Here is a 144,000-nt window from a genome sequence, read left to right on the forward strand (position 1 = left end):
TAATGGATCCTAGGGTTGGAACCTCCAAGCCATTGTACGCAGTGAGTTTGGCACTGGTTGGTTGAACCATCACTTGCCACTTCTGTGGGTACATACATTTCAGTGTACAAAGTAGAAGGATGTTTGCACCTGCACCAGTATCCAGTTTTGCATATAGGTTATGCTGATCCTGCATCTGTGGGCATATAGCCTGAAAGGTGACAAAGGTTCTGTTGGTACCCCTGTGCCAATACATTATTTGATGTTCACTGTGCTGAATGTCTGCTCACTTTGTATGTCAATGGTCTGGTCATCCTCATCAACTGACTGTATAGCTTGGCCATATGCTTCTTGACTCTAGTCTTGACGCTGTTTGGTATGTGCTCTTGGTTGTCTAGAATACCTGTCTGACCTCTGGTTGTGGCTTCCCATAATGTCAAACCACTTGTTTTGGTCTTTGCTTTCTGCACTGGCACTTCCAGTGTCCTCTGGTGCCATATGCCTTGCATATAGCATTAAAGGCTGAGCAATTTCTGGGTGCATATGTGAGACTGCATTGCCCACATTGCTTTCTAGGTTTACCTGCATTAGCTATCATGTCAATGGTGAATGAATTACACATAGCCTGTAGGCTCTTGTCTGTCCAGTAGTATGGCTTTATACTTGCACCTGCTTTGCAGTAGTGCTTCCATGACGTAACCTTTGGTTGGTCCAAGATTTCTTTTTGGACTGCTTCTCTTAGGGCAGATGCTATCACAAGCTCAATTATTCTGTCGGCTGGCTCTGCCGACAGTGAAGTCACAATCGCGCCCCCTAGTCTATGCATCTACTGTTGAATTGGTCAATGGTCTCTGTCAGTTGCTGTCTAAAGGACATGAATTCCAGAAGGTGTATTTGGAAATTGAATTTCATTTATAATAGATGTCCAAATGTTGACCATCATTTTCCTGGATTTTTAAGATGGTCATCAGATAAACCTGATACGTTCAGCCTTTGGAGGCTTTCATTTCCCATAGCATTATTAATCTTAATGGCTTGTTTATTTGGTTTGGAAATATTGAAGTCCAGAAAACACAGCTCTATGCATTGTCAGATCTGTAAACTTAGAAAGGAGATCTACTGCCTTCCAATTGTGTCAGAAAATGTTTGGTCACCTTTTAGCTTTTTGAAGGACTTTTAATGCCAAAGCAATGGGAGACGATGGTGTGGTGGTAATGCCACTGGCCTAGTAATCCAAATGCCTAGGTTCAAGCTTTGAGGGCTTGGGTTCAAATCCCATCATGGCAGCTGGTGAACTTTAAATTCAATTAATAAATATAGAATTGAAAGCTAGTCTCAGTAATGGTGACCATGAAATTATTATTGGTTGTTGTAAAAAGACATCTGGTTCAGGAAAGGAAACCTCCCTGTCGCTTGCCATTTTAACACCCCACCCTGCTCTCTTGCCCACATGTCTGTCCTTGGCTTGCTGCATTGTTCCAGTAAAGCCCAATGCAAACTGGAGGAACAGCACCTCATCTTCCGTCTAGGCACTTTACAGCCTTCCGGACTGAATATTGAATTCAACAACTTTAGATCTTGAACTCCCTCCTCCATCCCCACCCCCTTTCCGTTTCTTCCCCCTCCCTTTTGTTTTTTCCAATAATTTATATAGATTTTTCTTTTCCCACTTATTTCCATTATTTTTAAATCTATACCTTTAATGCCCTGTCAGTCTTTCCACCCCACCCCCACTAGAGCTGTACCTTGAGTGTCCTGCCATCCATTCTTAATTAGCACATTCGTTTAGATAATATCACCACCTTCAACACCTCTTTGTTCCTTTGTCTGTGACATCTTTTGATTATCTGCTCCTATCACTGCTTGCTTGTCCCTACAACCACCACCCACCCCACCCCCCCAACTTCTCTGCCCCCACCCCCCCACCTTAAACCAGCTTATATTTCACCCCTCTCCTAATATTACTCAGTTCTGTTGAAGGGTCATGAGGACTCAAAATGTCAACTCTTTTCTTCTCCGCCGATGCTGCCAGACCTGCTGAGTTTTTCCAGGTAATTCTGTTTTTGTTTTGGATTTCCAGCATCCGCAGTAGTTTTTTGTTTTTATCTAAGGAATCTTCCATCCTGATCTGGTCTGGTCTATATGTGACTCCAGACCCACAGCAATGTGCTTGGCTCTTAACTGTCCTCTGGAATGGTCTAGCAAGCCACTCAGTTCAAGGGTAATTAGGGATGAGCAATAAATGCTGTCCTTGCCAGTGACAATCACATCCCATGAAAGAATAAAGAAAAAAGGTCTGGAATGGTTCACAGCTAATTTGGTTCTGAGTTGCACTACCTTTAGCAGCCACTGTCTTAGCTAGGCATAGGTTACAGCTTAACTGCTGTTGATCTCTTTCCGATTATTCCTGGGTTAACTCTAAGCTTCATCCACAGAACAGTGATTTAGGTGTGAATTTGTACTACAAATTTCAAAACATAACTTAAACAAAGAAAAAAGCTTTTTTATAGGCTTCCTTTAGTTGTTAGGATTTGTTAATGGATGATTTCTTCTACCCAGCCCAGTCTGCAGTATTTTAACTTCCCCATACCTCCTGAAAAGACAGCAAGCAGCAGTAATGGAGTCTCTTCTGTCTATGAGTACTGCTTAAAGTTAGACATTCCAAAGTCAGCTATTTAATTTCTGTTCCTGCTTAAACTTCGCAGCAAGTAGACTCATACTGATTGAGCTCTCCTAAATTCAAACAATCTTACCAGTACCTGGTGTCTGCTGGCTGTAAGGTGTGACATTGTCACAGAATGAAGGTATAAAGTATACAATTCCTACAGAGCTGCAGATTCACTCACAATGTGAGGTTCAATAGTTGTTTCACTTTCATACCAATTCTTTTCTTCTGCTGCCTGTGAAGGGTTGAGGCATGTATAGTTCTTAGTCAAATCTTCAAAATCCATGCTGCTACCATGTTATGTTCTTCTCTATTCAACGTAAATGCACCAATCACATGACAAGAATTGGTGAAACAATAATGTGGGTTCTTTATTTGAAGATAAGACTATATACAGATAGAGTTAACTGGGGGAATATGGATAGTACATCTGATCTCAACTGCTACTGCTTATAGACTGAGTAACAGGTCAAGTGGTTATTACATCACATTCTACGAAGATGATGGACACTCCTTTAAAGATATGTGTACATCATATCATAACATGCGCTAACTAAAAAGCTCTCTCACCTCTTCTAGTTTTGCTGTTAGGTTATCGAACAGTAACATTCACTCTGCTTTTCTCTCTGCAGTTGCCTGACCTGCTAAATGTTTCCATCATTGTCTGTTTTTATTGGTGATTTCTACATTATAGTCCCTTGATGTAGATTGGTTAGCATCCACCTCATGCTTACAATAATCAGGGAACCATACTTTAAAATTTTGAATAGTAGTTTACTCGTTTTGTAAGCAAACAATAATGCATTTAGCAAGTGTTCTACCCGTGCTTCTTTGCTCAGCTTGTATATTCACACCTGGTGCTGGAGTTTATTTATTTTACTTTTCTCTGTGGGAGGTGATTCAGCTATCAGCTGTGTTCAATCAGAAGTTGTTTAATGAATGGTCCACTATTATTTTACTCTTGGAAATCATAGTTTACCCAAGACATACACCTGAGTGCCATTTAAAGATGGTGCCCTGACAACAATACTTCTAAATTATAGGAGTATAAAGAAATGTGATTAACTAATACCGGCTTGCCTTTTTAATTACCTTTATCTTTAAATAATTTTGTTTCAACAGACGATGATGGCATTGAAAAAAATTGGCTGGAAGAAATTACACACCCAACATTTAAATCCTAACATTGGTTAAATCTGCCTAGATTTGATTCTAACTAGATGGCAAAGATTTGGTGTGAATTTCAATACAGTTTTCCTGCTCAACTTTCACAACTTCAGCAAAAGAACTGTTGAAGTCCAGGAAAAATGGCTCAAATGGTATTTACAGCATTTTTCTGATATTTCTGTGGCTCCAGTGCTAAAGTTACGGCAAGAGTAGGAGAACACGCCCTCAACACACCACCCCCAACCCTTATAAATTTACCCCCATGATGTTACATGAAAGTATAACAGTGGAAAGTAACTTATGCAGCAGATTTGACAGCAATATACACAGTTGAAATAAGCTCACTGATGTACCCCAGGTTAGTAACATCAATTGATGTAAATTTATTTTCTTCACACTGCTGAGCTCAGTACAATCATGAAAAGAACCATTGAAAAAATGTGGAAGGCTGTGGCAGAAATAGTGGGAATGTTCCTTCATTTAGAAGAATGAGAGGTAATCATATAAGATCCTGAGGGCACTTGACAGGGTGGATGCTGAAAGGATATTTCCCCTTGTGGGAGAGGCTGGAACTAGGGAGCACAGGTTAAAAAATAAGGGGTCTCCCATTTAAGACAGAGATGAGGGGAATATTTTTTCTCTCAGAAAGGTGTCAGTCTGTGGAATTCTCTTCCCCAAAGAGCAATACAGACAGGGTCACTGAATATTTCTAAATCTGATTTCGATAGATTCTTGACTGACAAGGGAGTCAAGGGGTATACGGGGTAGACAGGAAAGTATAGACCACAATCAGATCAGCCATGATCTTATCAAATGGCGGAGCAGGCTCATGGGGCCGAATGGTCTATTCCTGCTCCTAATTCGTATGTATGTTTGTATGTACATATATATGTTCGTATGTATTTCGTGTGGAGAAATCACAGGTTGTTGTGGATACGTATCTGTGTTCTCTATTGCACAGCCCCTTGCAATGTCATATCCCAGTTTGGACCAGTCTCCCCCATGGTTCAAGCTAACAGTGCAGCCTTGCAGTGTGGGTTAGGAGAATGCCTGCGCCTGAACTGACAGCACAGCATGCAGTCCAGTGGGCAAAGCTGCTGCCAATCGGTCAGGTGGACTGGGGTGGAGGAGGGTGGGGTTTTGGGCAGGGATGCAGCGCACTAAACTCCGGCCATCCAAGTGGCGGCCAGCACTCTCTGGGATGCGTTAAGGGGGCTTCAGACTTAACCAAGGGAGGTTCTTAGTACACCCAAGCTAACCCACTCGTCTCTCTCTTTCATCCTGCAGGAGGAGTACATCAGGAGCATGGAGCCTGGTGACCTAGCTGCATGCCTCGTGGCTTACAGAGAGCGGAGACAAAGGAGAATAGAGCAATAGATACGGTAGGCTGGGCAGAGGGAGGAGCAGCATCCTCAAGAAGGGGTGGCTGAGGCTCCTGCACACGCCGCTGAAGAGCCACAGTGAGCCGTCGCTGGTTGGTGCTTCGCTAAACCCAGGGCCTACAGACGGTGCTCGTCATTCCTGCAGATGGCCGAGAACCAGTGTTGCCAAAGACTGCACAGGTCCAGGGAACTGGTCAGTCACATCTGTCAGCTACTGCAGGATTTGATGCCAAGAGCGCATGGGGGGCATCCACTGCCAGTGGCTGTGAAAGTGACCACAGTGCTCAATTATTTATGCCAGTGGCACCTTTCAGGGCTCAACAGGTGACCTCTGTGGGATATCACAAGCCTCCACCCACAAATGCATCCATGAGGTCACAGATGCCATCTTCGTGAATGCACACAACTTTGTGCATTTCACCCGGGATCTGAAAAGCCAGAAAGCGAGAGCGCTGGGATTTGCCCAGGTCTCACGTTTTCCATAGGTCAGGGTGCCATCGACTGCATTCATGTGGCGCTCAGATCTCCGTGGCAACAAACGGTCAACTATGTCAACTGCAAGGGTTTCCACTCGCTGAATGTTCAGCTGGTGTGCGACCACCACAAACGTATCCTGGACGTCTGCGCACGGTTTCCAGGGAGTGTTCATGACTCCTACATTCTCAGTAGGTCTCAGATCCCTGACATTTTCCAGGGTCCACAGAGGCTGCAGGTTGGGTCCTCGGGGACAAGGGCTACCCACAGAGGCCGTGGCTGATATCACCCGTGCGGCAGCCTCAGGCTGCAGCAGAGTGATGGTATAATGAGGCTCATGCAGCAACTCACTACTTGGTGGATCAGACTATCGGGATGCTGAAGATGAGGTTCCGGTGCCTGGACCGGTCTGGTGGAGCCCTGCAACACAGTCCGCAGAGAGTGTCACACATCGTCGTCGCTTGCCACGCCCTTCACAACTTGGCGCTACAACGGGGAGAGGAGCTGACTGAGAAGGAGATGGAGGACATCGATGGGGATGAGGGTGAGGAGGTCCTTGAAGGCGAGGATGACGGGGATGAGGCTGTTGCACTGGCTAGATGAGACAGGTGCACTTGGGAAGCCCTCATAGCTGCTAGATTTGTGGAGGATGATGACGACATGCAGAGAGGAGACACCATAGATCCTCACATTGCATCTGTGAATGTTTGACTCCTGTCTGGCTGATGGCAGCATACATACCCTCCGTCATAAGGCTCCTGTATTGGAGACCCAGCAGATGCCCATAGTCCCTAAATTCCAGGAGGATGATGATGACATGCAGTGAGGACACTCCATAAATCCTCACATAGCTTATGTGAATGTCTGACTCCTGCCTGGCTGATGGCAGCTCGCTTGTGCTCTGTGAACGGGGTCATATCATGGAGATGCAGCAGGGAAACTATAACTTCTCCTGATCCTATGGCACCCTTTGTGATTTGAATCCAGCGCACCTCAAAGGTGCTGAGAGCAAACAGAGAGAATGACGGAACTCTGGAGTGAGATCGAGCTGCCCCCCATCCCTCTCATGTACACACTTTTGGAGGCCAACTATGGCATCTACAATAAAGTTCAGCCCATGCAGCAGTGCAGGACCAATGTCCTGGACCAAGGTCTCCATGGCAGCTGTGATCCTACCAAATGCATTGGCATGCTGGCGCTTTCACCTCAGTCTGAAGATGGACAGACTCCTCCTTCATACCTTGCAATCTGAGGTGTGCAGCAGACATATGTTCCTGAGCTTACCTTTACAGCTCCAGCAACTGAGGTCTGACTCAGACTCAACGGATTTCTGGTCCTCCAAGTGCTAGAAACCTGGAAAGTCCCTGCCACCGCCTGCTGTGGATCAGACAGTGCGATGTGCTCACCAGATTGTGACCCTGAGGCTACTCTAAAGCTTGGTCCCACCTTGGTGTGTGTCTCTGCATTGCTGGAGGGTGTCGGTGAGCGCTGTGACGGGTCTTCACTGAGGGTTTCAGCAGATTCTTCTTCTGAGGTGTCTTTGGTGCTTGAGCCGAGGACCTGGGTCGTGGACTCCCTCAGCTGTTTCCTATGAGCCGGGAACAAACCTGCTGCCATACGGGCTTCACCATAGAGAAGAGGACACAACTGAGCATGGCTGATATCCAGCTGCATCATAATTATTAAGGTGTCCCTTTAGTTGGCCACTTGCGCTGTCCTCAAACGCCACCCACCTGAAAAGACCCTCCCCCCATTTTGAGGATTTCACTTACTTACTAACTGTATGGTCATGGTCAGATTTGAGAAATGGTGTGTGTCACCTTCCAAACTTGGCCCACTACCTGCTACCCTGCCCTCACCACCCACCAACCCACACCCCCCATCACCCTTGACCCACCCAAAATCACCATTCCTCTTGCCTTTATCACCTTTGAACCCTTCCCCATTACTCTGGACCCTATCACGATTCACCTTCACATGCCTTTCCTCCCCTAAGAGTCAACACTTGTTACCATCCCCATGCCCACCCTGACCCTGCCCACTCCCATTATCCGAGTCACCTGTCTAGTTCCCCATCTTCACTTACCAAACTATCACCCTGCACCTGCCACCTTACCGCTTCCAACTCCTGCCTCTAACTGTGACTGTTCCCTTTTAACCTAACCAATGCCCCATGACATCTACATCTATAAGGCACAAGTAAGGATTGTGATGGAATACTCCCCACTTGCCTGGATGAGTGCAGCTCCCACAACAGTCAAGAAGCTTGACATCGTCCAAGATAAAGCAACTCGCTTGATTGGCACCACATCCACAAACATTCACTCCCTCCATCACTGACGCACAGTAGCAGCAGTGTGTACCATCTACAAGGTGCACTGCAGGAATTCACCAAGGCTCCTTTGACAGCACCTTCCAAACCGACAACCACTTCCATATAGAAAGACAAGGGCAGCAGATAGATGGGAACACCATCACCTGGAAGTTCCCCTCTAAGTCACTCACCATCCTGACTTGGAAATATATCGCCATTCCTTCACTGTCGCTGGGTCAAAATCCTGGAACTCCCTCCCTAACAGTACTGTGTGTGTACCTACACCACATGGACTGCAGTGGTTCAAGAAGGCAGCTCACCACCACCTTCTCAAGGGCAACGAGGGATGGGCAATAAATTCTGGCCCAGCCAACGAAGCCCACACCCCGTGAATGAATAAAGAAAACCACCCCAGGATCGCGCCATTTGTACCAGCGACCCTTCCCTCTAAGACACTCTCTCCCCGCCCCTTCCCCGCTCAGCCTCTCTCTCCTGTTCAGCCTTCACTCAACCCCACCCCTGTTGCAGCCTTCATCTGCCTCCTGTGTCCAGCCTTGACTCAGCTTTGCTACTGGCAATCAATATGAGTGACATTATGTGAGATCCCATAGAAGGCGAAAGCAGTATCTACTGGCCTCAAAGTCATGGAAGAAGTGAAGCTCACCAGGTACACGCCATTTATGTACAGACGTAAAACTGAACATTATAAATTTTCGCTGGTGGGGAACTTAATTTGGAGGTCGAACTTAATTCCAGCAAGGTGGCCTTTAATGAGCATGTTTGAGATGCTAATGCATGCAAGTAGGGTTCCCAACATTGTTCGCCAGGAAGCTCAACCCACTTTTAGCCCACCTTGAAAATCAGGAAAATAAAATTCCAACAGTTAATCCCGCCAACGGGAAACAGATATTTTGCCTCCCGCCAAGTTAAATGCCCACTTGCTGCTTGTGGAAGCGAAAGAATCTGCCCAATCTCTTCGGTGGAGGCCCATTATTAGAGCTGGAAAAATGGAGGATAATTGAGCTCATTAATAGAACTGAAAAAAAAAAAGGAGGAAGAAGAGAGATTATCAGTAGAATTCACAAATGGATTTCCTGGAAATGCAGAAAAATGGAAACTAGTAAATATGATCTTAATGGGGCAACTGAAAAGCAGTGAAATAACAAATATCATTGAAAATGCCCAAGTAAGCAAGAAAATACGAAGAAAAAAATACTGCAAACTGTTAATGGGGTTATTAGCACTGTAAGGTGCAAACCTGTCACCCACCACAATTGTTGCCCTTTTATATAACTAAGCACCAAAATGTATCACTTTACCAAAGAGCTGGGAGAGTCGCAATGTGCTGAGTTGCCTTTTCCTCAGCCGTCAAAATCAATTCTATGGCTTATAACTCCACCCTCATCAGAACCCCAGACAATAACTAATTAAATTTACTATAGATATCTGGCAATGTCCCATATCCTGTTTGAAACACAATTGAGAATGTAGTGTAGATTGTCTACAATTCAAGCCAACTCAAATTTGCCTGAGCCTGACTTAGGTCAAATGTAGCTATTTGGCTCAAACATTTACTTTTTGCTCAACTTATGAGTACATGACAATCAGAAAGAGCAAAGTTCAGGTCCATTCAATATTTCTAAATTTGAACACCCATGAAGCATTCTGAGTGCAAATTTGGTCTCATGGTACATGATTTCCTGACAGTTTACATTAGGGCTGGAATCTTGCGCTGTATGTGCCAGAATTTATAATGGCAAATGAGGCTCCTTGCTGAGAGTGCCAAGTCAGAAAATGATCTCTTAGAAGTGTTTATATAAATGATCATTTGAGATTACAGCAGGGGTTTCCAATATCCTGTATTAACTTTGTTGGGACTTTGACAGGAACTCTAGAGAAACAACATAAATGGTAAAAGAGTTTCCTTAATTGCCCTAAGATTTTTCTCTTCATTTTACATCTCTCCGGACATAGTAGGTGATTGGGGGATTAGGGATAATGATGTGTGGAAGTTAGACCATGCCAGGCGTGGTCAGGCTCAGTTTTACTGTTCATTTTGTACATCAGGAATTCAGGCTTGGGGATTATTACAACCAATTCATGGCTTGTATGATTTTCTATCCGTGGAATATCACACAGGCTGCAAACTGGACATCCTGACCTTTGTCTCCAAATTTCTGAGGTGTACTCCCATCACGTAATGCCACCCGCCCCTCGCTTTGAGGATACTAAATTTTCAAAACTAGTGCCAGGCTGAGTAGCACCTGGTCAACCTTGCCTAGAGGAGGTGCCTCTGTTTTCTTTCATTTCAATTGTCTTTTCTCCAAGCTCCTTTTCTCTCCTTTATATCTGGAGCATTGTTCTTCTGAAAATCCAAATGGATCATCAGCAGTTGAGTTTCCCTCTTACCTTACCTTCCACCCACCCAGAGTAATAATTAGAGTCAGGGATTTGCTGACAGTGGAAGAACACCATCTGTTTATCTCCTGACTCCTGATGGAAACAGGGACATAGGTATATTCGCTCATGCTACATACATACCACGCTAAACAAAATTCTAAATTAAAATATAAACTTCCTAGATATCATCATTTATTTTATTATTTTAAAACTGCATATTATTTATTTTAATTTGATCTGTTATGAAAAAATATATATTAATCATCTTTCTTATAATAAAACTGTCTTCCTCTTGTTCCTTGCTTTAAAAAGAGCCTAATATGCAAATTAGTACATAAGCGTGTCAACATTTTTCTTCCTTTGCTTTTCGTGGTTACCATGCCCCTCTCTGTAGATGACAACTTGCTGTGTACAGGTATAGGTCCCCTGCCACTTCACCCAAGTGGTCATTCTTCATTAGCGAGCTTGGGGAAATTAGTGTCAAACAAGAGAACAAGGAAAACTTGAATTCATACAGTGCCTTTCACAACCTCAGGGTGTCCCAAAGCACTTTTCATCCAATAAAGTATTTTTGAAGTGGAGGATACATGGTGGCCAATTTTGGCACAGCAAGTTTCCATAAACAGAAATATGATAATAACAGTTTGTTTCATTGACATTGGCTGAGGGGTAAATTTTGGCCAGGTCACTGGGGAAACTCCCCCACTCTTCAAAATAGCACAAAGGGATATTTTATGTCCATGTGAGAGAGAAAATGGAGCCTTGGTTTAACATCCCATCTGAAACACAGTGCAGCACTCACTCAACACGGCACTGGAGAGTCAGCCAGATCCTGAACTGATGACCTATTAACTCAAAGGCAAGAGTGTCACCAACTGAGTGACGGCTAGGTTATTTGATTACTGTTCATATTAGCCATGCCCAGCCAAGGGGGAAGAGATGGGAAAAGAAACTGGTTACAGGTGGGAATTCCCAAGGGAGGGTATTATGACTGAAAAATTAGCATTCAGTGAACAGAAACAGCATATAATAATTTTATTTCTCAATATTGCTATATATTTAAATAGCATTATTACAGAAATAATCTAAAACTGAAGAATATCACTGATTCCCTATTTATTCTAACTTTGTTCAAATTAGCTCCCCAGCTTATAAAGGTGGCTAAACATTAATGAGTCTGTCAGCTGAATCTTACCAACTTTGAGCATTTTCAAGCCTTGGGACCATATGCGTGCCCCAACCCCAATGGTGTCCTAGGCCTGCCTGGAGGGGGCGAATTAACAGGCCACCTCTGGGAGCTCTAACCAATTAGTGATGGCAGGTGGAGTGCCCAAAGCAGTGGGTGACCAGCAGCCCCACCTGGACGTGGACGCTGTCGATGTAGGTATGAGACGACGAGGGTGCCTTTAGATGGAAACACCCGCTGAAGACTTCAGAAAAAGTTAAAGTAAATGTGGCCATAGCTGGAAGGAGATCCCACCACTGGATGGCCTATAGCCGCGGCTGTGGCTCTCTGGCACCCCTGACTCTGAGGATAAAAATTAAAGGAGGCCTTGCTGGCCATTACATGCACATCTTCCAGGCTTGTGCTTCAACAAGGAGCTATCAGCCATTGCAAAGATTTTGGCGGCATCACCAACCTGCCGCCAATCAGGCACTTAATTGCCACTAATTGACTAGCCGCTGCCATTGGGGGTGGATGGCTGTTGTCAGTCTGAACCCACCCCCAACAAGGATTCTTGGAGGCAGGAATGTGCCAGGCCATTTACTGGACCTGCAACTTTCAAAAATTTACCTCCCTAATACCTCAAAACCCATCTCCGCACAGCTGATAAAGCTTCACCAGATGTGGTTCAATTCCTGTGTGAAAGTTGTTTTCCTTAATGATGCAACACTATCGTGGTATTGAAAAGAGCTGCTTGGATATAGATTGGTGATGTATAGAATAATGTACTAACACTAATTAAAATCAAATGCTTATAGCTATGGTCGGACAGTGGCTTTGTTACTGGACTGGTAAGCCATATTCATAATTCATATTCAATCATGAGAGCCTGAGTCTTTCAATTTAGTTAAATATAATTGGATTATAAAAAGTTTTGATCAGTATAAAAGTGACCACAAAGCTCTCAATGGACCCACTAGCTTATTAATATACCTTAGGGTTGGAGGCTTGCCATGTGACTCCAGCACCATATCAATGTGGTTGACTCCAAACAGCCCTCTGAAGTGGCCTTTTGGGTGCAGAAGAAAATCCACTAATACCATCTTTGGGCAATCAGAGAAGGGAAATAAATGCTGAACTTGTCACATCATGAAAATGAATTTTAAAAAATAAAGTACCAGCAACAATACTGCGTCACTCAAATGCTTCTCTTCACTTTGGAGAACCATGAGGGTGACAACAGTTTGACTCCATCTGAATAACTCGACTCCATTTAATCAATGGTCAAAACAGCTGCAACAATTCCCCAAATAATAGGGCTTTAGCTTAGGAAAGTAGGAAAAATTTTGAATAATTTGATGCTTGAGTTATGTTTTTCAGCTAAGTAATTTACAGGATGTTCGAGTTATAGAAAGATTTCTCTCTCTTTCATCACTAGTCTATATTTCACAGAAATTATTCTGAACACAGCACAGAAATCCAGTCTGCTTTGTGTAATGAGTGCAAATCTTTTCCAAATTCAGACATTCTGTTGTGCATCCACATGACAACATATCCTAGAAAATTATTTTTGGAACATGGAATTATATTTTTTAGAACGAATAAATGTTTCCAGAAATTTAACAGACTATTCCATTAATGTTTCATTTTAAATCAGTTGATTAAAGAAAAACAAAAATCTTTATCAAATAAAAGATTCCAGATTGGTGCATAGGCTACATTGTGGCACATTTGTCCTGAATTAGAAATCTTGGGAGCACTGAGAGAATAAAAACATAAGAAAAAGGGGCAGGAGTAGACCATACGAGTCCTTGAGCCTGCTCCAACATTCAATATGATCATGGCTGATCTTCTGCTTCAACTCCAGTTCCCTGCCCATTCCCCATACCCCTTGATTCCCCCAGATATCAAAAGTCTGCCTATCTCAGTGATGAATAAATTCACCGATGGAGCATCCACAACCCTTTGGTTTAGGTAATTCCAAGAATACACAACCCTCTATCTGAAAAAATTTCTTCTCACCTCAGTCCTAAATAATCAGCTCCTTAAATTGAGCCTCTAGCCCCATGTTCTAGATTTTGCAGCCAGTGGAAACAACATCTCAGTATCTACCCTGTCAAGTCATTTCAGAATCTTGAATGTTTCATTGGGTTTACCTCATTCTTCTAAATTCCAATTTATGCCCAATTTATTCAGCTGATCTTCCTAGGACAATTCTTGCATCCCAAGAACCAACTGAGTAAACCTTCATTGTACTGTCTCCAATGCAAATACGTTATTCCTTAGATATAGAGGCCAAAACTGTGCAGAGTACTCCAGCTGTGGTCTCACCAAAGCTGTGTACAATTCTAGCAAGACTGCCTTACACTTGAACTCCAATTCTCTTGCAATAAATGTCAACAAGCCATTTTCCTTCTTAATTGTTTGTTAACCTGCATGCTGACTTCCTGTGTTCTTGCATGAGTGCACCCAAGTCCCTCTGAACATTAACATTTAGAAGTTTTGCCGAAAAAAGAGACATGCTGTTGAAGCTTTTTATCTTTCACTCATTAGGACAGATTTGCAAGAATGCCAATTATAAAGAGAACAACAATTTATATTGCATGAGAAAAGAGTGCTGATTATTTCACAAGTGGACTCTGAGTGGTGGAGGTGTTGGCATGGAGAATGCACCAGGAAACCAAGGGGGAGGTGATGGCATAGTGATTTTGACATTGGACTAGTAATCCAGAGTTGCAGAGTAATGCTCTGGGGAGCTAGGTTCAAACCCCGCCATGATAGATGGTGGAATTTGACTTCAATAAAAATCTGGAATTAAAAGTCTAATGATGACCGTGAAAGTGCTGTTGATTGTTGTAAAAACCCATCTGGTTCATTAATGTCATAATGGGAAAGAAGAAAGAAGTCTGCCGTCCTTACCTGGTCTGGACTCCAGACCCACAGCAATGTGGTTGACTCTTAAAATGCTCTCTGAGTTGTGTCTCAAAGTCTCAAAAAAGGAACAAAACCAGACAGACCACCCAGAAGCAACCAAGGCACCGGAAATGACAATGGCAAACTCCACTCTGTCCTCCTTACTAACATCCGGGGGCTAGTGCCAAAAATGGGAGAGCTGTCTCACAGACTAGCCAAGCAACAGCCTGACATTTTATTTTAATTCATTCATGGGATGTGGGGGTCACTGGCTGGACCAGCATTTATTGCCCATCCCTAGTTGCCCTTGAGAAGGTGGTGGTGAGCTGCCTTCTTGAACCACTGCAGTCCATGTGGTGTGGGTACACCCACAGTGCTGTTAGGAAAGGAGTTCCAGGATTTTGACTCAGTGACAGTGGAGGAACGGCGATATATTTCCAATTCAGGATGGTGAGTGACTTGGAGAGGATGTTCCCATCTATCTGCTGCCCTTGTCCTTCCAGATGATAGTGGTTGTGGGTTTGGAAGATGCTGTTGAAGGAGCCTTGGTGAATTCCTGCAGTACATTTTGTAGATGGTACACACTGCTGCTACTGTGCATCGGTGGTGGAGGGAGTGAATTTTTGTGGGTGTGGTGCCAATCAAGCGGGCTGCTTTGTCCTGGACGGTGTCAAGCTTCTTGAGTGTTGTGGGAGCTGCACTCATCCAGGCAAGTGGGGAGTATTCCATCACTCTCCTGACTTGTGCCTTGTAGATGGTGGACAGGCTTTGGGGACTCAGGAGGTGGGTTACTTGTCGCACGATTCCTAGCCTCTGACCTGCTCTTGTAGCCACAGTATTTAAATAGCTAGTCCAGTTCAGTTTCTGGTCAATGGTAACCCTCAGGATGTTGATAGTGGAGGATTTAGTGATGGTAATGCCATTGAACATCAAGGGGTGATGGTTGGATTCTCCCTTGTTGGAGGTGGTCATTGCCTGACACTAGTGTGGCACGAATGTTACTTGCCACTTGTCAGTCCAAACCTGGCTATTGTCCAGATCTTGCTGCATTTGGACATAGACTGCTTCAGTATCTGAGAAGTCGCGAATGGTGCTGAACATTGTGCAATCATCCGCGATCATCCCCACTTCTGACCTTATGAAGGAAGGAAGGTCATTGATGAAGCAGCTGAAGATGGTTGGGCCTAGGACACTACCCTGAGGAACTCCTGCAGTGATGTCCTGGAGCTGAGTTGACTGACCTCCAACAATCTTCCTTTGTGCTAGGTATGACTCCAACCAGTGGAGAGTTTTCCCCTGATTCCCATTGATTCCAATTTTGCTAGGGCTCCTTGATGCCACACTCTGTCAATGCAGCCTTGATGTCAAGGGCAGTCACTCTCACCTCACCTCGGGAGTTCAGCTCTTTTGTCCATGTTTGAACCAAGGCTGTAATTGGTCAGGAGCTGAGTGGCCCTGAGTGGCCCAAACTGGGCATCAGTAAGCAGGTTATGGCTAAGCAAGTGCCACCTGATAGCACTCTTGATGGCCCCTTCCATTACTTTACTGTTGATGGAGAGTAGACTGATGGGGTGGTAATTGGCTGGGTTGTATTTGTCCTGCTTCTTGTGGACAGGACATACCTGGGGAATTTTCCACACAGCCGGGTTGATTCTAATGTTGTAGCTGTACTGGGACAGCTTGGCTAGGGGCGCAGCAAGTTCTGCAGCACAAGTCTTCAGTACTATTGCTGGAATGTTGTCAGGCCCCATAACCCTTGCAGTATCCAGTGCCTTCAAGCGTTTCTTGATAACACGTGGAGTTAACCACGTGGACTGGCATCTTCAGGATGCTGAGAGCCTCCAGAGGAGGCTGAGATGGATCATTCACTCGGCGCTTCTGGCTGAATATTGTAGCAAATGCTTCAGCCTTATCTTTTGCACTGCTGTGCTGGCCTCACCCATCATTGAGGATGGGGATATTTGTGGAGTCTCCTCATCCAGTGAGTTGTTTAATTGTCCACCATTATTCACAACTGGGTGTGGCAGGACTGCAGAGCATGGTTGTGGGATTGCTTAGCCCTGTCTATCATTTGCAGCTTATGCTGTTTGGCATGCAAGCAGTCTTGTGTTATAGCTTTACCAGGTTGACACCTCATTTTTAGCTATGCCTGGTGCTGCTCCTGGCATGCCCTTCTGCACTCTTCATTGAATCAGGTTTGATCCCCTGGCTTGATGGTAATGGTAGAATGGGGGATATGCCGGGCCATGAGGTTACAGATTGTGTTCGAGTACAATTCTGCTGCTGCTGATGGCCCACAACACCTCATGGATGCCCAGTCTTGAGCTGCTAGATCTGTTCGAAATCTATCCTATTTGGCACGGTGGTAGTGCCACACAACACAATGGAGGGTATCCTCAATGTGAAGGCAGAACTTCATCTCCACAATGACTGTGTGGTGGTCACTCCCACCGATACTGTCATGGACAGATGTATCTGTGACAGGAAGGTTGGTGAGGATGAGGTCAAGTATGTGTTTATCTCTTGTTCCTTCACCACCTGCCCCAGACCCAGTCTAGCAGCTTTGTCATTTAGGACTCGGCTAGTAGTGGTACTACTGAGCCACTCTTGGTGATGGACATTGAAGTTCCCTACCCAGAGTACATTCTGCACCTTTGCCACCCTCAGTGTTTTCTGTAAGTGGTGTTCAACATGATTCATCAGCTGAGGGAGGGCAGTACGTGGTAATCAGCAGGAGGTTTCCTTGCCCATGTTTGACCTGATGCCATGAGACTTCATGGGGTCTGGAGTCGATGTTGAGGAAATCCAGGGCAACTCCCTACCGACTGTGTACCATTGTGCTGCCACCTCTGCTGGGTCTGCCCTGCCAGTGGGAGAGGCCATGCCCAGGGATGGTGATAGTGGTGTCTGGGGCATTATCTGTAAGGTTTGATTCCATGAGGATGACTATGTTAGGCTGTTGCTTGACTAGTCTGTGAGACAGCTCTCCCAAGCACTAGCCCCCAGATGATAGTAAGGAGGGCTTTGCAGGGTCAACAGGGGAAATTGCCGTTGTCATTTCCGGTGCCTATGTCAATGCCAGGTGGTCCATCCAGTTTCACTTCCTTTTTGTGACACGGTTTGTTACAACTGAATGGCTTGCTAGGCCATTTGAGAGGGCATGTAAGAGTCAACCACATTGCTGTGGGTCTGGAGTCACATGTAGGCCAGACAAGTTAAGGACAACAGATTTGCTTCCCTAAAGGAAGAGCATTAGTGAACCAGATGGGTTTTTTTACAACAATGGTCATCATTAGACTTTTAACTCCAGATTTTTATTGTTTGCACACCATCTGCCACGGCAGGATTTGAACCCGGGTCCCCAAAGCATAACCCCGGGTCTCTGGATTATTAGTCCAGCGACAATACCACTACGCCATTGCCTCCCCCCTAGTCATCTTCACAGAATCATACCTCACAGATAATGTCCCAGACACCACCATTACCACCCCTGGGTATGTCCTGTCCCACCGACAGGACAAACTCTGCAGAGGTGGCATCACAGTGGTATACTGTAGGGAGTTGCCCTGGGAATCCTCAACATCAGCTCTGGGCCCCATGAAGTCTCATGGCATCAGGTCAAACATGGGCAAGGAAACCTCCTGCTGATTACCACGTACCACCTCCCCTCAGCTGATGAACCAGTGCTCCTCCATGTTGAACATCACTTGGAGAAAGCAATAAGGGTGGCAAAGGCACAGAATGTACTCTGGGTGGGAGACTTCCATGTGCATCACCAAGAGTGGCTTGGTAGCACCACTACTGACCGAGCTGGCCAAGTCCTAAAGGACATAACTGCTAGACTGGGTCTGCGGCAGATGATGAGGGAACCAACAAGAGAGAAAAACATACTTGACCTCATCCTCACCAACCTGCCTGCCACAGATGAATCTGTCCATGACAGTATCGGTAGGAGTGACCACCACACAGTCATTGTGGAGACAAAGTCCTGCTTTCACATTGAGAATACCCTCCATCGTGGTGTGTGGCACTACCACCGTGCTAAATGGGATAGATTTTGAACAGATCTAGCAACTCAAGATTGGGTGTCCATGAGGTGCAGTGGACCATCAGCAGCAGCAGAATTGTACTCGAACACAATCTGTAACCTCATGGTTCGGCATGTCCCCCACTCTACCATTACCATCAAGCCAGGGTATCAGCCCTGGTTCAATGAAGAGTGCGGGAGGGCATGCCAGGAGCAGCACCAGGCATACCTAAAAATCAGGTGTCTACCTGGTGAAGCTATAACACAGCACCACTTGTGTGCCAAACAGCATAAGCAGCAAATGATAGATAGAGCTAAGCAATCCCACAACCAACGGATCAGATTTAAGTTCTCCAGTCCTGCCACATCCAGTCGTGAATGGTGGTGAACAATTAAACAACTCACTGGAGGAGGAGGCTCCACAAATATCCCCATCCTCAATGATGGCAGAGCCCAGCACATCAGTGCAAAAGACAAGGCTGAAGCATTTGCAACAATCTTCAGCCAGAAGTGCTGATCCATCTCAGCCTCCTCCAGAAGACCCCAGCATCACAGATGCCCCAGACTTCAGCTAATTCGATTCACTCCATGTGATATCAAGAAATGGCTGAAGGCACTGGATAATGCAAAGGCTATGGGACCTGACAATATTCTGACAAAATTACTGAAGACTTATGCTCCAGAGCTTGCCACATCCCTAGCCAAACTGTTCCAGTACAGCTACAACATTGGCACCTACCTGGACATGTGGAAAATTGCCCAGGTATGTCTAGTACACAAAAAGCAGGGCAAACCCCACACGGCCAATTACCACCCCATCAGTCTATTCTCAATCATCGATAAAGTAATGTAAGGGGTAATCAACAGTGCTATCAAGTGGCACTTGCTCAGCAATAACCTGCTCACTGACACCCAGTTTCGGTTCTGCCAGGGCCACTTAGCTCCTGACCTCATTACAGCCTTGGTTCAAACATGGACAAAAGAGCTGAACTCCCGAGGTGAGGTAAGGTGAGGGTGACTGCCCTTGACATCAAGGCTGCACATGACTGAGTGTGGCATCAAGGAGCCCGAGCAAAACTGGAGTCAACGGGAATCAGGGGGAAAACTCTCCGCTGGTTGGTGTTATACCAAGCACAAAAAGAGATGGTTGTAGTTGTTGGAAGTCAGTCATCTCAGCTCCAGGAGATCACTGCAGGAGTTCATCAGGGTAGTGTCCTGGGTCCAACCATCTTCAGTTGCTTCTTAAATAATCTTCCTTCCATCATAACATCAGAAGTTGGAATGATTGCTGATGATTGCACAATGTTCAGCATCATTTGTGGCTCCTCAGATATTGAAGCAGTCCCTGTCCAAAGGTAGCAAGACCTGGACAATATCTAGACTTGCGCTGACAAGTGGCAAGTAACATTTGCACCACACAAGTGCCAGGCAATGAGCATCTCCAACAAGGGAGAATCTAACCATAGCCCCTTGATTTTCAATGGCATTACCATTGCTAAATCCCCCACTAGCAACATTCTGGGGGTTATGACTGACCAGAAACTGAACTGGACAAGCCATGTAAATACTATGGCTACAAGAGCAGGTCAGAGCCTAGGAATCCTGCGATGGGTAACTCACCTCCTGACTCCCCAAAACCTGTCCACCATCTACAAGGCACAAGTCAGAAGTATGATGGAATACTCCCCACTTGCCTGGATGAGTGCAGCTTCCGCAACACTCAAGAAGCTTGACACTGTCCAGGACAAAGCAGCCCACTTGATTGGCACCACATCCACAAACATTCACTCCCTCCACCACCGACATACAGTAGCAGCAGTGCGTACCATCTACAAGATGCACTGCAGGAATTCACCTTCCAAACCCACGACCAGTACCATCTAGAAGGACAAGGACACCATCACCTGGAATTCCCCTCCAAGACACTCACCATCCTGACTTCGAAATATGTCGCCATTCCTTCAATGTATCTAGGCCAAAATCCTGGAACTTCCTTCCTAATAGCACTGTGGGTGTACCTAAACCACATGGACTGCAGCAATTCAAGAAGGCAGCTCCCTACTGCCTTCTCAAGGACAATTAGGAATGCGCAATAAATGCTGGTCCAGCCAGCGAAGCCTGCATCCCATTAGTGAATGAAAAACAATCTAGCTGACAAGCTTTTGTTTAAATTCAAACCAGGCAGGTTGACTCTGATTGGTCAAGGCATTGTCATGAGTAATGAAGCAGAGAATGGCTGCCCCCCAAGCTTTTGTTTAGCTGAAAAAGGCACAATGCGTGGACATGCTCCATCTGTCTGCACAGGACAGGGCTCTGTGTGTGAATATATGTAGCTTCTGGCAAGCATAAATCATACGCCATCCTGACTTGGAACTATATCGCCCGTTCCTTCATTGTCACCGTTTCAAAAACATGGAACTCCCTTCCTAACAGCACTGTGGGTGTACCTATACCACATGGACTGCAGCAGCTCAAGAAGGCAGCTCACCACCACCTTCTCAAGGGCAACTAGGGTTGGGCAATAAATGCAGGCCCAGCCAGCAATGTCCATGTCCCATGAGCAAATAAAAAAGTGAGCTACACTGCGAGCCTGACTGATAATCTTAAATTGGTTGTCAATGTAATTCTTAGCACAATCATGATTGTTTAGCAAGTGCTGTCTGATCGTGGAATCACATCTAATATAGGACACTATGTTTTGAGTTTTGTAAGCATGGGCTGATTGGGTCATTGTTAGACACTAAAATAAGGCCAAGGGCCCAAGCCATTTGCTCACTGTGCAAACTTGATGCTGAAATAGGCACATCAAAGCCATCCTGTGGGATAGTGGCTGCCCTGATCAGATCATTGCTTGCTGTATATGGTACAAACTCATGAATGGGTCTAAGCTGCCATTTTTGGCCCTTAAAAGTGTCCAGTCTACCTCGGATTACCTGGAAGGGTAAGGTGTCTCAAAATTTGAACAACAGGTGAAGCTAGCTGTTTCATGCTACTACTATGCAGTAGCAGCATGAGTCGTATTCTCTGCTAACAGGATGCTGTTGTCAAGCCAAAAAGATGTTCTGCCTATCACACAAATGAGTAATGTGGTATATAAATTTCAGTGCCAGTGCGATGCCAAGTATGTAGGTCGTATGCCCCAATGACTGGTGGATCATATCAAACAGCACATCCCTTCGGCTGTTCACAACAGGTAAAGTACTAACTGTACTCAACTAGCCCATGCTTGCAAAACTCAAAGCAACATTAGATGTGATTCTGCAATTGGATAGCACTTGCTAAACAATCCTAATTGTGCTAAGAATTACATGGCAACCAATTTAAGATTATTGGTCAGGTGCACAGTGTGGCTAAATTACATGTGCTAGAAGTTACATATATTCACAGGGTTCTATTCTTTGCAAACAGAAGGAGCATTTCTATGCATTCGCCTTTTTCAACTAAACATAAGCTTGGGGACAGCCATTCCCTGGTTTATTCCCCATGACAATGCCTTGGCCAATCAGAGTTAACCTGGCTGGTTTGATTTCAAATAAAAGCTTGGCAGACAGCTGTTCCCTGGTGCATTCTCCATGGAAACACCTCTACCAATTAGAGTCCACTTGCCAACCAATCAGCATTCTCTTCTCATTGTTGTTATTCCCTTTACAATTGGTATTCTTACGAATCTGCCCTAATGAGAGCAACACTAAAAGCTTCAACAGCATGTTTCTTTTTTCAGCAATAGTCAAATTCTGTACTACCAGATGACTATTTAGAAGTTTCACATTTTTTAAAGAATATTCTGCTTTTCTATTCTTACTATCAAAATGAATAACTTCACATTTTCTCACATTATACTCCATCTACCTCTCTGTTTCCCATTGACATAACCTATCTATACCTTGAGTATTGCTGAAAAAAAAACATGCTGTCAAAGTTTTTGCACTCATCAAGACAATTTGCAAGAATATCAAATATAAAGGGAACAACTTTACATTCCCTTTATGTTTGGTATTCTTGCAAATTGTCCTGATGAGTACAAGACAAAATGCTTCAACAACATGCATCTTTTTTCAGCAACACTCAAGTTCTGTACTACCAAATGACTATCTGTCTACACCTCATTGCAACCTTTCTGTTTCCTTCACACAGCTTACAGTCCCAGTCTGGCTTTGTATCATCAGCAAACTTGGAGGATACATTACTCTTGATCTCTTCATCTAAGTCATTAAGATAGATTGTAAATAAGTGAGGACCCAGCACTGATCCTTGCAGCACTAGTTACAGCCTACCAATTTGAAAATGCCCCATTTATTCCTACTTCCTGCTTCTTGTCCATTGGCCTATCCTCCATCAATGTTAATATATTACCGCAACTCTATAAGCCCTTACTTTGCATATTAAATTTTTCTGTAGCATCTTATTGAATGTCATTTGGAAATCCAAGTATATCTACCGGTTCCCCTTTTTCTTCCCCAGTAGTTAGATCCTCAAAAAACTCAAATAAATTTTTCAAACACAATTTCCCTCTCGTAAACCCATGCTAACTCTGTCTGTAATGTGATGATTTTCTAAGTACATTGTTAAGACTTCCTTAATAGTATATTCCAGCATTTTCCCGACAACTGATGTCAGGCTAATTGGCCTGTTGCTCGCTGTTTTCTCCTCTTTCTCAATTCTTGAATAATAATGTTACATTTGCTAACTTCCTATCCACTGGGAACTTTTTATAATTTAAGGAACTTTAGAAAATCATAGCCAGTGCATCCACTATTCCTGCTTCTACCTCTTTTCGAACCCGAGGATGTAGACTATCGGGTCCTGGGATATGTTGGATTTTGGTCCCTTACATTTTTCTAGCACATTTTCTCTGCTGACATTAATTAATGTCTGACACCTCAACTATATTCAAGGTTAGAGCTAATGATATCTTATTTCCTATAAACTTTAGAATTTGTAGACAAGTTGAACATCTGTTGTTACTGCGTAAGAAATCGGTATTTTCTTGGCAATCAAAGTTTCCTGGTTTATTTAATGATTTATAGTTTGTTTTTACCCTTGGGATAATTATTAATGCACATGTGTTAGATTTCAGTATTATTGTAGTCTACTTTTATTCTGATGCTTTGAAAAAGGATTACATAGGTTTCCTACAAAGTTCACTATTTAAAAAGCGAGGTAGAGAGAAAAGAAGGAATTATAGACCAGCCAGCCTGACGTCGGTAGTGGGGAAAATTCTAGAGTCCATGATAAAAGATTTCATAGCTGAGCACTTGGAAAATAGTGGCAGAATCGGACAGAGTCAGCATGGATTTACGAAAGGGAAATCATACTTGACAAATCTACTGGAATCTTTCGAGAATGTAACTAGTAGAGTTGATGAGGGGGAGCCAGTGGGTGTGGTTTATTTGGACTTTCAGAAGGCTTTTGACAAAGTCCCACATAAGAGATTAGCATGTAAAATTAAAGCACATGGGGTTGGGGGTAGTGTACTGAGATGGATAGAAAACTGGTTGGCAGACAAGAAACAAAGAGTAGGAATAAACGGGTCTTTTTCCGAATGGCAGGCAGTGACTAGTGGGGGATCAGTGCTGGGACCCCAGATATTCTCAATATATATTAATGATTTAGATGAGGGAACTAAATGTAATATCTCCAAATTTGCAGATGACACAAACCTGGTTGGGAGGGTGAACTGTGTGGAGGATGCAGAGATGCTTCAGTGTGATTTGGACAAGCTGACTGAGTGGGCAAATACATGGCAGATGCAGTATAATGTGGGTAAATGTGAAGTTATCCATTTTGGTAGCAAAAACAGGAAGGCAGATTATTATTTGAATGGCAATGAACTGAGAGAGGGGAATGTGCAACGAGACTTGGGTGTCCTCGTACACCAGTCGCTGAAGGTAAGCATGCAGGTGCAGCAGGCGGTAAAGAAGGCAAATGGTATGTTGACCTTCATAGTGAGAGGATTCGAGTACAGGAGCAGGGATGTCTTGCGGCAATTATATAGGGCCTTGGTGAGACCACACCTGGAATATTGTGTGCAGTTTTGGTCTCCTTATCTGAGGAAGGATGTACTTGCTATAGAGGGAGTGCAGCGAAGGTTTACCAGACTGATTCCTGGGATAGTGGGACAGACATATGAGGAGAGATTGAGTCGGTTAGGATTATATTCGCTGGATTTCAGAAGAATAAGGGGGAATCTCATAGAAACCTATAAAATTCTAACAGGACTAGACAGGGTAGATGCAGGAAGGATGTTCCCGATGGTGGGGGAGTCCAGAACCAGGGGTCACAGTCTGAGGATACAGGGTAGACCATTTAGGACTGAGATGAGGAGAAATTTCTTCACCCGGAGAGTGGTGAGCCTGTGGAATTCACTACCACAGAAAGTAGTTGAGGCCAAAACATTGTATGTTTTCAAGAAGGAGTTAGATATATTTCTTGGGGTGAAAGGGATCAAAGGATATGAGGAGAAAGCGGGAGCAGGCTATTGAGTTGGATGATCAGCCATGATCATAATGAATGGCGGAGCAGGCTCGAGGGGCCGGATAGCCTACTCCTGCTCCTATTTTCTATGTTTCTATGTTTCAGTGCATTTATCCAGCCAGTAGGTGAGTTATGCAGAGCCTGGCTGAAGAAAGGGGGGAGTACATTTGAGTGAGAAACCTAAGGCAGGCCTAGAAGGGGCCAGTAGGTGAATGAGAACTTTAAAGGAGAAGTGAGAAAGGTGGAATAAGGTGAAATGTTTGAAGGAGAAGGAACCAGAAGAGTAGAGGGAGAGACTGGTGTGTGATTTGGTGATAAGGACCACACTGCCATCGTGGCAATTTGGTCGTGTGAATGGTGGAAAATATAGCCAAGCAGAAAGGCTTCAATAAGGGGCAAGATATCATGCTTATCAGCCAATTTTCATTCAAAACCAGAAAGTCAGGATGACAAGGGCATTGTTCATCAATGTAGAGACATTCTGGAGGGAAATAGGTTGGAGATTATACTTATTAATCAGCTGACAAGGTAGCAAAGGTGGTTAAGGTGTGGGGTACAGAAAGGAGGCTGGTGAGGTTTGTCTGAACAGCCAATTGCTTTCCTTCATTTTCAAAGAACTTTGTCACGTTTGCTTGCTTCAAAATGAAAATCATCCTGGTTGATGTAGGCAGGTGGGTGGGAGCTGGAGCTTAATTTCACTTATCTTCTTAATGGGAGGTGCACAACACAGTAGCTGAATTCTTGTGATGTCCCTTGGAGGTGGCTGGAGAAGCCTGTAGCATAAATTCTGAGTGCTCCTTTTGCACTCATTTACGGACCCTGCACCTCATTGGTGAGAAATTGGAACAGTGCCTTTCTACCATGAGTGCCACAATGTCTCAGACATTGTCCAGCTCCATGGAAAGTGTGAACACGTGCTTGGAGAATCAGATGTAACCGAGTACATGCTAGTCTTCACTAATGACCTGCATATTCAGCCTGCCATCTTAAACATGATCAAGGGAATCTTTGTCTTGGCTGTTCAGTATCTCACTGAAGTGCAGCAAAGTGCACTCCTGCTCTTGGCTAGCAGGGAAGTGTGGGTGGGCCGTGAGAGGCAAAATGGAGACAGGGCACACTGAAGTGGAGACTCTGCTCAAGGTGCTTCCTCCTTTCCCTTTACCCCCCTCAATCAAAGTTCCGCATGCTGCCTCCTGTCCCATTGACTGAGTCTGCCCCTGCACAGGTGTAGATGGGGTAGTCTTTCGGTGGCGGGGGGTTAGGGGGGGGTGGGGGGTGGCGGCGGTCTTCACAGGTTCCAAAATCCAGAGGACATCCCCCACAGGCATCTCAGCTGTCAGAGAAGGGGAAGAAACAGCCAATCTCCAGCTCTGCTAAAACCACAGGGGTTGCACCACACAAAATAGACAAAGGAAGAGAAAGAGCTTGTAGTTTCTTAAGGGGAATCACTTGGGTGCTTACAAGTCAGTGCTGTGGTTTCCATTGTTGCCTCTCACATGTTAAGTGGCTATTTATCTTTTGAGGAAAATGGAATGATCAAAGTAGAAGATGGGTATCAATGGGATGGATGGAAGGATTATAGATTCCAGGAATGCTTTATGTTGTGGTGGGGAGCTTAACATCAATGCACCATATAGCTTCACACGCTCAGATTAGCTGAATTGTGCCTGTGTGAGTCTGTCACAGGCATCTCTGGCTGCTAGGTGAGCAACTACAGGGCTACTTGCCAAATCAGGCTCCTCCTCCTCCTGCTGTTCTTCCTTTCTCCTTCTCTGAAGATGCAGAGCGGACCACGTCTCCCTCCTCCTGTAGCTCCAGACCTCTCTGTAGAATTATGTTGTCCAAGGCACCGCAGACCACTATCCTCCTGGAAAACCTTGCTGATGCATACTGAAGGGTGACCCCAGATCTCTCCAGGCACCTGAATTGCATCTTCAGCAACTCAATGGCTTGCTTTGTGACTACTCTTGTACTCATGTGCCTCCAGTTGTACTTTCCCGTTCATCAATTGTAGTTTCTCAGGTATCAGCAGCAACACCCATAAAGGGTAGTCTTCGTTTCCAAGGAGCCATACACTGATGTCGTTTAAAGGTGTGAAGGTCTGTGGGAGATGTGACTGTCGCAGAATTAAGGCATGCCCGAAAATGCATGGAAACATTCTGCTGGTTACATACCAGCTGAATATTGATGGAGTGAAACAGAAACATAGAAGCATAGAAAATAGGTGCAGGAGTAGGTCATTCGGCCCTTCAAGCCTGCCCTGCCATTCAATATGATCATGGCTGATCCTCTATCTCAATACCGTACTCCCGTTCTCTTCCCACGCTCCTTGGCGCCCCTAGAGTTCAGAAATCTATCTATTTCCTTTTTGGCCTCCACAGCCTTCTGCGGTAGAGAATTTCACTGGTTCACCACCCTCTGAGGGAAGAAGTTTCTCACTCTTAAATGGTCTACCGTATCCTGAGACTGTGACACCTTGTTCTAGACTCCCCAGCCAGAGGAAACATTATCCCTGCATCCAGTCTGTCCATCCCTGTCAGAATTTTATACTTTTCAATGAGATCCCCACCCCCCATTCTTCTAAGCTCCAGTGAATACAGGCCTAGTCAGCCCAATCTCTCCTTGTACGACAATCCAGCCAATCCCAGGAATCAGTCTGGTGAGCCTTTGCTGCACTCCCTCTATGGCATGTATATCTTTTCTTAGGTAAGGAGAACAAAACTGTGCACAATACTCCAGGTGTGGTCTCACCAAGGACATGTACAGCTGCAGTAAGAAATCCTTGCTCCTGCACTCCAGTCCTCTCACAATGAAGGCCAACATGTCATTTACCTTCTTAACTGCTTGCTGCACCTCAATGCTTGCTTTCAGTGAGTCGTGTACGAGAACACCCAGGTCCCTTTGTACATCAACATTTCCCAATCTATCACCATTTAAATAATACTCTGCCATTCTGTTTTTCTTACTGAAGTGGATAACTTCACACGTATCCACATTATACTGCATTTGCCATGTATCTGCCCACTCACTCAACCTGTCGAAATCACCTTGAAGCCTCTTAACACCGTCCTCATTGCTCACATTCCCACCAAGTTTTGTGTCAACCAAATCATTAATAAATATTGTGAACATCTGGGGCCCAAGAACTGATCCCTGCAGCACCCCACTAATCACTGCCTGCCGAAAAAGTCCCATTTATTCCTTCTCTCTGTTTCCTGTCTGCTAACCAATTCTCAATCCATGCCAATATATTACCCCCAATCCCATGTGCTTTAATTTTACACACTAACCTCTTATATGCGACTTTATCAAAAGATTTCTGAAAATCCAAATACACCACATCCACTAGTTCTCCCATATCTATCCTGATAGTTACATCCTCAAAAAACTCCAGTAGGTTTGTCAAACATGATTTCCCTTTCATGAATCCATGTTGATTTTGTCTAATCCCATTGATATTTTCTAAGTGTCCTGTTATCACATCCTTTATAATAGACTGTAGCATTTTCCCTACTACTGATATTAAGCTAACCAGCCTGTAATTACCTGTTTCCTCCCTCCCTCCCTTTTTAAATAGTGGGGTTGCATTTGCTACCCTCCAATCCACTGCAACTGTTCCAGAATCTACGGAATTTTGGAAGATGACAACCAACACATCCATTATTTCCCTGGCCACCTCCTTTCGTACCCTGCAATTCCTTCCACTTGATGGATACTGCTGGTTGACCCTAAGTCACCTTGACTGCCTCATGTGTGCAACCTATGGCTCCCTGAATCCAACTACTACAGCAAATCCAAGAGCTCTCTGTATCTGACTGGCTTCATCAGTAGCAAAGTGGATGTAATTGGTGGCCCTGACAAACAGCATTCGCCACCTGTCAGATGTTGTGTGGGCAATAGACTGTGAAATCCTGCAGATGCCAAAAGCAGATGCCTGGACAGCACCAGTGGTGAAGAAATTCAGGGCCATGATAACCCTGACCACACTGGCAGTGTGTCCACCTGGTACACTGGGGAAGAGGTCTTGCTCCAGAGACCGCAGATGTCAGCAATAACCTGCCGAGAAAACCTGAGCCTCCTGAGACCCTGTTGCTTTATCATACCTGGAAAGCCAATCCTTTGCCCATATAGCCTGTGGTGGGGTACTGCCTCCTGGGAACTGGAGCTGTGTGTTCATCCCCTCTCGCCTGTGGAGTGCCAAGTAGCTGTGGAGAAGGCTGCTGCTGCAGCCCCACTTGTTTGTCATCAAAGGTTCAAGGTAGAGCTCCATAAGCTGCTCCCAAGCTGTTGAGAAAACTGACAGCTGGGAAACACAGATAAAAGGAAATAAACTTCAAGGTAGCAGAAATGACCTAAAAAGTATTAAAAATCACCACCAAAGCTGTGACAAGCAACTCGCAGAACAAGACCTGTGAGCAAAAGCCTCTCACTTAGGAAAGAAAATCAGCTGTCGTAGTTCAGTATTTAAGGGCAGGGTTTTTAGCGTGGTGGGCGGGTACGCGCCTGACCCGACCGAGCGTGAAATAATGCACGATGACATCGGCCAAGTGTGCTAACAGTCGCATGACTGCTCGATCGGCGGGCGCACGCAGGAGCTGGCAGCGCACCCACCGACAATTAAAAGGCCCATCAAGGCCATTAAGTTATCAATTGTGCTGAATTTTTCACTGCCTGTTGAACCTAATGGTTGGCGGGCAGGCGAAAAGGCCAAGCGGCTTTTACAATTTTTTGGAAACCTCATCCACTGGTGGGATGAGGTTTCCAAAATCAAATACAAATAAAATAAAAACTTTAATTTTTAATTAAAAACATGTCCCTGGTCATGTGACAGAGTCACATGAGGGGACATGTTTCATTAATTTTTTTGTGCTGTTTAATAATTTTTTCAATATATTCTTCATCTCCCTGATTGAGATCGTTCAGCACTCTTTTGTGCGCATGCTCGAAATGCACACTAGGACTGCTCGCCCTCCTACCCCCACCCACACAGGCAGCGGTCAGCACTGCTGCTCGCGTATCATGCTGGGTGGAGCTTAATTGGCCCCACCCACATAAAATCACGGAGCGCTGCCGATTGTGGGTGGCAGTCAACTTCCTGACCCCCTCCCCCGCCCGCCCCGCCGATCCTGCACACCAAGGGCAAAATTCTGCCCTAAGTCTTTCCAGCCACTTCAATTTCAATCCCTTGCCTTGTTGACCCTGACATGTTTCAGACAGCTTGCTTAACCAATGCATTGGCTGTTAAATCTTCTTTAGATTTCCACTTCAGATATTATAATCACTCTCCTGCCTATTGTAGGGTGGTTTTCTACACACCTCCAAACATGCACAGGATAAATGCGGAATTCAGCAGGGTTATGTTGGGTTTCCGACATGCCAGCATTTTTTTGTTGCACAAACTGAAACCCATTCTCCTTGCAGGTTAAAATACCCCTTGCAGAGTCTAAAACAGGAAGAGTAAATTAGAATATTTAATTCAGTGTAAAATCATGCGCAGAAAGCAAAGTGATGAAAGGAAACAAAATGTGATTAAGAGGGAGATTAAAAAGAAAAATGTTTAAAAAGTTATATTTCTAATTATTAGTTCATAGGATGTAGGCTTCACTGGCAAAGCCAGACTTTACTGCCCATCCCTAATTACCCTCGAGGTGGTGGTGGTGAGCTGTCTTCTTAAACCACTGATGTCCGTGTGTTGTAGGTACATTCACAGTGCTGTTAGAGAGGGAGTTCCAGGATTTTGACCCTGTGAGAGTGAAGGAAAAGCAATTATAGTTTCAAGTCAGGATGGCTTGGAGAGGAACTCGCAGGTGGTGGTGTTCCCATGCGTCTCTACCCTTGTGCTTCTAAGTGGTAGAGGTCACAGGTTTGGGAGTTGCTGTGGAAGAAGCTTTGGTGAGTTGCTGCAGTGCATCTTGTAGATGGTACACACTGCTGTCACTGTGTCCTGGTGATGGTTAAGGTGTGGATGGGATGCCAATGAAGCAGGCTGCTTTGTCCTAGATGGTATTAAACTTTTTGAATGTTGATAGAGTTACACTCATCCAGCTAAATGAAGAATATTCCATCACAATCTTGAATTGTGCCTTACAAATGGTGGTCAGGCTTTGGCAGTCAGGAGGTGAGTTACTCTTCACAGAATTCCAAGCCTCTCACTTACTCTTGTAGCCACAGTGTTTATATGGCTGGTCAAGTTAGGCTTTTGGCCAATGGTAACCCCCAAGATATTGATAGTGGGTATTCAGCTATAGTAATGCTATTAAATGTCATGGGGAGATGGTCAGGTACTCTCTTGTTGGACATGGTCATTGCCTGGCATTTGTGTAGCACAAATGTTACTTGCCACTTATCAATCCAAGCCTGAATGTTGTCAAGGTCTTGCTGCATGTGGTACAGATTATCCTTCAGTACAGGAATTGCGAAAGGAACTAAACCAGCATCAGCAATCATTTATGACTTTATGATGGAGAGATGGTCATTGATAAAGCAAATAAAGATTTTTGGGCCTAGGACGCTACCCTGAGGAACTCCTGCAGTGATGTCCTGAAATATTTTTCAATTTTTAAAAATCTCCAACAATAATTAAAACCTGAGGGAATGAAACGCCACACTCACAAAAGTTAATTTTCAGTGCCGTAGAGGTTGTTTGACAGTAATTAAGGTTAACACACCATTAAAAGAATGTACAAATCTTTTTTTTCTGACGCTTAGTTTGGATCTAATGGGTAAATACTGCAACTTCATGCCCTTATATGTGTTTTAATGCTGTGTCTATGAATGCTGTACGAGACTGGAGGAGCTTGTGGAAGAGCAAGGCAAATTGGAAAGCAATTTCAGGTTTCTGCATTTAGCTGTGCATGTGCATACTCTGGAAGTTGCTGTCCAATTTACTTGGTTTTAATAGTGAGTGATGATAGCATTTTATCACAAGATTTTAGCCAACATCTTACAGTCCTGAGTCTGTAAGTCTTCAAAACTGAAATGTCACTGACTAATTTCTGTTTCCCACAAGTACTGCTTCACCTGCCATTTTTTCTTCGTTTGTTTTCTGATTTCCAGCAAGTACAGTATTTTGTTTTTTTTTGTTTTTATTGTCAATAGTTCATTAGCGTCCCAAAAATCCATTCATACATCTACTTACTCATAGCAATTAATGTGCAAAGGAAAGAAAAGGTCAAAATTCCTCAAAAGTTAAATTTAAAAACTTGATCTAATTTCTGTCCTTTATAGGAAATTATGATAAGCAACCATCAGTAATTGTAAAGATCACAAGAATGACTGATCCAATACTTTACTGCTACGATTGCATTCCAAGATACAAAGGGCCTCATTTAAACACACAAATGCATAGATTAGGGAGATGATCTTGTCTATGTGCTAGCTGCAGTGATACCATAAACCAGTTTATAAAGAGCATGTTTATGATGTTGTTACACCTGGCCCAAAAAGGAAATCTTCCCTCAACTAATTGAACCATTAATAATTTTTTTTAATGTTACACATCCAACAGGAAGACGGGTTTTTTTGTGAACTTTTATCGCCTCCCTATATAAACATTTTCTCAATCTTTGGCTTAAATTTCTGTTATAAAGTTGCTTATCTGAAATTAGGTCTCCATGTTTACATGGAATGCTGCTGCCAAAAAATCCTGAGGACTTGGCTATGAAACCACAATAATAAATCATTTGAAAATGCTAATAAGTATAGCCTTGGTCCAGAAAGCTAAACATAGCAAATAGCTATGGAAATCATAATGATGTACAGATACTTAAATGCTAGACGGATGAATGCCAAATTGCACTAATGTTGTGGGATATTTCAATTTTAGATGAAATAGTTCAATTTTAGATCTTGGACTTCAGTTAACAAATTTAACAGTGTTCTAACCGTTAAAAAAATGGGATCGTTTTGTTATTAATGACAAAATTAATGAAAATGTCAAGACTAAATGTGACTTCAGAAAATTAAACATTTTGATTGAGTAGATTCTAGCTTTCAGAGTAATCTTTGGATACTGTAACCACTGTGGTTGCTATGAAGTCCAGAACTGACTTTTATTTCTTTTCATTTTTAAATGAGTAGTATTTTTTAAATGCTATTCAGAGATGAGAGCTTTCACATGCTCTGTGACCTAAAGAATTATCCCATTAATAGTCTGCAATGTTTATCTCAGGGCAGAACATCTCTAAATTAAAAGCTAAAGAACTGTGAGCCATCATATAGATTTAATTCCATGTGTCCAGTAATATATATAAAGATTATAAACAGTCACAATGAAAGTTTGGAGTCTAAGAAGTGAAATCTGGAGAGAGCTATGCCAAGTTGCTGAATCAATTCTGCCCATTTACATTATCGCCTAAAGTCAAATTTGTTCCCTAATAATTTGCATTTGTCAAAAAAAGATTAAAGGTCTCTTTTGCCAAATTGAAAAATATAATTGGAACTTTACAGCTGTGCTCCTAATGGTCAGAAGCAGAGATTATAGGATAATATATTATAGGATAATATAGTCAACATATTTTTGACCCTAAAGATAACAAATGAGAGAGATGGGGCCGAACAGAAACCTTCGGCAGTGCAGCCATGTCATGCAACAAGCCAAGATAGTCAAGGAAATAGAAAGCTGTTGAAAGGTGGTGGGATTGTGTGTTTGATGGGCTGGATTTTTACTTACCTGACCTGCCGGGATTAGGGCCAGAAGGAGGGCGTCTGAAAGCTGGAGAAAGACGGGGAGTTGGGGTGAGAGGGGTGTAAGGAGTCAGTCTCTGGGTGGCGGGTGATCCCAGAGCGGGGAAGGAGGATGCGAGGGGGTTGATTACAGCGTGGAAATCCTATTGAGGGGAGAGTTCTCGATGCAGGTGGAATAGGCAGCGAGGTGATCCAAGGGTCCTGGCTGGGGGGAATCAGAGGGCGGAGGAGAGAGGGAGGCAGAAAGGGGTAGGAATCGAACATCTGGGGAAGTAGTTGGTGGGAAGCCATGGAGGAATTAGAGGCCTGCAGAGAGAATCAGAGGCCTTGAGATGCGGTTATTGGACACCTTGGTGAGGTCGGTGGCCTCGCTGAGGGGGCTTGGGAGCCAGTGAGTGTGGTTGCAGGCCTTCAGATGGAGGACTGGGGTCTCAGGTGGGAATCAGAGGCCAGGGAGGAAGGGATCGGAGGCCTCAGGGGAAAGGATATGGCAGAGTGTATAGTCGCATGGGATCCTCAGGTAGGCATAATGAATCCAGGAATTAGGTATAAAGGCATTTACTTCTCAGATCTACCAGATCCATGCCTGGATGTAGCTGTCAGGTTTCCTGGGCTTGGCAAACCAGCCAACCACAGCGGGAGTTGAAAAGCTGATTGACAATGATGTGCACCGCCTCATTATCACATTTATAGGACCAACCCCTTCCTTGGAGTGGGTTGGTCACCTTCTTACCTCCCTGCTTCAGTTAAAGCCAGGAGTGGAAGGGTTGGCGCAGTTTGCACCTGGAATCCGATTTTTAAGACATTTACCCTCCTCGCCACCGACCCAAATCTGATCTGCTATACTCAACTAAAGGTGAAATTCTTTAGAGCTTTTCCCGCTTGGTCGCTATAATTTTAGCACAAACTACATTTATGGGCAGAGATTTCTGCTTGTTGGGGGTGGGCCCGATCCAATGGCTGATCCCTGCCGGAGAAGCGGGCCGCGCCGCCATTTTACGTGGGTGGGCCAATTAAGGCCCGCCCAGCGTGAGGTCCGGCAGGAAGCGCTATGAGCTTTCTGTGCGGCGGGGGGGATTCCCCAAAAGTGAGAGTGCACTTTTTCACACATGCGCACGAAAGAGTGCACATCTCCCTGAGGCTAAGTGCTGCCTCAGGGAAATCGCTTCCACATTGAAAAAGATTAAAAATAGAAAAAAAAATTCCCTAACACGTCCCCCTCATGTGACAATGTCACATGAGATAGGACATATTCATAATTTACACTATAACTTTATTAAACTTTTTAAAACCCTGCATGAAACCTCATCCCACCGGTGGATGAGGTTTCATATTTTTTTCTATTTGCCGCCGGGGCTCCTGGCCTGCCCGCCAACCTTAAGATTAGACGGGCAGGTCCTTTAATTGTTTTAATGATCCTGTCAATGGCCTCAATTGGCCATTGACAGGTCGGCGGGCCCGCAGCTGATTTTGCTGCGCTCCCGCCTTCCTGAAAATTTAAATGGGGCAGGATGACGTCGGGGGTTCCGCCCAATGTCATCCCGCGTCATTTTACGCATCGACGAGCGGGCCCCGCCCCCTGCTCGCCGACGGCAATATTCTGCCCTATGTGCGTAAAGGGGGTTTATGCCATAGTTCCAGTGCTGGGGTGGCAGGAGCTTTGAGGAATTCCAAAGTGCTGTGGTTTCATGTCTATGCTCCTTGGAAAACATGTATCAACTATCAATTGTGCAGACTGTCTGCACTGGTCAACTTTAGTTATTGCTTCATATGTTCATTGTAAAACATATAAAACAGGCTCTCACCATTAAGGTTTTTCCAGCTGAGCATATTGATGTAGCCAACTTTCCTTTGTCAAGTTTATTCACAATGTGATTAATGACAATGTGCAACACCCTTCCCTAGCTTGCAAAATATTGACAACAGAAAACATTAGAAATTCTTATCTACACACAATCATGGTGAGGGTTCTAGATCATTAATAAATTGAATGTTAATTTTGTTGAGAGTAAATGGAAATTCAAGACTTCAGATGTAAAGCATTCCCATCAACTGACTTTTATTGAAATTTTTATTTTAATTGTCTGTTACACCATATATGTTACTAGTTAGTAAAATAAAAGAAACAAAACAAATTGATTTCATCCACCTATAGCAATGGAATATAATATTGTCAGGAGAATTATTATGTATAACTTTATTGTGCTTTGTTGGCACTGAAATGGGACAAATTTAAATTTAACACACCTGCAGAATTATAAGTCCAGAAATTCAAATGCGTCTTAACACAGGCACATAATGTATGGGGTGCAGCTGCACGTTCCTGTCTGACTGGTCTCAGACTCTACATTAACTTTGTGCTAGGACCTCAGTAAAATGGTTCCAGTGTGCAGACAGTGCTACCCAGGCTATTCATTGGCTGTACATCTGCTTGAAGGAACTAGAAATTGGGTGTCTCTGAAACCATTTGAAGGTATTCAGCACCTCTTAAAGAGGAGATGCATTCTGGCTGCAGACAACAGGAAAATGGTTGCAAGAGGTCCTGGCAGGGTTCCCAGGTTCTCTGGTACTATGTTGGAGGCCCTGGTCCAGTGGACGGGATTAGGGAGATCCTGTTCCCCCCAGGGACCAGAAAGCCCACCAGACAACACCTCATCAACCAATGGGAAGAGATTGCCGGGAATGTCAATTTACGGAGCTTAGCTCCCAGACTGTAGCTGAAAGTTCAATGACCTCACCTGAGCTGTCAAGGTATGAATACCACTCTCTTAGTCTTTGCTTATACTTCCACCATCTTCAACCTCACTATTTATATTACCTCCTTCCCTCATTTCGTTTTATTCTCTTACCACCTCTTTATTTCACCTCCTTCTCCTCATCGAATTACATATAAAGTACAAGTAGGCTACTTCACCTAACTAGTGAGTGCTGGTATTTATGCTCTACTCACATCTCCTCCTATTTCATCTACCTCATCTCAGACTTTCAGCATGTCTTCCTACTCCCTTTGCTCTTGTGGATTCCAGTTTCCCTTCGAAAGCATCTATGATATTTGCCACAACCACTTCCTGTGATAGAATGCTCCACATTCTAACTATGCTTTAAGTTAAAAAAAACTTCTTATTTTCCTACTGGGTTTATTAGTGGCTATCTTGTATTTATGGCCACTAGGTTAGGACTGTTCCACAAGTGGAAACATTCTCTCCAACATTTACCCATTCATAATTTTAAAGACCTCTATCAGGTCTCCTCTAAGTCTCTTCTTTTTTAAAGAAAAAAAAGCCCCAATCTGTTCAATCTGTGCCGATTGCTGTAATCTCTCAGTCTTGGCCTCATCCTCGTCAACCTTTGTTATATTTTCTCCAGCACCTCTATGCCATTTTCATAGTATGGAGGCCAAAAATGTGTACAGTTCTTTAAGTGCGGCCTGGCCAGATTACTGTACAAGTTTAACATAACTTCACTACTTTTGAACGCAATACCTCTAGAAACAACTCCCAGTGCTTTATCAGCATTTTTAATTGCTTTGCCGACGTGCAATGCTGTTTTTAATGATTTATTTACCTGTATCCCTAGATTTGTTTGGTCTTTGACTTCATTCAGTTTATTATTTTCCATGGTGTAATTGAAATTTCTATTTTTCCTATCAAAGTGCATTATCTCGCATTTACATATGTTAAGTTCATTTATCACTAACTACCCAATCTGCAATGATTTTTATTTATTGATTCATGGGATGTGGGCATCGCTGGCTAGGTCAGCATTTATTGCCCATCCCTTTTTGCCCTTATGAAGGTGGTGGTGAACTGCCTTCTTGAGCTGCTACAGTCCATGCGGTGTGGATAGACCCACAGTGCTATTAGGGAGGGAGTTCCAGGATTTTGACCCAGCAATGGTGAAGGAATGGCAATTATATTTCCAAGTCAGGATGGTGAGTGGCTTGGAGAGGAACTTCCAGGTGGTGGTGTTCCCATGTTTCTAACGTATTCTTGTAGTGTGTTACATTCTTCTTCAATATTAGCTATTAGTTATACAGATCTGAGGAAGGTAGAGAGCATTTTTCCACAAGGATCAGTGCTGAAGCCACGGTTATCATAATTTACACTGATGATTTGGACTTAGAAGTAACTCACAATCAAAATTAGCAGATAATACCAAACCGGGAGTGCTTTTTAATCAATTTGCTATCCATACAGTTACTTGCCCCCTGATTCCACATGCCCCAGCCTTTGTCATGAGCCTACTGTGTTGTCCCTTGCCAAAGGCCTTTTGAAAATCCAAGTATATCACATCTGTTACATTACCCTTGTCGACCTTGCTGAAACTTCTTCAAAATATCCTATCAGGTTAGTTTAGCATAATTTAGCCTTTCAGAGTCCATGTTGACTTTAAAAAAATTATGTTTCCTGTTTCAAGCTATTCTTCTATCACTTTGTATGGTAAAGATATCTTTTCTATCAACATGAATAAATTGTGATGGTAGCTAAGAAACAGGGCACAGATGCACACGATGTGCTGTCTATGATCACAAACAAACTGGACTTTGGGAAGTGTTCAGGATGATGCCAGGATGATGATGGGGAGCACTCAAGACTATGTGGTGAAGTCTTTACAGTACAATCAAAACCTAGTGCTCTCTTGTCTTGCTTGCTTTGTCCATGTGAAAAGAGATGTAGATGTTCCTCTTCGGGTAGATCCTTGACAATTTCCTTAATAAAGTAATAGGGGATGTTGCTGATGCCATTGCCTGTAGCCTAGAAGACAATTGCGTAAATGCTATGTAGCACAGTTACGTTGACACCCAAGGCAGTGCTGTCATGCCATGGTTTGAGGCTCGAGTTTTGGCTGTAACAGTTGACATAGCTTTGGTAATAGTGTCCTTGGTGGACAGGTGGCTTAGGCATTGCTGCTCGATGAAGTTGGCTTAGAAGCGCTCGCTGAGATTCATTGGTGGGTATGAACTCCTGTGTACTTGTCTCCTCCATCTCCTCCCAGCTGCTCCTTTTCTCTTTTACATTCTTGGCTGCTCATCCTGTAGCCCTACCAGACCACCCATGACTGCAGTCAAACTGTTTTTGAAAGCAGCCAAAAGCAGCACAGCATGAGCAGAAATTTCTTACTGGAAGTCAGAAAACAATTATAAAATAACAACAACTTCTATTAATTTAGTAGGTTTTATATATTGAAACATCTCAAGGCATTTCACTGGAACATTGGGCAGAATTTTCTGCCTCTCGGGCGGGCGGATCAGGAGCGGCCGTGGACCCAATTGGCGTCCGCGATCGGGTCCGCGCCGCCATTTTGTGCGGGCGGGCCAATTAAGGCCCACCCAGCACATTTCCGACTCCCGTGAATAGCAGGAGTGTGCAGGCTGTGGCGGGCGTACACAGACCGCCGGGTCCAATGGCGACCCAGCAGTCTGTTTAAAGGAATGCCTGGCAGCCTCCTGTAGGCTGCTCACAATGGCCACGTCGAGGTCATACCACAGGGGGTCTGCTGAGCAGGGCACACTGGAGGGGCAGTGCAGGCTGCAGGGTATGCCACAGGAGCAGGGCAGGCTGCAGGGTAGGCCAGCAGGAGGCTAATGTGCTCCTCGCTTTTCTGATGACTGCTTTGCTGCCCTCCTCGAGGAGGTGGCAGCACGGTGGGAGGTGTTGGTCCCCCAGGATGGGAGGAGGAGGAGGAGGAGGAGGAGGAGGAGGAGGAGGAGGAGGAGGAGGAGGAGGCCCCCCCCCCCCCGCCCCCGCCCCCACATGACCATGTACCTGGGAGGAAGTGGTGAGCTCCCGCGGTGTGGTGCGGCGCACCTGGATCCAGTGTGGCAAGTGCTTCAATGATTTGTTGCGCTCTGGAAGGATGAGTACCATGTTGACATTGGGCATTTAACCCAGCAGGTAGCCTTAGCCTTTGAGGGCCCTCCCCCTCCAAGTCTTACTGTCATGACTGCATTGAATCATATTGGGCATTTCTCGCACGCTGGGTGGGCAAGCAGATAGTGCCCATGCTTAGATCAGCCTGAGTGGTTCATGAGGAGATGAGTTCTTCCCTGCAACATGTGTTGCTCTTAGTCGCACGTGACTAATCTGGGGGCAACCTGCAGGAGATGCAGCTAGGCGCATACTCAGAACTCCAACACATGTCCTGTTCACGGTGATGAGATTGTGGAAGGGGAGCCTCAAGATCTCGTGGCCAAGAGCCATCTGCTGCCCTCGATGGTGCACGTACTTGCGCCTCCTTGCTATGGGAGCTAAGATTGTGTGTTTCCTAAAGTGATGGACGCAGAATGTGTCCGAGGTGGCCATTGGAGGGTGGGGGGAGGGGGGGTGCGGGTGTTGGGAGCAGACATACTATCTTTGTGTGACTGATCAGCAGTAAGGGGGAGAGGAGGCTCTGCAGGCCTGAGATGGGCCATTGTGGTTAGGGTGCAGCCTGCGCGAGCAGAGTCCATGTGCGATTAGCCGTAATGAATGTTCTCTGTTTTTCAGGAGAAGAATGCTGACAATGCCTGTGAGTGTTCACGGACTGGAGGCGGCCAGGCCCAGCTCATGATTTTAAGCCGTTTCGAGCAGGAGGCCCTGGAGCTTGAGAGGCTCCATGCGCCCAGGTCCACTGGCATCGGTGAGGCTGGGGTGGAACGGCCAGGTATTTGAGGTCAACAGTGAGATCCGCTATGTCTTCCCACCATCCATAGCACTGATGATTGTTTGAATCGTTATTGTTACAACATTGCTCAGTCACAGACTGATAGAGTCAGACGTGTGGGTTATAGACAAAGGTCCCTCAGCTCTTCGAAGATGCACATGTCAAGCACCTTCCAAAGTCGCCTTATCCCATTTCTGACCACTATCCCCATGGCCTTGTATGCCATGGCATCACAACTGCACATCCAAATACTTAATTACATGTTAGGAGGGTTTCTGTGTCCACCACCCTTTCAGGCAATGGGTCCCACATTAGGGTGTGCAAAAGTTGCTCATCACATCACCTGTCAACCTCATGCCCCTTACCTTAAATCAATGCACCAGGTTACTCATTCCTCCACCTAGGGGAAATGTTCCTTTATGTTGACCCTATCTATGCCCCTCAATGTTATGAACCTCAATAATGTCACCCTTCAATCTCCTCTGCTCCAGGGGAAATAACCCCAGTCTATGCTATTTCTCCTCATAAGTCAAACTCTCCAGCCCAGCCAGCATTCTGGTCAAAGACGTCTGCACTCTCTCCACTCCAATCACATCCCTCCCATGAAGCGCATTTCAGAACTGCACGCAGAACTATAGCTGTGGCCTAGGCAACGTTTTCTGCACTTGCAACATGACCTCCCTGTTTCTATATTCTATTCCACGGCAAATAAAGGCAAGTATGGCATTTACCTTCTTAAACGCCTTATGTTCCTGTCCCGCTACCTTAACGGGCCTGTCGACATGCCCAGCAAGGTCCCTCTAATCATCCTTACTTTCCATGGTCCTACCATTCCTCGTGTATTCCTGTACCTTGTTTCTCCCGCCCAAGTGCATCACCTCACACTTATCCACATAACATTCCATGTGGCATTCCTTAGGCCATCTGACCAGCCCATCTATATCCACCTGTAATGTTAGGGTATCCTCCTGACTATTTGCCACTCCACCAATATTCGTCTCCATAGGTTCTGGAAGGTTGAGTGCAGAATGAGCCGGGGGAAAGGGATGAAGTGTGTCACTGTGTGCACGCTAACTGATCCACTGTCCTTGTTGTTAATTTCAGCATCATCAGAGCGTGTCCACCAGGAGGAATTCCAGATGCCCCCTCTCACATCTGAGGACGCTCAACTGTCACCTGCTTCACACCATTTCTGCGAGGCAGGCACCAGCACAGATACTGGCATCTCAGTGAGCATTGCAACATCAGCTAGTGTCCCGGGGCTCATTGTTGCTCATTAGCACTGTGAATTGCTGAGTAAGCCTATAATGTAGCAAGTAAAGCGCTGGGCTAGGAGACCAGGAAGAGTGGGAACTGAGCAAGAGCAAAGCAGAACAATAGGCATGGCCGGAACTGGAGGAGCATAGGCAGAAATTGAAAGAGTGAAGTCACACTGGAGGTCAGTGAGGAGAGGAAGCAGCTAAGGTCAGTATGGAGGGGTAAGTATTGAGGTAAGGATCTATGATAAGGAACTAAAATAATTCAATTGCATCGTAAATATTGTTTTTAAAGTCTTAAGTTACATTATTGATAGATTTGGTTCATAGTGCAACAAACAGAGAATTGGTAGGACACCATGTAGGAACTCTGGGGCGCTTCTCATTCTCTGAACAAGCACATGTGTAGGAATATCAGCTAGAGGAGCTCAAGCTCTGCATTTCGGAACTTGAGCAGCATCTGGTGTCAATGTGAGACTAAGCATTTTCTGGTTAACGCATTTCTAGAGGTTGTCCCCTGACAATGTAAAGGTGTACACCAAGAGAGGGAATGTCTGACTGCCAGATAGTCAAGGAGGACCAGGAAGGTAGTGCAGAAGTCCCCAGAGTGTATCGCACTCTCCAACTGGTATTCAATTCTGAATACTATTGGACATGTTGGCTCCTCTGGGGACTGCAGCCAGATCCAACTCCATGGCACCACGGCTGGCTCAGCAGGGAGCAGGAGGAATACTTGGAAATCAATAGTGTTAGGGGATTCTATATTTAGGGGAACAGACAGGCATTTCTGCGGCTGCAGACATGATTCTAGGATGCCAGGTGCCAGGGTCAAGGGTGTCACTGAGCGGTTGCAGAGCACCCTGAAGGGGAGGGTGAACAGCCACAGCTCAAAGTCCATATTGGTATTAATGATATAGATAGAAAGAAGGATGAGCTCCTGCAGCAGATTTTAGAAAGCTGTGAAGGAGACTAGCAAGGAAGAACTCAAAGGAGTAATCTCCAAATCCGTCATTTGCTATAAATAGTAGGAGAGTGCAGATGAATGCTTGGCTGGAGAGATAGTGCAGGAAGAAGGGCTTTATATTTCTGGAACATTGGGACCAGTTCTGAGAGAGGTGGGACCTACACAGGCAGGGTGTGTTTCACCTCAGCAGAGCTGGGACCAATGTCCTCATAGGGCAATTTGCCAGGGTTGTTGGGGAGGATCTAAACTAAACTAATTTGGCAGCACGATAGGAATCAGGATGTAGCATTAGAAAGGAGAAACAAGGCGTACAGAGGATTGTAGAGAGACAGAAAACCCTGAGTTAAGAAATAGTAATGTATTAGGTGGGCTCAGAATAAGAGGGAATACAATAAAATGTATGACTGCACAAAACATAAATAAAGTTGGTGAACTGTAGGCACAATTATCCACATGAAAATGTGACATGTTGGCGATAATGGGAACCTGGCTCGAAAAAAGGGTGAGACTAGACACTAAATATTCCCGGATACAAGGTGTTCAGCAAAGATAAGGAAGGAAAGAAAGGAGGGGTGGGGGGGTGTGGGTGGCAGTATTGATTAGGGATAATATTACAGTCAAGTGAGAGTACGCTCTGGAGTGGTCAAGGACAGAATCTTTTGGAAGGGTTAAGAAACAATAGCGGTACCATTACACTACTGAGTGTATTCTACAGGCCACTGACTAATGGAAAATATATGGAGGAGTGAATTTGCAGTGAAATTACAGAGTGGTGCAAAGGCAATTGCAGTGATAATGGGGGATTTTAATTATCCTAACATAGTCTGGGATGGTAATAGTTCAAAGCGCAGAGAATGGGAAGAGTCTCTGAAGTGTGTTCAGGACAATTTTCTTTATCATTATATTTCTGGCCCAACGAGGAAGGAGGCATTGCTGTACCAGGTTTAGGGGAATGAGGTAGGTCAAGTGTCAGTAGGGGAACAGTGATCACAGTATCATAAGGTTTAGATTAGCTACGGAAAAGAACAATGAGCGTTGTAAAGTAAAAATACTTAATTGGAGGATGGTCAATTGGCGGTCAATTTAAATGGGGTAAGAATGGATCTGTCCTGGTTAAATTGGAAAGAAAGATTGGCAGGCAAAGCTCTAACAGAACCATGGGCTCCCTTTAAAGAGGAGATGATTTGGGTATAGTTGAGGTACATTCACCTGAGGAGTGGGGGGAAGGTTAGGGCAAAAAAAGCCATAACTCTCGAGATGAGGAATGAGATCGAGAATAAGATGAAGCAGAAAAAGGCTCAAATGACAAATATCAGATTGATAATACAAGTGAGAAGCAGGTTGAAAATTCAATGGGGAAGTGAAAAAGGAAATGAGAGGCTAAGAGAGAGTATGAGAAGATAGTGGCAGCTAACACAGAGGGGAATTTAAAGGTTTTTGAGAGGCATAGAAATAGTAAAAGCATATTGAAAAGAGGCGTGCTGCTAATTAGGGGCCAAAAAGGGGATCTACGCATAAAGGCAGAGGAAATGGCTGAGGTATTTAACAAGCACTTTGCACTATTTTTTACCAAGGAAGATGATGCTACCAAAGTCATGGTGAAAGAGAAGGTAGTTGAGATGCTGGTTGTGCTAAAATTGATAAAGAGGAGGTATTAGAAAGGTTGGCTGCACTTAAAGTTGTTAGGTCACCAGAACCAGTGGGATGCACCCGAGGATGCTGTGGGAAGTGAGGTGGAAATTGTAGCAGTATTGGTCATAATCCTCCAATCCTCCTTAGATACAGGGTGGTGCCAGAGGACTGAAGAATTCCAAATGTTACACGCTTGTTCAAAAATGGGTGTAAGGATAAGCCCAGCAACTACAGGCCAGTCAGTTTAACTTGGATGGTGTGAAAGCTTTTAGAAATGATAATCTGGGTCAAAATTCACAGACTCTTAAACAACTGTTGCTTAATTAAGGAAAGCCAGTAGAGTTTATTTTAAAGGCAAATTGTCTTTAATTCATTTGAGCTTTTTTGATGAGGTAACTGTGAGATTGATGAGTGTATTATGGTTGATGTAGTGTATATGGACTTCTAAAAGACTTTAGATAAAGTGTTGCATATCAGGCTTGCCAGCAAAGTTGAAGCTCCTGAAGTAAAAGGGACAGTGGCAGCATTGGTACAAAATTGGTTGAGCAACAGGAAGCAGAGAGTAGTGCTGAATGGTTGATTTTCGGACTGGAGGAAGGTATACACTAGGGTTCCCCGGGGCCAATGCTAGGACCACTACTTCCCCTGATTTATGTTAATGAGCTAGACATGAGTATACAAGGCAGAATTTCAAAATTTACAAATGACCTAAATCTTGGAAGTATTGTGAACTGTGAGAAGGATAGTGTTAAACTTCAAGATGACATAGACAGGCTGGTGGAATAAGCAGATGCGTGGCAGAAGCGATGTATTTTAGCAGGACGAAAGAGGAGAGGAAATATAAAATAAAGGATACAATTCTAAAGCCGGTGTAGGAACAGGGAGACCTGAAGGGTTATGGGCACAAATCGTTAAATGTGGCAGAGCAGATGGAGAAAGGAATTAAAAAGGCATATGGGATCCTAGGCTTTATAATTAGAGGCATAAGTTACAAAAGCAAGGAAGTTATGATGAACCTTTATACAACTGGAGTGTCGTGTCCACTTCTGAACAGCACACGTTAAGAAGGATGTGAGGGCTTTTGAGAGGGTGCAGAGAAGATTTACAAGAAAGGTTTCAGGAATGAGGAACTTCAGTTACATGGATAGATTGGAGAAGCTGGGCTGTCCTCCTTAGAGAAGAGAAATCTAAGAGGAGATTTAATAGATATGCTCAAAATCATGAGGGGTGTGGACAGAGTAGATAGAGAGAAACTGTTCCCATTGGTGGAAGTCAGGAGGAGCACAGGACTTTGATTTAAAGTGGATGAAAAATGAACCAGGGGTGAAGTGAGAAAAACTTTTCACACAGCAAGTGGTTAGCATCCAGAATGCACTGCCTGAGAGTATGGTGGAGGTAGATTCAATTGTGGCTTTCAAAAGGTAATTAGATTAGCAACTGAAGAAAAAAAAAAATTGCAGGACGACTGGGAAAGGGCAGGAGGGGTTGGGACAAGATGATTTGCTTGTGCGGAGAGCCAGCACAGATACAACAGGCTGAATGGCCTCCTTGTGTGCTGTGAATATTGTATAGAAGGTTGCGTAGCTCAGTTGGCAGTACTTCTGTCTCTGAGACAAAAGGCTCTGGGTTCAAGTCTCACTCCGTGGGCAGAATTTTGCCCTCTTCGGGTGGGCTGGGCGGGGGCCAGTGGGAGCAGTCGGGAAGCCGACTGCCGGCCACGATCAGGGTTTGACCGCCATTTCATGCTGGTGAGCCAATTAAGGCCCGCTCAGTGTGAAAGGCACACTACAGCGCTCACCGCTGCCTGTGTGGTGGGGGTGGGAGAGGAGTGCGAACGCGGACGTTTGTACATGCACGCAAGAAAAGCTCCCCGAGGCACAGAGCTACCTCAGGGAGATGAAGATTTTAAACAATGAAAATATTTATAACATTCCCCTGCATGTCACTCTGTCACATGAGCAGGGACATGTTAGAAATTAGTTTGAAAAATTTTTTTTTACTCACTGAACGAGACCTCATCCTGCCCACAGATGAGGTTTTGAAAAAATTCCAAAGGCCACTTGGCCTTTTCGCCTGCCCGCCAACCATAAGGTTGGATGGGCAGCAAAAATTTTTATTCAATTGGTACTTTAATGGCCTTAATAGGCCTGTTAATTGTCAGCGGGCACGCTGCCGACTCCAGCGCGCACCCGCTGACCGAAATATCGCACGAGTGCACGATGACATCGGGACACTCGCCCGACATCATCACGCGTCATTTTACGCTGGGCACGCACCCGCCCAATGAGTGGAGAATTCTGCCCCAGGATTTGAAGATGGCCATGGAAGGAGCATTCAAGATGTGGCCTATTGGGTTGCTAATCAGCCATCTATCTTTCCAATACTGCACACTGTTCTCCAAGGGAAAAGAGTGTGAAGATATGAAAAACAATAAGCTATTATATGATTCCAGGAGAGAGCCCTACAACAAGTATAGTATCCTTATTTAAACATTTTTGTCTATATTCTACGTACCTCTGGTGGCAGCCTCGAGACCTATGGAGGTACCCAATCCAATATGGTAGTCACAATCTTACAATGCAGATACACTCATGCACCTTTTGCTGTATAAGCTGCCTGTTATATGCCTGTAAAATGCATGCCAATGAATATCCTGGGCACTGTTTCTAGCAGCATAAATCTTTTCTGTGGGAACATCTACAAATCTGTGTAGACTAGTATTTGATTTATTCAATAATACAAAAAACTGGCGGTACTTATTTTTATTCTTGTAACTAAACAAAAGACGGTGACCCAGAAGGTTTGCATTCGCTTGTGCTTTGGAGTTTGATTTAATTTGAGTGCCTTATAACATATGGGACATGATAACTTTGTCGTGAAATGATTTGTCTTCAACAGACAAGAGCTGCACACACTAAGTTATGACTTGCTATGTTAATAGCTCTGTGTCATTTGCATTCCTGCCTTTGCAAGTCAGGAGGGTGCATGTGTGGGAGCTGGTGGCAGAATTTACTACACAGTAAGTTTGATTAAGCTGTCGCATTTTCACGCATAGATTTTAGACATTTTATAAAAGAAGAATGAGACTACGTTTGAACATACTGGAAATGAAATAATAAGCTGCAGTGTTCTTTCTTTATGCTAACTTTGATACTGGTTGTGAATGTGAACTTAAAATTTTCTATGGTTACTCCCATTTATTATGGCATTGCTTGAATTATTTCAGGCATCCTAATTTCTTCTGACATTACGTGCTATCCTTTGATGAAATAATCCGGCCCATTATTATGTTATTCTTAAACTATGCAACCAACTAATCTGCCAAAAATGGTAGTGGAAATGTTTCTGGTTTGAGGCAGGGGGAGGGTGGGAGGATGGAGGAGAAGGAAAAAGGATAGTATGGGTTGTAGCTGTCGTGAGTAATGTAAACAGTCATTCTGACAATAAGTATATCACAACCCATTTCTCTCTTTAGTCCTTTTCTACCCATGTGTGGTGAAGGTAACAGGCATGTTTAGAAATGTTTAAAGAAACACTAGGAATGACCTTTACTCTGAAGCAAAACACAAGTTTGTGAATGATCTTCTGAGGGCTGGGTTCTACGGCACTCGCATACAGCAGTTGAAGAGCTGCATGAAGGTGGTAAGTGATTTTAATAGGTCTAGTAAATTAAAAAATGCTTGTAATATAAAATTTTAAAGAACATCGCTAGATTTCAATTTTAATCTTTGGATCTCTGGAGAAAACTGTAAAATAAAACAAGTCCAGCTGTGACTTCTCAGCGATTGCACAGACCACAGCTGGACTGATGTTTCCTTGTTCTCAGAATAACTTAAGCACTTATGACAGACTTGAAGCAATTGTCAGCACATGTAACTGCTGTACTGCTTATTAGTTCTGATAATTATTAAATGTTTATCTGCAAAAGAATGTGCTATGGGCAAAAAGAAATAAGGTCAAATTATATTGTTCTGGGCTGTTAGGAGACACTCACTATTATCAATAAAGAACAGATTAGAACTGTAACCCTGCCATTCACTGGGAAAGAATTCATGTTTAAGATTGTTATACTTGTTAAAATGTTATTTCCGAAATGACTATTTGACAATTAAAATATTGCTGGGAATCATACATTTTATTACCTCTTTGGAAATGCAGGTTAGTTGGAGAAATATATCAAAACCCAATAAGAACAGATGCACAAAGTGTTTGTGGATCTTTTGCAGCTGTAACCTGAGCCAGTAATTATTTGTTGCACTAAATAATGTACTTGGGGCATTCAGTGAGAACACAAGCAGCCACTCCAATACAAATTATTTAATCATTAACAAATTCTTTTCACTTTTTCTAGCAAAATTTCTTGCACCAAAAATATGACCAGCACAAAACATCTCGGGGAATTAGTATTGAGAGTTAACATTGATGAAGTGACTGTTTTATTGATAAAATTGAGAGTTAACATTGATGAAGTGACTGTTTTATTGATAAAATGAGAATTACTGCTGCCTTTTGGTTTCTGTCTGAATTGGATTTAGCTGTTTCTTCATGCTGTCCTCTGTGCCACTGCTTTCAGCGATATTTCTTCAATGTAAAGGCACCGTTAAAGAATCTCCACTCTCTTTCAAGATAATGGGATGGATTTTAACTTAGCTGACCCACCAGGATCTGGTGGGGGGTGGTGGGGAGGCATGGTGTGGGGCAGGGGAATGGGGGAAACCTGGAACTCTGGATCTCCATCTCCCCATGCTGTCGTGCAAGTGACATCGCTGACTGATTTCCCCATCTGGAAGCCAGACTGATTTGACAGGTTTGACTTCCAATCAGACAGCCAGCAAATCAGTGGCAGCAGCATCATAAGGTAGGTCCTCCTTCAGAAGGGGGCGCGGGGGGACGGTGGGGTGTGGGGAAAGACAATCTGTGTTGGAGAGGGGGTTTGATCAGGCGTGGGGGATCTGGTCTGGTGGGAAGTGGGCCCTAGTGGGGGGGCTATTCCAGGGTAAGGGGTTGATCAGAGGGGTGGCAGTTCCCACAGGAGGAGGGGGGGAGCTGCTTGATCCTGAGGAGGGGGTCAGGTGGTTGGGCAACAGGGGAGATCAGGGGCCTAAGAGGGAATGGTTGGAGGTCTGTGAGTGGGAGGTATGGTTAGGGACAGGGGCCTGGGTGAGTGAAAATGGAGCCTGGGGAGGTGTGGTCAGTGGTTGGAGGGCAAATCAGAGGCCTGAGGGGAGCATGGAGAACCGATAGGAGGGAGTGGTAGTCGTAAGCCTAGCTTAAGCCTATGTGGGGGCATCGGTGGCCTGGAGAACGGGATCAGAGGTTGGGTATCTGGGTAGGGGTGTCTTGAGGTAGGGAGCATGGTTAGGTGTCCTCTGTAGGGTAGGTCGGGGTGGGATTGGAAGGGTCAGGCCGGGAGTGGTGAGGCAGTGATGGTGTACAATCACTGGAGGTTGTCCAGGCAGGCGTGCTGTATCCAGCAGGCAAGTGAAAAAGCTCTCACCCACTGGATAGGATAGTCCTCACCTGAGATTAACTACCAGTTTTCCCGCTCTAGAAACTCGCCACTATTACATTTCAGATGTTAAATAACCATGGGCATCATAGCCTCCTCACCCCTCCTCTAGTCTGTCACACTGGAGGCAGGTTTGGGTCAGGAATTCAGGTTTTTGACACTTTAACATGGCACCTGACACAAAACCTCCTGTGTTTTGAGATTAAAATTTCCCCCAGTAACTCCTGACTTGGAACTATATCGCCGTTCCTTCATTGTCACTGGGTCAAAATCCTGGATCTCCCTCCCTAACAGCACTGTGGGTGGACTGCAGAATTTGAAGAAGGCAGCTCACCAACAGCTTCACAAGGGCAATTCAGGACGAGCAATAAATGCTGGCCTAGCCAGCGACAGCCACATGCCATGAAATGATAAAAAAAACCTTAATTTTTCTTTGAGACAGAGACTGCTATCCTTTTTTTTTAGATTTTTTTTGAACACATCCCAAGTCTGGTCTCAACTATTTGCCATCACTTGCACCAGCTGGCAGACTGATATGCTTTACTCAATGTAAAGATCAACTAACAGATACTAGGTCAGTGATGAGAAAACACTCAGCCTAGTGCCCTCTCCCCTTGGCCACTACCCTTCTGATATGGATGCTCCACCCAAATAAAGGTATTGCAGAAACTGGCAGAGTCCAGAATCTGGTTCTGGACTACCTCTCAGGTCTTCTGCTGCACTCGCGCTTGACTTGCAGCAGGAATGTACTGGATATTCTGCAAGAATTTGGGGTTCATATCTTTCTCATGTAACACCGGCATCCATTTCAATTTGTTAAACATTCCATACCTTCAATGTGTAACACAGAACAAAACACAGATGAAAATGTAAAACCATTTCATTACCTTTTTTAAATGTTTGCTAAATATATGTACCAGGTGACTTTTCTCCATGAAATCCCTGTTTTTCTCACCGTTTAATGTAAGGAACAAATTTATGCATTGCAGGGATAGTTATACATTCCTTACTGGCACAAAAATACAACAGGAAAAATGGCCCAACTATGACTAAAAAAAGAAATTAAGGATAGTATTAGATCCAAATATTGAGTCAAATAAAGTTGCTAGAAAAAGTAGCAAGCCTGAAGATTAGAAGCAGTTTAGCATTCAGCAAAGGAGGACCAAGAGATTGATTAAGAGGGGAAAAATAGTAAACTTGCAAGGAACATAAAAACAGACTGTAACAGCTTCTATAAGTATGTAAAAAGAAAAAGATTAGTGAAGACAAATGCAGGTCCCTTACACAAACAGCTCTGAAGAAGAGTCGTACGGACTCGGAATGTTAACTCTGTCTTTCTCTCCACAGATGCTTTCAGACCTGCTGAGTTTTTCCAGCAATTTTTGTTTTTGTTTCAGATTTCCAGCATCTGCTGTATTTTGCTTTTACCTTACAGTGCAAAATGGGAGAATTTATAATAGGGAACAAGGAAATGTCAGAGTAATTAAACAACTACTTTAGTTCTGTCTTCATGGAGGAAGACACAAATAACTTTCCAGAAATAGTAGGGAACCAAGGGTCTAGCGAGAAGGACGAATTGAACAAAATTGGCATTACTGAAAGAATAGTGCTGGAGAAATTAATGGCTCTGAAAGCCAATAAATCCCCAGGGCCTGATAATCCACATCCCAGGGTACGAAAGGAGGCTGGTGCCCAAGCACTGTTTCCTGTGTTACCCCACTAGTTACTGTCTGTAACTCTGAAAAAGATCCATTTATTCCTACTCCCTGTTTCCTGTCTGCTAACCAATTCTCAATCCATGCCAATATATTACCCCCAATCCCATGTGCTTTAATTTTACACACTAACCTCTTCTGTGGGACTTTATCAAAAGCTTTCTGAAAATCCAAATACACCACATCCACCGGTTCTCCCTTATCTATTCTGCTAGTTACGTCCTCAAAAGACTCCAGTAAGTTTGTCAAATATGATTTCCCTTTCATAAATCCATGTTGACTTTGTCTAATCTCACTGTTCTTTTCTAAGTGTCCAGTATAACATGGATAAGTGTAAAGTTATCGACTTTGGTCGGAGAAACAGAATGGCAGAATATTATTTAAATTGTGATAGATTGAGAAATGTGGATGTACAAAGGGACCTGGGTGTCCTTATACACCAATCGTTGAAAGCAAGCATGCAGGTGCAGCGAGCAGTTAAGAAGGCAAATGGTATGTTGGTCTTCATTGCGAGAGGACTTGAGTACAGCAGTAAGGATGTCTTACTGCAGCTGTACAGGGTCTTGGTGAGACCACACCTGGAGTATTGTGTGCAGTTTTGATCTCCTTACTTAAGAAAGGATATGCTTGCCATTGAGGGAGTGCAGCGAATGTTCACCAGACAAATTCCTGTAATGGCAGGATTGTTGTATGAGGAGAAAATGGGCCAACTAGGCCTGTATTCACTGGAGTTTAGAAGAATGAGAAGGGATCTCATTGAAATGTAAAATTCTGACAGGGCTGGGCAGATTGGGTGCAGGGATGATATTTCCTCTGGCTGGGGAGGGCCTAGAACTAGTGGTCACAGACTCAGGAATGGGGTAGGACATTTAGGACTGAGATGAGGAGAAACATCTTCACTCAGAGGGTGGTGAACCTGTGGAATTCTCTACCACAGAGGGCTGTGGAGGCCAAATTACTGAATATATTTAAGAAGGAAATAGATAGATTTCTGGATTCTAAGGGCGTCAAGGGGTATGGGGAGAGAGCGGAAATATGGTGTTGAGAGAGGGGATCAGCTATGATTATATTGAATGGTGGAGCAGGCTCATAGGGTTGAATGCCCTACTCCTGCTCCTATTTTCTATGTTACTATATGCCTGTGGGTTCAATGCTCCCTTTCTGAGACTTGTACGCAGGAGGAAGGTGTCTTACCTAATTGGTATGAAAGGATGACCGACAAGAACCTCTGTTAGTGGAATATAAACTTAAGGAATGCCTTGAGCAATTGTTGAAGGAATGAAATGACAACAATTAGATAGGCTTGTTAATGGATGCAGATATCGTGAAATACGGTTAACCTGTGTCTGTTGAAATTCATGTAGGCAACACAATGATGGTGCAAACAAATGATAAGCACAATATTGCAGCTGAATGGCTGCACTCAGCCGGGTGCCCAACTTTGTGCAAGGCTAGCATTAAATAAAGTTAGCCTGCACTTCTTAAAGACAGGATCTTAAAAGGTTGGTTCATTCAACTGACTGGAAACATTTGTGGAGCAGGAACAAACTAGGGTGATGGTGAAGTTGACCAGAGAGAAGGCTTCAGCATTCTCTGGTGCAACACTAGAAGCCTTTGATCAGGAGGTTGAAAAGAGGAGTGAGGCTCTCACTCTGTTGTAGGCCAGAGTGCCATCAGATGCCGCAAAAGCAGTGGGAGCTGAGGGCCACAGAGGATTTTGACCGTAAGGACCTGGAGACAGTGCCAAGAGGAAGTTCAAAGACCTGACTTGAGTGGTCAAGTTCAGTGAATGCATCTTCAAATCCCATATCCCAGTAGTTGCATCAACAACCTTATACAAGGCTCAGTGCACTACATCCCCATCACTGACCCATCAACAATCTTTTGCAACCAGGGCTCATGCCTAACATTTGTGTTCTCTGCCTCACCCTCATACATTAACCATTGCTACAACCCTCACACCCACATCTCACAGCTTCCACATAGTTCTAGCTATTCAGCTATGACAAGCACATTACCCAAACACACTGAAACACAGTCACTGGCACCCTTCCCTCTTGCTTGCAGGACAAATTGGCCCATAATAGAAAGGACCAGCCATGAACCAGCAGGGGATTCACATGGCTGGACCTTGTCACCCCTTTGGAGGAGATGGTGCTCAGCATTATTATTGCAGCATTCCCTGAGGCCGTGACAAACGGTGTCATGAAACCATCTAGGATGATATATTTTCCTGTGTTAGGCAACTTCTGCAATCCCACTTCACCCTCATCCCACAATCTGATATGAGGCAAAGCTGCAGATGGTGTAAACTCACACCTCTTGCCTTCCACAATGTTTGGCACCAGGTCTTTAGTGACCATCTCAGGAGGAGGAGGAGGAAGAGCAGTAGACATCGTAGTTCCACGCTGACTGCTCAAAAACATCTCATCAGTCTCCATTTCTTCTGGAAAAATCCCCAGATCACTGTTGCTTCACACTTCCTCACCTTACCCTCCCTCTGTTATCAAAAATCACAACATCAGCTTGGCAAAATCCTGTAATAAAGGACACCACTAAACAACCATTCCATAACATACTACAATCCCAATAATTGATATATAATAGTCAACTAATCACCCTTGTGCTTTCCCTTAATGCCTCTCTTGCGGGCACCTTTGCCTGGCCTCGAATTCAATGCGACCCCGGTCCTTGCAGCATGGCTGCTAGAAGATTGCTGGATTTCAGTGTAGTAGACTGGAAATGGTCTTGGAGGATGCCCATGGGTCCTGGAAGGCCTGGCTTCAGATTACACCACCTCGGCATGAACAGCAGCAGCCTGGTCTGGCTGGCTGACAGGCAGAAGCTGGGGCACCAATGGAGCGGCAACGATGGGCGCATGAATGTTATCATCCTAAGAGATGATAACAGGTTCGTGTATCACAGTGCCACTGTCCTCTTCCCCGATCCGGCACCTCAGCAATCTTAGTAATCTGCTGAAGCACAGATTGCGGTGAGAGCCTCCAAACTCTTTGAACACTGGTAACAAATTTACAGGTGCATTAAAAACAATTTTCCAAATCTCTCTGGATTCAGGAATTATCCCTATGGATCAAAAAAATCATAACTGTCACTCCATCATTTAAGAAACTTGGAAAGAACAAATCAGGTGACTGGCCTATTTAACACTAGCTCTGGGGAAGTTACTGGATCTATCATCAAAGGTCATAAGGGAGAAACTGAACCTCATTTCATCTGTTTCTCGGGTGCAAGATGAGGAAAAGATGCAATTGCATGGAGCTATATCCCACACCCTGAGGACACTTTGGCTTTGGTGATTTACATATGTTCCTGGTGACCACCTTAAGCATGTGGTAGTTCAATTCCATATGCTAATAGGAACTTAATGCTTGTTTAAGGACCCTGGCCTGAAATTCGTCATAACCACCTAGAGCTTGTAATGCATAACTCCAGCTAATGTCTCCATGTTGACAGTGACCCAACCCAGAACTTGATCAAAGTGGTGAGCTGCATGGGAATGCCTGTTTACTGTCCACAGCCTGCCAGAATTCACATTAACGAGACCCGAGTACCAATTCTGGACAATCCTCCGGCCAATCTCTATGTGCCGTTCTGAGGCCTGACTCAGCACTGTGCAACCAGTGCCAACCAAATGAGAAGTCCAAACGTTGAAACTGGTCCTTTGGTTTCATTAACAAACTCAGCACGAGTTGGCAGTACTGGTCATACCTCCACTGGCAGCTCGACTGAGCGAAGGTGTCGGTCCACCTGTCTTGCCAACAGTAGGCAAGAGCTGAGGATGAGGGAGCTAACTGGAGCTGGCTATGGGGTGCAGAGGTAATCATGACTCCTGGATGTAGAAGAACACTTCCATATCTGTAAAATCCATCTTCCTTGTTTTTCATGCTTACATTTCACAAGTTTTTGGCTCATGCATCCAGATTACAGATGAATTGTTTCCTGAGACCAAAAAACCTATTTCCTGCTTGTTAAGGTCCTAAGTAATGACTGTCAAACTTTAACATTGGGTTGTTTAACTCGTCATTCTTAGAGAGCTCCACACTGCTGCTAGCCAGACGCTGCCATGTTCCTGCAGGTTTGGAAGTTGTACAAATGAAAAGTTAATTTCCCAAGGCTTGTTGCAGTAAAATTCAATGAGTTCTCTGCTGCATCAGTCAAAAGGTTCAGAAATGATCCAGCTCTGAATTGGAATTAATAGTGTTCTCACTATTGAATATTGATCAAAGTTCATTTGTGCTGTGTTCCTACATAAAAATGCAAAGAATAGACCTCTTGACTAGGTACATGACATGGGCCTGAATTTTCAGCATGGCGGGCGTGCGCGATCAGCGGGCGGGGGAGCGGTTGGGAAACAGACCGCCGACCACGATGGATTCCCGACAGCGATTTCACGCTGGCTGGCCAATTAACAGCCAGACAGCGTGAAGCGCGCGTGCTGATACGATTAGCACTGCCTGGGCTGGGGGTGGGAAGGGGGCGAGCACTGAAGTCAGCGTGGGCATGGGGGAGTGCGGAATGAAAGCTCCCTGAAGGCAGAGAGCTGCCTCAGGGAACTGATGAATTTAAAAGCAAAAAATAAAGATTTTAAAATCCAGAAAAAATGCCCGCACATCAGAAACAGTCACCTGAACAAATACAACATGAAAATTCTGTCCAAACATTTTTTTAAATTTAATGGCGGAAACCTCATCCTGCCCTTGGATGAGGTTTCCTGAAAAATGCAAAGGCCACCTGACCAATTCATCCACTTTCCAATGGTAATGTTGGACAGGCAGCGAAAAATCTCAGTTAATTGCGCTATTAATGGGCTTAATAGCCCTCTTCATTGTCAGCGGGCACACTTCCAAGTTTGGTGCGCATGCGTCGACCGAAATATTGTGCAAGCGTGCGATGACATTGGAACACTCACCCAATGTTATCGCACGCTACTTTATGCTCCATTGTGCCAAGTGCACACCTGCATGCCAAGCGAAAAGTTCTGCTCATGATTACCTTCTTTGTCGCAATACAGTCATTTCCAATTGGCCCATGCACAACTAATTCCAGTCGGTTATCCTTTTGGAAATTAAAAGAATTCACAAAGGCCTCTGCATTCCTGAACTCCAAGAGAGCAGAAAGCAAGATTCCTACTTGGTGAGGGGCAAGAATCTGTGGCATAACCCAGTTATGCCAGGATTCTCACCTGTTTATATTGGTCCTATAAATCCCAGAGGGGATTAGTTACCGCAATAGTACAAATAAAGGAAGGTGCAGCATTTGTTCAACCCAGGAAGGATCTGATATTTCCTGGTTGGAGCAGTGAGGTGGTCAAGGGACAGACACCTTCGGTGCACCTTTGCTGGCATATTGCTAGAGGCTCAGTCATTTAAATGATCCTGTTCCCAGGGTTTGGCACAGGATCTCCTAATCGGGGTGAAGCTAGGCAGGCATGGATCTGTTTGACTGCACTTGCAACAGTAGGGCAAGAGCTCCAGGGCCTGATGTATGATTCCGCTGAGAATGGATTCAAAATTATTGGTCTGAATGTAACAGAATGCATTCAAAATGATTTAGAAATTAGGCTCAGTGTGCTGAATATTGTGATTTAGGGCCAAAAGATTTTGTAAATCCTAGGGTCATGGGAAGCTGGTCAAAGAACAGAACCGTTATAAATAAGCAATACTTTAAAATATCTTTACTTAAATTTGAACAAAAAAATAAATGCCAACAAATTTCCATGCCATTTTATCCTGATTTGGGAATTTGTGTAAACACTGATGCGGGCAATGGATATTGCGTAGCCCAGTTAATAAGAGTTTCAAGTAGATACAATGGATACTACAGTGTGGAGACAATGAATGTACTATAGCTGAGATTTGGTACTTCAGGCTTCATACATTTGAATTAAGCCTTAATAGGACAAGTCAAATTTCTGGGCTTGAATGTTCTCCTATCAGCCTGGGGATACTAAGTTCCCCAGTTCAAAGAAAAGGAAAATAGGGTAGAGACCCTTGACTCCTGAACTGGGCCTCCGCCACTCCTGCTTGGGATTCCCTCAGGTGCTTGCATATACAACTGGCAAAAATAGGATTAAAATGAGGGGGAATGGGCCTCCCACCTCAATTTTCTTTTGGAATACTATAATTCACTGTGGTCGGCCATCTCAGATTGGTAAGACAGGCAGCAAAGTCTGAAATGGTGAGAGAGATTTATATGTGATTTATAATCCCTTAGCAAGATAGGGGTGAAGCTGGAGTTGTCACTCAAGGCTGCCCCCAATTCATTCACATTGAGTATTCTTCAAGATATCAAGGAGGTAAAGGCTGGCTCCTCATTATTGCAAAGTTATGCAGCATGCACCACAGAACCATTAACCTGGTTAACCAATCAGAGCTGTACCCAAAAAGTACTCCTGAATTTTTTAGACAGTGTAGATGTTGCTGAGCATACCAACTGTCTACTGTGCCTGAGTTCCTGTCAGGAATCATGAGCCATGTCTAGAGGTGACACACCTTGTTGTTCAATAGTCAGCCTGGGACCTAACAGTCTGGCTAGAATAAGAGCAGCACGAAGGAGTCATCACTGCCATTTTGTTTCTTTTTATTAGTTCATGAGATGTGAGTGACACTGGCAAAGCAAGCATTTAATGCTCATCCCTAATTTCCCTTGGGAATATGGTGGTCTTCTAGAGCCACTGAAGTCCATGTGGTATAGGTACGCCCATACTGCTGTTAGGAAGGGTGTTCCAGGCTTTTGACTCAGCAACCGTGAAGGAATGGAGATATAGTTCCAAGTTAATATGATGTGTGACTTACAGGGTAATTTGCAGGTCATGGCGTTCCCATGCACTTGCTGCCCTTGTTTTTCTAGGTGGCAGAGCTTGCAAGTTTGAAAGGTGCTGCCAAAGGAGCATTGGTGAATTGCTGCAGTGCAACTTGTAGATGGCACACTGCTGCCACTGTGCACTAGTGATGGAGAGAATGCCAATCAAGTGGGCTGCTTTGAGGTATCTAGCTTCTTGAGTATTGTTAGAGCTGCACTCATCCAGGCAAGTGGAGAGTATTTCATCACACTCCTGACTTGTGCCTTGTAGATGATGGACAGGCTTTGGGGAGTCAGGAGGTGAGTTACTTGTCATAGAATTCCCAGCCTCTGACCTGCTTTGTAGCCACAGTATTTATATGGCTGCTCCAGTTCAGTTTCTGGTCATTGGTAATGTTATGATCCCAGCTGGTGTTACTACTGGACAAGTCAGATCCCAGGGTGAAACCTGGCTTGATCGATCCTAACATTTATTTTCTGTTTAGAAACGTGGAGGGTGGCTACTGAACAGAGTCACAGGAGTCTGCTGATGAACTTTTAACAAAAGAATAAAACATTTATTAAACAAGGAAAAATTAACTATATTTCGCTACTCCTTCACCCCAACTATACCTTTACTGATATATATACAAATTCATAAAGATAAAGCACAAGTTACAAATCTACCTTATACTCTAATGTTCACAGTAAGACTACAGTTCATGTAAACTAATAGGCAAACTGTGCTCGGACACACCACATTCCAAAACCAAGTTTCTATGGGTTTCTCATCAACCCCCCAGTTGCTTGTCATACCATGAGCCAACCGGTCTCACTGAAACGTTGTCTCTCTCACAAGGGTTTCCAATCTCCACGTTAGAAAAACTCACTCCGGAATTCTCTCCTAAACTATGCTTTCACTTGGACATCTCCAACAAGGATCCACCTCCAGGGTTTCAACTTCTCTTTCCAAGGTTCCTTTCCTCTGGATCTCTACATTGTCATGAAAAGCCGATTACAGCAACAAATTATTTACGGGCATATTGAGCTTTTTAAGGGAGATGCGTGTGTTTTTAAAGAAATACAAACAAGGACACTGAGCAAAAGATGGCTGTTCATGTAAAGTGACCACTTTCTGGAGAATTCCTATGTGGATTACACTGACAGACCTATCCTGAAAGAACATGGGTGTCATGGCCTTCTTCAAGCAGAGACACTTGAAAGGGAGATAGGAAAGATACAAAAGACTGTCTCAGCAGTCACCCAAATATCTATCGCCTGTTGATTTATATCTCAGAAAGTGTAAATAGTTCTGAAATGGATGCAAGATGACTATTTCCCCCCGTGGAATACACAGGGAAATGGGTTAAAAAGCTAGCTGCGGAGCAGTGCAGCGTGTGATGGTATGCTGTGAGAATAACAGCACAAGAAGACCAACTAGTCACCCATATGCAGTTGCAGGCAAAATGTCTCTTTCTCTCTCTCTGTTGCTGGAGGCAAGGCTCAGCAGAAGCCTCAATCAAAAAGGAACTAGGACAGCATCTTCAGCTACCCTTAAAAACCAAGTGTCCCCAAACCAACTGCGAAACTTCCAAAGTCAGCACTACCAGATCACCCAACTTAATGGCCGCAACGTACCACTATCTACACCTCACAGACAAGCCAAAGACTGAATCATATTTTTTTAAACTTATATTTGGACTCAACTTTTCATTTGCAAGAATTATTCCAGGGTTAAACAACTGCAGCTATGAGGATAGGTTAGATGGAGAGGTTGGGTTTGTTTTTCTTGGAGAAAAAAAGTCTGACAGGACACTTGATAGAGGTATTCAAGATCCTGAAGGGTATGGACAGGGTAAATAGTGAGAAATGGTTCCCATTCAAGAGAACATCATGAACTAGAGGGCACAGGTTCAAAATAATGGGCAAAAGGAGTAAAAGTGATGTGAGGAAATTTTTTTTTTCCCCAGAGGTTGTTTAAAGTCTGGAACGAACTTCCTGAAAGAGTGGTGGAGGCAGGTTCGATCGAGGTACTCAAAAGGGAATTGGATTGGTATCTGAAAAGAAAGAATGTGCAAGGTTATGGGGATAAGGCAAGGGAGTGGGATTAGGTAGAATGCTCGTTCAGCAAGCCAGTGCAGACTCAATGGGCCGAATGGCCTCCTTCTGCACTGCAAAGATTCTGTGATTCTGGATTCATTTCTAATCTGTGTGTATGTATGTTGCATTTTTATTATTTTTCTTGGGTTTTTATTAACTAAAAAATTTACTCTTTCTTTGACTCAAGAAAGCTTAGTTAAATTGACACCTTCTAAAATATAAATACATTTGGACTGGGAAAAGGTATCCACGGGGGGCGGTGGTGGGGAAGGGATTTCTTTTAAATTAACCTTGTTACGACCAGCTGAGGGGGTTGAATAAAGAAGGGGAGGCATTTCATTTCTCCTCACCCCGGAGTATAACAAAATTGCAGTCCCATTTGGGAAATTAACAAATTGGCGGACCTCGCCCAGGGACCAGTCGTAACAATGTGCACTCAAGCTGCACCTTCCATGCACACTCCCAGGTATTTGGCCATGCCAAGCAGAACACCACTGCTCCAAAAGCCCATAGTAAGGAGTCACTGACCTTCAGCCATCTCCTCAGATGTTCTGGCTTCTTGCAAGCTGATCTCGTTCTAAGCCTGCTACCCGCTACCCGCAACTCTGTCTCCTTAACTTGGAGCTTTATCCGCTGCTCCTCACTCTTAACTTCGTTTAACAGGATCTGTTTCAGATTCCTGTCTTTGTCCCTTGATTTTATTGTCTTCCTGGGACCTCTTTCTGCCCCACTCCCTGGTTTGGGACTTCTTTGTTTTGGGGCCTGCTCACGATCGCTCTCCTGTGTCCAGCTTCCTCTGGCACTTTCTTCCGAATGGCGTTCTCTTCTAGGTCACCTGACCCTCTTTTCCCGCTGTTTTACTTTTGTTTTCTTGTTTCCCTGCAGTGCAGGCACAGAGCTGCCTTCCAACCTGAAAAAAAACATTTTAATGAGCTGTCCAAGTGGTAGGGCTGTTTACCTGCTCAGCAATGAGAAAACGGACCAGCTGCCCACGTGCAGCCATTTGCCGGCTGTAAAAAAGAATAATCTGCGCACGCGAGGCCTTTTCAAATCCGATGCATGCGCAGAGACCGCTGGGGCCCATTAGGAACTGTAGTCCTCAGCCTCCCAGGGACCAGTCTCCGTTTTCAAAGGTAAGTTTAAATTTTTTTCTTCTTGGTTTCATCACAGTAAACCCCAGGATGCAGATGGCGGGGTATTTGGTGGTGGTAATGCCATTGGATGTCACGGGGAGATGGTTAGATTCATTTTTGCTGTAGATGGCCATTGCCTGGTACTTTTTCAATGAGTGCTATTTGTCACTTATCAGCCAATGCATGAATGTTGTCTAGGTCTTGCTGCATGCTGGCACGGACCTCTTCATTATTTGAGGAGTTATGAACGGGACTGAACACTGTGCAATCATCAAGGCCCAACTATCTTCAGCTGCTTTATTATTGACCTTCCTGCCATCATAATTCAGAAGTGCAATGTTCGCTGATGATTGCACAAAGTTCAGCTCCATTCATAACTCCTCAGATAATGAAGCAGCCCATGCCATCATGCAGAATGATTCCTAACACAAAGGAAGATGGTTGTGGATGCTGGAGGTTGATCATCTCAGTCCCAGGGCAGCAGGAGTTCCTCAGGGTCGTGACCTAGGTATGATTTGAGCCAACAAAAACTTTCTGCTGATTCCCATTGGCTCCTTGATGTCACAGTTGGTCAAATGCCACCTTGATGTCAAGGCCAATGACTCATCTCAGCTCTGAAGTTTAGTTCTTTTGTTCATGTTTGAACCAAGGTTGTAAGGAGGTTTGAAGTCAAGTGGTCTTGTTGGAACCCAGATTGAGTGTCAGTGAACAGAGTAATGCTGTGCAAGTGTCACTTGATAGCATTGTCGATTACACAATGTATAGTGCTTCTGGGGAATCAGAGTAAACTGATAGGGCACTGGATGGCTGGATTGGATTTGTCCTCCTCTTTTTGGATAGGAAAATTTTCCACTTTGTTGAGTAAATGCCAGTGTTGTAGCTGTACCGGAACAGTTTGGCTAGGGGTACACCTACTCTAGGAGCACAAGTCTTCAGCCCCACAGCCAGGATGTTATTGGCTCCATAGCTTTTGCTGTATTCAGTGCATTCAGCCTTTCCTTGAAACCTCATGGGATCAACCAAACTTGGTGGTGACTGCCATCTGCTGTGAAACTCAGGAGGAGATTAAGATGGATCATCCACTCAGCATTTCAACCTTGTCTTTTGACGTGCTGAACTCTGCCATTATTGAGGATGGGGATGTTCATGGAGTCTCCACCTACCATTAGTTGTTTAACTTTTGATCACCATTCATGACTGGATGTGACAGGGTTACAGAGCTTTGATTTGATCCATTAAGTGTGGGGTTGTTTAGCTCTGTCTATCACATGCTTCTGACACTGATAAACATGCTTGTAGTCTGGAGTTGTAGTTTCATCACGTTGGCATTTCATTTTAGGTATGCCTGGTGCTGCTCCTTGCATTCTGTCCTACACTCCTCATTAAACCAGGGTTGACCCCCTGGCTTGAGAGTATTGGTGGAATGAGGGATATGCTGGGCCACCAGATTACAGATTGTAGTTGAACCCAAATCTGCTGCTGTTGATGGCCTTTAGAACCTCATGAATGCCCAATTTTGAGCTGCTAGAATTCTTTTAAATCTGGTGCCAGTAGCTTCCAGGAAATTAGGCACAGACTGATGTGTTGTCTGTGGTCTGAAACAAGCTGGACGTCAAGGGAGTAGAATCCCTTTCTATTTAGAAAAACGCAGGATGGTAATGATGAGCATTGAAGGTAAAGGGTGTAGCGAGGGGCGGGGTCGGTGGGGGGGGGGGGGGTGGTTCGATGATACCTCGCACCCTGAAATAGCCTGCAATAAAGGAAATGTGTTTTTATGCCTTCTCTGGCCCATCACATATATATTTCAGCCATTCGGTAGCACGCTTGTCTCTGAATCAACAGGTTCTAGATTCAAGTCTCACTCCAGGGCTTAAAAACAGAAACCAAGGCTGATACTCCTGTGCAAGACTGAGGGAGTATACAGAGTGAGCTGAAAAAGAGTCATACGTGCTTGAAATGGTGATTCTGTTTCTCTCTCCACAGATGCTGCCAGACCTGCTGAGCGTTTTATGTTTTTATTTCAGATTTCCAGCGTACACAGTATTTTGTTTTTATTTAACTGAGGGAGCATAGTTGAAGGCATTATCTTTCAGATGAGGGGCTGTGTTTTATGTGCCCCCATGGGGTGTGTTTTTGGCGGGGATGAGGGGCACGTAAAATAGGGTAGGTGCCCACCCGACCACTTTTCCACCCATCGCTGAGCTCACCCCCATAATGTAGCAGCCCATCCGCAATATTTAAATAAATAATCAAGGTCTTTTTAACAACACCATAAAATGGTTGACATGGGCAGTGGGTGGGAGTGGATAGGCCGCTTTTAAAAAAAACTTCTTCAAAGGGCAGGAGGAAAGGGGGTTACTATCTTCAAGGGGGTGCCCTTTTTGGATTTCGGGAGGGGTGCAGCCCCTAAGATAGAAGCCCCCCTTTCTTCCTACCTGCCTGTAACATTAAATACACCCACCTACCCGCCACCCTCCCGATCCTACCCAAACCCTCCCCACCTAAGACCCTGAATTACCTGACTCCAGGGTCCATTGGGCCTTCTCCTTGTTCCTGATTGCAGTCCTGGCAGTGCTCACTAATGCACTCTTGGTGCTGCCGGGACTGGTGGAGCTTCCGGCCAATTGGATTTGCCAGCTGCACCTCTGGGCAGGCCTTCCTCCCCAGTGAGGGGCAGAAGTCCCATGCTGCCTCTAATTAGCCTGCCCGCAGCCTATTATGGCTGTGGAGTGGACTGGCATGCAGCTGGTTGGCTGCACATCAACTTTGCTTCTGGTGGTGGGGGGTGGGGCAAGCTGCCTGCCTTCCCTTTCTGCCCAAGACACTAAACTGTGGCCCCATCTGCCTGCTCAAGTACATGTAAAAGATCCTATAGCACAATTTCAAAGAAGAGGGAGTTAGTTATCCGCAATGTTCAGGTCAATATTTATTCCTCAATCAACATCACAAAAAACAGATTATCTTGTCAGCATCACATTGCTATTTGTGGGAGTTTGCTGAGTTCAAATTAGCTGCTGCATTTTCTACATTACAACAGTGATTACACTTCAAAAAGCACTTCATTGGCTGTAAAGCATTTTGAGACGTCATGAAGTGGTCATGAAAAGCGCTTTATAAATGCAAGTCTTTCTCTTTTTCTTTAAGTGACGGGAGTATAATGTCTGTGCAGCGGTTCACTGCAGACACAATGCCAATAAATCCAACTCCCTCATCCTGACACCAGAATCACAGACTCATGAAAGTATAGCTGAGATTTTCCACTTTGGCAGAAACCTAACATAATATTTACTGGGTCAGCCTTGTCCCACTAATGACCCAAACAAAAGTTTCTAGCGTAAACCCGACTTGAGCCATTTTTGACAAATTCCTAATTCAAGAGTGAGAAGAGTCACTGCTGCAGGCATCAGGCACCTATAGTGGCAACACTTAACCAGACGCTTTCACAACAACTGAAGATTTTTTTTTAATGGATCCTTTTCAGGAACGTGTGCATATTTCTAGATGGAACTGCACTGCTGGTCATATGGATAACGGGGGTAAAAAACTGCCCAGATCCCACATCCGAAACAGATGTTTGGCCCTTTGCATATAAGGCAGGCAGGCAACCAATGATGAGTGATCCGAGATCTAACATCACGGTAGCCCTTGGGGAAGGACTGGGAATAGGAGGCTGGGGGCGTGTTGTGGGGGAAGGGAAATTGGATGCTGAAAGAAGGGAGGCTGAGGAGGGTGGGGGGTATTGAATGCTGTGAATCAGAAGCTAGGGGACCAGGGGGTAGAACCAGGCTGAGATAGGGTTCGGTTTCTGGGTTGGAGTATAGTGTCAAATAGGTAGGAGAAGGGGGAACTGTGTCTCTTTTTTTAAAAGAGGGGTTTGTGGGAGGTATTCATTTTTATTTTTTTATGGGATGGATGTGGGCATTGCTGGCAAGACCAGCATATTTTACCCATCCTTAATTGCCCTTGAACTGAGTGGCTTGCTAGGCCAGTTTAGAGGGCAGTTAAGAGTCAACAGCATAGCTGTGGGCTTGGAGTCACATGTAGGCCAGACCAGGTAAGGATGGCAGATTTCCTTCCCTAAATGACATTAGTGAACCAAATGGATTTTTACGACAATCGATGGTAGTTTCATAGGTCCCATTAACGAGACTAGCTTTCAATTCCAGATTTTATTAATTGGATTTAATTTCCACCAGCTGCCCTGAGCAAAGCCTGGGCCTCTGGATTACTAGCCAGTGACATCACCACAATTCCTGATCCTTTTGGATCCATGTTCAGATATGTAAACTTCAAAACTTCTTGACAGCAGTTGGTTCCAAGGTCTGGTTTTGCTGAGTGCAACTGGTGCTGGCTGCCTCAGGGCACATCTGTCTTACAGGGGCAGCCTCAAAAAGGTTTGTACCCCACCAGTTTATAGAGTCATAGAGGTCTACGGCCTCTATGCACAGAAAAAGGCCTTTCGGTCCATCAAGTCTGCACCAGTCAAACAAGTACCTAGCTTTTCTAATCCCATTTTCCAGCATTAGGCCCATAGCCTTGTATGCCATGGCATTGCAAGTGCACATCCAAATACTTCTTAAATGTTATGAGGGTTTCTGCCTCTACCACCCTTTTAGGCAGTGAGTTCCAGATTACAACTACACTCTGGGGAAAAAAAAAATCTTCTTCACATCCCCTCTAAACCTCCTGCCCCTTACCTTAAGTCTATGCCCCCTGGTCATTGATCTCTCCACCAAAGGGAAAAGTTCCTTCCTGTCTACCCTCTCTATGCCCCTCATAATTTTAAACACCTCAATCATGCTCATTGAATTAAGGTCCAAAGCCAGGGGTAACTTGGGTTTCACCATTCAGGCACAAGGAATGTACCCTGTACATTGGGCATTCCTGAATCTTTACGCCTATGACATGGCTATTGATGTTTCGTTATACCTTTCTTGAAGCTTCTAAGCAGAAATTAATGTTCAAACCATGTCCAGTGCATTACTGAACTGACCTTTTTTCTGTCACTGGTAATTTTGGTGTTCTTCAAAAGGTGAGGGAAGGCAATTTCAAGCTGGAAGCAGTTACAGTAATGAAGAGAGCATTTAACAAAATGTTGTGGCAAAGAAAGTTTCCTTCAGTCTTTAAGAAGCAGCAAAACATCTGTATTTTTGATGTCACATTTTAACACCAAAGGAGCAGAAATGGACTCCAGCATATTTATGTAATCTATTTCCTTTATTTAATACTGCTGTATTATTTTCAGCATTTTAATTAACTCCATTGTCTGAAGAGAAACAGATTTGCTTGCATGGAACGATGTCTAATTTAAAAAAAAACTCATCTGAACTTACTTAAGTTGCATAATAATTCACTGTGTAGAATATATTTCAACAGATATCGCCAGTAACTTTCGAGTTAGTCTTAAAGCTGGAATCTGGATTAAAAGCTCTTACGGAAAAGCCAGAATCATGGTATTAAATGTTGTTTATTACTACTGTCTCTGGGGGAGATTATTTCTGTATCAGTGTCTGCTTATCTTCAGCAGTTCATTGATCATATAACTCTTCAGTACTGGTCTATAAATTCCACAGAGAGAGCATCAAGATGTCTGAAAATACATGATGTTCACTTCAGGAGAAAAATATTGCCTTGCCAAGTTAATTGCTGCCAAAAGGAAATAATCTGAATGATTATTCCTGTCACTTAAGCTTCAAAAACAACATCTAGTCTATTTCTAAAATAAAAAAGGAGGAAAATAAATTCCAGTAAAAACAATTTTTGTGGAATGAAACTCTTGCTAGGACTGTAAATACAATCATACTCATTTAATCAGTTAGAAAAATATTGGACATCATAAAAGGTAACTTTACACAATGCTTTAGCTGATAGCTCCATAACATATATGGCTGTATTCATTTGGTAGTGGTGGTAGTCTTGCCAAAAATACCCCTATTGTAATCTCTTGGTACAATCAGCAACCGATTAAGTAACCAATTAAATTCCAACCCAGGAGGAACTGAGCCCTTGGTTTGTACAAACTGGTTTTCAGTGACGGAGAAAAGTTTCAAACAGCAGATGGAAAAATTGGAATGAACAACACTTTGGAGTGAGAGGCGGAGCTCCGTTGTGAATAAAGTCCAGAAACACAGAAATGTTTACAGATGAAGAAAACATGTCCCTGGAGTCTGACAGTGCAGGCCAATCTGAATTGCTAAAGTTCAAAAGGTGGTATCAAAAGAAAGAACTTGCATTTAAGAAGTGCATTTCATAAACTCCATGTTCCAAAGCACCCCACTGCCAGTGAAGTGCTTTTGAACTGTAATCACTTTTGGAATATTTCTTGTGAACTAAGTCTGGCACTTAAAGCAGAGGAAGGGCCTAATGGCTGCAGGAGGGCTGATTTTCTTGGATTTGGTAGCCAAATAGCACTGGACAAACAGATATCAAGCGCAGGAAAATTGTATGCTGATCCTTTTTTAACACCCGAATAGAATTGCTCCTGAATGGCTTTTAAGATGGATGCACATGGCAGCTGCTGAAGACAGAAAATTAAGTAAATTAGGTTAAAATAAATGTCAGATGTCTTTGCACTTAAATTTCCTTTAACAGTTCTGCTTATGTGCAGACTTACGCAGCCATAAAAGCTGATGCTATTGATTCCACAGCTGCCATTTAGGCAGCATGGCGGGGGTGGGATTGATTGATCCCCACATACCTTAGATGTTAAAAAGATTCCAAGTGACCAAGATGGGGAGATGGAGTCTTGAGCTGCAACACTGATTTAATCCATCTTTAAAGCAATCTGAGAGGTGTCAGCTGTGGCTCAGTTCATAGCACCCTCGCCTTTGAATCAGAGGGTTGTGGGTTCATGTCCCACTCCCGGAAACCAAGAACTGTGATTGTACTCGAAAGAGTTGCAATCTGTGACTGTTGATAACTCGAAAGAGTTTAAAGCAATCTGACTTGGTAAAGGAGTCAAAGCACATGCTAGGAACAGCTGCCTAGAGGATTATTAAGGATCTAATTGACAATTAAATTACCTGGTAGCATTCATTAAAGAGACTGTGAAGCATTTGCTGGTTAATTCTTCAATTAATGACCATTCCTAACAGTGATCACCTGAACAGGAGTAAAGAAGTCATTGCTGAGGATTTTGAGCTATGCTTAAAGTTGTGCTCAGCTTTTGTTGTTTGCTGGAGAATTTTCAGATACATCAGGCCCCTTTGCCAAGACTTCACCAACAATCTAACAACATTTATTCTGGAAATTCTCTGAGAATTTCACCTAAAGAGAATGAATACCGTACTGCACTATCTTATTAGACAACTTATAGGTGTCCAAGGACAAAGGGAGTGCTATTGGGCATTTTGATGCACGTTCCATTTTGTCTGGAGAATGAATGGGATGAGGGCATGAGACCAGATAGGGCATTGCCAGATGCTGCATGGAAGAGGGAAAGGAGGGCTCCTTTTGACTCTCTGCAGGTACAGGACATCCTTCTCACTTGGACCTTTTCCAGCAGGACCTTCTGTGAGCACTCACTCACCTACCTTGGGATGTTCCATTGTGTGTCAGCAGGACACTCCACACTGCAGTGGAAGTGGGTGGGTGGAGGCTACATATACTGCTCCATGAAAATTGCTTCTAATCCGCACTTGAGTGCTAAACCCGCAGGTGGCTATTTTAGCACCCGCAGGCAAATTCAGTTAAGGGAATTCATAATTAGCTCTGAAATTGTAGACTAAAGCCACACTTTCAAACAGGCATGTCTTATCATATACCTGCTCACTGCCTGTTTTCACCTTTTGACCAAAATAACCCTAACCCTAACCACGGGGAGAGTTTTAAACTGACAAGGTGGGTGGGTTTTGCAGGCAGGTGGCAAGTTAAAAGGGCTGAAGGTTCTGGTGTGTCAGGAAGCTGACAGCAAGCCATTGATTTCCACCTTTAACCTCAGCCTGATCTGCATGCCCTGAGAGTCAGCATGGTTTTATGAAGAGTAAATCATGTTTGACTAATTTGCTAGAGTTCTTTAATGGGGATCCTGTAGATGTAGTATATCTGGACTTCCAGAAGGCCTTTGATAAGGTGCCGCAAAGAAGATTAATACACAAGATAAGATCACACAGAGTTAAGGGTAATATATTAGCTTGGATAGAGGATTGGCTAACAAACAGAAAGCAGAGAGTTGGGATAAATGGGTCTTTTTCTGGATGGCAAGCTGTAACTAGTGGGGTGCCACAGGGTTCGGTCCTTGGGCCCCAACTATTTACAATCTATATTAATGACTTGGATTCAGGAATAGAAGGTACTATAGCTAAATTTGCAGATTACACCAAAATTGGTGGGAAAGTAAGTTGCAATGAAGAAATAAGAAATTTACAAATGGATATGGACAGGTTAGGTGAATGGGCCAAAATTTGGCAGATGGAGTTTAACGTGGATAAGTGTGAGGTTATCCATTTTGGTCAGAAGAATAAAAAGGTGACTTATTATTTAAATGGAGAGAAACTTTAAAATGCTTCAGTGCAGGGGGATCTAGGTGTCCTCGTGCATGAATCACTGAAAGCTGGTATACAGGTACAGCAGGTAATAAGAAGGCAAATGGAATTTTTGCATTTATTGCTAAAGGAATAGAGTTTAAAAATAGGGAAGTGCTGTTGCAACTGTACAAGACATTGGTGAGACCGCACCTGGAGTACTGTGCACAGTTTTGGAACCCTTATTTGAAGAAGGATGTAGTTGCACTGGAGACGGTTCAGAGGAGGTTTACTAGATTGATTCCAGAGATGCGGGGCTTGTCTTATGTGGAGAGATTGAGCAGTTTAGGCCTATACTCGCTAGAGTTTAGAAGGATGAGAAGAGATCTAATTGAGGTATATAAGATGCTAAAGGGGAAAGACAAAGTAGACGTGGAGTGGATGTTTCCCCTGCTGGGGCATTCTAGAATGAGAGGCCATAGCTTTAGCTAAGGGGTGGTATATTTAAATCAGAGATGAGGAGGAATTACTTTTCTCAAAGCGTTGTGAACCTATGGAATTCACTACCTCAGAGTACAGTGGATCCCGGGACGCTGAATAAATTTAAGGAGGAGATAGATAGATTTTTAATTAGTAACGGGTTGAAAGGTTATGGAGAGAGGGTGGGAAATTGGAGTTGAGGCTGGAATGAGATCAGCCATGATCGTAATGAATGGCGGGGCAGGCTCAAGGGGCTACTGCTCCTAGTTCTTATGTTCTTATGAACTCTCTTGGGACAGTGAGTTGGCAGGTTAAATGTGTTAACTCTCATTGTCAGCTTCTTTAACCCTGAATTTTAACTTTTAACAGTGTATGCATTGGTTTCCCCAGCTTCCTGGAACATGCCAGGGAAATCAGGGTAAGAGGACAGAGGGATTTGAGGGAACTAAACAAATGACAGGAAAGAAATCCTTTACTTACTGAGGTCTCAGAGACATATTTCCTTGAAATACTTTTGCTGACAGGGCTTGTTCTGAGAGTGTGCTTTCATGGCTTTGGAGGTGATTTCTAATACTTTGGAGTCTACACCATTTGATCTACATTTCCCAGCTGTCAATCCTCTGATCAGTATGAGAGACACTTATGCAGCTTTACCTTGGACCTCAAGATGAGCAGCAGCAACACCAGCAACAGCAGGATCTACAGCAGTTTTCACTTCAACCTCCTGCCACTCCACAGGAGAGAGGGGATGAGTACAGGGAGGTCCTGGGAGCCACCAAATGTACACGTGTGGTGATCCAGGCACCCTAGATTACCTTGGAGTCTTCATCAACCCCAAAACAGCTTTCACTCCGTCAATGGTCTGCTTGTGTGCATCTGCAAAAAGAACAACATGCATGTCTGTGTAAGATTCCCAGGGAGTTGCCATGATGCTTCCATCCTTCACCAGACAAGCTTCCCTGAGATATTCACACCTCAAAATAGAGTTAGCAGATGGCTCCTTGGAGGCCAGGGCTATGCTCTGAAGATGTGGTTGATGAAACCTGTGAGGAAGTTGGGCTACCCTCTGAAGATGTGACTAAGTGCCTGAGCAGATCCAGAGAAACCCTTCAGTATGCATCAGCCAGGGATCCAGAGTGATCGTGGTCCGCTACACCTGTGCCATATTATGCTACAGCAAGGGCTGGAATTCCAAGAGGAGGAAGATGCTGGGCACTTTGCCTCTTTGGAGTAGGAGCAACAGGAGGAGGACAGTAGGAGAAGGACCGCGATGTGGTGAAGGCACCAACAGCCGCACACATAGTTGACCAGGATGCCAAGCGTGCCCTGATCCAGGCATGATTCATTTAAATTGTGGCAGTACAACCAGTTGGCACACACATTCTAAACCCACATGGCAGCCCCTCAGCACAAAGCAGTCCCAAGATCAACAATTCATCCCTTTCACAGACACTCATTGCTCCTCTTTAACTCCTATGTTGCCATTCTTCCCAAGGCAGAAGGCCACTTTCCAGGCAGCAAACATAAGTGGGAAATGTGGGAAAATAGAACTATGAGATAAATGTTATGGTGCAAAAAATTAAACAGAATTATGACAAAGTAATACTGTGTTAAACACCAATGTGCATACCCTTGTGTAATTCCTTGTGTAATTGTATAATTCTTTACTCATCCTTTTTCAACTGCTACATGGTGCTACACCACTGACTCCAGCAGAGCTAGAGGCAGGCTTCTTGGACCCATGCTCTGACTGCTCAGATGGTCTTGGTCAATGACTTCTGAGTTTGGAGACTGTGAGGGCCCCAAGAGACTGCACCTGCACCTATTAGAACAGGAGACAGCATGTGGGGTACTAAAAGAGGGGTCAGAAGTGGAAGTTCTTCAAGCAGAGTCCCTACTTGCATGCCCCTTTCTCCATCTTCCCTCTCATAGCCCACCCACCCTTCCCTGTCAGCCAAAAGCTGCAGGGAACTTTGCTGCATTTCAGTGAGACACTGAATGATCAAGGCTAGGTGTTCCTTCATCCTGCTTAAAGAGGCAGACTGGCCATGTAGGCCGCACTGGCCTGGACCAGTCCACACTCGCTTGATAGCCACATTTGATGCTCCATCCAGGTGACTATTCTATCCATGGACTTGGACATTGTCACGACGATCTGAGACTTCATGGCACTCATGTTAGAGATGGATTTCTGAAATCACTCTTGATCACAGTGCCTCTGAAAAGGCTGAAATAACCTCATACACTTTCTACTGCTGCTCCAGAATAGTCTTCTTTGTTTGCAACCACTGTGGCTCAGCACCTGTGTCCAGCAGAGCTTGTAGTGTCCTGCACCCTTCAACAGGGACTCTCCACCTGCTGTTTCTATCTCCACCATTTTCTCATGCTCACTTGTGATGTGATGACCCAACTACCTGTCTTGAAGGCCCCACAGAAGTGTATGTATTTGAGCTGGTGGACTGTGTGCACAAATCCTGTGACCTCTCTGAAGAGTCTTCATCTTGTTGTGGCACTGCCTCCTGTGAGACATTTGAAAGATTTGTGCAAAACTAGAGGCATCACAGTAAGAAGGTACTAAGCTATCATGGTGCACATTATCACTTTTCAGTGGCTGCTCACATCAAGTTAGCATGAGTGAATGTTGTGTGCCATGTTGCTTGCTGGCTGATATTTAATTCTGTGGCAGAGAGGTCCCCATCCCTCCATTTCTGATGGCCAAACATGACAAGAGTTGGCTTATCCCCAGCATCTCCCCTTCTGCAGGTGTCAACATGGAAAAGCCTGCAGAGACACCTCTAGTTCTCTGATCTTTTTTCCAGAAACTCCTCTAAATCTTAATCTCCTATAAACCCTTGTGGGAGCATTAAAAATGTGTCTCATACAGTTCTTCAAAGGCACAGAATTTTAACAGCACTTTCAAGTTTAACCACCTAATCAGATTTACCAGATACTGTGTTAGTGTTTCTCCTCAATTCCTTTTAATTTTGCAAAACATTCTTAGCCTCATTATCTCCTCTGACTTCAATTTGTGTACCTTTGTTACTACTGCTCTCTGAGATGTATAGTTTACTTTTTCATTCAAACCCTTGTTGTTCCCCAAAAGGTCTTAAGTCAAAATGTCCAAGGTTGAATTTTTCTCCACTATCCCATGAGCCTCTTCCAAAATCTCACTCAAACTCTTGGACAGCATATAATTAAAAGCTTGTCATCTGATACACCACCAGGCGAAGTTCCCCTCCAAGCCACTCACCATCCTGACTTGGAAATATATTGCCATTCCTTCACTGCCACTGGGTCAAATTCCTGGAACTCTCTTCCTAACAGCACTGTGGGTGTACTACACCATATGGACTGCAGCAGTTCAAGAAGGCAGCCCACCACCATCTTCTGAAGGGCAATTAGGGATGGGCAATAAATGCTGGCCCAGCCAGCAGTACCCACATCCCATGAATGAATAAAAAAAAATGATCCCCCTCTCATGTCTAGCCTATAACCACTCTAAGTTATAGCCTTTTTTTCTGTCTCTCTCTATTTTTACTAGTACCTGTTGTGGTCTCTTGTGGAATCTAAATTGCAAATATGCCATCCTGTATGTTCCTCCGCCCTGTATTCTCATTGTGCTGAATCAACGCTTGTCACCTAGTTAATTACAGAGGTACAAACGCTATTTTAATTATTCTCATATTGACTGGGATATTAATAGTGTAAAGGGTAGTGAGGGAATGAATTTCTGAGGTGTGTCAGGAGAATTGTCTTGATCAGTCTGTTTCCAGCCCAATTAGGAAGGAGGCATTGCAGAATCCGGTTGCGGGGAATGACGTGGGTTAAGTGTTTCAAGTGTCAGTAGAAGAACATTTGGAAAACAGTGTATTGAAAGCTTTAGGTTAGCTATTAAAAAGGACAAGGAACAATCTATAAAAAATACTTAATTGGAGGAGGGCTGATTTCGGTGGGGTGAGAATGGATCTGAGGAGAGATTGGGGAGACTGGGTCTGTATTTCCTAGAGTCTTGAAGAATGAGGGGTGACATCATTAAAACTTACAAAATTCTTACAGGGCATGACAGGGTGGATTTAAATAAGATGTTTCCCCTGGCTGGTGAGTCTAAAACCAGGGGACATAATCTCAGGATAAAGGGTATGCCACTCAAGACTGAGATGAGGAGGAATTTCTTCACTCAGGGGGTAGTAAATCTTTGGAATTCTCTACCCCAGAGGTCTATGGAAGCTCAATCATTGAGTATGTTCAAAACAGAAATTGATAGATTTCTGGAAACTAATGATATCAAGGGATATGGAAATAACGCGTCAAAGTGGTGTTGAGGTAGATGATCAGCCATGATCTAATTTAATGGTGGAGCCGGCTTGATGGGCTGAATGGCCTAAGCCTGTTCCTACATTCCTGAGGTAAATTGGAATGAAAGACTGACAGGCAAGGTTGTAACAGAACAATGAGTTATCTTCAAGGAAGGGGTAGTTCAGGTACAGTTAAGGTACAGTTCCACCTGGGAGGGAAGGTAGTGCAACCAACACCAGAGCTCCCTGGATGATGAAAGACATAGAGAGCAGATAAAGGGTGTATATGACAGATATAAGGTTGATAATACAGGTGAGAAGTAGGCGCTGAATATAGAAAGTTCAGAAAGTAAGTGAAAAAGGAAATAAGAGCAACAAAGAGTGAGTATGGGAAGAGACTGGCAGCTAACATCAAAGGGAATATAAATGTCTTCTATAGGCATATAAGTAGCAAAAGGGTAGTGTGGGATGGGAACGCCAATTAGGAACCAAAAATGTGATCTATGCATGGGGACCAAGCCAGGCATACAAAATGAGGCTTGGCTGAGAGCCCAGATAGCTATTTAAATATGAGAACACCTGCTTCCCAGAGGAAACATTGTTGATTGATGGCTCAGGTTCTCTGATCTCTGAAGTCAATTTCACAATGTTTTATTGACATAAGTTAAGTGGTTTCAAGGGTTTGTGGTTCTTGAAACTTGGAAGGGCCTGGATGATTGACATGTTTATTAGTTTGGGCCAGACCTTTTTTTCATAGAAGAAATTTATCAATGCATTACGTTTTTTCAGAGCTTTTTTTCAAAACAGATCCCATTATACACTATGGTGCTCATTAGTTCTGGGAAGTGTACAGTGCATCAATGGGCATGGAAGGGCAGAGTTTGGCATGGGGGCATGAGAGGACATGGGGGTGTGTGGAAAGACAGAGCTTTGCATAGGGGGCATGAAGGGACATAGGAAGTGGGGGGGAATGATGTAGCATGAATGGGGAGTGCTTGGAGTGCAAAGGGGTGTGAGAAGTGAGGACTGGAGGGTCTTTATGTTTTATATCACGGGGACAAAATCCCACAGTACCGAGGCAGGCCTTCTAAACAGCCCCGCTGTTATGGCACATCGGATGGTAAATGCCGATCTGCTCAAATTCCCAGAGGGAAACTTGAAACAACTGCCAAAACGGTTTTTGCAATTTGTATAGTATGAGGAGCAGTTCTGAAATCAGGAAATGATTTCCCCAACTACTTGTGATGATCTTATAGTAAACATTTATTGAATGAATAAAGGAAAAATAAAATAATTACATTTAAACATAAGAATAGCTTCACACAGTAAATAATACTTTAAAACAATTCCACAAGTCTTAACTACCCCCAGAGCTAACTTTTCCCTTTTCTGTTCAGCAACTATCCTTATAAATTTTAAAATCTATAGAAGTCCAATAATTTTACCACACAGTGCTTTTTCCTTGGGGTGTCCTCTGAGGTTCACAGCAACTGGGTCTGCAGGTCTGACCTTGTTCACATTGTCTACCCTGATGTCTTCTGGGAGTTCTAAGCAGCTACCCCCTCACATAGGCTTCAGTAGTTCCTTAAATGCATTCCTTCCTCTTGGTCTCTCTCTTTTTTCAACCAGTCTCTTCAGAAGTGCCTTCTTCCCAGAAATGATTAAATTGTTCTTTACTTTAGCTCTTAGACTTGTAAAAACAAAATTACCCTATCTTTACCTTCTTCCCTTACACCTTTTTACAACCTGCATATACCCACTTTGAACTTAAAATCAATTCAAAACTATTCCTGTTATTGCTTTATGTAAAACTCTGAGTGAAGTTCCTGTTGGTTCATTAACATATTAAAACCACTGTTACTGTTGACTCTAGACCCTTGCCATCCCTCGAGCTCTTAATCCAATTACAGCCTGACTTCCGGTACATAAGAAAATATGCCAGAGTTATTACCAGAAGAAAAATGTTACATTTTCTTGTTTTCTTGACACCGCGTCCACACCTGGCAGCCACTGTGGCTGCCTTGCACTTCTTCCCGGGTCAGGTGGTCCAACTCCAGCCTGCACCCACTCCCCGGCAATGAAGATCCCGACTATGCAGGCACTTTCTCCAGAAACGGGCGGGCCGAGCGGGAATTTTCCCAACTCCTCCTACCTGACTTGAGGATGAAAATCCAGGCCATAAAATCCAAAATAATTGGGTATGTAGGGCATTCAGTATGCTTCTTCCATGTAGACCACATACAGTTTGTACAGTTGTGGAAATGCATCTTATTTTATCTCCTGGGAGAGATGGATATCCAAAAATAAAACTTTAAAGAACAGCAAACATTTAAAGTTCATCAGGCTTGATGCACTATAGTGAAGTTAGCAGTGACACCATGTATTTTAAATAGGCTCACTTCTGGGTTTTCATGCAACTTGAGGCCATGCCATTATGCTTGGACTTTTAGGCTTTTGTATTGGAGTTGTATGGGGCAGGCTGGATGGGTCAGAGGATCTTTTCCTGTTTGTCATTGTTTGTATGCTTTGTATGTATCTGGAGTATTAATTCATATCTAAGTGCGCAACAGCCTGCTACAAATATAGACTCACAATGCTTGATAGCTTTTCAGAGAATCATAGCACACTACAAAGGAAAACAGGCCCATTAGGTTTTTGCTTGTATTTTTCTCCACATAAACCACCCTAGTCTAATCCCATTCTCCACAATTTGGTCAAGCACAATCACATTCAGTTGATTAACCCTAATTAACTAATTTTCATCCTAGTCCTTACCAATTTAAGATCAAACATGTTCCCTCTTAGCAGCCCTCCCATTAACTTGACAATCTTCTTATTATACGACTGTCTTTTTACAGCCCTTTATGTTTTTTTCCTCAGTTATCCCCCACACTTAATCTTGTCTTAATCTTTCTAAACTTCCTTTTGCTGGCTTTCCTATATTTATCATATTTGTTCTGATTTGTATTTTTTTTACCCTTACATGCTTCTTTTTGTTTCAAATTTAATCTAATTTCCCTGCTCATCCACAGAATCTTGGCATTTGGTATACTATTTTTCTTAATTAGAAAGGATTAAATATTTTCTGTTGCTAACCTACACTTCTATTTCCAATTTTCCCTTCCAGTTGATCCAGACAACTTTCCTTTATATCTCAAAATTTTTTTTTCTATTCCAATTAAGTACCCTTGTTCTTAACTTTTCTTTTACTCTGTTTCTATTCCTATGCCAAATCTAATTATATTGTGATCACTAATTCCTGAGAGGCCTCCATATTTTTAGATTTCCTATTTACTTCAGATTATTGTCCAGAATCAGATTAAAATAGTATTTTCTCCTTTGTCGGAGTAATTACGTATTGACTGAGTAAACAGTCCAGAACATACTGAAGAAAAACTTTCCCCTTTTATTGCAACGTTTTCCTTTATTCCAATCTTTTTTCTTTGCATAGCTAAAATTTCCTGTAATTATAACTCTATTGTTAATATGTACCTCACTAACTTGTCTTCACATTTCATCCTCCATTTCCTCTCTATTGTTCAAAAGCCCATAACAGATACATGACAGTCCAAGACAGGCGACTGTTCCCACTCGTGAATGGATCAAGAACGAGAGCACAGATTTAAAGTAATTAATAAAAGAAGCAAAAGTGGTATAAGGAGAAACTTCTTTATGCAGCAAGTGGTTAAGGTGTGGAATGCTCTGCCTGAGCATGATGGAGGCTGGTTCAACTAAAGCATTCAAAAGGGAATTAAATTGTTATCTGAAAAGGAAGAATGTGCAGGGTTACGGGGAGCAGACAAAGAATGGTATTAGGTGGATGGCTCATTCGAGAGCCAGTGCAGACACAATGGGCCAAATGGCCTCCTCCTATGCCATAACAATTCTGTGATTCTGTGAATTTTTGATCTTCTGGATGCTAGCTGGCAGCCCCTTTAAACACCAAAGCATGTCAGATATTGAGCGTGCATGATTGATAATGATAAAAGCAAGCCTCATGTGCTGCAGAATGACCAATATGTACTTCAGCAGCCAATACTATCTGCTGGCAGTACTAATTGAAAAATTCCCAGTGATTTGACCAATCTCTTGCTATTTTACAAATCATTCTGAAGGGATTCTCTTTGAACCAATTCTCTATTCGAATCTTTTTGATAAGATTCTCACTCACTCACTTTTCCTGAACCGCTTCATCCAATTCAGGATCGCAGGGAGTTGGAGCCTAACCTGACAAGCAATGGGTGCTAGGTGGGGTACACCCAGGACAGGACACTAGTCCATCACCACACACACACTGGTGGACAATTTACCGTAGCCAATCCACCTAACTTTGGACAGTGGGAGGAAACCGGAGCACCTGGAGGGAACTGATGAAGACACAGGGATAATATACAAACTCCACACAGGCACCCGAGGTCAGGATCAAACAGGGGTCCCTGGAGCTATGAGGCAGCAGTGCTAGCCACTGCGCTACTGTGCCACCCCTTGATAAGATTCTATTTTGCTCATTTACTTTTACATTAAGATGATGAGAGTGCACAGAGTTGCTGCTGGAAGTAACCAAAGCTGTGTTGATATTGTGTTGCTACCAGTCTGACACCAGTCATTGCGAAGGAGCCATTGAGCATTAACGTGAACACAGAACTCCACTCCCCAGTGGACATATTTTAAATGGTTGAGTGTGCAGAGGGAGCGTTCATCGTTTTAAAGCATTACAACTAAACTGTTTAGGTTTATGAAGTATCCGCAAGACCCCTGCCCCAGAGCACTTTTCAAACCCAGCTTGTCACATGTATGGAGTTCTATTCCATGCAGCGCCGAGACCAAGCAGTGTGATACAAACTCTGCGAGGTTATTTTCAATCATTTACTGAAATATTCTCCATTTGAAAAGAAATCCAGCCGCCGGGACCATTTGCGGGTCCTGATCCTGCTCGTGTCTGAGGTACCCCCTAACCCTCTCAGAGACTCACTGCCTCAGTGAAGAGGCAGAAACACAGGGGGAGGCTGGAAATGGAGGCACTGTCAAAAGGCTCCTCAGCGTTTGTTAAGAAGGAAGGCCCACAGCTGCCATGGCCACCAGTGAGCTCCTCCCTCCACAGGAATGTGTCTGCGCGCTGCGGCGCCCATTTTTCACCGTGCGGCCCCACGAGATCGGCACGGGTCGCAGCCCCTGAGCTCCCAGCACGAGGTCCCCTCCAGTCCGCGGGGCCTGGGCGCTTCCTGCAATGTTTTGCTGGGCACAATGACGGGATCTTGATCAGCTGCCGGCCACGGACGAGTGGGCAGCAGGGAATCCTCCTCCTGGAAAAGCTGCTGGAGCTGGGAGAAGGTCAGGGAGCCCCAGGCTGAATTTGCCTGCGTCCTGCTGGCCTCCGGGGCCAGGAAGTTTCCACTCTTGCTTCAGATGGGAACTGATTTCAAAGTCACACATCAATAGAAAGGATTACGATAGATGGAAATGGTATGTTAAACTAGGAAATAACAGATGTGATAAAGTAACTCTTCATGTCAGTCTTTAATAAAAATGGTAAGTAATTCCAGAACCCATCTGACTAGGTCTGGAATCTATAACAAGTAGGGAGGTTGGTAAGTCGCTTGTTAATAAAAAACATAATACACAAAATATCAAAGGAGCACTAAGAGCAGATTGAGTGCTTAATAAAGACAATAGCCACAAAGTTTGACTGCTTGGTGCCCTGTTTTTCAGCATGAGGAGTGCTGCTTTGGCAAAATGGTGTCTGTGGCACACGTGCACACTTCTGGTACAAATTGCACTGGAAAACCATTTATGTGAGGGCGTTAACAGTGTATAGGAAGTGTGCACTGAAAACATGCAGAGTAGACAGATCATAATGTCAATCTGCACTGATTTGATGCTAATGCTGCCATTTTGGAGCTCACACTTCAGCTAACACCGTCTGAACATTCAGCAGTAGGATGGAACCCCCACCATTGCTATTTAAAGGTGAAAAGGTGCCAGACTCTTCCATGCTCCTTGACATTGAACATAGGCTTTCTGACAGGCTTGACAATGCACAAAGCATTTCATTAGGCATACCTATCAACCTGCTTCAGGCTTTCACATCAAAGTCCTCAACTGCATCCACTGAGGCACAGCCTGTGTGTGACCTGACCCTCAGGTAAGCTGGCACATGCACTCCGCTTCCTCTTTCTGCAGCCCACTTGTGTCCAGTATCTTATCATGTACAGATCCTGCCTCGGTGTTTCTTCTTAATCCCGGTCTTCTTGCTCTTCCACCACTGTCTGGCTAGGTTGCAGTTCTTGGTTCCCTGAAAGGAGAAAAGCACAAGGGTCAGTTTGTGGAGAGCAATGGTGCATGCTTGCACTATCTTACTTGTAAATCAGAAAAGATTGTGGGATGAGTGGAGTGTGAGAAGGGGTATTAGATATGAGGATACTGTCGTTTACCATGGCGTACACCTGGCTGACGCTGACAGCCTCAGCAATGAGCTCTCCAATGATGGGGAGCACCATCCCCTCCAAGAGGGTAATGACATGTAGCTGTGTCTACCCAACTGGTTACATTCTGCTATCTCTGGTTTGAAGAACATAAGAAATAGGAATAAGAGTTGACCATTCAGCCCCTCGAGCCTGCTTCGCCATTCAATAAGATCATGGCTGATCTTTTTGTGTTTCGATTTCCACATTCCCATCTAACCCCAATAACCTTTGATTTCCTGGCCTAACAAGAATCTTTGAAACATCTAGTCTTGACTGTTGATGTATTCTTGGGTTTTTTTCTCTCTGTCCCTGCCATTCTCTGACCCCCATTTCTCATATTACTGTTTTGCTCTCCTATCTTGACTCTACACCTTGAATTGCCACCTCTACCCAAGCTTGATCCCTCACCCCACTTGTTTAGTTTAAAGCCCTCTCTACTTCCCTAGTCATGCAATTTGCGAGGACACTCATCCCAGCATGGTTCAGGTGTAAACCGTCCCAATGGTACAGCCCCCACTTTCCCCAGTACTGATGCCAGTGCCCCACAAACCAGAATTCACTTCTCCCACACCAATTTTTGAGCCATGCATTCGTCTCTCTAATCTCATTTGTCCTATGCCAATTTGCATGTGGCTCAGGTAATAATCGAGAGATTATTACCTTTGTGATTCTGCTTCTTAATTTGGTACCTAGCTCCTCATACTGACTTTGCAGAAGTTTTTTCCTAGTTCCACCTATGTCGTTGGTACCTACAGGGACCACGATAACTGGATCCTCCCACTCCCACTGCAAGCTCCTCCCCAGCCCTGAGCAGATGTCCTGAACCCTGGCACCAGGCAGGCAACACAGCCAGCTGGACTCTCACTCTTTGCTGCAGAAAACAGTGTCAATCCCCCTCACTATACTACCCCCTACTACCACTACATTCCTTCTTGCTCCCACCGCTTGAATGGCTTTGTGTACCACAGTGCCATGGCCGGCCAGCTCATCCACCTTGCAGACTTCGCTTTCATCCACACAGGCTGTGAGCACCTCATCACCTTGATGTCCAAAAGCTCCCACATCTCAAAGCTGCAACATAACACATGTCCCCCCATTCTAGCTGGTTATTTAGTTAATTTACTTTACTTACTTTCTTCCTATGTATGCTACAATTTACTGTGTTTATTGAATGCTAGTACCACTGACAACTAAAGGTTATATGCTTCTGAACTACAAGGTATGTGTTTTTATTTATTTATAGATCAACCTGAACTCACCTGTCCTAAGCTGGTTTCTCACAGACCGTCCCTTAGACTGAGCACCTACTGACCAAGCAACTTACTAGCTTCCTGTGATGTCGCTGTTGCTTTTCTCATTTTCCTGGACTGCGTCCTTTTCAAACTGAAGTCCCCGCCGCTCTCCACCTGCTTTTTAAACTGAAATCGCTCCTGCTGTCCATGCCCTTTTCAAACTGAAGTCCCTCCTGCTCTCCGCGTCCTTTCTACACTACCTTGTTCTACAAGAAGTGTGTCAGTAAATGTGGGACAATCTGTTTGGGTGATTTAAATAGCTGACAGTATGTGCCAGCTACATGATGCGAGTGTGAGACTAAGTGTGTATGGATGAGGTGAGCAATATAGGTTAGGTATGAGTTGTGACTGAAAGGGATTGTTTGTAGGTGAGTGATGGGAGTGGTGTACATTGAGCAGTATGTGAGCCAGTATGGCATTTGGAGACATATTCACTGATCTTGTCTACTCGTGTGAGGTCTTCCTGGACTTGAACTTTTTGGGGCATTGCATCCAGGTCCTCAGGGCTAGACTCCTGCCATTGACCTCCATGGCTATCTGGTCTCACTGCCTTTGCAAACTTTGTCTGGAGGCCTCTTACTCCTGTGGTAGGGCACATTTTTCCTTCTTACCACCTCATACTCCAAGGCATCCAGTGCAGTGTCAGAGAATCTTTGAGCTCGCTATCTTCTTCATGCACAGACCCTTTTCCAAATTAGTTCCAACACCTGCTCTGGCCGGAATGCACCTCCCCTCTAAGAGGTGCAGACTTGTTTTAAGTAATGCAGACTAACTTTAAGTGGTGCCAGCTTCAGATGAGCTTGGCCTCCCTGCTGTAAAAAGTAGATGTGAGCAAACAGGTCAGTAAGACTGGTAGAAAATGGGAACAGAACTTTCAGTCATTATTACTGCCACCATGGGTCTTCCTCCAAAATGGAAATAAACACCCTAAATGTTTTCTGTTTCAGGACCATTATGGCCCTCTTAACATCAACCATTTGCAGTGTTGCGCAGGGAGGATAAAGTAAAACTAGTGGTCACAATTCACAGTCAAATTTTAAAATTAGTTATTACAAACCAAGAGCAAGATTTTAAAGATCCAGCACAGCTTGACAAACGTGAAATTTTCAGTGGACTTTTCATCCCCATGGTGTGGAGTAGCAGCCATTATTATTTACTTCAAGTACGTGCTATAGGATTTTGAGGAGTAAGTAGCCTGGGTAAATAGGGGCTACAGGACTCACAGCACCTACAGGTTCAGCATCTTGAAAGGGGCCACCTTGAGACCGAGTCATGCTGGATTTTGGATCTTGCTGGTTTTCGAGAAGAAAATTGGAACCTTAATTCAGTTAATAGGAGACACATGAAATTAACTAAATATGTTTATTTTTATTAAACTTTGAAAAAAGATTACCAAATAGTGAAGAAACAATGTTTGAAAAAAAATATAAAGCTAAGTAAGAGTGACTTGCAAGCTTGGGTGGGGTGAAGGGTCGCTTGGACCACTTAGTGTGCAGCATAAACCAATGCGAAGCCGATAACTAGTCCGGTGCGCCACCGTGCCAATGCAGCACCTTGCTGATTTGTCCTGGTAAGTCATTTTACTCATTTGATAGCAATTAAAGTTTGTAGTAACTTTGGATATAGCTTCTCCTGCTATCTATCAGGAGTCACATGATGTTCGGGGGCATTCTGACCAATGATCCCTAAGCGCAGGTGAATCCAATGGGTGGGGCTTCCTGACAAGAGCCCTGAACATGCAGCACCTGAAAAGCTCTTGCAATAAAGTTTATCTGTTTCTTGTTGAAACCTGTCCGTTCCATCAAGTCATTACATTTGGCGACGAGGGTAAAATAGCTCTGACATTGCACCTCGCCTGGTTACCATGAGCACATTGAATCTTAAGAAAAAGAAAAGACTGCTCACCAGTCATGCCACTCTTCTGCAGAATCGATCCTTCTGATGCGACTATGGAAGACTGTAGCCAGTATGCAGAACGCCTTGGTTTTTATTTCATAGCAAACAAAATTACCATGGAGGAAAAGTAGAAAGCCATCCTTTTGACTGTATGTGGCAGTAAAACGTACAACCTAATTCACAACCTGATGGCCCCGTGTACGCCCAATTCAAAGTCCTGCAATGGATTGGAGGACCTCATGAAAACGCACTTCCAGCTGAAGCTGTTCGTAATAATGCAGCGTTTTAAATTTAATTCCAGAGTTAGGGCCCCAGGAGAGTCCATCACGAACCTAAAGCAGTTGGCAGAACACTGCGACTTCGGGGACACATTAAATGATAGGCTGCGGGACCGATTAGTTTGTGGAGTTCAGGATGATGCCATATAGCACTGTTTACTTGCCGAAGTCGACATCGACTTTAAGTGCGCCCGAGGAACCTCCCTCTCTATGGAAAACGCTGCAAGAGGCTTGCAGGCTTTGCAACACATACAACTTCATGTGGGGCGGGAACCTACCCCTGAGTGTGGCGTGAAAACCAGACTCACAGCATCAAAGCGAGATGCAATGTCCGCTGTTAGAAACATGAAAAGGCCTAGTAGAAACACTTCAGTAGTGACTCCAGGAGTAAGTTGTTATAGATGTGGAGGTGACCACGGACTGAACAGCTGTAAATTTAAGGAGGCAAAATGCCATTACTACCATAAGAACGGTCACGTAGTAAGGCAATGCAGGGTAAAAGTGAAACAGCCCGTAAAGCAGCAAAACAACGTGATTGAATTAAAGAATGCAGCAGAACCTGAAGTTGTCGACACCGACATTTATTTCCTATATAATGTAACCACTGTAAAAACTGAAGTTATCACTGTCACCATCCAAGTTAATGAGAAGCCACTAATAATGGAGGTGGATACAGGTGCCTCAAATACAGTGGTGTGAGAGCACACCTTCAAATACCTTAACAAAGATAGAAAACCAGTAAACCTGGAGCGGAAAAAGGCTAAATTAAAGACATACACTGGAGAATCTATTCAAGTAAAGGGCATCGCCATCGTACCAGTGTCCTACAGGCAACAGGCAGCCCAGCTGAGGTGGCATTTTGAGATGAATTAGAGAAGCTAAAAGGCGTGCAGACCAAGATATTTGTGTATCCTCAGGCGGCACTACATTTCTTTCAGACCAGACTTGTGCTTTATGCATTGAAGGAGAAGGTGGATGCAGAACTGTGTCGGTTAGAAAAGCTGGGCCTCATCCAACCTGTCCAATTCTCTGAATGGTCAGCACCAGCGGTTAAGCCTGACCAAACCATATGCATTTGTGGGGACTATAAATTGACCATGAGCAAGGCAGCAAAACTAGACAAGTACCCCATTCCAAGGATAGACAACTTATTTGCAAAGTCAGCTGGAGGCAAGTGCTATACAAAATTGGATATGAGCCACACCTTCCAACAATTATAACTGGATAGCACGTCGAGCGAATATGTGATTTAAAAACACACAAGGGTCTTTATCAGTACACTCACCCACCCTTTGGAGTATCATCTGCATGAGTTATCTTCCAGAGAACAATGAAGAGTCTTTTGTAAGGACTTCCCCAAGTGATTGTATACTTAGATGATGTTCTGATCACAGGGTCAACAAGACCGAACACATGGCCAACCTGAAGGGGGTGCTAAGAAGGTTCATGGAAGCCGGCATACGGTTAAATAAGGAAAATGTACATTTCAAGTGCCATAAGTTACTTGATAAGTATCCTGGATCACAGGGTGGATTCCATGGGTTTGAATCCAGTAGAAGAGAAAGTTCAGCCAATAAAAGATGCACCCTCACCATCCAATGTAATGGAACTTAAGTCCTTTCTGGGTATGACCAACTACTATAGCCACTTCCTGCCTAACTTATCAACTGTGTTAGCACCATTACACTTGTTGTTAAAAAAGAATCACCATTGGTTGTGGAATTCACAAGGAAGAAACCTTTGTGAAAGTAAAGAAACTGCTGCATTTGTCATGTTTATTGGTGCAATACGACCCATCAAAAGAATTGGTATTAACATGTGATGCTTCTCCTTATGGTGTAGGAGCCGTGTTATCACATAGAATGGAAAATGGATCAGAAAGGCCCAATGGCTACATCTCGAGAACCCTCTCCACAGCCGAGAAGGGTTATTCCCAGCTAGAAAAGGAAGGTTTAATGGTGGTATTCGGAGTGAAGAAATTCCACCAGTACCTGCATGGATGACATTTCACCATTGTGTCCGGCCATAAACCATTAATGGGTTTATTCAGTGAGGTTAAGGCCATTCCGCCATCAGCATCACCAAGAATACAACATTGGGCTCTGATATTACCTGCGTATGAGTATACCTTGATGCACCACCCTGGCTTACATATTGCAAATGCGGACATACTTAGTCATCTACCATTACCAGGCAGCATTGTACATGCTCCAGTGCCACAAGAAGTTGTGCTATTACTGAATTTCCTGGATTCTTTGCCTGAATGTGTGAAGCAAATTAGAAATCGAACAAACAGGGATCCAATATTGTTGAAAGTCAGAGACTTTGTTTTGCACGGATGGTCAAATTCGCCTGTATCTGAAGATTTGAGACCATTCCATACCAGAAACAGAGTTAAGCTGTCAAGATGGAATTTTGTTGTGGGGTTCAACAGTTGTCACCCCTTCGCAAGGTAGAGAACCACTCTTGACAGAGCTTCACAGTGCGCATCCAGGCATATTGAAGATGAAGATGCCTGCGTGAAGCTATGTCTGGTGGCCAGGCATAGGCAGTGACATTGAAAGCATGGTCAAGCACTGTCTCCACTATCAGCAACAACAGAAGTTGCCTGTTTCAGCTCCCCTGCATTCGTGGGAGTGGCCTGGTTGACCATGGGTTACACTACATATCAATTATGTAGGACCATTCTTAGGTACCATGTTTTTGTTGATCGTAGATGCACATTCTAAATGGATGGATGTATACGAAGTCAAATCACTAACATCGAGCGCAGCTATCGAGAAGTTGCATCACTGTTTTAGCATACATGGCCTACCTGAAACCATCATTTCTGATAATGGTACAGGCTTTTCAGCAGAGTTTCAGAAATTCATGAATCTGAATGGAATCAGATGTATTAAAACAGCCCCTTACCATCCCTTATCAAATGGTTTAGCCAAGAGAGTTGTATAAACTTGCAAATTTGGTATGAAAAGGTTATCAGAAGATACTCTAGAATCCCGACGTTCCCACTTTCTTCTCATTTTTCATACAATGCCACATTTGACTACAGGTTCAACACCACCTGAATTATTGATGAAACGCCGCCTACGCACATGATTAAGCCTGGTGTTTCCAAATTTAGAGGGGAAGGTAGAGCGGAATCAAAGTAATCAAAAATTGAATCACGAGATACACAGCAAAGCTCGCAGATTCAGTTTAAGTGACACAGTATTTATGCAAAACTTCAGAAGTTGACCTTGTTGGGTATCTGGGACCATTGTCTCAGAGACTTGTCCATTATCTTTCCAAGTACATGTGGAAGATAGAATCATCCGTAAGCTAGAGGATCATATTCGTGTTAGAGAGACATTCCAACAACCAACTATTTTGCCTGTGATTAACATCGAAATGTCAATTCCTGAGGTTACAGATCAACCTTGAATAGACATGTCCAACTCTGTAGAGTTGCCAAACCCAGAACTGCCACTTTCTAATGATGTGTCTCATGCTACAGTTTTAGATCCTGTCGATCATATTGAGGAACCTCGAGTGATAGAGCTACATCGCTCTAGCCATATAAGGAGAGCACCTCAGAGACTTGATCTTTAATTACTCGAAGTTGCACATATGTATATGTTGTTGGATATTCAATGTTTCCCTGTAAATAGAAATTGTGAAAAAACTAAAGGGAAAGAAATGTAGTAACTTTGGGTATATCCTCTCCTGCCGTCTAACAGAGGTCATGTGATGTCCTAGGAGACTCTGACCAATGAGCCCTAAGCGTGGGCAATCCAGGGGGTGGGGCTTCCTGACGAAAGTCCTGATCGAGCATGTAGCACCTGAAAAACCCTTTGTAATAAAGTTTATCTGTTTCTTGTTGAAACCTGTCTGCTCTGTCAAGTCATTACAAAATTGATGCATGGCAGCTTATAAAAATGTCCAGTTTTCAGCCAACTCCAGTTTTTGGATAGCCAGATTTAAGACACTACCTGTGTCAGTGGCTTTCTCACAATCAGGACAGCTACCTTGGCATCTCAGACTGAGCAGGAATATTATGGCTAAGGTGTGTCATGTGGTCCATGAAGAATGCAGAGAAGGTCAGCCATCTTCCCTGTACAACCTATGGCATCTTCTCAGATCTTCTCTGGATTCTTCCAGGCATACAACAGAGTAGTTGTGGGCCATTGCTGCATTACATAAGTAATGGAAGCCCTGTTTTGTCACAAATGCACTTATATCCAATTCACCAGCAAGCAGCAGCAGAGGTATTTGCAATTTTACCACATCATTGACTGTTTATGTAGCCATTTAAGTGCTTACCAAAAGACCTGTAGCATAACTAAATAGGAAAGGCAATTATTCAATTGTAGCTGAGGGAGCTGACTGCCGAGGCTCCAGCAAGCTGCTCCACCCATTACCCTTGTGCTTGCTGACCGACATTGCCTCCTGGTCAATGCCTTGATATTAAATTCCTGTTTAAGTCAATCCATCATGTTACCCATCCCTATCGCTGTAACCTCCTCCAGCCTTACAACCCTCCAGGAACACTGCCCTCTTCCAAAACTAGCTTCTTCTGTATCACCCACTCCCTTCACCTCACCACTGTATCACCCACTCCCTTCACCTCACCATTGGTTGTCGTGCCTTCAGCTTTGGAATTTCTACTCTAAAATTCTCCACTTCCCCACCCCTCCCTATCTTAAGACGCTCCTCTTTAACCAAGCTGTTGCTAACTACCCTAATATCCCATTTTCTGCCTCAGTGTCAATTTTTGGAGTGCTTTGAGATGTTTTCTTATTTTAAAGTCCCTATTTATTAATACAAGGCATTGTTATGATTCAGAAAGTCATTACAGTACCTTGTTGCTAAATGCATGTCTGCATTTGATCAAGATGATGTGAGCACATTGCATTCTAAGATGGAGCCTGCAACCATTTATATAGTACTATGTTTTTGTCAGGAACTGTCACTGACTTCATTATCATCCAACTATTCCTATGTTCTGCTGTACATTTTACGCTGGAGACTATCTCCTCACAATGCTTATTGTATTGTCGGAGAATAGAACATGGAATTCCATGGGATCTTGGGCTCCCTCTTTCATGATTGTTAGCCTTTATAAAATTCAGAGAGCAATGTTGCACTGTTTTCTTCTTGGAATTATTACCAATGTTGGTTTGCTTCCCTCAAGAGATTAATGTTAGTGATAGTTGTACATGGTTTGTTAGAAGGACTATCTTGGATTACCAAATGATATTTTTTCCCTTCTATATTTTTGTATGTTTGTATATTTTTATGGTAGCCTATGAAGTTCTTTATGACAACCAGTAATTTCGGTTGCAATTGAAGGTTCATACAGTTGTTATGAAGCTTTTCAATGTAATATAAAATCTGCTGTATTGGTTGCACTCTCACCCAGATCTTTACAATCTTGGCACATGCAAGTGAAACTTGTGGAATGACTTGACTGAGAGCTGATTGCTTGGAATGGGAAAGAAAACATAAAAATATGTAACAAATACACTGAATGTACTATTTCTGTGGCATTTAGAGCTGGATTTTCTATCTGGCGGCTGGATAGGGGGGTTGTGGGAAGGACTTCCATTAGCTTCTTTAATCTTATTACATCCCTGACGCAGCTTCCAGGATCAACAGTTATTCGAGGCATAAACATTGTTGTTTAATACAATTCTGGTGGTACTGATGGCCCACATGAATGCCAAGTTTTGAGCTGCTAGAACTGTTCTGAATCCGTCCCATTTAGCACAGTGGTAGTGCCACACTAAACAATGGTGTGTGTCCTCAATGTGAAGACAGGACTTTGTCTCCACAAGGACCGTGTGATGGTCACTCTAACAAATACTCTCAAGGAGAGATGCACCCGCAACAGATAGTTTGCCGAGGATGAGGTCAAGTGAGTTTTTTCCTCTCGTTAGTTCTCTCAACCCCTGCCGCAGGCTCAGTCTGGGAGAGGTGTCCTTCAGGACTTGGCCAGCTTAGTCAATAGTGGTACTACTGAGACACTTGGTGTTTAATATTGAAGTCCCTCACCCGGAGTACATTCCGTTCCCTTGGTGCTTCTTCCAGGTGGTGTTCAACATGGAGAAGTACTGATTCACCAGCTGAGGGAGAGTGGTAAGTGGCAATCAGCAGGAAGTTTCCTTGCCCATGTTTGACCTGATGCCATGAAACTTCATGGCGTACAGATGTTGAGGACTCCCAGGGACATTTTCTCCTGACTGTATATCACTGTGCTGCCTCCTCTGGTGAGTCTGTTCTACCACTGAGACAGGATATACCCAAGGATGGTGATACCCAAGGACTCTGGGACATTAGTTAAAAGTATGATTCTGTGAACATGATTATGTCAGGGTGTTGCTTTATTAGTCTGTGGGTCAGATCTCCCAATTTTGGCACAAATACCCAGCTGTTAACGAGGAAGATTTTGCAGGGGGACTGGGCATGCCTTTGTTATATCCAAATCCAACATATGGATAAAATGGGTGGAATTTTAACTGTGGCGTGTCATTCCCGACAGGAAGTGGATCCAACTTCCACTCTTTTTCCTTTTGCTGGTTCCCACGCGATTACAATTAAAATTTAAAGTGCCGGCGGTGTGGATGGGAGAAACGTGCGATCACACAGCAGGGGAAGCTTTTCAATGGTGAAACCCACCATCAGCTGGCAATGCTGCAGGTATAGGAGGGTGATAAAAGAGCCTCCTGAACAAACAGTGAGGCTCTTCATCACGACCACAACTTTCCTGCCAACTCCATTGTCACTAACATAAGACTTATTTAGAGCATAAAGGTGGTACTTTGTAAATATTTTATATTACATTGGTTTCATTTTATTCATGTGTGCGTCATCATTGTTGAGAGTAACTTAGTCAGAGCTAAATGTACTTGCACACCTCATGGTTGGCACGCATTGATGGTCTCAGGGAGTTAGGGACATATCCTTATTGTGCAATAACCAATTATGTGTTTTTGCATTCACTCTTTACTGAATGTTCATGTTAGTGTCCAATGCTGTACTTACTGCCTGTACGACTTGACTGAACTTCCAAGCTCGGCTGGCCCTCCTACGCATTGTAAAGGACATTGTCCGAGATCACTCTCATTGGGGATAATTGAAATGTTGTAGGTGCACCTTGAGGTGGACAGTACTGACACCACCCTTTAGGCCCCTCATTTTATTACCTTGACTGACAGTCCCCGCCATACCCCGCCACACCCAGGATGGCAGGCCCTTCCCACTTCATTCCTCCATACCCCTGACCCCACCGCCTGTCCTCCCTTGGATCCCTCTTCCACTCCTCCATGCCCCTGAACCCACTCCATAACCACCACCCTCAATTCACCACTGACTCACCCTTTCTTATCTCGAGCCTCCATGTAAACTCCCATTCACTTGTTCCCCTTCTTTGTACTGCAGAGTTCAACAAGAAAAACAAGTGAACTCAGATACAACTGCACAAAGCCGACTGTTGCATGCCACCTTTAAACAAATGTAAATCGGGTGCAATGAGATTCTCGTGCGCCACTGACTTTACCATGAGGGTAGAATGTAATTATAAAAAGTTTTAATATAATGAGTATTCACGGCGTGCAAATGTATCACAAGTAGGAATTCACCACGGGATGTTATGAGGCTCGAACCGCCACGTCACTGAGTTACTCTCTAAGTCTGAACCCGCTGTTGGAAAAGCAAAATTTCAGCTCCTGCCTAATTAAGTCACCCAGCCCCCCTGAGCAGAAGACCCAAAGCAGGCTGGCACCCACCAGGCCTCACACGTCCAAAGGATGCTCACCAAAGTCATCACAGACAAGAGGGCATAGTAGCCTGGAGGCTGCCTCCTGTCAGAACACACTGTGGTAGAGTATGGAAAATTAACACTGCTGGTATAGGTGTACAATCATTGTATACAGTTTTGGCACTTCTAAATATATGTTAGCTTGTACTGATTGGAAGTCTCCTGGATTCATTCTTGCTGCTAGTTGTTTTAATGGCCACATGCACTCCATCCCTTCCAGGGGGGAGCCAAGGATGGGTCTTCCTCCCCCAATACATGGCTGCATATGGAGACATTGCTCTTTGACAAGGGAGATGAGAGCCATGTGTAAGATGCCTCTCACTCACAATATTCTGCTTGCCTCCACTGCTCTCGAGACTCTATGGAGAAGCCTTGTCACAGTGGATAGATTAATCACATGGACCCTTGTCAGGAAGGTCCATTCCCCAAGGCGCAACTTGGCTGCCATTCACCTGAATGCCCCTTCTTACCTAAACCTGCCTGGAGCCAACGGCAATTGGCTTAGAATGAATGGCAGCTCTGCACCTTGCTGGGATCTCATTGTATTGTGAACACTCTGGGCCAGACCTGCTGCCGTGTGACCTTCACCAGGTACTGAGGATTTGCAGAACAAAAAACTCTGAGTCTCCACATGATTATTAGGGTTCCCTTTAGTTGTCCAGTTGTGCTGACCTTCAGCTCCACACATCTGAGCAGTCCCAATGTTTTACAGTTGGACATCGAGGGTGTTGCCTTGGTGTTGAGTTGCCTCTGTCTCAGGATGGTGCATGCATCATTTCAAACTGTCTCCATTACCTTTTACCCTCTCCCTGTCACCCACCAACTTCCCCGATGTCACCTTCGCTCTGTCCTCAATAACCCTTGAACCTCCCCCCATCACCCTGGACCCTATCATGATGAATTTGGACATGCCTTCCTTCTCTGCCCTGCCCACCCAGTCACTGTGCCTATGCCCACCCTGATCCTCTCACTTCTGTAAGACTTGTCACCATTCTTGCCCCTGTCAATGACCCTCTGGATGAAAACTATATCTGCCATACCCAAACCATGACCCTACTGTTTCCCACTACCCCCTCTCACAAGCACTGTCCCTTCCTATCATAGGTACCCTCAGTTCTCTTCTCAGGATTTCAACATTGACTCAACCAACCCCTCCCTCTGAAATACTCTGGCCCCACGCCCCTCCCCACTCACTTCCTACCTTCGTCTTCATGCTTTCCTCCCTCCCCCTTCTCCATCCCTCCTCACTTCTATCCACAAATGAAAATGTGTAATTATCAACCTATAGTAAAGCATGCCATATATTAATTGATTTTTATTATTTTATTATTATAGGTCACAAGATGTTTGCCTTACTTTACCTGGCAGCCTTCGTGTACTGTGTATCTGGCCAAGCTCTTCTGAGCAAACTCAAGGGAGATCGAAGATACACCAGTAACTTTTCAAAATTAATATGTAGCGTACCTGGTTTACCTGGACCACCAGGTCCACCTGGAGCAAATGGAACCCCTGGGCCTCATGGACGCATAGGCCTCCCAGGCAGAGATGGAAGAGATGGCAGAGCAGGTGAAAAGGGTGAGAAAGGCACCTCAGGTACAGTATTTATACTTCTTTTTATGTCAACTATCGTAGAAATATATTTCTTACCAAACTAGCCATATTAGAAATAATGCTAAATTACATTTGCAATATGCCGATCACAATATGGATATTTGACACCTTGAAATGTTGTGGGTCAATGGGAATCTGAAGGAATATTTGGTAAATTCTGCTGAAATATTTATTCAAATCTGAGAGCGACTTGCACACACTTAATGATGATTTCCAGATATAAAACCTATACATGGATTGTCAATTCTTTAATATAATGGATTAAAATAGTCAGAAGATTTATCAAGTAAACAATAGCCTCCATCACTGCAGTCATTAGACCTTAAACTAATTTTCTGTCAGTCAGTACTTCATTTATCTTTATGCCATTGCTATATTGTGACATTAACAGATATTTTTGAAGTTCACATTAATGACACCCAACTGTAACTCACCACCAATCCACTGGATCCCTTTTTTGCTTCTCTAATGTTCGGCTGCTTGTCCAATGTCTCTGGGTGAGTTTTAACTCTACCCACCTGGATAAAATTGGACAGGCAGCAGTTCAGATGCTCTGGGTTATTACCTGCTGGAAAGTTCCCAAAATTTCAGCCAACGATTCTAGACAGGCAGTCAAGCTGCTTGCTCAAAGCCAGCAAGGTGCTAATTCACTTATTAATAACAGAAAATGCTGAAAATACTCAGCAGGTCAGGCAGCATCCGTGGCGAGAAACAGAGTTATCATTTCACATCAATTAATAACTTTCATCTGATGAAGAGTCATCATCAATGTGAAATGTTAATTCTGCTTCTCTCCACAGATACTGTCAACCCTGCTGAGTATTTCCAGCATTTTCTGTTTTTATTTCAGATTTCCAGCATCTCTAGCATTTGCCTTTTCTGTCACATATTAATCAAGGCCTATCACATCATTGCCCCTTGACTGTGATTGTAACTTTGACCTGAGTGAGGAATCTTCTGCGGCTTTCCCACCAAGTGAACAAGAGAAGAGGATCAACAAGATAAAGAAGACCTTTATTTAACTTTTAATTTTCCTCTGTGGGGCCAGGAGGTGAAGGCCACAAAAAGGAAGATTTAGGCCTCCCCTGTGCCGGACTCTTCCTCCCCTTCCCTACTGCAACACCCTCAGAACTCCCCTTCCCCACACTGCAGGCGAGTGGGAAACTTAGAGAGACCATTGGTTTCCTGCTTGGATGAAATTATAATTTCATCCACTTTAAGATTGAGGGCATTAAAACCATCATCTTTAACCTCTGTTACACGCTGCACATCCTTGTCACTGGATCCATTCCTCCTCCTTTACCATTGTTTCAGACTGAGCCAAACTGTTCGGAGCATTAGTGTCTTCCTGCACATCACATACTAAACGTTGTATGAGCATGTCATTCGGAGTTTTACCGAAATCACAATACTCCGTTAGTTTCTTTAATTTTGCCACATAGGTAGCGATTGTCTCACCTGGGGCTCTACTTCGTAAATTGAACGTGGACCTCTACATTGTGACTGAGGGCTTGGGTTGAAAATGTCTCTTAATGAGGTCTACCAGTTCACTGAAAGTCCTTGAATTTGGGGCACTGGGGACTGTCAAGCTTCGAACCAAACAGTAGGTTTTTCTCCTACAAGCATGCAGGAGGATCGCTCTCCTCTTCTCTTCCCCCATGATTTTGTTAGCTTGAAAGAAGAACGCAAGACATTCTATATATTGAGACCAATCTTCTGTGGCTGGCTCAAAGGGATCCATTCTGCCAAACTGTGGCATTTTGGATGAGTATGTCTTCTGTTATTTTTAACAAACTTAAACACTCACAATCGCTGGGCAAGGTACAGAACCAAATCTGATTTATCCTCGTCGCCAGTTTGTTGTAGATCTTCAGACAGCTTTTCTTAGTGGAAACATTTGGCTTTATTTACAAGACAGCAGTAGCAACTACACACGTTCATCAAACTCCATGGGCAGAATCTTTACCTCAGTGGGCGGGCACACGCCCGACCCGCTCCAGCGTAAAATGGTGTGCGTTGACATCAAGTGAGCGTCCTGACGTCAATGCACAGAAGCGTGATATTTCATTCAGCACGCGCGCCAGAGTTGGCAGCGCGCACGCCAACAATTGAAAGGCTGTTAAGATAAAAAGATAATTAAAAGAAACTCTTCACTGCCTGTCCAACCCCATGGTTGACAGGCAGGCGAAAAGGCCAAGTGACCTTTGCACTTTTTAGGAAACCTCATCCACGGGCGGGATGAGGTTTCCTAAAGGAAATAAAATTTTTTAAATTTAATTAATTACACGTCCCTGCTCATGTGACAGAATCATATGAGGGGGCATGTTTTATAACATTTTTCTAATCTTTTTTTTCTTAAAACTCTTCATCTCCCTGAGACAGCTCTGTGCCTCAGGGAGTTTCTCAAGTGCACACTTGCGCGCATATGCAAAGTTTGCGCTCGCCCCACTTGCACTCTCCCGCCCCTCCCCCACCCCACCCGCACAGCATGAAATCACCTTCCAGCCTTGATCGCGGGCAGCGGTCGGCTTCCTGACCACTCCCGCCTGCCCCGCCAAGCCCGCCCAATAAGGGATAAATTTTGCCCCATAACTAAGAAGTACTGCCCTCCATAGAGGTTCCCTGTGCTGCTAACACACTGGTTTACACAGATCGCGTGATCTTACAGCACAGAATTGTTCTTAAAGGTACAGTCCAACATTTTCCAAACCATAATTTCTACACAATCTGTCTCTTTTTTTTTTATACAGAATTATCGCCCACAATATTGCTGCCTCTTGAAAGACTGTATGACAAGCCATATCGACACTTTCACTGATCTTTAGCTAGTATACGGTGAAGCGGTTTTGTTGACTCCAGGCCCTCCGGATGCTGAACTCAGTGAGGGATTCTGTAACGGAATTCCACAAGCTGCAGACAGCCTATGCCAGCTGGTGATAAACATCATAATACAGATGAATAAGTATGTTAAAGGTCGAGCGTGCTTTTTTAAAAGTTTAAAGCTGAATTAAAGTCAACACACAAAACTTTCCAAGCAAGATAATACACTGAAATTTCATTTAATTCACTAAAACTGAGCAACATTAAACAGAACTGTTCAAATTTATCCCATTTGGTTTTATTCATGTTCAGACCAATAGACATCACTTAATCTCACCAAATGATCGCAACTTGCTCATTACGTGTCCTTATGGTAATTATTTTCTTAAATGTAAAAGTAAGCCAAAGTTTATGGCTACATCTTGCTAGTTTCCTGAAGGGCTAGGGCAAGCATGGTTGGAAATGAACCACAGAAGTGTGACAGCGCAGAAGGAGGCCATTTGGCCCATCGTTTCTGCATCGGCTCCCCGAATGAGCAACTCACCTAGTTCCATTTCCCGGCTTTCTCCCACAACCCTGCATATTCTTTCTTTTCGACTTTTTGAATGCTTCAGTTCAACCTGCCTCCATTGCAACCTCAGGCAGAGTGTTCCAGACCCTAACCACTCGCTGTGTGAAATGTTTTTCCTCATATCACTATTGCTTCTTTTACTAATTACTTTAAATCTGTGCCCTCTTGTTCTTGATTCTTTCACAAATGGGGACAGTTTCTTCCTATCTACTTTGTCCAGGCCCCTCATAATTTTGAATACCTCTATCAAATCTCCTCTCAGCCTTCTTTCCTCTAAGGAAAACAATCCTAACTTCTCCAATCTATCTACATAACTGAAGTTCCTCATCCCAGGAACCATTCTCGTGAATCTTTTCTGCACTCTATCCAGTGCCTTCATATCCTTTTTAAAGCACAGCACCCAGAACTAGATGCAGTACTCCAACTGAGGGTGAACCAGTGACTTATACAAGTTCAACATAACCTCAGAATACTGTATGCTTTATTAATCACTCTCAACCTGTCCTGCCACCTTCAATGACTTATGCACATATATACCCAGATCCCTCTGCTCCTGCACCCCTTTAGAGTTGTAATTTTATTTTATATTGTCTCTCCACATTACCAAAAGGATATGGAGGTGTTGGAGAGGGTGCAGAGGAGGTTTACCAGGATGCTGCCTGATCTGGAGGTTATTAGCTATGAGGAGAGGTTGGAGAAACTCGGATTGTTCTCACTAGAGCGACGGAGATTGAGGGGCGACTTGATAGAAGTTTACAAAATTATGAGTGGCATGGACAGAGTAGATAGTCAGAAGCTTTTTCCCAGGGTGGAAGAGTCAATTATTAGGGGATATAGATTTAAGGTGAGAGGAGAAAACTTTAGAGGACATGTGCGGGGCAAGTTTTTTACGCAGAAGGTAGTGAGTGTCTGGAATTCGCTGCCAGAGGAGCTGGTGGAAGCAGGTACGATAGTGGTGTTTAAGAGGCAGCTTGACAAATACATGAATAGGATGGGAATAGAGGGATACGGACCCCGGAAGTGCAACATGTTTTAGTTTGACAGGCAATATGATCGGCGCAGGCTTGGAGGGCCGAAGGGCCTGTTCCTGTGCAGTACTTTTCTTTGTTCTTTGTTCCTACTAAAGTGAATCACTTCACATTTCTCTGCATTGCATTTCATCTGCCATCTGTCTGCCCATTCCACCTTTTGAAGTTGCACAGTATCCTCCTCATGGTTCACAATGCTTCCGAGTTTTGTATCATCTGCAAACTTTGAAATTGTACACCTAGGTCTAGGTCAGGACAAACCAGGGTCTCAACACTGACTCCAGGGGAACTCCACTACAAACCTTCCACCAGCCTGAAAAAACATCTATTAACCACTACTCCATATTTGCTGCCACTCAGGCAATTGCCTATCCATGTTGCTACTGTCCGCTTTTTGCCAATAGCTATAACTTTGCTTACAAGTCTGTTGTGCGGCACTGTGTCAAACCACTTTTGGAAGTCCATGTACACCACATAAACAGCATTGCCCTCATCAACACTCTCCATTACCTCTTCAAAAATCTCCAGCAAGTTAGTTAAACATGATTTTCCCTTAACAAATCCATACTGACTTTCCTTAAGTAACCTGCATTTGTCCATGTGACTATTCATTTTATCCTGAATTATTGTTTCCAGAAATTTCCCCATCAATGATGTTAACCTGACTGGCCTGTAATTACTGGGCTTATCTGTACACCCTGTTTCGAACAAGGGTGTAACGTTTGCAATTCTCCAGTCCTCTGGCACCACCTCTGAGTCTAAGAAAAACTGAAAAATTATGGCTGGTGCCTCTATAATTGCCACTCTCACTACATTGTCCATTAGTTTTCAAGCGCGCACCATAGCTACATTGCCTAGCAACTGGATCTATGAGCACATTTATTTTATGGCCTGAAATTTGTGCATGTCGGGTGCCTGCAATCGGCAGGCCCAGAAGCAGATGTGGAATCCACTCCCTGGCAATTTGGGGTAGCAAACACAATTTCATGCTGGCTGGCCAATTACGACCCGCCCAGCATGAATTGCATCTTCTAATTGGTTTTTTGGTCTGTGCGGGGACGAATGCTTGTCGGGTGCTGGGTCCAATGGTGACCCGGCGGGGGATTTAAAAACACCGGAGTCAGCTCCCTGAAGGCTGTCAGTCTCCACAGAGGGAGCTATACATTTCAGAACGCCCTCTGAAAGCATCTATGTCAGTGGCACCTGCTGGACACACCACGTGGGAGGGTTTGCCAAGTGGGCGCTCTGTTCACTGCTTTTCTGATGAGTGCTGGGACAATCTTGTCCAGGCAGAGAGTGTCAGGCGAGAGGTCTTAATACCCAGGGATGGCAAGAGGTGCCCCCACACCTGACCAAGAAGACCTGGACAGAGGTGGCAGCCGAGATGAGAGGGCATGGCGTAGCCCGACGCACATGGGTGCAGTGCCACAAACACTTCAATTATCTTCTGCACACTGCAAGGGTGAGTACTGAGTTGGCATGGAACTGTGTCGAGATGTGTGGATGGCTGTCCCTCTTAGTGCTCAGGAGAGTACGAGTGTGTGTGCCAAACGGTGCTGAAACCTGTGCCTGCCCAGGCTGGGAAATCTACTCCCTTGGCCTGGATGCATTAAAGGGTGAGGTATGATAACATGATGTACACTGCTACCTGGTGATGAGTCTCTGAAGTCATCCATCAGGCGGCAGATGCTGGATGTCCAACGGGATGCAGGGGAGAATCTGGCGGTGATCCCTGAGGATCTGCATGCCATGGTCTCTGTGTTAAAGAGTCATAAGTCATAAAGGTCTACAGCACAGAAAAAGGCCCTTCAACCCATCGAGTCTGCGCCGGTCAAACAAGTACCTAACTATTCTAATCCTATTTTCCAGCACTAGATCCATAGCCTTGTGTGCCATGGCATCGCAAGTGCACATTCAAATATTTCTTAAATGTTATGAGGGTTTCTGCCTCTACCACCCTTTTAGGCAGTGAGTTCCAGATTCCCACCACCCTCTGGGTGAAAGAATTCTTCCTCACATCCCCCCTAAACCTCCTGCCCCTTACCTTAAATCTATGCCCCCTGGTTATTGATCCCTCCACCAAGGGGAAAAGTTGCTTCCTGTCTACCCTATCTATGCCCCTCATAATTTTATACACTAAATAAAAAAGACAGTAGTGAACTAGATGGGTTTTTACAACAATCGATGATAGTTCCATGGTCACCATTACTGAGACTAATTTTATATTCCAGATTTATTAACTGAATTCAAATTCCACCAGCTGCCATGACAGGATGTGAACCCATGTCCCCATGACATTAGCCTGGGCCTCTGGATTACTGGTCCAGCAACATTACCACCACACCACCGTCTCCCCCATTGTTGGAGGAGTCCATGTAGAGTGTGAGCAATGAGTTGATCTGGAGCTCTGAGTGCAAAGCCTCCTCCATTGAGAGAGTGGTGACTCTCATGTGGAGGGAGCTCCAGGAACAGAATCAGGGGTTTCTGGGTTGCGCTTGGGCCTGCAAGCCCTCACACAGGCTGTGGCTTCAGCAGGTCGCTGCCAGCCTGAGAGACGGATGAGGCACCAATCTCTCTGCTGTCAGAGCTGTCACTCTGGTGGACCAGCTGCTTGCCATCTCTGTGGGCTCCTGTCAGAGCACTCCAGACAAGGGCAGCAGCTCCTCTGCCCTCTGCCAGTGACCGTGACATCTGATGAGGCTGCAAACACTGAGCAGTGCTCAGCCATGGCGCTGGATGCACTCTCCAAGGCGGTGCCTGCACTGGCTCCGCCAGCCAGAGGGCGACCTCCAAGGTCATCAGGGCCGACAGGACATCACAGTCAGCAGGCTGCCTCTAATGTCGCTGCCAGCGAGGGGGATGGAGGCACCAAGGCACAGCACTCGCAATCGTAAGCTTAAGTCACTATGAGCACAAGGGGGGTGTTTTCATGGGTGAGATTATTTCATTTGATCAGTTTTATAACTTATTTCTGTGTGACTGTTAACATTATATAATGTGATGCTCCTCTTGAGATGATATAAATATTGATTCTGTTTTCATGGACTGAGTGTCGGCTCAGGATGGCAGCAGCTTATGGTAGATGGTAAGGGTTGCAAACTTTATTACAGAGGTGTGATTCGACATTGGGGTCACAATATGGCCCCATCAGGAATGTTTAGGATGGAGGAGGTGCCCTTGGCATGAGTTTTAAGTCATGCCTTGAGTGCCTTGCTGAATATGTGAAGAATTAAGGCCTCCCTGGTGTCTCTGGCTCCCTGAAGGTTCTTCATGTCTCCACGTCCTCACCCTGTACCTCCCCGGGCTCCTCATCAGAACCATCAGTTGAGTCATCCTCAGTGGCCTATGGAGCTGCCTCACTCATTCTCTGATGGCTCTCCACTTGACAGAGCCAGATTGTGCAGAGCGCAGCAGACAATGACTGTAAGCATCATGCGCTCTAGATGGTATTGCAGAGCTCCCCCTTGATCCATCCAGGCATCTGAACCTCATCTTCAGCAGATCCTGTCAAATCACGGCCCTTGTCAAGGTGTGACTCCCATTGTACCTCTCTTCCACCTCTGTCCTTGGGTGTCGGAGTGGCGCCATGAGCAACCACCTTTTCAAGGGATACTCTTTGTCACCCAGGAGATAACCATCCAGCCGAGCTGGAGCTATGAACAATCTCGGTACCTGGGAGTGTCGCAGGATGTAGGCATCATGGGTGCTGCCAGGGAATCTTGCACAGATTTGCAGAATCTGTGTCTTATGATCGCAAGCTATCTGCATGTTCATGGAATGGAACCACTTTCTGTTCACGAAGGCACTTGGCTCACCCGCTGGCGTTTTGATGGCCACAAGAATAAAGCTAATGGCACTCTGGATGCGGGGCAACCCTGTAATTTCTGCGAAGCCTTTGGCTCGCTCAGCCTGGCTGGCTTCATCAGCCCAGAAATGAATGAAGGTCATGATCCATCTGAAGAAAGCATCAGTGACCAGCTTGATGCAACTGTGGGCAGCTAATTGGGACACTCCACATAGGTCCCCCACTGGCCCCTGGAAAGAACCGGTGGCGAAAAAGTTGAGGGCCTCTGTGACCTTCAGAGCCATTGGCATGGGGTGGCCACCCACACAGTTGGAGGTGACCTCCAGCCCAATCATCCCCCATATGGAGGTTACAGTCTCCCTAGAGAGGCTGAGCCTCCTTCGGCACTGCATCTCAGACATGTTGAGGTAGCTGGAGCGCTGCCTTTAGACTCTGGATGCAGGGTAGTGGCGTCTTGTGCAGACCCTTCCACCTTGGACTTCCTACTGGCCCTGCACCCCACGTGGCTGTGGGTCTCCTCCCACAGGTTGCTCCCCGAGACGTTGACTGTGGACACCTGGCCTCTTCTCCCTACTGCCCATCTTGTCCTCTTCAGAGGAGGTCCCACCAGCAGAGTACACTATACTCATTTGCTGCAAAGCAAATGGCAGTCTTGTGCACTCAGGGTGCACTCAGCAGAAAGCCTCTGAGAAAGTTGGAGAGACAAAAGAATTCTCAAAAAGATAGCTAGCAATGCAAAGAGTCCAGCAGAAAACACAGAGTATGAACTTTCAGAAACAAACCAACTGCAAACCCTCACCTACACTCTTAAGTACTCACACTGCCAGCGCTCCGGTCCCCTTTTATCCTGCCCTGGAATGAGAAATCCATCAAATTGGAATAGCCGCCTGCCTGTGTTGGCTGTGCGATGACCACAAAATTGTACGGGCAACTTAAAGTTCGAGACAATTGGCTTTTTAATGGGCTTAATTGGCCGTTTAATTGTTGGCAGGCTTACTTTCGACTCCCGTGTGTGCCCACCGACCGCAATATGGCACAAGGACGTGATGATGCTGGGGCGCTCGTTTGGGTCAGCTGTGTATCAGCACCTGCCTATGGGTGCATTGTTGAACCATTTGTGACAATTATTGGTTAGATATTTCCTTATTTAGATGGATATCAATTATTTTATCTGGAGACTAATTTGTTGTAATTCCTAGCTAGTTTTTAGGAGTACTCACTATCTAGATTAAGAAATGCACATTTCATCTTCATAATTAAGAGCACAGCTTTTAGGCTTTTATAAACTGCTGGAATTGCTTCCATAAGTCTGTGGGCAATAATCAGATACTGATTCATCCCTGATGTTTAAGACATTTTCTTGTTACTCTTATTATGTGTTTCTGGTTCTGCTATGTTTAGTCTAGTCTAAGTTGCTTTGATCACAGCTATTCCAAAAGCTCTATAAATATTTAACGAATTCAATAAAAGCAATTTTGAGAATAGCTCCATTGCAGAGATGAGGACATAGGCCCAGTGGGAAACATGTCTGCCAAGATTGGAGAAGCACTTGTGAGGGCACGTCCTATTGTTACACCCCAGGCTATGCTGTTGTATAATGAGATCATGTGCAATGCTGGCACAGTCCTGAACATAAGACACATGGAATACGTACAGGAGTGGCCAGCACTGAAAGATTATCTAAGACAGACATAAAATTTGGAATGGCACCCCTGACAAGGGTTGCCTGGTGATGCCTTTATGCTAAATTAATGAAGGCAGTGCTAATTTAATATTTGTATTCAGCTTACCATAAGACCATAAGATGTAGGAGCTCCACTATTCAATGAAATCATGGCTGATCTGATAATCCTCAACCCCACATTCCTGGCTTTTCCCCATAACCCTCGACTCCCTTACTGATTAAAAATCTATCTATTTCAGCCTTGAATATACTTAACAACCTAGCCTCTACAGCCCTCTGCGGTAAAGAATTCTTCAGATTCAGTATCCTCTGAGAGCAGAAATTCCTCCTCAATTCTGTCTTAAATGAGTGACTCCTTACTCTGAGATTATGCCCTCTCGTCCCAGACTCTCCCACAAGGGGAAACAGCCTCTCTGCATCTATCCTGTCAAGCCCCCTAAGAATCTTATAAATTTCAATAAGGTCACCTCTCATTCTTCTAAACTCAAATGAGGACAGGCCCAACCTACTCAACCTCTCCTCATAAGAAAATCCCTCCATACCTGGGATCAACCTAGTGAACCTTATCTGGACTGCCTCCAATGTCGGTATATCTTTCCTTAGGTAAGGGGACCAAAACTGTTCACAGTATTCTAGGTGTGGTCTAGCTAGTACCTTGCATAATTTTAACAAGACTTCCCTATTTTTATACTCCATTCCCTTTGAAATAAAGGCCAACATTCCATCTGCCTTCCCTATTAGTTGCTGAACTTGTATGTTAGCCCTTTATGATTCATGTACAAGGGCCCCCAAATCCCTCTGTGCTGCAGCTTTCTGCAGTCTTTCTCCATTTAAATAATATTCAGCTCCTCTATTCTTCCTGCCAAAGTACATAACCTCACATTTTCCCACATTATATTCCATCTGTCAAGCCTTTGCCCACTCACTTAACCTGTTTATATCCCTCTGTAGACTCTATAGAGTCACATCTCACTAAATGACTATTCTGCCAATCCTAATTATGCTGTATGTGCTCATAATATTTTTTTGTTTGGAAATCTGTGAAACTTACTGCAGCTACAACTAGAAATCCTATTACACTGCTAAAAAGTAAAGTGCAATTTATACATTAGATTGTCTTTCTCGAGACTTTAAAAGCAGTTCAACACAAATAATACTTTGGGTGGAATTTTCCCAGATCTGCACTAAGTACGTTAATGGGCGGATAAAATGGAGTCCTACCCGCCGATGAAAATGGTTTTCACGCCGTATCTTCCAGAGCCCGCCTTAATATATATTCACTCCCGCGAAACACGCCATTTCCATGGTGGACGGGCTGTCATTCGCCCGCTCGCCATCAACCCATTGTTGCATCACGCCGGCCGCCATCTTTAAAAGGCAGCTGCCAGCAAAGCGCTCATCGCCATCAGCTCACCACCGCTGCCTGGGAGACATGGCCAGCAAAGATAATAAGACTGCAGCCCCCCACTTCGACGATGGATTCCTCGAACAACTGCTGGATGCCATGAAGGCCCAATGGGATGTGCTGAATCCACGCTTTGGCCACAGGAAGGGCAGCAATGTCACCAACCCGGATTGGGAGGCGATGTCAGTGGTGGTCAGCACGAACGCCCTGCAGAGGAGGACAGCCACCCAGTGCCACAAAAAGATGAATGATCTCTTCCCTTCCGCCGGGGTAAGTCACTTGTCTCATCACTCCCAACTCACACACTCACAAACCCATCACACATCCACAGGGCCCTCACTCATTGCCAGTGCAAGGGACATCACCATTCACTCTTTCACTCACACCTTCATTGTCCTCATCCTGTCCATGGGACCACTCACCATCCACACAGGCCAGGCATACTTATCATCTGGCCCAGCAGGTGTCCTGATACACTCTCCCCATCTTTATCCATGCAGGACAAATTGGTACACAACAGGAGGGAAAGGTCGCAGACAGGTGGAGGGATGCCGGAATTCAAAGTTCTGACAGAATTCGAATACAGAGCCATCCAGCTGGCCGGCAATGGCCGGGATCAGTCCTGTGCTGACGGTGAGGTCGGCGCTGCTCTACCAAGTGAGGACCCAGCAGTGCAACATCCATCAGACAACCATGCCGTGAGTGATGTGTCCTCTTTCACAGGCCACTGCCATGCACTAATTATCTCTCCTTGCTTTCACAGGCACATCTGCCAAACAGTCGACAGAGTGCATGACCCAGGGCCTCCAATCAAGCTCCGAAGAAACCTCTGAAGAGGAAGCTGAAGGCACCCTCCCTGAAGTCCCATCACAGCGCTCACCCACACCCTCCACCAGCACAGAGACACACACCTCGGTGGGACCTAGCTTTACAGTAACCTTGGGATCACAATCTGGTGAGCACATCGCACTTTCTGATCCACAACAGGGGGAGGCAGGGACTTTCCAGGTCCCCGGCACTCAGAGAACTCCTGGAGGCCAGAACGTTGATGATTCCAAGCCAGATGACGAACCTCTGGGCTCAGTCATGTCACAGTTGCTAGAGCTGCAAAGGCAAGCTCGGGAACAACAGTAAGGGATGTCCACTGCACTCCTCAGATTGTAAGGCACGATGGTGGAGTCCGTCCGGCTTCGGGCTGAGGTAATAGCGCCGGCATTGCAATGCACCGATGTCAACACTGGCAGGATGGCGACCGCCATGGAGACCTTGATCCAGGACGTCACTCCTGCACTGCTGCGCAGGCTTAACTCCATCGCTGATGCCATAGTTGGCCTTCAACAATGTGTACACGAGAGGGGTGCTGGGCAGCTCGATCTCACTCCAGCTACCCCTTCCACTCATGGAGTCAGCCAGCGCCCATAAGGAGAAGGATCAGAAGGTGCACACTCCAGGTCCATCCACCCAGGTGACTCTGGGAGTGACCGGCCCATCTGACCCCCCTCTTCCTGTGACCTCCGCAGATCCAGCTTCATAGGCTGAAGAGGGTGCCCTGCCACACAGCAGGACCCTGAAAGCAGGCCAGGGCCCTCCAAGTCTCAGCCCAGTCACAGTCAGCAGGCTGCCTCCACCTCTGCTGTAGATGTCCGGGGAGCACCAAGAGGGTTAGGAATGTTAGGTAAAAGTAGTTGCACAGCCTGGCCACAGGTGTTAATCACTTGTACATACTGTTCACTATTGTCAATAAACTCCCAAGAATATCTCCCTGCCTGTGGCTCTTTGTTCTGATAAGCAGTGTTCTTGTCACTCAGATGTGAAACCTTTCTGCACAAGATAAAGGCAGGTGTCTCAGTCCAGGGCCTCTTCCCTGTGCTCTGTGCAGCCTTCAGAGCACAGTGATGGACCATCCTCACACTCCCTGGAAACATTACTGATGCCTGCACCTCGGCAGTGCTGGTCATTGCTGCCAGAATGTAGTGGGCAGGCGCCACAGAGTTCCATCATTCTCTCTGTGCGCTCTCAGCATCTTTAAGGTGGGGCTGGCCCCCATCACACCAGCATCTGTGGCCAGTGATGCTGTGCACCAGCTCCTGAAGGGCTGAGGTGCTGAAAGCAGACACAGCATCAGATGCGTCTAAAGTTTCATGGCTGCGTCTCTGAGATGGCCCTGACCATGGAGGGCAAGTGAGCTGCCCTCTGCCAGACAGGACTCAGACATTCTCAGAGGCTATATAAAGATCTATGGAGTGTCCTCATGCATGTTGTCATTATCCTCCTGCGATCGAGCGACTATTGGAGCCTCCACTGCATCTCCATGACAGGAGCATTATCACAGAGAGTATTGGTGCAGCCATAAGCCAGGCTGGAGTCAAACATTCACAACTGCGATGTGAGGATCTATGGGGACACCTCACTGCATGTCGTCATCATCCTCCACAAATCTGGCAGCTATGAGGGCCTCCCAAGTGCGCCTGTCTCGTCTGGCCAGTGCAAGAGCCTCATCCCCGTCATCATCACCACCGAGGACCCCCTCACCCTCATCCCCATCGGCGCCCTCCTCATCAGAGGAGACATGCAACTCTTCCATCTCCTCCTCAGCCAGCTCCTCTCCCCGTTTGAGTGCCAGGTTGTAAAGCGCGCAGCAGATGACGACGATGATGTGTGACACTCTCTGCGGACTGTATTGCAGGGCTCCACCAGACCGGCCCAGGCGCTGGAACCGCATCTTCAGCATCCCGATGGTCTGCTCCACCAAGTTGCGAGCTGTTGCATGAGCCTCATTATAGCGTCACTCTGCTGCAGTCAGAGGCCGTCATACAGGTGCCATCAGCCACAGCCTCTGCGGGTAGCCCTTGTCCCCAAGGAGCCATCCCTGCAGCTTCTGTGGACCCTGGAAGACTGCAGGGATCTGCGAGTGACTCAGGATGTAGGCGTCGTGCACACTCCCTGAAAACCATGCACATACCTGCAGGATGCGTTTCTGGTGGTACGTGCAGTTAGTGGAAGACCGTGCGGCTGATGAAGTCCACTCAGTGTAGCGATGAAGACCTGAGCAGTGAGTGCAGTCAATCGCACCCTGCACCTGTGGGAATCCCAAGATCAGAGCGAATCCAATGGCCCTTGTATCCTGGCTGTCCCGGTCCTGGGCGAAATGCACAAAGTTGTGTGTCATGGAGAAGATGGCATCCATGACCTCGTGAATGCATTTGTGGGTGTCAGATTGTGAAATCCCACAAAGGTCATCTGTGGAGCCCTGACAGGAGCCACTGGCATAGAAATTGAGCGCTGTAGTCACTTTCACAGCCACTGGCAGTGGATGCCCTCCATATCCCCTTGGCACCAAGTCCTGCAGTAAGCGGCAGATGTGAGGCACCAGGTCCCTAGACATGCGCAGTCATCTGTGACACTGGTTCTCAGTTATCTGCAGGAATGGCAGGCGGCGTCTATAGACCCTGGTGTCATTAGGCACCGACCAGCCATGGCTCACTGTCGCTCCCGGGCAGCGTGTGCGGGAGCCCCTGCTGCCCCTTCTTCATGAGGTTGCTGCTCCTGCCTTTGCGCGACCAGGAGCTTCAGTCTCTCTTCCATCTTCTACGGTCTCTGTAGGCCATCAGGCACACATCTAGGTCACCAGGATCCATGATCCTGACGTGGTCCTCCTGCAGCATGAAAGAGAGACGGACGTGGTTATGGCTGTACTTAGCACTTGTCTTGGCCCTGTGTGACCGCCCCTTAATGCTTCCCGGAGAGCCCTTGGATGGCCAGAGGTGAGTGTGCTGCATGGCTGCCCTGTCAACCTGCGACATGGGGGACACTGGTCCAAACCAGGATGCTGAGATTGCAAGGGTCTGTGAGCGCCTCCAGCAGTGACTGGTACATGGTCAGTGTTGGCGAGGAGATTGTACAACTGCTCCGCGATCCAATAAAGTGGTGGTGGATTCAAAGTCTGTGCTGGGGGTGGGGGGGGTGCGGTAGGGGGGTGTGGCTGGGGTAGGGGGTATGGTATGGAGCGCTTGGCAGCCCTTTGGTGCCTCCGTGATGCTTGCATGGGTGGGCAGGCTAGGAGCCTGACCTCACTCATATCACTGTGGCTGCGCCTGATCTGTCTTAATTGCTGAGGCATGGTCAGTTTATACAGGTGTCCCTACTGCTGGGCCACTTCCCTCGCTTATTCTGCCCCCCACCTCGATTGCCTGTGCGCAGGATGCAGCGCCGGGGCAGCACTTGACCACCCCCCCCTCAGCAGTTGCCTGAGTTGCCCGATACGGTGGGGTTCCAAGACCCTGGCGGGATGGCCTTTTAATTATATGCTAATACATTACAATTAGCTGCCCACTGACCATTGGCGGGAAATGCGGCCCACCGTTGGCAGGCTGAGCGGAAAATTGCGACCTGCCTTCACGCCTTTGTGAAGTGGGTCCCGCCATAGTTTCCGCGCACGCCACCTATCACACCCACCACCAGCGGCTGGGAAAATGCCACCCATTATTGCAGGAATTCCTTTTCCCACAATTCTTCTTTTACAGGTAATTATTTTGATCTTTTTCCTTTATATGTTTTCTTGATTACTGCTTTTCTCTGCTTATTTTTGGCTGCATTATTGCCAATGGAGTAAATGTGGGGGATACAAATTGGCATAACAGAACCTAAATTCATTCGCAACTGAAATCATGCGATGCACAACCAAGGTGCACCAGAACACAGAGGCCCAAGGATGTCCTAACTTTGTCCTCAGGTGTCATATTAGAGAGTCTTTCAAATTTCAGCATGCATCTGCACAGGTGAATGCTGGGGGATGCAGGGGTTGTTCGGGGGGTGGTATTGTGGTGGTGCTGTTGGGGAGTCACTTGATGTTGGTAGGGTGGGATGGTGGTTTGGAAAGTAGGCGCCTGGCAGACAGTCTGCTCGTCCTGGAGCCACAATAAGGTAAGTTAAAATAAACTTAGCTGTTGGCTTCTTCCAAGACCTTCAGTGGAAGGCCTGCTATTTGGGCCACTGAAGGGGCTGAAGGAATAGTAAGACAAGCTTCAACTACTTTTTTTTTAACCAATTTTGGGAATAAGTTATCACAGACAGAATGCATTAGCTTTCTTATTTCCCATAATTGGTATGTTCTATATGGAAAGAGGTATATCTTCTCTTACCCTTGGAGTATGCATTCCAATTAAATAATTCAACAGCAAGTTAATGGGTTAAAGTAAAAAAGTTATTCATTCCCATACACTTACTGTAAATTAACAGAATGTCACACATGCCTCACGCATGCACTCTCACACACACACACTCACAAGGTTTGGATACAGTTAAAGATCACGCAGTTTTATAGATTACAGTTAATTCTGTCTCTGATTTCCGATTTCCGGTCTCCCATCTGGCAGGCCTGTGGTTTCTTGAATGGATTTGATGGTTTAAAGTTGAAGTGAGGGTTTTGTAAAGTGAAGGGTCCACAGCAGATTGCAAGGTTTCTTGTAGTCGAATATCTAGGAGGTTGGTTCTTAGGTGAGCTTTGAAACTGGAACAGGTTAATACCTTGGCTGCTTAATGAATTGCAGCTAGTTTCAGATTCTGATTCTCAGACTGGCTGACAACTGATGGCTATGGTGGGTCAGCTGGGCCCTGGGTAATAAAGTTGCAGTCCCTAAAACCATGATCACATGACCTTAGATTAACATTTCTGAGGCCCACTCAATCCAGTTTGGGTGGGGGAAGCTATTGTGATACAATGGGAAGTTGACAGTGGCCACTGAGTTTCAGTCTTCCCTTTTGTCCAGTATGAGACATGGATACAGGCAGTCTGGAAGCTGCATAGTCTTTAGGTGTTGTCCCTTCCTTAAACAACGAGATATGTGAATTCCACAAATGGCTGTAAGGTACCCTCACCTATGTCCATATTTAACTAGGTATTTGCCAGAAACTTGATACTGCTTGTAGTCCAAATGCCAAAAGTCACATGATTTGTGGCAACCATATTAACAGCTTGTTTGTATCCATTTTTAAAAAAGTATCGACTGAAAGTTCATAATATGACATGCCTGTACTAGGCATGACAAAGTATTGAAGTGAGGCCTCTGCTCAAGTCAGATGGCCATCATGGCTGCCTAAACAAAAGGCATAGCCACACTTTCCTGGGCACACATGTAAATCAGGTTCAGGCCTTCCTAATAACTTTGTCATTTTGTGCCGTTGTAGGCACATAATATGGGTGCAATTATATGACCTGATCTCTCAGGTTCAAGAGTGCATCTTAGCAAACTGAACATTAAGATGAATGGATAGAAAATCAGGAGCTTGAGGTGCTCAATTTCACAAAATGCATTCCTGACATCAGCCAGAAGTGCTGAAGCAGATCATCTCCCTGTCACAACCAGTCAAAATCACCAAATTTTGTGAAGCATTTTGATTTTCAGTGTAAATGGCGTGTGTAACTGAGGGTGAAGGTGAGAAGGCATTTTTGAATGGGCTTCCTAACTGCTCTGTGTGCCAAGCAGTTGCTGAAGTGGAGCAAGAGATGCTGGATGCAACAGGAAGGTATTTTATGGATTCTGTATAAACTACAAAATGAGAATAACAATTGTACACAATGCAACATTTCAGAAAGTAAATTAGTCCATTATAATGTTGCATAAAGGATTAAGTGACACAGTCAATTGCATGTTATTATTTAATCTCCAAGATCTGGGTTTTAAACTAGCCCAGAATGATGGGATTTATTTAGCTCAATTGTAGAGCTGGGCACTTTTGTGTAGGTAGAAAATTATTTTTCTGGAGATAGCATTTTTTCAGGGCCTGAAATCCTTTTTTTATGGGATAAAAATCTCCCATCTCTAGCTGTAAAATATATTTGAGCCAGATTTATCTGGATTGAGGCAACTTCCAGTGTGTCCTGTTAGACCTGTTTGTGAACATTTAGACTTTAAAATTTTTTGCCCTCAAACTTACTGGAAGTACAAACTGATAACAGTGCAGCAAGGGCAACAGAGTATCTGAGACCTTGGTAAACAGCAGGACAAATAGTGTATCACCTTGATCAATGAGATTAAAGGGTTGAGAAATAAACAGCAGAAGGACTGAGAAGGGCAAATTACTATAGGTGAATTCAAAGCCAAATCAGGTACAGAAAGAGAAAACATGAGGAAAATAAAGATTAGATTAAGAGAGAGAGAAAAGAGGCAGAGGCCTGAATGGACATGAAATAGCGCGAGGTGAGGTCGGGCATGCTCGCGTGCCCACCGAGCAAAATATCGCGTGTGTGCGATGAGTGCTGCACGCGCCCGCCAACAATTAAGTGGGCAATTAAGCCGATTAACGATGGAATTAACAGCGATTTTACATGGCCCGTCCACATTTACGGTTGGCGGTGGGCCATTCTCCCAGGTGGCATTCACATTTTTGCTCAAACCTTGATCCAGGGTGGGATGAAATCTCTGTGAGGAAATAAAATAAAAAGAAATACCTGGGGACTGGTTTTACATGAGGTTTACTTTCAGGTGAATGATTGTGCTGCGTGGACATATTTTGCAGCATTTTTGTCATGTCCTTTAGTCTGTGAAGGTCTTCAGCTTCCTGGGGCAGCTGTCTGCCTTCCAGGAGCTCTCTCGAAGCGCTCACCCGCACCCTTGGTTACATCGATGCCCACCCTCTTCCCACCCCTACCCCGGCAGCACTGAGCATTTCAGTGCATGTTTCACGCTGGTTGGCCATTAATTGGAGACTTCACACTTATAATTGTTCACTTTCTGGGCAAGAGAGTTTGATTAACAATTATCACATTGTTAAAAGGGTACATATACTGTTAATTACAAGCCTTAACTTTCCGTGGCAAGTTTAATTTTTTTTTAATCGTTCATGGGATGTGGGCTAGGCCAGCATTTATTGCCCATCCCCTAACTGCCATTGAGAAGGTGGTGGTGAGCTGCTTTCTTGAACCGCAACAGTCCATGTGGCGTAGGTACACCCACAGTGCTGTTAGGGAGGGAGTTCCAGGATTTTGACCCAGCGACAGTGATGAAATAGCAATATGGATTCAAGGCAGGATAGTGAGTGGCTTGGAGGGGAGTTCCCATTCGTCTGCTGCCCTTGTCTATCTAAATGGTAGTGGTCATGGTTTTGGAAGGTGCTGTCTAAGGAGCCTTGGTGAGTTCCTATAGTGCATCTTGTGGATGATACACACTGCTGCCACTCTGCGTCAGTGGTGGAGGGAGTGAATGTTTGTGGAAGGGGTGCCAATCAAGCGGGCTGCTTTGTCCTGGATAGTGTCAAACTTCTTGAGTGTTGTTGGAGCTTGACTCCATTGAGAATTTTAAAGTATAAATTCAGCAACATTGTGAAAATAAAGGGAAGGTTACATGTGGGATACCATTTTCGCAAAGCTAATGGCAGATTAGAGCAAATTGGCTAGTGACTTATGCTGATTCATAATTCACAGGGTATCCTTGCAACAATTGCTGGCTGATTTGTATTTTAGTAATGGTGTGTGTAGTTCAGGTAGAATTATTTTTCAGCAAAATCTGACCTTCAGCACAAAGCACAAAGAGAGGACATTCCTCTGTGGTTCTTCTGATTGGCCACCATAGCTTTGACAATCATGCTCAGAACCCAGTGATGTTCAAGTATTTACACCACTGGAATAGAAGGCACTCAGTTAAAAAAAGACATGCTATTAATTACCTTGGAATACATGATGCTAATATAGAGTGATTAAAGATGTTTCAGTTTCTGAAACTGACATCCCTCACTTTGCTGTATACAGAAACTCATCAAAAATATTAAAAAGCTAAATGTTCAAACTTTAGAAATCATTGTAGCATTAGAAATTACATTTCCATTGGTCATTTTTACAAGTGAAATGCAAATTGTATAAAATATTTTGATGATTGCAAATTATACTTATTTAAGTATGTTAAATAATACTCAGAATGTATAACCTCACTAGATAACACACAAGAATGTATTTTGTTCCCGATATATGTGTTGATCTCAATACAAGTACACAGTGGCCCAAGACCTCACGTACTATTTGCTGTTTTGCTTCACATAAATAAATGTGAATCAGACAAGTCACAAGGTTGTGCAACATTCCTTCAAATCCATAGAAATAAGGGTTCGTTCGACATGCAATGAAACCAGAATCCTTCTCTTCAGGAAATTTAACCATGAAAGAATGTTATACACAAAGGTGGTCCCTTTTAGGTACTATTATAACCAAGTATAATTGAGATCTTATTTTCAATCCTATATTCCATAATCAATTATAAATATGCAATAGATTTAACCCCAATCCTAAACATCCGGAGAAGGAAGAAACCTGAATGGTGCAGCTAGGCCAGAGAGAGGGTTCCTAGATTTCTGTATGCAGCTCTGGAGCTCTTAGTGCAGGAGGTGACATTGAAAGGAGGACGGATAACAATACCCTCAATCAGCAATCTTGGGCAATCAGGACACATGCCTTATACTCATATGTTCCACCCTCACACACACACGAATGCCGCTAGCTTCTTACACACACAAACATAAACACACACACACACACATCTTGCTGCTTCCACATACCCTCAGCTATGACAGGCACTTCGAACACATTGCAACACACTCACTGACACACTTCTCTTTCTCTTGCAGAGGAAGACGGTCTATAACAGCAGCAATGAACTGCAGAGGACAGCTATAGCTGTATGTCCTCACCCCCTTGGAGCAGACTGCATTTGACATAATTGATGCTGTAATCACTGAGGCTGTGGCAACCAGTGTTGCTGAAACCATCCAGAATCATTGTGTGCTCCTGCCTTATCCACCTCTGGTTGACATCGCCCTCGTGCCATGTCCAACGTGGTGTGATGTACAAGCTGCGGAGGATCTAACCATGCACCTCTTGCTTTCCCCCCAGTGCCACCCTTCTATCACCCCAACACTCCCCTAGTGCATTTATGCTATCAGATACCCAAGAGCTCAACTTTTTACAACTTGTATCAATGACTTAGATAAGGGGAGTGAAGGCATAGTAGCCAACTTTGCAGATGATACAAAGATAGGTGGGAAAGTATGTTGTGAAAAAGACATAAGGAGTTTGCAGATGCATATAGGTAAGTTGAGTGAGTGGGCAAAAATCTGGCAGGTGGAGTATAATGTGGGAAAATGTGGAGTTGTTCACTTTGGCAGGAAGAATAAAAAACGCAGAGTATTACTTAAATGGAGAACGACTGCAGAATTCCGAGGTGCAGAGGGATCTAGGTGTTCTCGTGCATGAGTCACAAAAGGTTAGTGTGCAGGTACAGCAAGTAATTAAGAAGGCTACTGGAATGCTAGCCTTTCTTACAAGAGGAATTGAACATAAAAGTAAGGATGTTAAGCTTCAGTTATAAAGGGCATTCGTGAGACCACATCTTGAATACTGTGTACAGTTTTGGTCTCCTTATTTAAGGAAGGATATAAATGCGTTGAAGACGGTTCAGAGGAGGTTTACTAGATTGATGCCTAGAATGAGCGGGTTGTCTTATGAGGATAGATTGGACAAGCTTGGCTTGTTTCCACTGGAGTTTAGAAGAGTGAAGGGTGATTTGTTTGAAGTATATAAGGTCCTGAATGGTCTCGACAAGGTGGACGTGGAAAGGATGTTTTCTCTTATGGGTGAGTCCAGAACTATGGGACAGCGTTTTAAAATTAGAGGTCAGCCTTATAGGACAGAGATGAGGAGAATTTTTTTCTCTCAGAGAGTTGTGTGCCTTTGGAACTCTCTGCCTCAGAAGGCAGTGGAAGCGAGATTACTGAATATTTTTAAGGCAGAAGTAGATAGATTCTTGTTAGGTAAGGGAATCAAAGATTATTGGGGGTAGATGGGAACGTAGAACTCAAAACACAAACAAATCAGCCAAGGCCTTTTTGAATAGCGGTGCAAGCTCAAGGGGCCGAATGGCCTACTTCTGTTCCTATTTCATATGTCCGTAACTGCCGTTGCCTGAGGATAAGGCCCAGAAGAACAGCAGGCCTTTGTGAGGAAGAAGTACCCTCGCTTCCTCTGACGCTTGCAGCTACTAACTCAGAAACTGGCACTGGGCATATCTCAAAGGGTAGTGTAGAGGCAGGATCTTCAAGTGGTAAATCACCAGGCATGAGTGGGCTGCAACCAGGCCAGGGAGAAAGGATAGTATGTATGCCAGCTTCCCAGAGGACAAAGATGTTTTCTGCTGCAGAGGTCTTAGATGAGGTCTTTGATGAGGCAATGTATAGGAAAAGGCTGACAGATATGCATGATGAAATACTTGGTGCATTGGCAAGCTTGCCAAAGAGCCTGCTGTCACTGTTAAGGAGCACTGAGGTATCCAACTCCAACTTTGCACAGGGCTTTGTGCAGAGCATGGAGCCCATCCTTTCCCTGGTGGAAGTACAGTTCTGGGCACCACACTATAGGAAGGAAGTGAACGCATTGGAGAGAGTGCAGAAGGGGTTTACAAGAATGGTTCCAGGGATGAGACACTTCAGTTATGAGGAAAGATTGGAGAAGTTGGGACTGCTTTTCTTTGGAGAGGAGAAGGCTGAGAGGAGACTTGATAGAAATTTTCAAAATAATGAGGGGCCTGGACAGAGTAGATGCTATTCCCGCTTGTAAACGGATTGAGAACCAGAGGGCACAGTTTTAAAATATTTTGCAAAATAAGCAAATCCGAGGTGAGAAAAAACTTTTTCACACAGCGAGTCATTAGGGTTTGGAATGCACTGCCTGGAAGTGTGGTGGAGGCAGGTACAGTTGAGGCATTCAAGAGGGCATTGGATGATTATCTAAATAGAAACAATATGCAGGGTTATGGGGCAGGAGATTGGCACTAAGTTAAAATGCTCAGAGAGCCGGTGCAGACGCGATGGGCTGAATGGCCTCCTTCTACACCATAAAATTCTGTGATTCCATGACAACATTTGTGGACTCAACTGTGGTACAGCATCTAATGGCTGATGTCCCAGCTTCTATTGCAGCACAGGCAGAAGCACACAACATTTGAGTGTTACAGTGGAAGCTCAGGCTGAGATCATGAAATATCTGCTTGTTTCATACAAATTCAGCTTGATGGGCTGGATTTTTCTGTCCCCCCACTGGGCGTGGTTTCAGCAGGGGAGCCATATATATTAAAAAAAATGAACGGGCAATTGAGCTTGTTAACAAAGCAATTGACCCAAATATTATGCGGTCCACCGCCATAATACAGTTGGCATAGGCAAGCAAGAGTGAGAACTCAGTTGTATTAGCACAGCTGCTTGAAAAGCAGGAAGGAAGGGGTTGCATCTTTTGAGAGGTGCCCCGTGCACATCGGGAGTATTCCCCCAGATGATACCCCCAACCTTGTGCCTCCCCACCTGGCCTCCAAAACCCATCTCCTCACCCTAAAAGCCTGGGACTCACCTCAGTCCGGATCCTTTGCTCTTCCTCATGGGCCTGCTTGCAGTCCCAGCAGTGCCCACTATTGAGTTCTGGTGCTGCCAGCCAATCAGATTGATTGGCAGCTCTCAAGGGCGGGACTTCCTCCCAGTCAGGGACAGAAGTCCCATTGTGAGCTGGTTTAGGCCACCCCCGGCAGCTTATTGCTCCAGGGTGGGCTTTTTTCCAATTGGTCAGTTTGAAACTGACTTCTGTAATGAGAGGGGAGAGGCGGGGTGGGGGGCAAACAATACCCCCTCCCCCCCCAGAAAATTGAGCCCTGTATCACAGACTCGGATTGTTGCAATCATGGCTTCAGACACCAGTTCTAAAAGGGTCTGAGGGTCTGGCAGGCTCTTACAGCAGTCCAGCAATCTGTGCTGCAATAGATGACTAGGATTGTTAAGATGCCTGTTTGGGTGGTTCTGTGGAGCATGAATCAGTAGCCCACTCACAGGATGGTAGTATTCATTCTCTTCCGCCAATGCCCCTGCTGTTGTCTCTCAGCCAGCCAGCGCAGGCTGCTGCTGCCAGCCAGGCCAAGTTGTTGCCGTTCACAGCAGCCGGGTTCTCAAGGCCCAGGACTATATTTGGAGACATCCTGTAAGGCAATCTGCATTCACCCCCATTGAAAGTCAGCAGCCTTACACCAGCCATGCTGCAGCCACTGGGGGAGCACTGCATAGGAGCACCAGGACAGGGAAGGACACCCATGAGATACAGACTAAGGGAATGCACAAGGGTAGTTGAGTATTGTATGAGTACTGGATGTGTTGTTGTATAAAGATGACATGGAACGGTTGCTTTGTGGTGACTTTCATTTCAGATTGTGGCTGAGAGAATGCTGTGATGATCCATAACAGAGAGATTGTAATGTGGGGAAGTGTTGAGCAACGTAGATCTGAGGATTTATTTAAGTGAATAAAGTCTGATGGGATGCTCATGGACAGCCTGTCTGGACTGTGGGTATGCTGACTGTCTCCTCCCTGCCCGCTTCTTCCTCCTCTTGAAGTGGTCTCTGAAGCGCTGTGGGTAAGGGTTGTGGCCTCATGTTGGCCAGGTTTTGAAAGATGCAGCATACCACCATGAATCGGGATACCCGCTCCAGCGAGTACTCAGGATGCCCCCTCTCAGGAAGTTCGGTCAGTGGAACTGTTGTTTGAGGATGCTGATGGTCTGCTTCATGGTATCCTTAGTTGCAGCATGTCCCTCAATGTAGGAGCATTGGCCACGTGTGGGTGGGTGGTGGAGGGGAGTCATCAGCCATGCGTACATGAGGTGGCCTTTGTTGCTGAGCAGCCACCCTTTGCTCACAGGTAGTGACTGAAAGATTGCTGGAACTTTGGATTGGCACAGGATGAAAGTGTCCTGACTGCTGCCAGGATAGCTGACATTCACTGACATGATGTTCTGGATGTTCAGTGAGCAGAACCCCTACAGTTTCAGTTCACCTCTCCATTGAGTTGTGGCGCCTGCAAGGCCACATGCTTGTAGCCGATGGGACATTGCACTATTGGAAAGCCCACTATCCTGTTTCTCTCTGCTTAAAGGGAAGTCAATGAAGTTCCCTCTCCTGGCACACAGGGCTTCTGCGACCTCTCAGATACAGTGATGGACAGTGACCAGCAACACGTTGGCAATGCCACCTGCTCCAGACTGGAAGGATTCATTAGCATAGAAATTGAGTGCCACAATGACCTTGATAACCACTAGACGTGTCATCCTCATTCTGTTCTGAGGCTGCCGGTTGTGTTCGAGGAGTTGACACAGTTTTGATATCACTCTTTGGTGGAATGTAGTTGCGAACGCACTGCCCCTGGTTGAGGTGTAGGTAGGAAAAATGCTCTCTGGGGATCCTAAATAGGTCCGGCTCCTGCAGAGACCCTCCTTCACCTCCCTCTGAGAACAGCTTCTCCTCTTCACTGATCCTGCGCCATGTCCTTGTGATGCTGCAGCTCAAGGTGAACCGCAACTAGAGGCCCAATGATTGGATGCAAGTGGTGAACTCAGAGGGATTTCTAAACCACACCACTCCTTCCAAAGCACCACTCCTTTCTGACTGAAAGAACTTCTAGCAACTCCTCCAGCAAAACAGTAATTCCACGAACTCTGCAGCAACAAGTAGACAGTCAAAAGCACCACAGATGCAAGCTGAATGATGATGCCTTTAAATTGCGCTGTTGGTCATTGGTTAACAGTTTTATTCACACCTATGAAGGAGCTCTCTGTATCTTACACATGGAAAAAAAAGTCACATTCAACAGAGCCTTATTGAGGATCCTTCTGAAATACATGAAAGCTGCAATAGTAAAAGGTTTTAAGTATTATAATAAAACATCAAATTCTGGACTGGTGATCATTAGTGGAAATAAAGAGATGAAAGAAACAGAAAGGAAATTAACTACTTTTTATTTTGGTTAGTGTTCATTGTTATTGGAATTCCACATAAAATGTTTGATGATTGATTGCAATTTCTGAACATAAATTATTTAAAATTTACCATAGTAACTTTAATCATTGTATTTTATCCCAGGAATCAGGGGCAAAATAGGACGTGGAGGAGATGTGGGCTTTAAAGGAGATAAAGGACCAGTTGGTAAAGCAGGATTCAGAGGACAGAATGGCCTTAAAGGAAAAACAGGACCACTAGGAACTCCTGGGCCTAGAGGAAACAAAGGACAGAAAGGTGACCCTGGGACATCAGGTGTTTGTAAATGTGGGAGTTTAGTGCTCAAATCTGCCTTTTCTGTTGGCATAACTACCAGTTACCCAACAGAGAAAACACCCATTATATTCAATAAAATCCTTTTCAATGAGGGTGGTCATTACATCTCTTCCTCTGGAAAGTTTATCTGTGCCATTCCAGGGATTTATTACTTTTCATATGACATTACGCTGGCTAATAAACATGTTGCACTTGCACTGGTGCACAATGGCGAATATCGTATAAAAACCTTTGATGCCAATACAGGAAACCATGATGTATCTTCAGGATCTACAGTTATGTACCTGAAGCCAGAAGATGAAGTGTGGCTGGAGATCTTTGATTATGAACAAAATGGTCTGTTTTCTGATCCAAATTGGACTGACAGTTTATTTTCTGGGTTTTTACTTTATCCTGATGCTGATTACCTGGATGCATTGGCAGAAGATGAGCTATAGTATGATGAGGTCTAAATATTTCCGTTTTACTTCGAAATCTTTTATAAAGATGTCATATAAGCTTTTGTGGTAATTTGGCCTTGTAGAAATTACGTGAATCTGTTCTCATTCTCACTGATGACTCCACCTTGCAATTAGTTCAGAATTTGATCATCTGATAATCCCTGCTCCTGAACTCTCTTTAATCTGATTTAATTAGGAGTGATGTATCTGAGAGCAACTTTGATGACATTTCACATATCTAGCACAAGTGTATAGGATATATGAGCTGCATTCCAGTTTTGAACAGCTTAGACCTCTTCAAAGACATTGTGAACACTCCTGATGTGATGGTTCCAATTCAGAACCCAACTCTTCTTTCACTAGTGGAAACAGCATTTTACACATTTTGACTGATTCTGTTCAAATGAAAAATTATATTTTTTTGAAGAAAGACAACTTCACCCTAATAATACATGTGGAAAAGCTGAAAGGTTATTCTATCACTGTGAATGTTTGGTTGCATCTAATTTAGCAAACCTGTTGATGACTGAAATTGTAAATATGCCACTTCTAAAAATATAAAGTTATATCATCAGCTTGTCTTCTCTCAACAGAATGAAACCGTGAATTCTCTTCATTACTTGTAATTTTGTAATGGATTTGCATAGTTTCTGGAACTCCTCAATTGTGTCACTTTTTATTCATATATGGTTGCATAACTAAATGTTTTATAAAAGCAAGACCATGGAAAAGTTAGCAATTGGGCTTTCTGTCTTATGTGACTACCATATTTTCTGGACTATAAGATGCATCAGACCATAAGATGTATCAGGATTTTAAAAAGAAAATCCAGGGGAAAAAATGTCAATGCACACAGGTATTTAATAATAACATATTCATCATGGAGCAAAAACAACAATGTAGCATGAAGTTTAACTACTAGTATTAATATTTAATCTAACGGGTTGTGGGGGAAAGGTTCAGGTGAAGGGAGATTTAAAAATCCAAAGGCAAAAGTTGAGACACAGAGAGATTTAGGTAAAGGCAAGCAGAGTGGGACAGGAAGGGGCAGAGAATTTAACAGTAATAGGGGACCAGTGAATAAGGTCCATGTGGTGAATAGTAGTTAGAAAATAAAACTAAAGGTTCTTTATCTGAATGTGTGAAGCATCCTCAGTAAGATAGATGAACTAGTGACGCAAAAATGTTTAGATCTAATCACTGTTACAGACACATGGTTACAAGGTGGCCAAATAAATATTCCAAGGTACACAACATTTCAAAAACACAGTTAGAACAGAAAAGGGAGAGGAGTAACCTTGATGGTGAAGGATGGCATAAGAACTTTAGTGAGAAAGGATCTTGGCTCAGAAAATCAGGAAGTTGAATCAGCATGGGTGGTGTGGGAAAATATATATATATGTCTATACCATCCTGGCTACTTTATAAAATTATTATTTTTAAAATGGATGAAGGCTTTACACTGACTTAAGCCTGACTAGCTACACTCACACAAAAGGAATTTCTAGCTTTCAGAAAACAGAAGGATCTCATTATCTCCAAAGAGATGCTAATGCCTCCTGTGACTGCAGAAATCAAATTCCAAAAAATGCACGAAGACCCTTTACATTTCTAAGGCAGAGCTCTAGCCAACGGAGACAATGTGCCTGCAAGGACAAACCGCTGAAACTTAATAATGGATGCAACATTAACCATCTTAAGAATCCAGACCAGGAATATACATCCTTTGTCCAAATCAAGGGGAAGAAGTGGGATTATCTCACATGGCCCTCCCAAGCTTCTAGAGCCTGTAATATTGCCTTGTGGAGCTGAACCCAATCAGCCTGTCATCTTCCATCAACAAAGCAGCAGTAGAAACAGCGCTCTTTTCAGTTTAAATTGCCTGGCCCTCATCTACACTGTATCCTACTGCAACTTCTGTACCAGTACTTATGGCAACACTGATTCATCTCACTGTGCTTCTCCCATCGTCAGTGCTACTGGAAAAGTGGATCACCCTGCACCAATTTCAACCTGCTAACCTATTGGGGGAATACACCATTGGACTTTTGATTCTGGACTCTGGACTCATGTGAAACAATAATTCTTTTTTAGTCTGTGGTCTTTTCCCTGTGGCTCTTTCTTCCCCTTATCCTTTTATTGTGTGAATGTACTGGGGGGCTGCGTGGTGAACCCACTTCCCAGGTTTTTGAGTGTGTGTAAAAATAAACTAAGAGGAAAGAAGTTAAGAGGATAACTCGGTGGCTGGAACAAATTTTAAAACACAAGTAACTTATGACAGCAAACTCCTTTTTCCTAACACTGAGAAAATAGCAAAGCTTGATGCCCAGATGTTTGTTCAGCAAGGGGATTTAACTGGTGAAATTTTGGCAATCCTTAGCACAGAGCAATTGAAAGCTGTAGCTAGGGAGGTACAGTCAAAATTGCCCAGTAAAATCAGAAGAAATGAACTGATCCAGTTGTTGGTAGAATATTTGGATCTCACGTTACCAGCAGAACAGTTAAATGAAGCGCTCACACATGACTCTGATTCCCTGCCCCTCGGCAATTTCGAGCTGGAAGAGCTTAAATTGCAGTTAGCATTTCAGAAGAGAGAAAGAGAGGGAAGCTCAGGAAAGAGAGAGAGAAAGAGAAAGAACAAAAGAGCAGGAAAGGGAAAGAGAATTCCAACTCTGAAAATTGGAAATAGAGCTAGCAGCTCAAGGGGAGTGAGAGACCAGACAATTGAAAGCAGCAAGGGAAAAGCTTCCTCTACCCAGTAGCAACATATCCCCCTAACCCGGAACTATTCTCTGAGGCTCTCAAGTATGCGAGACTCATTCCCAAATTCAAAGAGAGTGATGTGGAGTCATTTTTTACCACCTTTGAGAAAATTGCAGGACAGCTAAAATGGCCCTCAGAGATCTGGACATTTTTAATTCAAGGGAAGCTGTCCAGGAGAGCCGAAGAGATCTAATCCATGTGGCCTCCCGATGTCTCTGAATTATGGGCAGATTAAGGCAGCCATCCTCAGTGCCTAGAAGTTATTCCCGGAGGCATATTGCCAACAATTCCAGAATGCTCATAAGACGCCCACACAAACCTACTTCAAGTTTGAACAGCTGAAGAAAATAGTGTAGACGATGGCTAAGAATCCCATGCACCCATGAGGGACTACGTGAGCTAGTATTGTTGGAGGAATTCAAAAATTGCCTACCCTCAAACTTGCGAATGAACTTAGAAGAGCACAGAATCCTCACAGCTAGGGATGCAACCATCAGAGCAGACAGCGATGATCTCACCCAGAGGCCTGGAAACTCAGGCAGACCCTTTCCAAACCATACCCATGAGCATTAGAAGGATAAGCAGGATGGCCTCGATATGAAAAGCCTCCCACCCAGAATACACAAAGAATACACACGCGAGAATACACACGCGAGAAGCCCCTTACAGCCAGAAAGGAGAATTCCCGGAGGCCGGTGTGTTCTCAAAGCAACAAAATAGGCCATCCCAAACCCAAACGCTGGAGATTGAGAGGCAAGCCAATTGGCCTAGTCAGGATTCACATGAGTAGTCCCCCAAAGAATGCCTCAATAGGTAGTGCAGCAGAGCAGACAGAGCCTCTCGGAGGGCATGGCACCAAGTGTGTCTGAGCCGGACAAACTCCCAGAGCTTGCGAAGTTTTGTCCTTTCAGGAACATTGTCCCCCTACCCGTCTCACAATGTGAGCAAGTCCATGGTACTGTTCAGGGACACAGGGGCCTCTCAGTCCTTAATGTTGGAGGGAAATCTAAACCTACCTCACTCCTGCCGGGTCCTCCCTGAAGGCCAAGGCACTGATCAGTGGAGTGGGAGGAAGATCTATGTTTACACCCCTCCATAAGGTCCATATAGAGTGTGGCCTTGTTTCAGGCTCTGTTACAGTAGGAGTTGTCCTGGAACTACCAGTAGTAGGAACTGATTTCCTCCTTGGGAATGACTTGGCTGGCAGCCAGGTTTCCAGCCAGCAAAATAAAAGAGGCCAATGCCAAGCAGCAGAATACTGCATAAGGGCAGAAAGCTGGGGAAGGTCCTGAGGCCCAAGAGAGTGGAATTGCACCTGTAGACCTCGAGCAAGAGAGGCTTGAAGGTAACAAGGCTGAAGCTAGGCCAGTAAAATTAAAAGAGGTCCAGAGAAGGCCCCTAGAACCTGAAGTAGATTCCCCAAGTATCCCAGAATTAAACAGGGCCCAGAGAAGCCCTAGAACAGGGAAAGAAATAGTGAAGGAGACACCCTACATAGCCAAAGAGCATGGAGGAAGTCAGATTATTAAGCCTAAAAAGGAAAAGCGTAAGGGCCTGCCTGAAGTATGGCTAGCAGAAACCTTCCTTCTGACACTAAATAGAGACAAAGGGAGTTCCCAAACCAATGAGCAGATAGGAAGTGATGTGCCTCCCCAGTCAAAAAACCACAAGGGAGTATTGCTGGAACTGCACCTCCACTTAAGGGCAGAAGAGTTCCAAGAGACATGGGACAAGTAAGGAGAGCACCCCCTCCAAAGCCAAAGTCCTTACCTAGGAAGCCATTGATTGGCCTGGCTGGTACCTTTATGGCAAATTTAAGTGTGGGCCAGTAAAGTTTCCAAACTCGCCCCAGAAAGAGTGAGGCTGATGCCTTACCTCATTGAAAAGCTACCGGGAGGTACAGTAAGAGCTGACCATCCACCAGGGGGCAGTAGTCTCCTAAAAGACATGACACCAAACCCCCCCCCCAATTAACCAGCAGAGGGAGCCCAACCAGATTGGACCCCATGCTCACCCACCATAATGCAAAATCCTAAGGTGACCAGACAGAGTTAACCACCCTATTTAAGATGATCCAAAACAGCCCACCAGGCTACTGCACAATATGGATGTGGGAGAGGCCCCTGCCGGAAGGCCATCTTCCTCTCATCCAGGCCCAGAAAGGCTGGCCCAAGTTCAGGGGCCAACTGCCCACCTGTTGCCACGCCAACCCAAAGCACCTAGCACTAGAAGCTGGAACTCTGCAATTGTGCTAGCGTCCCAGCCAGACCCTGAACTGGAATCCCCTAAAATGGCCAAAGTCCCTTTAAAACACCCCACTCTCATGACCCTCAGCCTAACCCCTGCCTCTGGGTCCAAACAGACGAGTCCACAGGTTATCAAAGTAGACAGGCAAGAGCTAAGCTGGACAAGAACAGCTCAGCCCTATGATCTCAGGGCCAGGCACCCACCGAGTGAGATGTCCAACATTCCCTTGTGGATCACCCAGTGTAACTTGACCATCACTCGCCCCTTGATTGCTAACCACCCTGTAAAACCCCCAGACCCTTCTGAGGATACTTAATCAGGAGGTTGGGTGCCTGACCCCCAACAGAGGGAACTCTAACAACAAACATACTTCCCTATGCAGATGAATTTCTAATCCTCGCAAGTCACCTAGACCGTCCCTAATCCTAGGTCTGGACAATTTCCTTACAGACGCCTGTCCTGGGTTTAAACCACAAAACGAAAATGCAGTAAGGAACTGTCACTTCCCCTGCTAGCTGTGTGTCTGTTGTGCTAGCATGAATGAGAGAGTGCCTGTATGTTTCTTCGCTTCCTATTCTTCCTTCCCTAAGACCACATAAAAAATGAAATAGAATTCATTTTTTCCTTCAACGGTGGAGGTGTGCCATGCCCAGAAGACAATGAGGATATATATATACATGTCTATATCATCTGGGCTACTTTATAGTTTTCTTTTAAATGGACAAAGGCTTTACACTGACTGAAGCCTGACTAGCTACAGCTCACCCAAAAGGAATTTCTGGCCTTGAGAATACAGCAAGGATCTCATTATCTCTAAAGAAGTGCTAAATGACTACGGAAATCAAATTCCAAGGAAATGCACAAAGACCCTTTACATTTCTAAGGCAGGGCTTTAGCCAATGGAGAAAATACATCTGCAAGGACAAGGGGCCCTGGAACCACTGAAACTTATTAATGGGAGCAACATTAACTATCTCAAGAATCCAGACCAGGAATATTCATCCTCATCCATCCAAACCAGGGGAGAGAAGTGGGAGTTATCTCACATGACCACCATCCCCCTCCTCCACAAGCTGGTAGAACCTATAATTTTGCCCTGTGGAGCTGAATCCAGGCAGTCTGCCGTCTTCCATCAACAAAGCAGAAACAGAACTCTGTCCAAGTTTAAATTGCCTGGCCCTCATCTACACTGTTTTCTATACTGGGACACCGGAGCTTCTGTACCAGTTCCTATGGCAGCACTGATACATCTCTTCGTGCTTCTCCTTTTGTGAAAGTCGGCACTACTGGAAAAGTGGATCACCCCGCATCAGTTTCAGTTAGCTAACCTCTCTGAAGGCATACACCATTGGACTTTGGACTCTGGACTCACGTGAAACAAAAATTCTTATTTTGTCTGTGGTCTCGTCCCTGTACCTCTTTCTTTCCCTTATCCTTTTATTTTATTATGTGAACGTACTGGGGGGCTACATTGTGAACCCCAGTCCTGCATTTTTGTGTGTGTGTAAAAATAAACTAGCCTTCTGATTTTACCCTATATTGAGTTTGTTGTGGGGTTATTAACAGAGGATTGGATCACTTCAAAAACTAAAGGGTTGGGAAAAATACGCCATCACTTACGAAGAGGGAAATCAAAAATCAAAAACACCTTTCCGTTTATGGATTTGTGGTGAGAGAAGAAATCAGGCCTGTTTTAAATTAAGTCCCCTCCTGTCCATAACAGTGGAAATTAGGATTGGCAAGGGTCAGAAAATGCTGCTGGCAGTAATTTAAAGGTCCCCTAACAGTAGTCATACCATTGGACAGGACATTAAGCAATAAATTATTGGAGATAGTAACAAAGGTAATGTAATAATTGTGGAGGACTTTAATCTTCATATTAACTTGACCAAATGAATTGGCAAGGGTGGTTTAGAAGATTACTTTGTAGAATGCTTTAGTGACAGTTTCCTGGAACAATATACTGTGGGGCCAGCTAGGGATTAAACTATTTTAGATCTCATATTTTGCAATGAGGCAGAGTTAATTAGTAATCTCAAAGTAAAAGGTCCACTTGGAAATAGTGATCATAATACAATTAAATTCCTTATTAAATTTGAAAGCAATATACTCCAATATAAATCTTAAACAAAGCCAATTATATAGCTACAAAGGGAGAGCTGACTACAGTTGATTGGGCAAATAAATTAAAAGGTATGGTGGTAAGTAAACAGTGGAAAACATGTACAGAAACAATTCAAAATGTTCAACAGAAATACATTCTATGAACAAGAAAGATCCATCTGTGGCTTCCTAAGGAAGTTAAGGATAGTATTAGATTCAAAGAAGAGCTTATAATGTTGCAAAGAATAGTAGAAAGTCTGAGGATTGGGAATGTTTTAGAAACCAACAAAGGGCCACCAAAAGCTTGATTAAAATGGTGAAAAAATTGAATGGGAGTAAATTATCCAGGAATATAAAAACAGATTGTAAGAGCTTTTACAAGTATATAAAAAGGAGGAGAGCAGCTAAAGTAAATGCTGGTCACTTAGAGGCAGTGACAGGAGAAATTATAATAGGGAATGATGAAAAATAGGCGATTAGGAAATACTTAACATCTGTTTTCTCAGTATAAGGCACAAATTACATAACAGAAATAGAGGGTAACGTAGGAGCTAATAAGAGTGAGGAAATTAAGGTCATTAATATCAGCAGAAAAAATCACTGGAGAAACTTAAGGGACTAAAATCCAACAAATCCCCAGGACATGACAGCCCATACCTTAGGGTTATAAAAGAGATAGCTGCAGGGATACTGAATGCACTGATTATGATTTTCCAAAATTCCAGAGATTCTAAACTGTCCCAGCAGATTTGAAGTTAGCAGATGCCTCACTGCTAATCTAGAAAAGAGGGAGAAAGAAAACAGTGAACTACAGGCCAGTTTGCCTGATATCTGTCATCAAGAAAGTGCTGGAATCTATCATAAAGAAACTCTTAACATGTACTTAGAAAATCACTGTATGATCAAACAAAGTCAGCATGATTTTGTGAGAGGCAAATTGTGTTCAATTAATTTATTCAAGTGTTTTGAAAATGTAACTACTAGGGTAGATAAAGGGGAATCAGTGGATGTTGTATACTTGGATTTCCAGAAGGTGCTACATAAAATGTTAATACACAAGATAAAGCTCATGGAGTTGGGGGTAATATATTAGCATGATAGATGATTGGTTAACAGACAGGAAGCAAAGAGTAGGGATTAACAAAGTTTTTTCAAGTTGGCAACTAGAGGAATGCAGCAAGGATCAGTGCTGGGGCCTCAGCTATTTACAATCTATATTAATGACATGGACGAAGAGAATGAGAGTAATGTATCTAAGTTTGCTGATGATACAAAGCTAGGTGGGAATGCAAGCTTTGAGGAGGAGACAAAGAGGCTTCAAAGAGATATGGGCAGGTTAAGTGAGTGGGCAACAAGATGGCAAATGAAATATAATGTTGGGAAGTGTGAGGTTATTCACTTTGGGATTAAGAATAGAAAAGTAAAATATTTTTTAAAAGGTGTGAAACTTGTAAATGTGGATGTTCAGAGGAACTTGGGTGCATTCTTACAAGGAACACAAAAAATTAGCATGTAGGTACAGCAAGCAATTGGGAAGGCAAATAGCATGTTAATCTTTAATGCAAGGGGATTGAAATACATCCATGGGATTCTGTGAACCATCAGCAGCAGCAGAATTGTATTCAACTACAATATGTAACCTCATGCCATTGTATATTCCTCAGTCTACCATTATCATCAAGCCAGAGCACCAACCCTGGTTCACTCTAGAGTGCAGAAGAGCATGCTAAAACCAGCACTAGGCACACCTAAAAATGAAGTGACAATCTGGTGAAGCTACCACACAGGACTACTTGCATTCCAAACAGCAGAAACAACATGCGATAGACAGAGTTAAATGATTCCACAATCAATGAATCTGATCAAAGTCTGAAGTCCTGCCATATCCAGTTGTGAATGGTGGTGGACAATTAAAGAATTAACTGTAGAAGGAGGTTCCACAAAGATCCTAATCCTCAATGATAGAGGACCCAGCACATGAGCGCAGAAGGGAAGGCAGAAACATTGCAATCATCATCAGCCAGAAGTTTTGAACGTATGATCCATCTCAACCTCCTCCTGAGGTTCCCTTTATCACAGATGCCAGTACTTGGCCAATTTGTTTCATTCCAACTGATATCAAGAAATAACTGAATGCACTGAATACAGCAAAGGCTGTGAGTCCTGATAACATCCTGGCTGTAGAACTGAAGACTTGTGCTCCAGAATTAGGCGCATCCCTAACCAAGATGTTCCAGTATAACTACAACACTGACATCTACTCAACAATGTGGAAAATTGTCCAGTTATGTCCTGACCACAAAAAGCAAGATCAAACCAATCCCGTCAATTATTGCACCATCAATTGACTCTCAATCATTACCAAAATGATGGAAAATATTGTTGACAGTGCTATCAAGCAGCACTTATTCTAAATTAATCTTCTTACTGATGCTCAGTTCAGGTTTCATCAGAACCACTTGGCTCCAGACCTCATTATGGCTTTGGCCTAAACATGGGCAAAAGAGCTGAATTTCAGAGGTGAGGGGAGAGTGAGTGCCCCTGACATCAAGCAGCCTTGAACTGTGTGTGGCATAAAGAGCTCCAGTAAAATTGAAGTCAATGTGAATCGGGGGAAAACTCTCCAATGGTTGGAGTCATACCTAGCAGAAAGGCAGATAGTTGTGGTTGTTGGAGGCCAAACATCTCAGCCCCAGGACGCCATTGCAAGGAGTTCCTCAGTGTAGCATGCTAGGCCCAACCATCTTCAGCTTAATCAATGACCTTCCCTCTATCATAAGGTCAGAAGTGAGGATGTTTGCTGATGATTGCACAATGTTCAGTACTATTCACAACTCCTGGGACACTGAAGCAGTCTGTGCCTGCATGCAGTAAGAACAGGACAACATTCAAGCTTGGGCAAATAACATTCATGCCACACAAGTGCCAGGCAATTACTATCTCCAACGAGGGGTGTCAGGGGCACTCACTCCCCCCTCACCTCTGAAATTCAGCTCTTTTGCCCATGTTTGGGCCAAAGCCATAATGAAGTCTGGAGCCAGACAAGAGCAGGTCAGAGCTTGAAAATTCTGTGGTGATTAGCTTACTTCCTGACTCCCCAAAGCCTATCCACCACCTAAGGCATAAGGCAGGAGTTTTATGGAACACTCATCGTTACCTGGATGAGTGCAATTCCAACAAAACTCAATGAGTTCAACACCATCCAGGAAAAAGCCGTCCGGTTTATTGACACCCCATCTACCACATTCACTCCCTGCACCATCTACACACAGTGGCAGCAGTGTGCACCATATACAAGGTGCACTGCAGCAACTCACCAACTCATCATCAGCCAGGAGTTTTGACAGCACCTGCCAAATCAACAGCCTCTGTCATTTAGAATAATAATGGCAGCAGATGCATGGGAACACCATGACATGCAAGTTCCTGTCCAAGTCCTGACTATTAGAGCTATGTTGATATTCATTCACTGTCGCTGGGTCAAAACCATGGAACTCACTCTCCAACAGCACCTCGGATGTACCAACGCCACATTAACTGCTGTGGTTCAATCAGCACTTTCTCAAGGGCAGTTAGGGATGGGCACCAGTAATACATCCCATGAAAAGAAACTTAAAGACAAATAAGTTGAAGCATCAGTTAGAACTGTGACAGAATGGCAGATTCAACAATCCAGTACTTACAGTACAACAACAACTATTTACATTTATATGGTAGCTTAATGGAATAAAACATCTCAGGGCATTTCACAGGAGCATTGTAAAACACAATATGACACTGAGTAACATAAGGAGATATTAGGTCAGATGACCAAAGGGCCGGTCACAGAGGTAGGTTTTAAGGGTTGTCTTAAAGGAGGAAAGTAAGTTAGAGAGGTGGAGAGGTGTAGGGAGGGAATTCCAGAGTTTAGGTCCGAGGCAACTGAAGGCGTGGGCAGCAATGGTGGCATGACTAAAATTGGGGATGCTCAAGAAGCCAGAATTAGACAAGTGCAGATATCTCGGAGGGCCATAGGGCTGGAGGAGGTTACAGAGATGGGGAAGGGCAAGGCATTGAAAGGATTTGTAAACAATGACGTAAATTTTAAAATCAAGGTGTTGCTTGACCAGAATCCAATATAGGCCAGCGAGCAGAGGGGTGATAGGTGATGGGACTTGCTGCAAGTTAAGACACAGGCAGCAGGGTTTTGTATGATCTCAAGTTTATGGAGGGTGGAATGTTGGAAACCAGCCAGGAATGCATTTGAATAGTCAAGGCTAGAGGTGAAAAAGGCATGAATAAGGGTTTCAAAAGTAGATGAGCTAAGATAGGGATGAGTGAGGCAATTTTAGAGGTGGAAATAGGCAGTCCTAGAGATGGTGCGAATATGTTCGTCTTGGGGTCAAATATGACATCTAAATTAAGTAACATGGCTAGATCGGAGAAGCTGGGGCTGTTCTCAGTGGAGAAGAGAAGATTAAGAGGAGATTTGATAAAGGTGCTCAAAATCATGAGGGGTATGGACAGAGTAGATAGAGAAACTGTTGGAGGCCGTTGATGGAAAGATCGAGAATCAGAGGGCATAGATTTAAGGTAATTGGGAAAACAAGCATTGGTGACATGAGGAAAACCTTTTTTTATGCAGCAGTTGGTTAGGATCTGGAGTGCACTGCCTGAGATTGTGGTGGAGGCAGATTCAATTGTGGCTTTCAGAAGAGAATTGTACCATTGGGTGGAACTTTCCCAGATTTGCACTAAGTGCGGTAGCGGGTAGGTAAAATGATCTTTTACCTGTCGGCCGCGAAGGCAGGTTTTCATGGTTGTATCATCCCAAACCCGCCATGTTATTTACGCATTCCTGGGAAACACACCGTTTCCATGGCGGGCAGGCTCTCACTTGCCCGCCCACCCTCACCCCGCCGCTGCATCACACCGGGTGCCATATTTAAAGTTCAGCCGCAAGCACACATCTCAGTGCTTCGAGACCACCACTGCATGGAAGACATGGCCCTGAAACTGAAGAAGACTACAGCCCCCAGGTTCAGCGACGCATCCCTCGATTGTCTTTTGGATGCCGTGGAGGCCCACTGGGATGTCCTCTGTCCTGCTCTGGCCACAGGATGGGCAGCAACAGCACTAACCCGGCTTGGGAGGCGTGGCAGCGCCAACGCCCTTCAAAAGAGGATAGACACCCAGTGCCGCAAGAGGATGAATGATCTCCTCCATTCCGCCAGGGTAAGTCACTCTTCTCATCACTCTCAACTCACACACTCACAAACCTATCACACATCCACAGGGTCCTCACTCACTGTTCATTCAAGGGACATCACCATTCACTTTCTCACACTCACGGTCATTGTCCTCATCCCGTATATACGACCACTCACCACCTGCACAGGCCAGGCATACTTATCATCTGGCCTAGCAGGCATCCTGCTTACACTTCCTCCATCTCTATCCATGCAGGACAAGCTGGCACACAAGAGAGAGAGGTTGCAGTCCGGTGGTGGAATGCCCGAAATCAAGGTCCTCACGGACTTTGAAAACAGAGCCAGACAGCTGGCCATCTAGGCTGGTCCTGTGCTGACAGTGAGGTCAGTGGTGATGTACCAAGTGATGGTCCAGCAGTGCAACATCCAACAGACAACTATGCTGTGAGTGACATGTCCTGTTTCACAGGCCACTGCCGTGCATTAATTATGTCCTCTTGCTTCCACAGGCACATCTGCCAAACAGCTGATGGATTCTATGAGCCAAGGCATCCAATCAAGCCCTGAAGAAATCTTTGAAGAGGAATCTGGAGGCACCTTCCCTGAAGTCCCATCACAGTGCTCACCCGCACCCTCCAATAGCGCAGAGACACACACCTCAGTAGGACCTAGCTTTAGGACAGCTTCGGAATCACAATCTGGTGAGTACATCGCGCTGTCTTATCTACAGCAGGTGGAGGCAGGGACCTCCCTGGCATCCGGCACTCGGAGGACTACTGGAAGCCAGAAATTTGCAGAGTCCGAGTCAGATGACGAGCCTCTGGACTTGGTCATGTCAGAGTTGCTGGTGCTGCAAAGGCAAACTCGGGAACATCAGGAAGGGTTGGCCGCTGCACTCCTCAGATCGCAAGGCATGATGGAGCAGCCTGTCCTCTTTCACTCTGAGGTGATAACACTGGCATGCCAACGCACTGAGGTCAACACTGGTAGGATGTGGCTGTCATGAAGACCTTGGTCCACAATCTTGCTGTTGCCCTGCTGCGCGGGCTCAACTCCATCACTGATGCCATAGTTGGCCTCCAACAGTGTGTATGTGAGAGGGGTGCTGGGCAGCTTGATCTCACTGCAGCTACTCCTGCTCCTCAAGACGTTGGCCAGGGACCCTCAGGCACCCATAGGGAGGAGGATCAGCAGATGCACACTCCGGGCACACCCATCTAGGTGACTCTGAGAGTGTCTGGCCCATCATCTTCCTGTGACCACTGTAGTTCCAGCTCCTCAGGCCGAGGAGGGTGCCACTGCCACACAGCAGGACCCCGAAAGCAGGCCGGGACCCTCCAAGTCTCGGGTCTCCAGAGGACGCCTGCCAAGGTGATCACAAACAGGCCATCGCAGTCAGCAGGCTGCCTCCACCTCTTCTGTGGATGTCCGGGGAGCATCAAGATGTAGCGGCAGGGTTAGGAAAGTTAAGGAGAATTAATTGCACAGCCTGGGCACAGGTGTTAATCAATTGTATATACTGTTCACTATTGTCAATAAACTCCCAAGAATGACTCTCTGCTTATAGCTCCTTGTTCTGATGAGCAGTGTTCCTGTCACTCAGATGTGAAAACTTTCTGCACAAGATAAAGGCAGGAGTCTCAGTCCTGGGCCTCTTCCCTGTGCTCTGTGAGCCTTGAGACCACAGTAATGGTCCAGCCTCACACTCCATGGACACATTACTGATGCCTGCACCTCGGCGGTGCTGGTCATTGCTGCCAGAATGTAGCAGGCAGGCAAGCACCACAGCGTTCTCTCGGTGTGCTCTCAGCACCTTTAAGGTGGGGCTGGCCCCCATCTGCGACCTGAAGGGCTGAGGTGCTGAAAATGGATACAGCATCAGGTGCATCTAAAGTTGCATGGCTGCATCTCTGAGGTGGCCCTGATCATGGAGCGCAAGCGAGCTGCCCTCGGCCAGACAGGAGTCAGACATTCTCAGAGGCTGTGTGAAGATCTATGGAGCGTGCTCACTGCATGTTGTCATCATCCTCCTGCGATCGAGCGACTATTAGGGTCTCCACTGGTCTCCTTGACAGGAGCATTCTCACTGAGGGTATTGGTGCTGCCATAAGCTAAACTGGAGCCAAACGTTCATAGATGCAATTTGAGGATCTATGGGTCACATCGCTGCATGTTGTCATCATCCTCCGCAATTCTAACAGCTATGAGGGCCTCCAGAGCATGCCTGCCTCATCTAGCCAGAACGAGGACCTCATCCCCATTATCATCACCTCCCAGGACCTCCTCACCCTCAACCCTAGCAGCGTCCTCCTCATTGGAAGAGACCTCTAGCTCCTCCATCTCTTCCTCAGCCAGTTCCTCCCCCTGTTGCAGCGCCAGGTTGTAAAGGGTGCAGCAGGCGACGATGATGAGTGACACCTTCTGCAGACTGTATTGCAGGGCTCCACCAGACAGGTCCAGGCACTGGAACTTAATCTTCAGCATCCCGATGGTCTGATCCACCAAGTTGCGAGCTGCAGATGAGCCTCATTATACCATCGCTCTGCTGCAGTCTGAGGCTGCCGCACGGGTGTCATCAGCCATGGCCTCTGTGGGTAGCCCTTGTCCCCAAGGAGCCATCCCTGCAGCTTCTGTGGACCCTGGAAGACTCCAGGGATCTGTGACTGACTCAGGATGTAGGCGTTGTGCACACTCCCTGGAAACCTTGCATACACCTGCAGGATGCGTTTCTGGTGGTCACATACCAGCTGCTGTCAGGAAGATATAATATTTTTCATAATGTTACTGGAATTTATGGTCAAGTAGAGTAATAGTGAGGTCCGTGTTTATGTTTGTGTATGTGTGTGTTTGGCTTAACTGAATTAAAGGCAGCTGGTCTGAAGACTTTGATGTAACAGAAGATAAGTTAGGTTTGAAATATTAAGTAGGTAAACATAGGTGTAATGGGAACATTTGCATTTTAAATAAACTAGGCTAGCTTGAGTTCAGAGAAAGGGTGAAATTTTTCACCTAGCCAGGAGAAACAGTGGCCAAGATTTTCCAGTTGTCGGGTGGACTTGGCGGGAGCAGGCGGGGATGGTCGGGGAGCCGACCGCCACTTGTGATTGGCTCCGCATCGCAATTTCACGCTGGTGGGCCAATTAAGGCCCGCCCTGGGTGGATCGGGAGTGGTAGCCCTAAGCGCTACCTGTGGGGGCAGGGGGAGGGGGGAGAGCCGGGCCTCGCGCGCTGTTCACGCTTAGGAGCAAAAGAGTGCTTCAATCTCCTTGGGGCACGGAGCTGCCTCCGGGAGATTGAAGGGCTTTTTAAAGAAATAGATAAGGACATTAAAAATTTAATGAAACATGTCCCCTCATGTGACTGTGTCACATGAGATGGGACATGTTTTTATTTTCAAAATTAAGTTTTTATTCCATTAGTATTAGCTTTAGGAAACCTCATGAAACTTTTACAGCACTGGACCCATGTGCGCCGCACCATATCATTGGAGCTGACACTCTCGACCACCTCCTCCCACACGTTTGGTCAGGTGGGGAGGCCTCCGCCTCCCGTCCCTCGGAAGAAGGACCTCCTGCTGTGCTGCCACCTCCTCCAGGAGGGCAGCTAGGCACTCATCGGAGAAACGAGGGGCATACTGCCCCGCTGGCTTACCCTCCGGTCTGGCCTGTGCTGGTGGCCTATCCTCTGGACTTGGGTGATGCGCATTACCCCTCTGATGTGCTCTTCTCCCAGCCATTGTGAGCAGCCTTGCAAAGGCTGCCAGGCCTTCATTTAAACAGGCCGCCGGGTCGCCATTGGACCCAGTGGTCTGTGCACGCCTGCCGCCGCCCGCCATGCTCAGGAGTTGTGAACTATGCTGGGCGGCCCTTAATTGGCCCGCCCGCGTAAAATGGCAGCGTGGACCCGATCGCCGCCCGCCCTTGCCCGCACCCGCTCCTGCACGGCCTGCCCGACATGGGGAAAATTCCCCCCCGTGATTCTATGACGTGAAAAAAAAACGTTTTTACGCAGCGAGTAGTAGGGTATGGAATCTAATGCCTGAGCGTGCAGTGGGGACAGATTCAAATGTGGCTTTCAAAGAGAATTGGACAAAAATTTGCAAGGCTGTGGGGAAAAGATGGGGTAGTGAGACTTGATAAGCAGCTTTTCCAGAGAGCTGACACAGACATGATGGCTGAATGTCCTCTTACTGTGCTGTAACCATTCTGTGATCCTATGATTCTAAGGTTGCAAGCAGATTGGCTTAGTCCCAGACTGCAGCCAGGGAGAGAGATGGACTTGGCAGCTAGGGAACAGAGTTTGGAGCAGCGACTGAAAATGATGGCCTCAGTCTTCCCACTCTTTACCTGGAAGTAATTTCTGCACATCCAGGACAGGATGTCGGATAAGCAGTCTGATAACTTAATAGAGTCGAGAGGGGCTGGTGAGGTAGAGCTAGGTGTTATCAGTGTATATATGAAAACTAACGCTGTGCTTTCAGATGATGTCGCTGTTGGGCAGTATGTGGTGAGAAACAGGAGGGAGTCAAGGATATATTCTTGGGGAATATCCAATGTAATGTGCCTTTCACTGTTGGTTCTCTGACATCTTCCTTTTGAGTGTGAATTCCAGCTGGGCATGTGGGATTGGTGAAACCTACTCAGGGAGTTTTATCTTAGAATGTTGATCGCTAAGGGTCTGAAATTCTTCTTTCAATGAAAATGAAGAGAATGGTTGCGTTTTCCAACATTATACGCTAAGAAAATTGCATAAAATGCAATTTTGAAGCTTTAATCTTTGAGAATAAACTCCATTAACATGTGTAGGTACAAATGCTTTGGCCTGTGGCTGATGATGTATGGATAACTTCTCAGTGAGCACCTTAGATGCAAAGGGAAATCTTCCCTGGTGTCTCCACTGGACCTCCTTCAGAACCTGCTAATAGAGATTGATTTCCTGTGGGATACTCATACTATATATTCTCTGTACAAGTCAGTTCTTTTGGCAAACACCTAGATATTAGACAACTTAGAGAAGCTAAAGGATAAACTGATATGCAATGCAGCAGGGAAATCAATGAGTCAAAATTTAGCTACTCCCATATAACAATAGAACAAACTGTTATTTCACAGAAATGATTCAATACTGCTGGCTTTGAAGCATTATATACAACACCTGTTTCATACAGGCATTGAACAAATGCAGCACTTTTTAGGTGCTGATACTACATTATGGCCAGGAGTTTACAGCCCCATGCACCCAACGGGATATTACGGTCCTTCTAAACTGAATGGAGTTTGCCGCCTATGCCGGAGGGAGATAAATCGTTGCGGGACTGTAAAATCCTGGCCCATGTTGCTAATACCTCATCAATGTGGCAACTGCACAACAGGTATACAGGCCCTCTATGCCACTGGTCCTTTTCAAACATAATATATAACACTGCACAACATGGACATAGTAGGGCTCGGACCTTACTGTCAGATAATATGGGTCACCTGGACCCGGTGTGTCTCTGTACTATGGGCGCTCACAATCATTAGTCCTTTTAAGACCAATATTTTAGTACGATCTGCCAAAGATTGTACTCTGCATCTTCTAACATATACTGTCTCCTACTTTAATATTCTCCATTACTTCATTTGCTTTCCTTCATAATAAAGCTATAAAATAGGTTCTCATCTGGACTAATTTTTCAACAGAGAAAACTGGACCCAAGAGGGCCAAGATCGCTGGAAATTGATCCTGGAGCTTTATCTACATATTCAGGGTGAACTGTTGGTGCTAGCTGTGCTTCAACAAGTAGCCCACTCAACAAGTAGCCCAATTTCAGGATGTCTGCCTTGTTAGTAGTGGGCCTCAACTAAGTTCTGGGAGAGAGGCTGGTGCATCCAATGGATGGTCGGGGGAGCGATAGAGCAGTGTGAACATGAGGACTGTAGAGGTGTAGGAGGGGGTAGCATCTCTGCTCCTTCTAGTCCCACAGAAAGGTATTATTTATAATTATTTTCTTGGGTTACCGCCTAAAATAAAAGGTCTGATAAATTTTCCAGTGGGCTTTATGTTTGTACAGATTGGATGCAGAACATTCCAGTGCTAAATTGGTGCACTTTGGGCCTGTTTTAAACTCCTTAATAACCCAAACCATGAAATTATGCTGGGTACTGGGCAAATATTCCACTAAATCCTTCCAGATCACTCACATTGGGAAATCCATACTATTACGTCTTAAATTGTAAAGCAAATCTACTTCCAAATCTTAGATCCTGGGGAATTGTAAAGTAAACAAGGAATTAAATCATCTACAAAAGGAACTTCCAATGCAAATTTTTCCATATCCAAAACTAAAATTGCTTGCTCTAATCATGCAGAAAACTGCTGGTACAGTAGGATAGTGAAAGAAACTCTAGTGTACATGCTATAAAGGACTGTGGATCCTTTATTTTCACTCTCTTCCTATTTCTTTGTGATGAAGTACATTGTATTAGAAGAATTAACATGGTACAAAAGGGATTACTGCAGATATATCGTGGTGTCGCAATGAATGGGGCCAATTTACGAGAGAACTGAGAAAAGGAAAGTTAGTTTAAAAAAGAGATATTTCAGTCAAACCCTTAATTGGGCCTCTTGTCTTTAGCTTTCTAACATAATACAAATCAAACTCGTTGTTAGCATTTAATCATAGCTGCTACGCTTTGAACATTACTTTGTTTTGATGTAACTTCTGGATGAGGAAAATTGCCAACTTGGCTCAGACAATACTGATGAACCGCTGTTTGTACAGATATACTGAAGTGATGATTGGTCAATACATGGTCTTGTGCAAAATGCTGTTCTGAGAGGGGTAGACTATATTCAAAGAGTTTGAATAAATAGTCAGTTAAAATGTCATCTTTTTATTCACAGGGATCAATTATAATTTGTTCACCATTTAAAGTTAAAATGACAAAATGTGGATAGTGCATGTTACACTAAGTAAATGCAGCTTTCAATTTACACATATGCTACTGCTTTCATTTCTGATGATGTGATGTCTTTACTATCAGAACATATCTCACCGGAACATGTAATTGAAAACATCAGTGTCTATTACAAACACTGAAGCACACAGGATGCATAGCTACACAAATAGATTTCAAACAAAATGAATTGCCAGCGAAATGTTTAACTAGCTGTTAAAAACTAATAAATAGTTAATGGCAATGTTCTTTTTTAAAATTGCAGCTTTAATTAGAATGCCAATTGCTTTAAAGTGTATGGGATAGGCGGTGTCCTGGCAGAATGCAATACCCATCAGCTATAGAAACCACTTGATTTTCAGTCTACCCAAAGTGCAGGTGAACTGCTCCACAAGGTTGCTGCCCAGAAGAGTAGTTGAATCAAGTTCAATGTCTATCTTGGCTTTTAAAACAGATGTTCAGTATATGTTATACAGTGACCATGGTTTCAAAAATCACACCCTCTAATATGGATAAGACACGATTTTCCAAGTTGGATGTGATTTTTAACTAAACACAGCTAACAAACTGATGGATCAATTTTAACCTCCCTCACCCCCCACCCCACCTTGCTGGTTTCAGATGGACAGGAGGTGGGGCAAGAGTTAAAGTGCACTTGCAGACCCAAGTTTGAAATTTAGCACTCAGGTTCACCCATGTACTGTCAGTCAGCTACCTGCCTGAAATGGGTGAAAAGCAGCTGACTGTTGGGTAGGACAAGAAGCTTTCTCTGCCAAATTTTCCATTCTTCCCTCCTCTGCTATTCTGCTGTAACCATTTCCACCCTTCAAGACCCATCTATGCTTGCCTCATGGGAACCTCATTTTGCCTCACACCATCCTCAATTTGGTCATTTAATCATTGCTGCTTCCCATCCAATCACAGACCTCCCCTTTTGTTCTTCTCCATAAGACCATAAGACATAGGAGCAGGAGTAGGCCATTCAGCACTTCGAGCCTGCTCCGCCATTCATTATGATCATGGCTGATCATCCAACTCAATAGCCTGCTCCCACTTTCTCCCCATATCATTTGATCCCTTTCGCCCAAGAGCTATATCCAACTCCTTCTTGAAAACATACAATGTTTTGGCCTCAACTACTTTCTGTGGTAACGAATTCCACAGGCTCACCACTGTCTGGGTGAAGAAATTTCTCCTCATCTCAGTCCTAAATGGTCTACCCCATATCCTCAGACTGTGACCCCTGGTTCTGGACTCCTCTACCATTGGGAATATCCTTCCTGCCTAGTCTTGTTAGAATTTTATAAGGTTTCTATGAGATCCCCCCTCATTCTTCTGAACTCCAGCGAATGTAATCCTAACTGACTCAATCTCTCCTCATGTCAGTCCCGCCATCCCAAGAATCAGTCGGGTAAACCTTTGCTGCACTCCCTCTATAGTAAGTACATCCTTCCTCAGATGAGGAGACCAAAACGGCACACAATATTCCAGGTGTGCTCTCACCAAGGCCCTGTATAATTGCAGCAAGACATCCCTGTTCCTGTACTCGAATCCTCTAGCTATGAAGGCCAGCATACCATTTGCCATCTTTACTGCCTGCTGCACCTGCATGCTTATCTTCAGCGACTGGTGTACGAGGACATCCAGGTCTCATTGCACATTCCCCTCTCTCAATTTATAGCCATTCAGATAATAATCCGCCTTCCTGTTTTTGCTACCAAAGTGGATAACCTCACATTTATTCACATTATACTGCATCTGCCATGCATTTGCCCACTCACTCAGCTTGTCCAAATCACACTGAAGCATCTCTGCATCCTCCTCCCAGCTCACCCTCCCACCCAGTTTTGTATCATCTGCAAATTTGGAGATATTACATTTAGTTCCCTCATCTAAGTCATTAATATATATTGTGAATAACTGGGGTCCCAGAACCGATCCCTGCAATACCCCACTAGTCACTGCCTGCCATTCGGAAAAAGACCCGTTTATTCTGACTCTTTGTTTCCTGTCTGCCACCAGCTTTCTATCCATCTCAATACACTACCCCCAATCCCACGAACTTTATTTTTACACGCCAATCTCCTATGTGGGACTTTGTCAAAAGCCTTCTGAAAGTCCAAATAAATCACATCCACTGACTCCCCATTATCAACTCTACTAGTTACATCCTCGAAAAATTCCAGTAGATTTGTCAAGCATGATTTCCCTTTTGTAAATCCATGCTGACTCTGTCTGATTCTGCCACTGTTTTCTACGTGCTCAGCGATTAAATCTTTTATTATGGACTCTAGAATTTTCCCCACTACCAACGTCAGGCTGACTGGTCTATAATTCCCTGTTTTCTCTCTACCTCCCTTTTTAAATACTGGGGTTACATTAGCTACCCTCCAATCGAGTCTGCTCCGCCATTCAATGAGATCATGGCTGATCTGATAATCCCCAACTCCACTTTCCTGCCTTTTACCCATATCCCTTGATTCCCTTACTGATTAAAAATCTGTCTATCTCAACCTTGAATATACTTAACGACTCAGCTTCTACAGCCCTCTGTGGTAAATAATTCCACAAATTGGCTACCCTCTGAGAGAAGAAATTCCTCCTCATCTCTGTCTTAAACAGGTGACCCCTTACTCTGTGATTATGCCCTCTGGTCCTAGACTCTCCCACAAGGGAAAACAGCCTCTCAGCATCTATCCTGTCAAGGCACTAAGAATCTTATATGTTTCAAAAAGGTCGCCTCTCATTCTTCTAAATGAGTGCAGGCGCAACCTACTCAACCTCTCCTCATAGGAACATCCCCTCCATACCTGGGATCAACCTAGTGAACCTTCTCTGGACTGCCTCCAATGCCAGTGTATCTTTCCTTAGATAAGGGAACCAAAACTGTTCACAGTGTTCTAGATGTGGTCTGACTAGTGCCTTGTTTAGTTTTAGCAAGACTTCCTTATTTTTATACTCCATTCCCTTTGAAATAAAGGTCAACATTCCATTTGCATTCCCTATTAACTGTTGAACTTGTATATTAGCTTTTTGTGATTCATGCCCATAAATCCTTCTGTGCTGCAGCCTTCTCCTCCTCATGCCATCATTTCAACCATCTACATCTACTTAAAAGCTATTCATCTCTCCAGTTCTAATGAAAGGCGATCAAGCTAAAACATTGGGCTGAATTTTTTTTAATTCATCCACAGGATGTGGTGTTGCTGGCTGGGCCAGTATTTATTGCCCATCCTTAGTTGCCCTTGAGAAGGTGGTGGTGAGCTGCCTTCTTGAGCCGTTGCAGTCCATGTGGTGTAGGCACACCCACCGTGCTGTTAGGAAGGGAGTTCCAGGATTTTGACCCAGCAACAGTGAAGGAACAGAGATATATTTCCAAGTCAGGATGGTGAGTGACTTGGAGGGGAGCTTCCAGGTGATGGTGTTCCCATCTATCTGCTGCCCTTGTCCTTCTAGATGGTAGTGGTCTTGGGTTTGGAAGATGCTGTCTAAGGAGCCTTGTTGAATTCCTGCAATGCATCTTGTAGATGGTAAACACTGCTGCTATTGTGCATCGGTGGTGCAGAGAGTGAATGTTTGTGGATGTGGTGCCAATCAAGCGGACTGCTTTGTCCTGGATGGTGTCAAGCTCCTTGAGTATTGTGGGAGCTGCACTCATCCAGGCAAGTGGGGAGTATTCCATCACACTCCTGACTTTTGCCTTGTAGATGGTGGATAGGCTTTGGGGAGTCAGGAGGTGAGCTACTTGTTGCACGATTCCTAGCCTCTGACCTACTCCTGTAGCCACAGTATTTATATGGCTAGTCCAGTTCAGTTTCTTGTCAATGGTAACCCCCAGGATATTGATAATGGGGGAATCAGTGATGGTAATGCCATTGAACATCAAGGGATGATGGTTAGATTCTCTGT

The 144,000-nt window shown here is 44.6% G+C and overlaps 1 protein-coding gene across 2 annotated transcripts; it reads left to right on the forward strand.

Moving 5' to 3' along the window:
• The first annotated feature begins 47,002 nt into the window (after positions 1-47,002).
• Positions 47,003-121,586, forward strand: c1qtnf7 (C1q and TNF related 7). 2 transcript variants are annotated; one of them, XM_078545013.1, is made up of 4 exons: positions 47,003-47,158; positions 47,615-47,781; positions 93,698-93,955; positions 120,220-121,586. In XM_078545013.1, the coding sequence occupies exons 3-4, from the start codon at positions 93,706-93,708 to the stop codon at positions 120,846-120,848; spliced, it is 879 nt and encodes a 292-aa protein (XP_078401139.1). In that variant the 5' UTR covers positions 47,003-47,158; positions 47,615-47,781; positions 93,698-93,705; the 3' UTR covers positions 120,849-121,586. The 2 variants fall into 2 exon arrangements, with proteins under 2 accessions (XP_078401139.1, XP_078401131.1); XM_078545005.1 differs by lacking the exon at positions 47,003-47,158 and having other exon boundaries at positions 47,490-47,781.
• The last annotated feature ends 22,414 nt before the right edge of the window (positions 121,587-144,000 follow it).

This window comes from Cetorhinus maximus, chromosome 1, assembly GCF_964194155.1.
Source record: "Cetorhinus maximus chromosome 1, sCetMax3.hap1.1, whole genome shotgun sequence".
Taxonomy (NCBI): domain Eukaryota; kingdom Metazoa; phylum Chordata; class Chondrichthyes; order Lamniformes; family Cetorhinidae; genus Cetorhinus; species Cetorhinus maximus.

What these genes read in the sequence shown, in the direction of transcription:
- c1qtnf7 (XM_078545013.1), top strand. Translation starts at nt 93,706, where the DNA reads ATGTTTGCCTTACTTTACCTGGCAGCCTTCGTGTACTGTGTATCTGGC. An exon ending in GGGTGAGAAAGGCACCTCAG is followed by an intron (nt 93,956 to 120,219) that starts GTACAGTATTTA and finishes ATTTTATCCCAG; the next exon opens with GAATCAGGGGCAAAATAGGA.